The following is a 144179-nucleotide window of genomic DNA, read 5'->3' as shown; positions in this document are numbered from 1 at the left end:
ACTCTCTGTCTCACTGCCCTGCTCCACGCAGGAACAGACTCAGTTCCGGCGAACCGAATCCAGCCTCCAGTTATTCCCCGAACCCTAAGCTGAAGGTCTAACCAGGCCTCGGATTTGTACCTCTCCATTACCTGTCAAAATCTTCACCCACCAGAACTCCACTCCGTCCACACCTAATTCCTCCACCGCTTCTCTTTTTAAAACATCCCTTTTCGACTCCTAAACCCGGAACATGTTTCGCCATCTTGTTCCTCGTCCAATTTAAAATCCACACCTCTTCCCAATCCCATTCCACAGAATCATAGAATCCCTTATGGAGGAGAAGGAGGCCATTTGGCCCATTGGGTTTGCACCGTCCTGCTCTCCCCTCTCCTGACCGCCCTCTCCCCTTCCCTGCCACTCCCTCCGCTCCCCTCTATCCCCACCCTCGCCCCCACTCGAATCTACAATTGCCACACATTTGTTTATGCTAATTTGAAAAATCTACGTCACACTCATAGTCATAAAGTCATCGAGGTTTACAGCTTGGGAACAGGCTCTTCGCGCCAACTTGTCTATGCTGCCCAGTTTATACCACTCAACTCGTTCCAACTGCCCGCATTTGGCCCATATCCCTCTATACCCATCTTAACCATGTAGCACAGTGGGTTAGCACTGTTGATTCACAGCTCCAGGGTCCTGGGTTCGATTCCCGGCTCGGGTCACTGTCTGTGCGGAGTTTGCACATTCTCCTCGTGTCTGCGTGGGTTTCCTCCGGTTTCCTCCCACAGTCCAAAGATGTGTGGGTTAGGTTGATTGGCCGTGCTAAGAAATTGCCCCTTAGTGTCCAGGGATGCGTAGGTTCGAGGGATTAGTGGGTACAATGTCTGGGGTTAGGGCCTGGGTGGGACTGTGTTTGGTGCAGACTTGATGGCTGTACTGTATGGTTCTATGATCTAACAAACCAAATGGTTTTTAAAAGACAAGATTGTACCCACCTCTACGACTACCTGTCATTCTCGACCGCCCACTGTTTGACTCATAGAATCCCTACATTGCAGAAGGAGGCCAATGAGTCCATCAGGCCTGCACCAACCACAATAACCCCTGGGCCCCATTCCCCCAACCCCACATATTCACCCTGCTAATCTCCCTGACACTAAGGGACAATCTATCGTGGTGAATCCACCAAACCCACACATCTTGGGAAGAAACAGGAGCACCTGGAGGAAACCCATGCAGACACGAGGAGAATGTGCAGACTCCACACAGACAGAGAGAGACCTGAGGCCAAAATTGAGCTTGGGGCCCTGGCGCTGTGAGGCAGCAGTGCTAACCACCGTGCCACCCAAGAGCAATAAATATTTGACCATGAAATTATAGTTAAACCTTATCACCAGAAATATACCTAAATAAACCGTGACACGGAGGATTAGCCATTTGGCCCATCAGACTGATGCTGGCTCTTTGTAATCTCTTCCCGTATCTCCCTCTTTCTCATTTTATCTCATATTTGGTTTAAAAGTTGCAGTGATCTTTCCCTCGGCCTCTCGTTGAGCTTCACAGCACCCTCTGCGTTCAGAGATTTCTCCGAATTAAGCCCTCGTTCTCAGGGTGACAATTATAAAATTGATGACTCCTGTCAGCGATTCCCAGCCAGAGGAAATAATCTTCTCCCAGTCACTCGATCAAACCCTTCATAATTAAAGAGCAACTTCTCAATTCAATGCTCTCTGGGGCAGTGGAAATTTTCCCAGCGTTTTCCATCTCTCTCTCTCCTGCTTTCTCATCCGTGGGCTCATTCTCCACGTGTCTGCCTCTGCCAGAATCAAGTCGGGAAGGCCACGTGATCATCGCCACGGGGAGGGTTAGCGCAGCGGGGGGGGAACGGTTCCCCAATCCACCCGAGCCGGAGCAGGAATCGAACCCCCACTGCAGTCAGCGCCGATCTGATTGAGATCCAGCCAAATAACCAGCCATGCCCACCACTCACCCCAACACACGTGGCAATGTACACACATTTACACACGTGTCGTAGGCCTGGAACAGCGAATAGCGATGGTGGAGGCCGAATCTGCATTAGCTGGGCGAACGACCCTGGCACAGGGCAGCTTGTGGTCAATTCAGTCTTAGAACCAGAGAAAATTACAGCTCAGAAACAGACCCTTCTTGTCTGTTGCCCAACCATTATCTGCCTCGTCCCACTGACCCCGCACTTGGACCATATCCCTCCACACCCCTCTCATCCACGAACCCGTCCAAGTTTTACTTAAATGTTAAAAGTGACCCCCCCCCCGCTGCATTTACCACTTTATGGTCCAAATGGCCTCTTTCTGTATAGGATTGTGCTGGGATCTTGCCATGCCATACCTGTCTGTCCCACACCAGCTGACTGCTTCATAGAAATTAGAAGCAGGAGTGGGCCATTTGGCCCTTCGAGCCTGCCCCACCCTCATTTTGACCCGGATCGAATTCAATACCCTGATCCCACCGTCTCTCCCTTGTCCCCTTTAGCCTCACGAGTACCGATATCTAATTCATTCTTCAAAATTTTGGCCGTCAGATTTTTGAATGGACCTGCCTCGCGTTAAGGTGATCTTTCTCCACACCTGAGCTACGACTGTGACACTAAGGGGAGGTCTCATTGAGACGTATAAGATGATGAATGGGATGGATAGGATAGAGGTGGAGAGACTCTTCCCGCTCAGAAAGGACAGTAGGACTAGGGGGCACAGCCTCAAGATAAAGGGGGGGGCGGTTTAGAACGGAGTTGAGGAGGAACTTCTTCACTCAAAGGGTGGTGAATCTCTGGAATTCTCTGCCCGTTGAAGTGGTGGAGGCTGCCTCGCTAAATATTTTTAAGACGCGGGTTGATGGGTTTTTGATAAGAGAGGGGATTAAGGGTTATGGGGAGAGGGCGGGAAAGTGGAACTGAGACACGACAGATCAGCTATGATCTTATTGAATGGCGGGGCAGGCTCGAAGGGCTGGATGGCCTACTCCTGCTCCTATTTCTTATGTTCTATAATCGGGGGACTCGAAACGTCAGCTCTTTTCTCCCCCTGTACAGATGCTGCTGAGTTCTTCCAACATTTTCTCTCTAAATATGTGGGGATAGGGCCAGGCTCAGGTGCTCCGTCGGAGAGCGCCCCGATTGCATTGAAGATGTCCCACACCCGTTTAACAAAGCCCGGGGAAGTGGCCAGTTATTTAACCCTCCCTCACACACACCGAGAGGGTCCAGAATCGCTGCGGTGGTTTGCCACCTTTCTTCTGCAGGCTATTTTTGTTGTTTCCGCATTCACGTGCTAGCCCGCCTATTTAACGGTAAAGCACTCAAACGATAAGACGCAATCAGAAAGAGATAAGCGCCGGTGGATTTACAAAGCAATCCTGGGCTGCGTTACAAGAGCTGTAAACTGGCAGGAGTCATTTCCTTCGAGTGGCCATCACTGCCTCGCTCAATTTGGAGAGAAATGAGATTTCTGCAGCTCCCCACTTGTGGATCCCGCTCCCACTGATCCCGCTGCTTAGAGAGAGAATAGCAATGAAGGCTGAGCAGATTGAACGGAGGCCCAGCTCACATTCAGATGAGAGCTACATTAGCGAGGCTCCACTCAGAGGCACTCAAAGGATCATGTCCCCAGTTTATCGCAAGATGATTCTGGGTGAGCCCTCAGTCCAGCCAATTTGTATTTTTCCCATTATAGACCTGAGTTAAGTGCTGTGGAGTTGCTGGCTTTAATGTGCGCCTGCTGGATCTTATACTTGCCCCTAGGGTAAATTTCCCCTCACTATTATTTGATTTGATTTGATTTATTATTGCCAAATGTAGTGGCATACAGTGAAAACATTTCTGTTCCTTGCAAAGTATCCCATTTATTAATCTTTGGGGGTGACACGGTGGTTAGCACTGCTGCCTCGCAGCGCCAGGGACCCGGGTTCGATTCCAGCCTGCTGAGGTTTCCTGGCAATCCAGCAGCGCGCCCACTGTCCGCACCTTCTCCCCGTGTCTGCGTGGGTTTCTTCCAGGCGCTCCGGTTTCCTCCCGCGCTCCAAAGGTGTGTGCCTTAGGTTGATTGGTTACGCTAAATCGGTGCCAGGGGATTAGCAGGGTAAATGTGTGGGGTTATGGGGATAGGGTCTGGGTGGGATTGTGAGCGGTGCTGACTCGATGGGCCGAATGGCCTCCTCCTGCAATGTAGGGAGTCTATGATTCATACCGTTCATAGAGAAGGAAAGGAGAGGGTGCAGAACGCAGTGTTCCAGTCGTAGCTAGGGTGTAGAGAAAGATCAACTTAATGTGAGGTAGGTCCATTCAGAAGTCTGACAGCAGCAGGGAAGAAGCTGTTCTTGAGTCGGTTGGTACGTGACCTCAGACTTTTGTACCTTTATCCTATTATTCCTATAATAGAGTCACGTAGGACAAGGGGCCATGGACTTAAGGTGAGGGGGGACAGGTACAACACAGATATTAGAGGGAGGTTTTTCACACAGAGGGTAGTGGGGGTATGGAATGCTCTGCCAAGTAAGGTGGTGGAGGCAAACACACTGGAGTCCTGTAAGAGTAACTTAGACAGGCACATGACTGAGTTGGAGATGGGTGGATATAGGACAACCTTTAAATAAGGGTCATTAGCATTGGGGTGTCCCTAGAAATGTAAATGGGTATAGTATGATAATAATGTTTTTCTCCTTTCATTCACAGGTTTTAAGTCGGTCCACCTCGTGTCCAACGAGGGGCATACACGCGATGGGTCGTACTGGGGCTGCTCTTGGTTGTTCGAGATTGGCCTAGTGCTTCATGTTGTTAGTGTGTGCCTAAACTGGACCAGATACTGGGCAAGACGACAGCTCAGTGACTATCGCTGATCGCTGTGCAGACACATGGATTTGGGCCGATGTCTGTGGGAGTTTGCGCATTCTCCCCGTGCTTGCGTGGGTTTTCTCCGGGTGCTCCGGTTTCCGCCCACACCCCAAAGATGTGCTGTTAGGCTGATTGGCAGGAATAAATTGTCCCTAAATCAGTTTTCCCTCAATCTGGATGGCCATAAAACATTAGATAGGGGTCGTGGGTAGAGAGGTGGTGTTGAGATGACGGCGCGGGCTCGTTGGGCCGAAGGGCCTGTTTCCCGGGCTGATTTTGTTCTTTGTCCTTTGGTGGAAGAAGGTGGAAGAGAGATTGACTGGCGGTCTTTGATTGTGCTGGCTGCTTTTCCGAAACAGCGGAAGTGGAGACAGAGTCAATGGATGGGAGGTTGGTTTGTTTGAAGTCCAGGATTTTGTTCATGATCCCTTTGTCGTCTCTTGATGTTTTGGGCAAAGCAGGAGCCATCCCAAACTGCGATACCTCCGGAAAGATGTAAAGGTTGGTGAGAGTGGTAGCGGACTGCTGTATTTCCTCAGCCAGCTAGTTAAGAACATAAGAACGTAAGAAATAGGAGCAGGAGTAGGCCATCTAGCCCTTCGAGCCTGCCCCGCCATTCAATAAGGTCATGGTTGATCTGAAGTGGATCAGTTCCACTTTCCCGCTTTCTCCCCTTAATTCCCCTGTCTATCAGAAACCTATCGACCCGTGACTCAAATATATTTAGCGAGGCAGCCTCCACCACTTCAACGGGCAGAGAATTCCAGAGATTCACCACCCTTTGAGTGAAGAAGTTCCTCCTCAACTCCGATCTAAACTGTTCCCCCCTTTTCTTGAGGCTGTGTCCTCTAGTCCTGCTGTCCTTTCTGAGCGGGAAGAATCTCTCTACCTCTACCCTATCCATCCCCTTCATTATCTTATATGTCTCTATAAGATCCCCCCTCATCCTTCTAAACCCCAACGAGTACAGACCCAGTCTATTCAGTCTCTCTTCATAGTCCAGCCCCCTCATCTCCGGTATCAGCCTAGTGAACCTAGTTACTAGTTTCTTAGCTAACCTGCTAGTTATTAACTAATTAATATTTTCACCGACTGCCTGACCCCATACCTGCCTCCGCTGTTTCTCTCTGCTCTTTTTTCTGAGCTGTTTTGACCATCCCAATACTCTCCTGCTCCACTTCCCATCATTGTCTCTTCCTGAAACCTAAATGCCTCTGGCTGTATTTGAAATTGCACCCAGCACCATTTAAGCATGTTCGATTGACCCACACTCTCTCCCACTTCAACGTCACCACAACACTCTAATCCTTGTTAAAATCCTGCCACGCAACTGTACCGCTCGGTGGCACAGAGATTAGCACTGCTGCCCCACAGCGCCAGGAACCCTGATTCAATTCCAGCCCTGGGTCACTGTCTGTGTGGAGTCTGCACGTTCTCCCCGTGTCTGCATGGGTTTCCTCCAGGTGCTCCGGTTTCCTCCCACAGTCCAAAGATATGTGGATTGGCCCTGCTGAACGCATGGGGTTACAGGGATAGACACAGTGAGAAGTCCAAGCAATTTGGTCCAGTCCAATTTGGTTGGACTTTAACCTGGTGTTGTGAGACTTCTTACTGTGTTTACCCCAGTCCAACGCCGGCATCTCCGCATCAATAAATGTTGGACAGGCAGCGATGCCCGTGTCCCACAAACGGATAAAAATGAACTCAATTTCTGCTGATGTGATGGAAGATAAAGGCTGCTGGGATTTCGGCGGGCAGCTGTTTTGACCAGCATTGAATGAATGCAATGTTTATGCCACCTGCTCACGGGTAGAGTGACCCGTCTTGTGGTTTTACACTGCCAGGTCTCTGCCTGATACCCGCCTGCCACCAAACCCACCCTGGGCCAGCTGACAGAATCCCACCCAATATTCCTCATCCAATATGTGACCCATTCCTCTTTACAATCCTGTTCAAAACTTGCCAGAGCCAAATGCCCATAGTGGGCGGCATGGTGGTTAGCACTGCTGCCTCACAGCGCCAGGGACCTGGGTTCGATTCCTGGCTTGGGTCCGTGTGGAGTCTGCATGTTCTCCCCGTGTCTGCGTGGGTTTCCTCCAGGTGCTCCGGTTTCCCTCCATAGTCCAAAGATGCGCAGGTCAGGATGATTGGCCACGCTAAATTATCCCTGTGTCAGGGACATTAACAGAGTGAAATACGAGGGGTTATGGAAATAGGGCCTGGGTGGGATTGCAGTCAGTGCAGAATCGATGGGCTGAATGGTCTCTTTCTGCACTGTAGGGATTCTACAAAACCGATGCTTTCTTTTCACAGGATGTGGGCATCGCTATTTTGGGCCAGCATTTATTGCCCATCTCGACTTGCCCATGAGGAGGTGGTGGTGAACCACCTTCAAGTACCATGTGGTGTAGGTACACCCACAGCGCCGTTAGAGAGGGAATTCCAAGATATTAGCCCAACAACAGTGAAGGAGCAGTGATTATTTCCAAGTCAGGGTGGTGAGTGACATGGAGGGGAGCCTCCAGGTGCTGATGTTGCCAGGAATCTGCCCTTGTCCTTGTCCACGTGGTAGAGACCACGTGTCTGGAAGTTGCTGTTGAAGGAGCCTTGGTGAGTGGCTGCAGTGCATCTTGTTAATGTTACACACAGCCCGCCACTGAACGTCAGCGGGACATGGAGTGGATGTGGTGCCAATCAAGTGGGGCTGCTTTGTCCTGGATGGCGTTGAGATGAGATTCTTGAGTGTCGTTGGAGCTGCACCCATCCAGGCAAGTGGGGAGTGTCCCATCACACTCCTGACTTGTGCCTTGTAGATGGTGGACAGTCTTTGGGGAGTCAGGAGGCGAGGTACTCGCTGCACGATTCCTTGCTTTTGACCTGCTCTGGTAGCCAGAGTATGGCGAGTCCCGTCTCGTTTCGAGTCAATGGTGAGCTCCAGGGTGTTGACAGTTGGAGGGGGTTCAATGATGGTGATGTCATTGAATGTCAAGGGCAAATAGTTGGATTCTCTCTTGTTGGTGATGGTCATTGCCCTGGCACTTGTGCGGCACGAGTGTTATTGGCCACTTATCAGCCCAAGCCTGGCGATTGTACAGGTCCTGCTGCATTGAGATATGGGCAGCTTCAGTATCTGAGGAGTTGTGAATGTGCTGGACATTGTGCAATTATCGGTGAACATCCCCACTTAGAAAGAAGGTCATAGCAACCCTACGGTACAGAAGGAGGCCATTCAGCCCATCGAGTCTGCACTGACCACAATCCCACCCAACCCTCGCATCCCTACACATTTTACCACTAATCCCTCTAACCTACACATCTCAGAACATTAAGGGGCAATTTTAGCACGGCCAATCAAACTAACCCGCACATCTTTGGAGTGTGGGAGGAAACCGGAGCACCCGGAGGAAACCCACGCAGACACGGGGAGAATGTGCAAACTCCACACTTCTGACCTCATGGTGTAAAGAAGGTATTTGATGGGAGCAGCTGGAGATGGTTGGGCCGAGGGCACTGTCCTACGGAACTCCTGCTGTAATATTCCTTTGTGCCAACTGTGCCACCCAGGACATATTTTGCACTTTGCCAGGTAGATGCCAGTGTTGCGAGCTCAAGGGTTCTCCTGCTGAGGGCAGCATGTGGTTCACAGTGGTTAGCACTGCTGCCTCTCAGCGCCAGGAACCAGGGTTCAATTCTGGCCTCGGGTCACTGTCTGTGCGGGGTCTGCACGTTCTCCCCGTGTTTGCGTGGGTTACTTTGGTTTTCTCCTACAGTCCAGGTTAGGGTGCACTGGCCGTGCTAAATTCTCCCTCGGTGTACCCAAACATTCATCAGAGTGTGGCGACTAGGGGATTTTCACAGCAACTTCATTGCAGTGTTAATGTAAGCCTACTTTGTGATGCTACTAAATAAATAGAATAAATAAATAGATGCGGGATATTTAATTCTGCCTCGTGCATTAAAAGTCTCACCGCTGCGGTTGTGTTACGGTAATCACTGCATTTCTTTATTATGTATAAAAGTTCCATTCTGGTGCGAAGGCAGATGCATTTCCACACCAAGTTTGTACTGTACTGTACGCAACGCCATGTATTGAGAATATCTTAGCCAGCAAATCTCCTGCCTTGAGTCATGAACAAGCAAGCTGTTAGATCCATTTGATCAGCGAAACCCCCAGAACAGCCCCCCCGGGGTAAAGCCCAAGGTGAGGCTGTTGAGGGAGGCGCATTTTCCAGTTCACAGCAGTTGATCTATTGGCAGCTTTTCTTTCTTTTTTTAAAAAAACGACAGAGAATTTTACAAGCACAATCTCGTTACGGTATAACTATTGACGTTTACACAGACAGAATGGGGAAGGTTAAGTGGTTCGATCTGACAGGGGCTCCGTGCAGTCCTGTTCCTCGAGCCTGAAGCAGAGAGGACGCAGAACTGCTCTTCCTGCCCACGGCGAGACATTTTAATCATCACCTCCGCACAGAGCCAGCATAACCCGCTGGTAATCCCCTTTTGTGGCAGACTGGAAGACAACAAAAAGCACCGGTCAACGTACAGCTAATCAGCAAGCTCGCTGAGGTTAAGGCACGTACACACTTAAAAACGTAAAGCTGTGAATCAATCCGAAATAAAGAAATGGACAGGGTATCACAGTGGCACAGCGGTTAGCACTGCTGCTTCACAGCGCCAGGGACCCGGGTTCCTATCCCGGCTTGGAGTCTATGTGGAGTTTGCACATTCTCCCCGTGTCTGTGTGGGTTTCCTCCAGGTGCTCCGGTTTCCTCCCACACTCCAAAGATGTGCAGGTTAGATGCACTGGCCGTGTCAATTTGCTCCTTCGAGTCCCAAAATGTGTTAATGAAATGGCTTGGCCATGGTAAATGAATGGGGTTATGGGACATGGCAAGGGCTGGGTGGCATGGCAGTCGGCGCAGAGTCAGTGGGACAATTGGCTTCCTTCTGCACTGCCAGGTATGTACAAACAGCTTGGTGCGCAGGCACCACCAAATAGGCCAACACTCATACACGTACGCTACTTGGAACAAACACCAACTGGTATATGCGCCACCCAGCATATACACGGTCAGGTATGCACACTGTCCAGTACACACACTGCCCGGTATGGACACGTACACACACACACACACACACACACACCAAGAGTACCAAGGGTGTAATAAACTCCCCCAGTAATCTCTTTGAATACCTGTGGCAGCCTGTGTAGGCAGAGGCCACTCAGAGGAGTGGGCTGTTGGGTAAGGTGGCATTGGTGAGGCTGAATTTAGAGTATTGTGTACAGTTTTGGTCACCTAGTTACAGGGAGGATGTAAATAAGATTGAAAGAGTGCAGAGAAGGTTCACAAGGATGTTGCCAGGACTTGAGAAGCTGAGTTACAGAGAGAAATTGAATAGGTTAGGACTTTATTCCCTGGAGAATGAGGGGAGATTTGATAGAGGTGTATAAGGTGGGATGCGTATAGACAGAGTGAATGCAAGCAGGCTTTTTCCACTGAGGCTAGGGGAGAAAAAAACCAGAGGGCATGGATTAAGGGTGAAAGGAGAAAAGTTTAAAGGGAATATGTGGGGGGGATTCTTCACACAGAGAGTGGTGGGAGTGTGGGAATGAGCTGCCGGATAAGAAAAACTTTTAAGAAAAACTTGGACGGGTTCATGGATGAGAGGGGTGTGGAGGGATATAGTCCAAGTTGCAGGTCAGTGGGACTTGGCAAAAATGGTTCAGCACAGACAAGAAGGGCCAAAAGGCCTGTTTCTGAGCTGTACTTTTCTCTGGCTGTTCAGCCAGGGGCGGGGGTCGGGACGTGGTGAGCTCGGTGGTTCAGTCAGTGGGTTGACAGATGGCTCGATACTCACTGTGAGATACTGGTGCAGAGTCTGGCCAGTTTTCTTCTTGAACTCTTTCTTGATGAAGAGTAGGTCGATTTCAGAGCGTGACACCATGATCCGAGTTAACACGTCCCTCTTCACAGTGCTCTGCAGAAAATATCGCTCAGGTTAGCGTCTGCGGCCCTCCGAGCGGAACCTTTGTACAAAACTTTGCGCAAGTTGCAAGTGTTTACCTGGCATAACTTGTCAGCGAAGAACTCCGGTGTGTTCTGGATACATTGCACTGCAGGGAGAGAGAGAGAGAGAGAGAGGGACAGATATCGGAGCATTAACAGCTCAGCCTGATCCACATCATAGTCACAGGAATTAGTTACAGATCGAGATAAGTTTCCCAGGGGTGGCACGGCAGCACAGTGGGTTAGCACTGCTGCTTCACAGCTCCAGGGTCCTGGGTTCGATTCCCGGCTCGGGTCACTGTCTGTGCGGAGTTTGCACATTCTCCCCGTGTCTGCATGGGTTTCCTCCGGGTGCTCTGGTTTCCTCCCACAGTCCAAAGATGTGTGGGTTAGGTTGATTGGCCGTGCTAAGAAATTGCCCCTTAGTGTCCAGGGATGTGTAGGTTAGAGGGATTAGTGGGTATAATATGTAGGGATAAGGGGGTAGGGCCTGGGTGGGATGGTGTTCGGTGCAGACTCGATGGGCTGAAGGGCCTCTTTCTGCACTGTAGGGTTCTATGATCTATGAGAACCTATACAGAGAGGAACAGGAGGAGGGCATTCAGCTCCTCAAGCCTACTAGACAAGAACTGGAGGCAGCCCCTCCCTCTCCAGCCTGTTCCACAGGAACAGACCGTTACGCTGCCATGCAGCTATACCATGGCCAGTCTGAATTTAACGCCAGCCTATCGGCACTATCTAATTCTAGAATTGGGTGGTTGACATGTCCCACAGGGCAAGTCAGACATGCAGTAATACTGCTACCAAAGTCTTTCACCATTCTCCCCACCACTCTCACCCTGGTAACCGAAATATCATTACCATAAGCCTGGTTATCTGGTATACAAGTTAACAGGAGCAGCTAATAGAATAGGAGCGTACTGATCGGTTTCTGAGCCCTGTCTGGAGACTCAGAGTCATCGAGGTTTACAGCATGGAAACAGACCCTTCGGCCCAACTTGTCCATGTCCATGCTAGTCCCAATTGCCTGCGTTTGGCCCATATCCCCTCTATACCCATCTTACCCATGTAACTGTCCAAATGCTTTTTAAAAGACAAAATTGTACCCGCCTCTACTACTGCCTCTGGCAGCTTGTTCCAGACACTCACCACCCTCTGTATAAAATTTCTCCTCTGGACCCTTTTGCATCTCTCCCCTCTCACCTTAAACCTATGCCCTCTAGTTTTAGATTCCCCTACCTTTGGGAAAAGAGGTTGTCTATCTAGCTGATCTCATTATTTTATAGACCTCTATAAGCCTAAGTCTCCAATGCTCCAGCGAAAAATTCCCAGTCTATCCAGCCTCTCCTTATAATTCAGACCATCAAGTTCCAGTAGCATCCTAGTAAAGCTTTGCTGCATTGTTTCTAGTTCAATCATGCCCTTTCTGTAACAGGGTGACCAGAACTGTACTAAGAGACTGACAGGATAATGAAGGGGATGGATAGGGTAGAGGTAGAGAGATTCTTCCCGCTCAGAAAGGATAGCAGGACTAGAGGGCACAGCCTCAAGATAAGGGGGGGGGCAGTTTAGATCGGAGTTGAGGAGGAACTTCTTCACTCAAAGGGCGGTGAATCTCTGGAATTCTCTGCCCGTTGAAGTGGTGGAGGCTGCCTTGCTGAATATATTTAAGTCACGGGTAGATAGGTTTTTGATAGGCAAGGGGAATTAAGGGTTATGGGGAGAAAGCGGGAAAGTGGAACTGATCCACTTCAGAACAGCCATGATCTTATTGAATGGCGGGGCAGGCTCGAAGGGCTAGATGGCCGACTCCTGCTCCTATTTCTTATGTTCTTATGTAACTGTACGAACACACTCACACTGAGTGTGTGGTCCCAGCACTGAGAGGGTCATGACTGAGCTTTGACAAAGGGTCATTTGGACTCGAAACATCAGCTCTTTTCTCTCTTTACAGATGCTGCCAGACATGATGAGATTTTCCAGCATTTTCTCTTTTGGTTTCAGATTCCAGCAGCTTTGCTCTTATCCAGTGGTTAATCAGTGACCCTTTCCACCCTCTAAACCTGCCCTGGGCCCAGCACTGAAAGTGAACAGTGGGGGGAAAGAGAAAGACAACAGCAACTGGATAAAACGTTAAGTCGCACTTACCCAGGCTGACAAAAGTAGTTTTCAGATCACTCTTGACCTCTTTTTTAATGCTCTCAATCATGTCGTAGCTGCTGTAACACCGATACTTGGCAAACACTAAGCAGCAAAAGCAAATTCAAAGATTAAACTCATGCTAATGCACCATCACCGGAGAGATTTTTGCTAATTAATAAATTGCTTGTAAAAACTCACAATTGCTAGAAAATCTTAACCACTGAAATCTAATCATTTCTGGTGTTGGTTATACTGAGGAATGTGAACAGATTCAAATCAAATTTAGTACAGATTAGTTTAAATATTATTCATGTACTGTACATGTGTGCGTACACGCATGCTGGTTCACTATCCCTAGTGTGTGCATACAGACATCTGCTGGTGCACTCTCACTGTACCATGTGTGCATGTTGTTATGTTGTATGTCTGTGTGTGCGTGTTGTGTGCACGTGATGCTTCACTATCCAGGTGTCCTGTCTGTGTGTTTGCATGTGCAGCGTGTAAGGCTGTGAGTGCACATGTGTGGATCACTACTCCTGCACAGTGTGCAAACGCATGTGCAGTGTCCACATATGTATTCATGTGATTACTGTACTCACTGTGTGTGTATGGGAGGGCTGACTATTACTGTACTCAGTGTGTGTGTTGGTTCACTGTTACTGTACCCACTGTGTGTGTGTGTGTGTGTGTGTGCTCGTGTGTTGGTTCACTATTACTGGTGCGTGTGTGTGTGCGTGCGTGTTAGTTCACTATTACTGGTGTGTGTGTGTGTTAGTTCACTATTACTGGTGTGTGTGTGCGTGTTGGTTCACTATTACTGTACTCACTGTGCCTGTGTTCACTATTACTGTACTCTGAGTTCACTACTACTGTACTCTGTGTGTTGGTTCACTATTACTATATCCATTGTGTGTGTGTGTGTGTGTGTGTGGATTCACTGTTACTGTACTCACTGTGTGTGTTTTGGTTGGCTATTACTGTGCTCTGTATGTGTATGTGTTGTTCATTATTACTGAACTCACTGTGTGAGTGTCTGCAGGTTCATTATTACCGTTGTGTGTGTGTGTATGTGTGCAGCTTAATTATTACTGTACTCACTCTGTGTGTGTGTGTGTGTGTGTGTGTGTGTGTGTGTGCGCGCGCACACACGCGTTGGTTCACTATTACTGTTCTCACTATGAGTGTTTCTTTGCGGTCAAAGCTGTACTGTGTTGTTTTATTACCTCTCTGGAGGTGAGGAACGCTCCTCTTGGTCATTATGGCAATCCACTTTGGAACATCTGTTTTACTATTCTTCACCCCAGCATCGTACAGCTCCTGAGGAGGAACATTTTTGAGACGTGACCATTGACTTCCCTCAGGAGTTAATGCAGTCCGTTTATTCTCCCGAGCCCAGGACCAGGCTTTTACTCTGGAATTTTCACCTCGGTCTGTTCTGTCTCAGGCCTGAGCTCTGTCATTCCGTCCCCAGCTTGTAATTTAATCCCTCATCGGTCTGTCAATCTCGGCCTCTGCCCCGTACCCCTGTCCCCAGGCCTCCGCTCCGTACCCCTGCCCCCAGGCCTCCGCTCCGTACCCCTGTCCCCAGGCCTCCGCTCCGTACCCCTGTCCCCAGGCCTCCGCTCCGTACCCCTGCCCCCAGGCCTCCGCTCCGTACCCCTGCCCCCAGGCCTCCGCTCCGTACCCCTGCCCCCAGGCCTCCGCTCCGTACCCCTGTCCCCAGGCCTCCGCTCCGTACCCCTGCCCCCAGGCCTCCGCTCCGTACCCCTGTCCCCAGGCCTCTGCCCCGTACCCCTGCCCCCAGGCCTCCGCTCCGTACCCCTGCCCCCAGGCCTCCGCTCCGTACCCCTGTCCCCAGACCTCCGCTCCGTGCCCCTGCCCCCAGACCTCCGCTCCGTACCCCTGCCCCCAGGCCTCCGCTCCGTACCCCTGTCCCCAGACCTCCGCTCCGTACCCCTGCCCCCAGGCCTCCGCTCCGTACCCCTGTCCCCAGGCCTCTGCCCCGTACCCCTGCCCCCAGGCCTCCGCTCCGTACCCTGCCCCCAGGCCTCCGCTCCGTACCCCTGTCCCCAGGCCTCCGCTCCGTACCCCTGTCCCCAGACCTCCGCTCCGTACCCCTGTCCCCAGGCCTCCGCTCCGTACCCCTGTCCCCAGGCCTCCGCTCCGTACCCCTGTCCCCAGGCCTCCGCTCCGTACCCCTGCCCCCAGGCCTCCGCTCCGTACCCCTGCCCCCAGGCCTCCGCTCCGTACCCCTGCCCCCAGGCCTCCGCTCCGTACCCCTGCCCCCAGGCCTCCGCTCCGTACCCCTGCCCCCAGGCCTCCGCTCCGTACCCCTGCCCCCAGACCTCCGCTCCGTACCCCTGTCCCCAGACCTCCGCTCCGTACCCCTGCCCCCAGACCTCCGCTCCGTACCCCTGTCCCCAGGCCTCCGCTCCGTACCCCTGTCCCCAGACCTCCGCTCCGTACCCCTGCCCCCAGACCTCCGCTCCGTACCCCTGCCCCCAGACCTCCGCTCCGTACCCCTGCCCCCAGACCTCCGCTCCGTACCCCTGTCCCCAGGCCTCTGCATCAGCGGAGGTGAAACTATTGATTGTGTGAGAACCGTATTCTGAGCATAGCCACAGATAGTTCAAGACCCCCCATCACAACCCTAGCCCCCTGCAAAATGGGGGGGTTGGGGGATAGATCAATGGTGGTGCTCGTGTGGCAATAAGCCCCAGGGCTCGAAGTTACCCACACCCAGCCTGAACCTGGATCACATGCTGCCCCCCCATCCCATCCCATAGCGATGTCAGTGATTCTTTCATTGACTGGTCGAGTGAGTGGGAGACAGAGATTTATTTGACCGTGTGCTGCTGCGTAGGAACCTACCCGGGCGTCGGAATCAATCAGCTCGTGGTCAATCACATTGGAGGGTTCAGACCGATTTCCCTGTGCACAGAAAGATCACATGAAACGTCACTCACCACCACCATCAAACTCAAGATTCGTGTTGTAAAGGACACAAGATTGCAGAACTTGGACAAAACAGTGGCACAGTGGTTAGCACCGCTGCCTCACAGCGCCATGGACCTGGGTTCTATTCCCAGCCTTGGGTCACTGTCTGTGTGGAGTCTGCACATTCTCCCCATGTCTGCGTGGGTTTCCTCCGGGTGCTCCAGTTTCCTCCCACACTCCAAAAGATATGAGGGTTCGGTGCATTGGCCATGTTAAAATTGCCCCTTGGTGTCCCAGGACGCGTAGGTTAGAGGGATTAATGGGGTAAGTATGTGGGTTTATGGGGATAGGGCCAGGTGAGATTGTCAGTGCAGACTGGATGGGCCAAATGGCCTCCTTCTGCACTGGAGGGACTCTATGATTTCTTGCTATTTCTATTTGTTGTCCGTCGCTAATCGAACCCCTCGAGAAGGTGATGGCAAGCTGTCTTCCTGAGCCACTGGAGTCCGTGTGGCGTAGGTACACCCACAGTGCTGTTAGGGACGCAGTTCCAGGATTTTGACCCAGCGACAGCCAAGGAACGGCTGATATGTTTCCAAATCAGGGCGGCGTGTGGCTTGTCGGGCGTAATACTGAGCCCCCTTAAGGGGCGAGGTTTAGGAGGGTCATGTGACCAGTTCAGCCAATCGGGCGGAGGTGGTCAACTCCTGGCTCTGAGCACGGACTCCCCCAGGCAGTCTGGAGTTGGAGTATTCGAGATCATCTTTCTGATCTCGATAGGTATTCCAGTTTATAAATAATTCTTTCATGATTCCACTTTTTCCAAGATATTTCAGAGGGGAGTTTCCAGTGGTGGTGTTCCCAGGCCTTTGCTGTTCTTGTAGGGGTGGTGGGTTTGGGAGGTGCTGCCTAAGGAACTTTGGTGAGTTGCTGCAGTGCATCTTGTCGATGGTACACACGGCTGCTACTGTTCATTGGTGGTGGAGGGATTGAATGCTTGTGGAAGGGGTGCCAATTAAGCAGGGCTGCTCTGCCCTGGATGGTGTCAAGCTTCTTGCACCCACCCAGGCGAGCAGAGAGTATCCCACCACATTCCTGACTTGTGCCTTGTATTGTCGGAGACAGGTACTGGGGAGAGTTAGTCACTGCAGGATTCCCAGCCTCTGTCCTGCTCTGGTAACCGCAATATCCACATGACTGGGTCCAGTACGGTTTCTGATCAGTGGTAACCTCCAGGATGTTGATACTGGGGGGGGCTTCAGTGATGGCAATGCTATTGAAGGTCGAGGGGCACACCTGTCTCTTTGCCTGCCTCTAGGGGATTCAGGGAAATTCCCACAGAAACGGTGCCGGACCCAGGCTCAGCCATCCCGGCATTCCTCGTTGGAATGGCCAATCCGGAACGAGTGGAGCTAGAGACTGGGAGAAGCGAGCAACGAATGCAAGTCTTACATTTGAAAGGTCAATTGGGATATACCTCTGCTAAGGCAAGGAGAAGATCGCGGAATTTCTGAGATGTATCATCTTTGATGTCCTTAACCATGTCCTTCTTCTTGTAAACTGCAGAGAGGAGAATTTAACAGTCATTCAGCGAGCAAAAATGGGTCTCTTTCTGGTTGAGGGAATGTGATGAGTGGAGTGCCACAGAGATCAATGCTGGGGCCTCAACTTTTTACAATTTATATAGTGACTTGGATGACGGGGCTGGAGTTCAGGTGCACGGTTCTGTAAACGTGGAGTTACAGGTAGATATGGTAGTGAAGAAGACTTTTGGCATGCAAGCTTTCATTGAGTGTAGAAGTTGGGAAGTTATGTTGCCATTGTACAGGATGTTGGTGAGGCCGCACCTGGACTATTGTGTTCAGTTTTGGTCACCTTGCTTTAGGAAAGCTGTTACTAAACTGAAGAGTGCGTAGAAAAGATTTACAAGGATGTTGCCTGGATTCAAGGGTCTGAGTTATAGGGAGAGGTTGGACAGGCTCGGACCTTTTCTCTTTGGAGCGTAGGAGACTGAGGGATGACCTTATAGAGGTGTATAAGATCATGAGAGGCATGGATAGGGTGAATGCACTCTGTCTTTTTCCCAGGGTTGGGGGATCGGGAACTGGAGGGCAGAGGTTTAAGTTAAGGGGGGAAAGAATTAATGGGGATCTGAGGAGCAACTTTTTAAACTGAGGATGGTGCGTGGAAAGAGCTGCTGGAGGAAGTGGTTGAGGCAGGGACATTGAGAACATTTAAAAGGCATTTGGACAGATACATGGATCGGAAAGGTTTCGAGGGATATGGGCCAAATGCAGGCAAATGGGGTTCACATTTTGGACAGTATGGACCAGTCAGGGCCAAAGGGCCTGTCTCCGTGCTGTAGATTCAATGATTCTACGGTTGCTAAATTTGCTGATGGCACAATGATCGATAAGAATATAAATGGTGAAGAGGATGTAGGAGGCTACATCAACAGGTTAGGTGAGTGAGCAAATGGAGCGTAACGTGGGCAAGTCTCAAACTGTCATCTCAAGTGGCAAGGGGAGAGTGTGGGAGTAAGACGTTGAGATAGAAGATCGGCCATGATCATATTGAAAGGGCTGAATGGCCTCCTCCTGCTCCCACGGTTCTGTACCATCAGGAGGGGCTCGGTATGGGTGGGTGTTTAAACAGGATCTCTCCTCACTTACGCTCTCCATAAGCCGCTTTCATGTCCTGGATTTGCTTGTTTGTACGCGAGCACAGGATCTCAATCAGAGTGTCCTCGTTGGTACCCAGACCCTGTCAAAAAACAGATTTCAAAACCTCATTTCCCCCCCCATGCTAAATATTCAGGCAAGTTTAGCAGCACAGTTTACTGAGCAGAAACTGCAAACTGTTTTATGGCTCGCAACAGGAAGGGAACTGGGAGACGAAACCCTGGGATCTTCCTGTGCCGGGGAAGCCAGGGTCCCGGTTACACCTGCCCGCTAATGATTGCACCCCCCCCCCCCCGAATTTCGATCGCACCTCTCGCAGTCACAGCCAGCAGCCACCAGAGGGCACATTGAGCAACTCAGAGGGGTTCAGGCACCAACTCCCGGCACTCACCCACCCTCAGAGAGAAACAACAGAAAACAATGATCTGTAGCACACTGTCCCGCCCCGAGATTAGAGAAAGCTCTATCGCTGAGTCACGACAGTGCTCCTTTCACACAACCGGGCTGAACTTGTTGATCTAAGGCCTTAGAGCAAGATGCGGAGATGCCGGTGTTGGACTGGGGTAAACACAGGAAGAAGTCTGACAACACCAGGTTAAAGTCCAACAGGTTTATTCGATAGTAAACACCACAAGCTTTCGGAACGCTGTTCCTTGGTCAGGTGAGTGAAAGAACTTTCCACTCACCTGACGAAGGGGCAAAGCCCCGAAAGCTAGTGGTGTTTACTATCGAATAAACCGTGACCTGGTGTTGTGAGACTTCTTACTGTGTTTACCCCAGTCCAACGCCGGCATCTCCACATCATGCTCTAAGGCAGCCAGCAATGGACTAATGTGACGTGAACGAGTGTGTGAATGTGTGTATTGTGGTGCATTCCTGTTTCTAGTGTGTGTACACAAATGTGCGTGCACAAGCATGTGTATACGTGCGTGCGTGTGTGCGCACGTGCATGCATGTGTACATATGGGACACACGTGTGCACTGCCTGTGTGTGCACACTTGCATGTGTGCGTATTTATGCGTGTATGGACTAATTTTATAGACAGATATATATATGTGTGTGTGGGTGTGTGTGTGTGTGTGGGTGTGGGGAGACGATGGCCTCGTGGTATTGTTGCCAGACTATTAATCCACAAACTCAGCTCATGTTCTGGGGACCCGGGTTCGAATCCTGCCACAGCAGATAATGGAATTTGAATTCAATAAAAAAAAATCTGGAATTAACAATCTGCTGATGACCGTGAAACCATTGTCGATTGTCGGAAAAATCCATTTGGTTCACTCATGTCCTTTAGGGGAGGAAATCTGCCGTCCTCACCCGGTCTGGCCTACATGTGACTCCAGAGCCACAGCAATGTGGTTGACTCTGAATTACCCTGGGGCAGCTAGGGATGGGCAATAAATGCTGACCCAGCCAGCAATGCCCGTGATCCACGAATGAATAAAAAGAAGTGTGAGCATCTGTGTGAGAACGTGTGAGCACGAGAGGTAAGGGTATGAGAGTGCGAGCGTCTGGGAGCATTAGAGAGTGTGTGCATGAGAGTGAGAGAGTTTGTGCATGCTGCAACACCTGAGTGTGAATGTCCAACTCAGAGGGTCAATCTGTGAATGAGAGTGAGTGTGAGTATATGTGTGTAGAGTGAGTCTGTGTGAGATGGAGTGAGTGGGTAAGTGTTACTGTGTGTGTGAGCGTGAGCGTGGCAGTGTGAGCGTGAGCAAGATTGGCCTCAGTTTTGATTGTCTTGGTGCTTTCTCCAAGCTGTCAGTCACAGCACTCCATATCAGGGTAAGAGACTGTTGGAGGGTGGGTTTGGTGTGGAATGGTGGGAGGGAGGGGAAATGGGGGATGGAAGGAGAGTAGGGTCAGGAAGGGGGAGTGGAGTCAGATTGGGAGAGCGGGTGGGGGGACAGCAGGGTGGGAAGAGGTGAGAAGGAATTCTGGATTTGGAGCCTGACAGCAGATACACCTCACCTCGTGATTTCAATCCTCCACCATTATCCCATCTAATACCCTCCCCGCCTGCTTGTTGAACCCTCACCTTGACAGCTCCTTTGATTTCAGAAGCGTCGTACTTGGCTGGGGTCTTCATCAGTCCCAGGATGACAGACCTGAGAGGCTCCGAGAGGGCACGATGCAGGACCTCCTCCAGATTCTACAGATACAAAACGGTCAACAATCAACAAACGGTCAAACCCAGAGGAAACCCACGCAGGCACGGGGAGAACGTACAAACTCCACACAGACAGTGACCCAAGCTTGGAATCGACCCTGGGTCCCTGGCGCTGTGAAACAGCAGCGTCGCTAACCACTGTGAGTCGAAAGTTTAAGAGCAGAATTATTGTACAGAAGAAACGGTCCCAGAAATATTTCAAAAATTCAATAGTAATAAGGAATTTTTTTTTTTACATAAAATCAAATTACTGCGGATGCAGGAATGCGAAACCAAAAGAGAAAATGCTGGAAAATCTCAGCAGGTCTGGCAGCTTCTGTAAGGAGAGAAAAGAGCTGATGTTTCGCGTCCAGACAACCCTTTGTCAAAGCTAAACGGCAAGAGAAGCTAAATCCAGAGGGTAAGCTGTGACAGGTGAAGGTGTGATGTGGAGATGCCGGCGTTGGACTAGGGTGGGCACCGTAAGAATTCACACATCACCGGGTTAAAATTCCAACAGGTCTTTTTGGAATCACGAGCTTTCGGAGCACTGCTCCTTCATCGGGTGAGTGGGGTGATGGGTGGGGGAGGGGTAAAATTGAGAAGGGGGAAAAGGGGAGCAAAGGTAAGAAAAGGGGGATAAAATAGGGAGAAAGAGTGGGGGGGAGGAGAAGAAAAATAAAGAAAGACAATAAAGAAATGAAAGGTAGAGAACAGTAAAAAAATTAAAATAAAAACAAAGTTTCTCTGGCCATTCATACTTTCTATTCTCTCTCTGGGCTACCATTAGCAGCATTTCCCCTGGTTTCTGTGGCTCTGACTCATCTTTCATTCCCTCCCCCTGCAGTATAAATATCTCCCACTTTCTCTGCCTTTTAGCTTTGACAAAGGGTCACCTGGACTCGAAACGTCAGCTCTTTTCTCTCCTCACAGAGGCTGCCAGACCTGCTGAGATTTTCCAGCATTTTCTCTTTTGTTTTCAGGCATGTTTATATGTTAGAAATATATTTACGCAGTACGACAAATCCTGGTAAATCACCTCTGCGCCCTCACCACCCCCCTTAAGCCAACAGACAGTCACGTAGGAACCATGCAGAGGGTGTGTGACTTTGCAATACCCGTCCTCTTTGGTCCTGGTACGTTTACCCGCTGGAGCCTCTCTACTCCGATCAACAATAACCCACAGGCTACTGCTGAGGTTCACCCAGCTTTTGCTATTGCCCAGTGAGGAACCACCAAGGACCTCAATGGATTTGGCTGGGGTTTTGGTGTTATTCTCCAAGTTAACCCCCTCCCCTCACTCTCTGCCAGTCCCGTACTGTGGAAGGTAAAGGATTCTGATTGGTTCTGCACTTTAGTGACATTAACTCACTTGACATCAGCACACCAATATCGTGTTACGGTGACAATTTCATCTATTCACCTGAAATTAATTCAGATTAACCGTCTGCTTTTTGTGATGAGAAGAAATGGGATTTCTGGTTACTTCATGTTCATCCCTCTCCATTTCTTCCTCCTCCCCATTTCACCCTCCATCCCACCTGCCTTCCCCTCCATCCCTCATTTCTCCCTCTCTAACTTTCCAATCCCCATGCCTCCCGCTCCATCCCCCGCGCCCCCCTCCTCCTCCATTTCTCCTTCGCCATCCCCATGCCTTCCCCTCCCCTCCTATTCCTTTCTCTCCATGCCTCCCTCCTCTCCTGCACCAACCACAATTGCACCCAAGTCCTATCCCCATAACCCCATGCATTTACCCTAGCTAGCCCCCCTGACACGAAGGCACTGATGCTAAGAGGCAATTTACATGGCCAATCCACCTAACCTGCACGTCTTTGGACAATGGGAAGAAACTGGAGCACCGGGACGAAACCCACGCATACATGGGCAGAATGTACAACTCTACAGCGACAATGAGCCAAGTCGAGAATCGAACCCGGGTCTCCACTTCCTCCCCTCCTCTTCCCTCTCCCTACTTTCCCTCTGTTTCTACTTCCTGTTTTCCCCTAGGAAGAGACGGAGAGGGAGGCGCGGGGGACCGTGGAGAATGCCTCCCTCTCCATTCACCTCCTGTCTGATCTTTGACCTCACTACCTGACAACCCGCCTGAGTTGGCCAATCATGAGGATGTTTTAGATTCTGCGTGCCCACCTGATGGAATGTCTAATGTTCTGCTGGAAAAGGGGGGGACTCACCTTCTTCGTTTTCCTTTCGAAGACAAAAGCAATGTCTTGTCTTTGAGCGTTGCTGCGTTTTGTCAATATATCGATGATGGTGTGTTCATCGATGCCTAGAACAGAGACAGAACATTCCAGTCACTCCATCAGCACTTTGGCTAAACTCCACAGGACAGGGCTGAGGCCGTGACCTCAGGAGATTCCAATGCCTCTGAGAGCCAACGAGGTCCATGTGAAGTGTAGTCACGGTCGCAACGGAAGGCACAGCAAGATCCCACAAACCAGTAGCAGAACAATGAGAATATATTCTGGAAAATAGCAGACGCGACGCTGGAGCTTTTTCGTCTGCACTCATCAGGGCAGACACAAGAATACCAAATTTCAAAGTGAGCAAGCATGAGAAAAAAGGGTTTTGATTGGTCAGCAGAGCGGAAAGGGGTGGCATAGAGATTAGCACTGCTGCCTCTCAGTGTAAGGGACCCGGGTTCAATTCTGGCCTCGGGAGAGTGTTTGTGTGGAGTTTGCACATTCTCCCCATGCCTGCGTGGGTTTCCTCCGGGTGCTCCGGTTTCCTCCCACAGTCCAAAGATGTGTGGGTTAGGTTGATTGGCCGTGCTAAATTGCCCCTTAGTGTCAGAGGGCTTGGCAGGGTAAATATGTGGGGTTACGGGGATAGGGCCTGGGTGGGATTGCTGTTGGTGCAGGCTCGATGGGCCGAATGGCGTCCTTCTGCACTGTCGGGATTCTATGATTCGACAATCGGTTGTGGCCACGAGAATGTTCCAGTGACTAGAACGGTCATTACAAGGTCATGAAGACAGCTGACTAAAGTGAAGCGAGAGAAAGGGTCAAGGGATAGGCATAACATCAGAGAATGCAGGCAGAGGCCATCCAGCCCATCGAACCTGCACCGCCAACAATCCCACCCAGGCCCTGTCCTAATCCCGTAACCCCACGTATTCACCCTCCAAATCCCCCTGACACTCAGGGACAAATTAGCATGGCCAATCAACCTAACCCGCACATCTTTGGACTGTGGAAGGAAACTGGAGCACCTGGAGGAAACCCACGCAGACACGAGGAGAATGTGCAAACTCCACACAGACAGCGACCCAAGCCGGGAATCGAACCCAGGACCCTGGCGCTGTGGGACAGCAGTGTTAACCACTGCGCTACCATGCCGCAAATAACATCCCAAAAATACTTGTAAGTAAAGAAACGAAAGAAAGCGAGGAACTTAAAATAATTACAATCGACAGAGATACAGTCTTGAGAAAACTGCTGTAATTCCTCTATTCAAGAAAGGAGGGAGTTACAGGCCAGTTAGTCCAACATTTCCTCAATGAAAATGAAAGAATATATTGTTAAGCAGATTATAGCGGGGCATTTCGAAAATCTCAATCCGGCAGAGTCAACATGGTTTTGTGAAAGGAATTCATGAGGACTAAATTTATTAGAGTTCTTTGCAGTAGCAACATGTAACACAGGAGGAAACCTTCCAGATGTGTATACTGGAATTCCCACAGGGAGAGTGTACCGGGATTGCCAAAGGGAGTGTGCACTGGGATTGCCAAAGGGAGTGTGTACTGGGATTCCCAAAGGGAGTGTGTACTGGGATTCCCAAAGGGAGCGTGCGCTGGGATTCCCAAAGGGAGCGTGCGCTGGCATTCCCAAAGGGAGCGTGCGCTGGCATTCCCAAAGGGAGCGTGCGCTGGCATTCCCAAAGGGAGCGTGCGCTGGCATTCCCAAAGGGAGCGTGCGCTGGCATTCCCAAAGGGAGCGTGCGCTGGCATTCCCAAAGGGAGCGTGCGCTGGCATTCCCAAAGGGAGCGTGCGCTGGCATTCCCAAAGGGAGCGTGCACTGGGATTCCCAAAAGGAGCGTGCACTGGGATTCCCAAAAGGAGCGTGCACTGGGATTCCCAAAGGGAGCGTGCACTGGGATTCCCAAAGGGAGCGTGCACTGGGATTCCCAAAGGGAGCGTGCACTGGGATTCCCAAAGGGAGCGTGCACTGGGATTCCCAAAGGGAGCGTGCACTGGGATTCCCAAAGGGAGTGTGCACTGGGATTCCCAAAGGGAGCGTGCACTGAGATTTCCAAAGGGAGTGTGCACTGGGATTCCCAAAGGGAGCGTGCACTGGCATTCCCAAAGGGAGCGTGCACTGAGATTTCCAAAGGGAGTGTGCACTGGGATTCCCAAAGGGCAAATACACAAAAATGACAGATGAGGCCACAGTTCAGCATCTTATCAAAGAGGACACTTCTGATAGTGACTGGCATTCAGAGAATCACTACAGTGCAGAAGGAGACCATTGAGTCTGTCCCTGTCACAATCCCACTCAGGCCCTATTCCCATAACTCTCATTTATCCTGCCAATCCCCCTGACATTAGGGGCAATTTAAGCACGGCCAATCCACCTAACCCGCACGTCTTTCGGACTACGGGCTGAAACCGGAGCACCCGGAGGAAACCCACGCAGACACGGGGAGAATGTGCAAACTCCACACAGACAGTGACCCGAGCCGGGAATCAAACCCGGTTCCCTAGCGCTGTGGAGCAGCAGTGCTAACCACCGTGGAATCCCAACAGTGCAAAAGAGGCCATTCAGCCCTTGGAATCTGTACTGACCCAACCGTCTGACAGGGCAAATTCTGCAGTGTGAAGGAATTCAGTCAGAATTATACAAGCTAAAATAAATCAAGGAACAATTTTCCACCGGCACCGGCTCATTCTCAGAAATAGCCACAGAAGGGGGAGCTCACCGCGGGTTTCCAGTGCTTTCTGCAAGGCTGTTGCATCATCGTCCACAACAAAATCAGCAAAGGGTTTCACCGTGGCTCCATTCGAGAGCTAAAAGACAAGGACAAGAGTCAAACTCCTCCACTGCAACCCTGGGAATCCACTCATCCCAATCCGAGCATTTTCCCAGCTCATCCGGTCAGCAGGAATTTGCTTATCCCGATCCTGGGACTTCCCTCACTGCAATCCTGGGAGCTCCCCTCTTCCCAATCCTGGGTGCTCCCTCATGCCAAACACGGGAGCTCCCACATCCCAATCCTGGGAGTTCTCTTACGCCAATCCTGATATTTCTTCGATATTCCTGCAAATTGTATTTCTTACATGAATGGGATGGATAGGATAGAGGTGGAGAGACTCTTCCCGCTCAAAAAAGACAGTAGGACTAGGGGGCACAGCCTCAAGATAAAGGGGGGGGCGGTTTAGAACGGAGTTGAGGAGGAACTTCTTCACTCAAAGGGTGGTGAATCTCTGGAATTCTCTGCCCGTTGAAGTGGTGGAGGCTGCCTCGCTAAATATTTTTAAGAAGCAGGTTGATGGGTTTTTGATAAGAGAGGGGATTAAGGGTTATGGGGAGAGGGCGGGAATGTGGAACTGAGCCACGACAGATCAGCCATGATCTTATTGAATGGCGGGTCAGGCTCGAAGGGCTAGATGGCCTACTCCTGCTCCTATTTCTTATGTTCTTACATAACAAAGAAAGAACAAAGGAAATTACAGCTCAGGAACAGGCCCTTCGGCCCTCCAAACCTGCACCGACCATGCTGTCCGACTGAACTAAAACCCCCTACCCTTCCGGAGACCGTATCCCTCCATTCTCATCCTGTTCATGTATTTGTCCAGATGCCCCTTAAAACACACCACCATATCTGCTTCCACTACCCCAGCAACGAGTTCCAGGCACCCACCACCCCACTGTGTAAAAAAACTTGCCTCGTATATCTCCTTTAAACCTTGCCCCTCGCACACTTTAAACCTGTGTCCCTCATAATTGATTCTTCCACCAGATTATCCACTCCGTCCATGCCCCTCATAATCTTATAGACTTCTATCAGGTCGCCCCTCAATCTCTGTGTTCCAGTGAGAACAAACCAAGTTTTTCCAACCTCTCCCCATAGCTGATGTCCTCCATACCAGGCAACATCCTGGTAAATCTTTTCTGTACCCTCTCCAAAGTCTCCACATCCTTCTGGTAGTGTGGTGACCAGAGTTGAACACTATATTCCAAGTGTAGTCTAACTAAGGTTCTATAAAGCTGCAATATGATTTGCCGATTTTTAACCCCGGCTGATGAAGGCAAGCATGCCGTATGCCTTCTTGACTACCTTCTCCACCTGCGTTGCCACTTTGAGTGACCTGTGTACCTGTACACCCAGATCCCTCTGCCTATCAATAGTCCTAAGGGTTCTGTCTTTTATGTGTATTTCCTATCTGTATTAGACCTTCCAAAATGCATTACTTCACATTTGTCCGGATTAAACTCTAGCTCCATCTCTCCGCACAAGTCTCCAACTGATCTCTATCCTGCTGTATCCTCTGATGGTCCTCATCGCTATCCACAAACCCACCAACCTTTGTGTCGTCCGCAAACTTACTAATCAAACAATTACATTTTCCTCCAAATCATTTATATATATTACAAACAGCAAAGGTCTCAACTCTGATCCCTGAGGAACACCACTCGTCACAGCCCTCCATTGAGAAATGTACTCTTCTGCTACCCTCTGTCTTCTTTGACTGAGCCAGTTTTGTATCCACCTTACCAGCTCACCTCTGATCCCATGCAACTTCACCTTCTGCACCAGTCTGCCATGAGGGACCTTGTCAAAGGCCTTACTGAAGTCCATGTAGACAACATCCACTGCCCTACCCTCATCAATCATCTTCATCACTTCATCGAAAAACCCAGTCAATTTAATGAGGCACGACCTCCCCTTCACGAAACCATGTTGCCTCTCGCTAATATGTCCACTTATTTCCAAGTGGGAGTAAATCCTGTCTCGAAAAATCCTCTCCAATAATTTCCCTACCACTGATGTAAGGCTCACCGGCCTGTAAGTACCTGGAGTATTCTTAAACAAAGGAACAACATTGGCTATTCTCTAATCCGCTGTAGTGGAGATGCCGGTGTTGGACTGGGGTAAGCACAGTAAGAAGTTTCACAACACCAGGACTTTAACCTGGTGTTGTGAGACTTCTTACTGTGTTTACCCTGTTCCAATGCCAGCATCTCCACATCATGGATACCATCGACACTGCAAACTGCCGGCTCCAAGTGGAGAGGGTCTCCAAGAAGATTGCTCATATTGACTGGACTTTAACCTGGTGTTGTGAGACTTCTTACTGTATCTTCCCTATAGCCAGTGAGGATACAAAGATTTCTGTCAAAGCCCCAGCAATTTCCTCCCTTGCCTCTCTCAGTATTCTGGGGTATATCCCATCAGGTCCTGGGGATTTGTCTACCTTAATAGCTCTCAAGAACCCCAATATCTCCTGCTTTTTGATCTCAACTTGACTCAAACTATCTACACACCCTTTCCCAGACTCATCATCCATCAAGTCCTTCTCTTTGGTGAATACTGACGCAAAGTACTCATTTAATACTTCTGGCTCCAGGCATAGCTTCCCTCCCCTGTCCTTGAGTGGGCCAACCCCCTGCCTGGCTCCCCTCTTGCTCTTTATATATGTATAAAAAGCCTTGGGATTTTCCTTAATCCTGCTGGCCAATAACTTTTCGTGACCCCTTTTAGCCCTCCTTACTCCTTGCTTAAGTTTCTTTCTACTTTCCCTGTATTCCACACTTGCTTTGTGTGTTCCCAGCCTCCTACCCTTGACAAATGCTTCCTTTCTCTCGCTGACTAGGCTCACGATATCTCTCGTTACCCAAGGTTCCCAAAACTCGCTGTAATTATCCTTTAACTTTACAGGAATGTGCCGGTCCTGAATCCCTATCAACTTACACTTGAAAGCCTCCCACATGCCAGATGCTGATCTACCCTCAAAAATCTGCCCCCAATCTACATTCTTCAGTTCCTGCCTAACATTGCTGTAATTAGCCTTCCTCCAATTTAACGCCCTAACTTGATCCTTTCCAATCCCACCCTGTCCCCAATCCCAAGTTTTCCAGCAGCTTTTATTGATTGTGTTCTGAATAAGCTGCCAACTCACCAGGAATTCATTGAATCATAGAATCCCTGCAGTGCAGAAGGAGGCCATTCGGTCCATCCAGCCTGCACTGACAACAATCCCACCCGGACCCGATCCCCATACATTTGTATATTCAAACACCAGAGGTATTTAAATGAGTATTTTGCATCAGTATTCACCAAAGAGAAGGCTCAATGGGCCAATCCCCTTGACACTAAGGGGCAATTTTAGCACGGCCAATCCACCTAACCCGCATATCTTTCCGACTGTGGGAGGAAACCGGAGCACCCGGAGGGAACCCACGCAGGCACGGGGAGAAGGTGCTGACTCCACACAAGACAGTGACCCGATTCCGGAATCGAACCCAGATGCCTGGCGCTGTGAGGCGGCAGTGCTAACCACGGCGCCACCCTACTGCCTACCTGGACTTTGGAAAATAGAGAAGAACCGGATGTAGCCCCAAGAACGCTCCGAATCATGAGCCATTCTCTCCGACCGGAATCCCTGTTTTATTCTAAGTGGAAAAACTCAAGTTCCTTTCTGTCCAAACGCCAAAACTAATAAAAGGAAAGGGTTTGTCGTTGGAAACAAAGACTGACAGGGACGTCGGAATGTGTGTGCGGGCTTGGCCAAGAGCTTTGCCTCCCACTCCCAGTGTCTGGGCGATAGAACAGCCTGCTGCTGAAAAATAATTCCGCAAACATCAGGGGAGAGGAAACTGGAGTAGCAATCCTGAGCTCAACATTCCTGAGCCTCGGCAGGTTGGGAATAGGCAGGCAGCATTTGGAATTGCAATGTTTTAAAGTTTACTTATTAGTGTCACAAGTAGGCTTACATTAACGCTGCAATGAAGTTTACTGTGAAAATCCCCTCGTCGCCACACTCCGGTACCTGTTCGGGTACACGGAGGGAGAATTTAGCACGGCCAATGCACCCTAACCAGCACGTTTTTTTGGACCACAGGAGGAAACTGGGGAAATCCATGCAGACACGGGGAGAACTTCCAGAGTCCGCACAGACCCCAAACCGGGAATCGAACCTGGGTCTCTGGCGCTGTGAGGCAGCAGTGCTAAGCACTGTGCCGTTCCATTGTAAGCTGCCTCATCACCTCGGTAATTCCAAAATCCACACTCGGCCAAAGTCAATGACACAATGGCACCTGGCTTTGGCACAAGCCTGGTGAGAGAGACTTGGTAAGAAGTCACACAATATCCGGTTGAAATCCAACAAGTTTATTTGATAGTAAACCCACGTCACTGGGTTTACTGTCAAATAAACCTGTTGGACTCTAACCCAAGACTTCTTTGTGTTTACCCCAGTCTAACGCCGGCATCTCCACATCGAGAGAGACTTGGGCCAGGGTCCTACCACCGGTGGGTATCGTTCAAGCGAGGTGGGATGCCCATGCAGGAACATCCCACCTTTGATGCGCATTAGGCAGACGGGTAGCAAAGTTTTGGATGACAGAGTCAGGGGGCTGGACAGAAGTGCGCTGGACTAATTGAGCCAGAGCCAACAACGGCACGGGAATGAGGGGTTTAGCTGAAGGTGGGCTGAGGGGGGTCGGTGGAGTTGGGCGCCATCATGGAGGCGGAGATAGGCGGTCTCAGTGAGAGCACGGTTATGAGTTTTGAATGTCGCAGGGTGGTCATTAAAGACTTTGAGGTCAGGAAGAGCTGTTCGGACTCAGGCAGAGGTTAAGGAGACATGTGGGAGCTGCGAGCTGGTAGCTAGGGTTTGTGAAGGGGGCTGAACACAGTGGTTTCAGTCCCCTCGGTATTTAACTGGAGGAGATCTGTACCCATCCCGTACTGTCTGCCCAACAGCAATTGAACAGTGTGCAGACACTGGGGGTATCAGGAGGGTGGCAGCGACACAGAACCGGCTGGACGTGACGCAGAACCGGCTGGACGTGTGAAAACGAACACTGAGTGGCAGCGTGGGAAATAGCAAGGGGACCAAGGATGGATCAACCATCCGTGGGGAGTACCAGAGGTGGGAGCAGGAAGAGAAGATGTTGCTGAGGATTCTCCAGCTCTGATCAGATTATTAAGATTGAAACCAGGGGAGTACTGTCCCGCCCAGCTGGACGGCAGCTTTGGGGGAGGATGAGGTGGTCACTGTGTCAGAGGCGGCAGACAGCTCAAGGAGGATAAAGATGGAAAGTTTTACCCTGTTGCAGTCTCACAGGGTACCACTCGCGACTTTGGCAAGAGCTGTGGCAGGGATGGGAATTTGGAGTGACGCGAACAAGAATTTGTGAGATGGTCCATGTTAAAGCATGGAAAGGGAGGCCGGAGAATGCGGGGGAGTCAAAGGGACCCAGGGTTGGGTTATGAAGGGAAGGGTGATGGTTCTTTCAATTAGTGTCATAGAGGTCGGGATTCTCCCAAACAAATTCTCAGTGTTGAATTCATGTAAAAGCTGGAGTAAATCCCATTGGTCTGAATCCCACATCCAAAACCCCAACCCACATCCCAAAGCCGCACCCAAATCCCATAGTCCCAACCGCACCCCATAGTCCCAACCGCACCCCATAGTCCCAACCGCACCCCATAGTCCCACAACTCATAGCCCCACCCACAACCCCACCCACATCCTATAGCCCCACCCACATCCTATAGCCCCACCCCCAACCCCATCCACATTCCAAAACCCTTCCACAGCTCCACCCTCAAACCAAGCATCCACCCCCTCCTACCCCCCCGCCCTCTTCCCTTGCCAGTCCCACTCAGACAGTCTGAGGTTAGATTGACGCACTCACCTCATCACCGCCCAGGGATACTTGGGACAAAATGTTGTGAATTTCAGCCATCTCGTTTTACAGCACGAACTAGGACAGAGAAAAGAATCAAAGATCGGTGACTGTGCAATAACCCCAGTGTCCCCACAATAAAGGGGGTTGAACAGTGATCGCACCTCAGTCAGTGTTAATGAATCCCTCTCCTTTCCCAGTGTTGTGGGCTGGATAAAGCGAGAGAGAGAGAAAATCTTAGAGCCCCTACAGTGCAGAAGGAGGCCATTCGGCCCATTGAGTTTATGTTAACAACAATCCCACCAGACCCTATCCCCATAACCCCACGTATTTACCCTGCTAAACCCCTGACAATATGGGGTAATTTCGCATGGCCAATCCACCTAACCCGCACATCGTTGTGTGAGAGAGAGAGAGAGGATACTTCCAAACTCCAAACCTGGGCAGTACGGTGGCACAGTGGTTAGCGCTACCAATATCTACCAGGGTCCCCGGCTCGGGTCACAGTCTGTGTGTTCTCCCCGTGTCTGTGTGGGTTTCCTCCGCGTGCTCCGGTTTCCCCTCTCAGTCCAAAGATGTGTAAGGTTAGGTTGATTGGCCGTGCTAAGAAATTGCCCCTAAGTTCGGGTGGATCGGCGGGGTAAATATGTGAGGTTATGGGGATAGGGTGGGATTGTAGTCAGTGCAGGCTCGATGGGCCGAATGGCCTCCTTCCATACTGGAGGGATTCTGTGAGCTGTGTCTCCATCTGGAGAGAGTGACTCAGACTTGCAGGCAGGGTGAGCTGTGGAGCTCTTGACCACTGATCAATGTACAGTAGGCGATCCAATTAAATTGCAGAACAAACTCTGGGTGTGTCTCGGACAACTGCTCAAGCAACGGTGTTGAAAGACCTCTTCGGTTTTTGAGAATCGGCGGATCAAATAAAATCCTCTCTTAGTTGGAAGTCACCACCAGTGACTCAAACTACTTGGAAGTCTGATAGTGGTGTGTGGACAAGGTGAGGGAGAGATTAAAACTTGCACAGGCCCAAGTGTTCAGCAAACACTCCCTATTACACAGACAGAATGGAATGTCTCTGTGGGTTCAACTTCTCTAAAACCATAGCAACTGAAAATTTCAACTGCTGCTGGCACAGACTGCTGGCAAAACTCTCAGACCTCAGAATGCGAAGCAAGTCGCAGGCAGCTGGACGACCACAACTGCCTGAGAGTCAATAGTAATCCTCCCTTCTCAAATCAAACCCAATCAATTGTCGCAACGGTATATAATCTCAGTTCAGGAAGGCGTCGAAAGAATGGACAAACGGACTGGGGAACGGGACACTTCCAATGGGAAATTGGGAACAGGTGATAATGTAATATCCTGCGCTGCAAATTCACTGGGATGGGTGGGGCCTTTGTACAAAAAGCAAGGGGAAGATGCCTTTCCCTCGCAGCAATCTCATTCATACTTCCCATTCTCTCCCACTTGCCGCAGCCCTTTCTGACAGCGCCTCAGTGTCAAACTTTCACCCGTCCGTAACTGGTTCTCATTTCAAAAAGACAAATACTTCACTGCTTACGCACAGCAGGGCCACTGGCAGCCAAAGCAGCAATACTGACAAGTCAACGTTCTCCTTTCAGTGGATATTTGTCGAGCACAAACCAATCCCAGCCCAAAGTTGAGACATTTTGAAATAGAATCATAGAGGTTTACAGCATGGAAACAGGCCCTTTGGCCCAACTTGTTCATCCTTTTTTTTTAAGATCACTCAGCTAGTCCCAGTTGCCCACATTTGGCCCAAATCCCTCGATACCCATGTAACCGTCTAAATGCTTTTCAAAAGATAAAGTTGTACCCGCCTCTACTACTACCTCTGGCAACTCGTTCCAGACACTCACCACCCTCTGAGTGAAAAAATTGCCCCTCTGGACCCTTTTGTATCTCTCCCCTCTCACCTTAAACCTATGCCCTCTAGATTTAGACTCTCCTGCCTTTGGGAAAAGATGTTGACTGTCTAGCTGATCTATGCCCCTCATTGTTTTATAGACTTCTACAAGATCACCCCTCGGCTTCTTATGCTCCAGGGAAAAAAGTCTCAGTCTATCCAGCCACTCCTTATAACTCAAACCAGCAAGTCCCATGCTAGTATATCTTTTCTGCACTCTTTCTAGTTTAATGGTAATGATGGAGGAGGTGGGAGAGCTGGGCAAATGGGAGGAGATTGCTTCTAGCGATGCCATCCAGAACAAGGTTGCACAGAGGGACAAGATTACACGGAAGAGATTTAGAATGGGGAGCAAGTACTGGGGACAGGAGACAGAGGGTGGTGCTGTCACTGTTGGACCTGGCGATTGAAGCCAACACCAAGCTGACTATTGAAACGAAGGAAAGGGCAATGAAGAACGATTTGTATCTAATATAGTGACCAACATGCACTACAGATAGGAACAAGAAGAGTAAAACACTTAACACCAAGAGGACAGACTCTACCACCCCAGGATTTCGCTACTGTGAAGGCGGAAGGGGGGAATCTTGAAAACTAACCCAGTCAAGCCCTAATTCTCAGAAGTCTAGGCACAGTCAACCCCTCTCTCCTCAACAGCAGTTCAGCACAGCCTAGGAGACAGTGGGGCGGTCAATATTAAGAGAGGCGGTAGTATTGACTCGTGATCCAGGGTTATGCAGTGGGGACCCGAGCACAAATCCCACCACGGCAGACGGTTAACTTTTCGCTGCTCTTGGGCAATTAGGGATGGGCAATAAATGCTGGCCAGCCAGCGACGCCCACCTCCCACGAATGAATTAAAAAAGACACGGGATCCGTAAAATGCCCAAAGGATTGAGAATTGACGAGGGAAATCAAGGCGGGAGATCAATAAGGGACAAAGCAGAGAGGGCTGGAAAATCTCAGCAAGTCTGACAGCATCTGCGGAGAGAGAATAGAGCCAACCTTTCGAGTCTGGATGAGTCTGGAGTAATTTGCTTGAATGAATGAGGGAAATTTACGAGGGGAATTGACGATGAGGATTGGCGAGGGCAATCGAGAGGGGAAGCTGGTGAGGGGAATCGACTCGGTGTGTTTTCGAGTCTATGCTAAACTTCGCTTGCCCGCAGTAGGAGGCTGAGGTGGGGGAGGGAGGGTGGGATGTTGGCAATCGCTGGTAGATGAGACTCGTTCTCCAACATGTTTGCACCTCCGTCCCGTTAGAAACTGCCAAGATGGGAATGGCAGTGACTGGCATTTCCTGTCTTCTGGAGAGGGGAAGTAATCAGTTGCTTCAAAGTGGAGAATATTAGTCATTGATAAACCTGCTTCCCCTTCATCTACCTATCCAATTAGATTATTGGGTTTCGTTCCTAACCTAAATCCAAAACCAACTCGCCAGTTACTCTGTCCATTCCCCACCCACCCATCCACACCCCGCCCTCCGTCATGCATTACTCAGCTTCCATAGTTCTAAAACTTTTCTGAATTTTGTACTGAGCCCTTTCAGTTCATCCAAACCTCTCCAAGCCAAACTCTGTATTGCAACAAATCCTATTCAGAAGTCACCTCCGGTCGCCCGACTCACAATCGCTTCTGATCCCCTCCCGCCAAGACCTCACGTTAAACCTCTCACCCTTGCCAGCAACCTCGCTAACCTCCCTACAAGCTGACAGGGTAAAACCGTTTCCCCTTGGCAGAGAAGTGTAGAACCAGTTGAAGTAGAACCATCGAACCAAACCTAAGTGGCAGTAAGTGTAGGGGGGATAGGAGGAAGAACCTTTTTACGTAGAGGGTGGAGAGTTTGGAATTCACTGCCTGAGTTGGTGGCGGAGGCAGAAACTCTTTTAAAAACTACCTGGATCTGCACCTTAGGTGCTGTAAACTACGGGCCGGGTGCAGGAAGGTGGGATCAGAAAGGGCACCTCGCTTGGACTGGCATGGGCCGAATGGCAGTGCTGTAACTTTTCCATGGTTCTCAATCACCCCACCCTGGATCCCTGACTCCTCAGGCTTCTCTGTCTTGGTTAAACTATCTGAAAAATGCTTCAGGGTATTATCTTACACTGTCATACTTGGACTGCTGGAAGACAAAGAATAAAGTTTTCTGAGTATACAGCTGCAATGGAAGATGTGTTAACAGCTCACCAAATATTTCCAATCCATCTCTGTCCCTGACACCAACTGAGAAGGTTAAAAAAAACAGCTGGCAATAATCAGTCACACACAGTTCCTTACTCAAGACAAGAAAAGTTTGATTCAGGGGGCTCTGGAGAAACCTTAATACAAAACTTTTGATAGCTCACTGTAGTTTATAATGTTATTAACCACGGGCACCACTCCAGAGCCTGATCTCGAGGGTGCGGCATTCGCTACGTTACTCACATATTTTAATCAAATATTTTGCAATCACAAACCTGAGTCAGTTACTTTTGAGAAAGTTTCCTTCTCCCACAGCAAAAGCAAGTTAAAAGTTTTGAGACCATTGCAGACTCTGACAAATCAGCGGGACAACTAAATAAGTGCCTGCTTGCTTAATTCACTGTGGTCAGCCTAGGGTGCTACAGTAACGGGGGTTAGTATCGCAGACTTACCTGTCTTCTCAGCCAGGGACCTGAACAGGGACTGAACTCACTGCAGCTTCAGGGTGTGGTTTTTAAATACCAGCTGACTGTGTGGCCACATCAACACCGAGTGTTTCCCCACCCCTCGGCAAGCCCAGCCTTATCCACATAGCACCAAATCTGAGCATTTCCTATTGAAACAGTGATTTATTACAAGAACCCAGCCCGAACCAGCACAATCAGCCAGCAAATGCCACCTTAAGTGTCCCCAAAAGAGAGGCACGACTTTGTTACTATGGATTCGAAGGCTGGCGTTTATGAACCCTTTTTTGATTTTGAATCAAGTGATGATTCCCAATCCCCTGCATTTTTAACATCTGCTGCTGGTTTCCCCACTGTTTCAAATCTTAGACATTTTCTACCAGGACAAAGTAAAAGTAAAGTTTTTAAAAAAGTTTATTTGTTAGTCACAAGTAGGCTTACATTAACACTGCAATGAAGTTACTATGAAAATCCCCTAGTCGCCACATTCCGGTGCACTGAGGGAGAATTTAGAATCATACAGTCCCCACAGTACAGAAAGACGCCATTCGGCCCATCGAATCTGCATCCATCACAATCGCATCCAGGCCCTACCCTGCTATCCCTACATATTCACCCACTAATCCCACATCTCAGGACACTAAGGGCAATTTTAGCATGGCCAGTCAACCTAACCTGGACATTTTTGGACCGTGGGTCGAAACCAGAGCACCCGGAGGAAACCCACGCAGACACGAGGAGAATGTACAAACTCCGCACAGACAGTGACCCGAGCCGGGAATCGAACCCAGGCCCCTGGAGCTGTGAAGCAGCAGTGCTAACCCACTGTGCCACCGTGCCACCCAAAATTTAACACGACTAATGTACCTAACCAGCATATCTTTCAGATTTTTTGAACAGGGCTACTCCAAGTGTTCCCCGCTCTCCACAGCCCTCTGAAAACCACAAATATTGCTCACTGCTGTGACTTGGGACAGAGGAGGTGACGGAGTTCTCGTTAGCCTCCACTTACTGCAGTTCAGGGTGCAAACTGCACTCGATCCCATCTCCAAATCTGAACAGTGACTGGGGGTGGCGGGGGGAGACACTGCCAGTGACTGGGGGTGGGGCGGGGGGGAGACACTGCCAGTGACTGGGGGTGGAGGGGAGACACTGCCAGTGACTGGGGGAGGAGGGGAGACACTGCCAGTGACTGGGGGAGGAGGGGAGACACTGCCAGTGACTGGGGGAGGGGGGGAGACACTACCAGTGACTGGGGGTGGGGGGAGAGGCACTGCCAGTGACTGGGCGGGGAGACACTGCCAGTGATAGCAGGAGGCAGGATTTGGGTGGGGTGGACAGGAGAGGGAGAGGATGTTTGAAGTTTATTTATTATTGTCACAAGTAGTTTACATTAACACTGCAGTGAAGTTACTCTGAAAATCCTTAGTCGTCACACTTTGGCGCCTGTTTGGGAACACTGAGGGTGAATTTAGCACGGCCAATGCACCGAGCCAGCGTGTCTTTCGCACTGTGGGACGAAACCGGAGCACCCGGAGGAAACCCATGCAGACACGGGGAGAATGCGCAAACTCCACACAGACAGTGACCCAAGCCGGCAATTGAACCCAGGTCCCTGGCGCTGTGAGGCAGCAGTGCCAAGTACTGTGTCACCGCGCCACCCCAATATTGGGGCTAATTTTAATATTTTTCAAAGCTGTAAATTACAGTCCACGCCCATGTGAATCTCACACTATCCATTCATTCCAGTAATGTCGCTGTCCAATCAATGCTGACTGTGCTATTGGCTGACTGGGAGCAGTCAATACGGTCAGCTGGTGTGCACCTCTGAAAGGGGAGTTGTACTTTTGTTTAATCAGACCACATTGAAGATAACCTCCATGGTGGTCTCCTAAATGGGATAGACTTTGATCAGATCCAGCAACTCACACTGGGCATCTATGAGGCGCTGTGGGCCACCAGCAGCAGCGGAATTGTACCCCAGCATGATCTGTAACTTCACGGGCCGGCATATCCTCCACTCTACCAGGGTCAACGCTCGTTCAATGGAGAGTGCAGGAGGGCATGCTAGGAGCAGCGCCGGGCACACTGAAACATGTGGCGTCAGCCTGGTGAAACAGAACCACCTGCATGCCTAACAATATAAGCAACAAGTGATAGACAGAGCTAAGTGATCCCACGACCAACAGACCTGACCTAAGCCCTGCAATCTTGCCACATCCAGCCGGGAATGGTTGTGGACAATTAACTCGCTGGAGGAGGAAGCTCCACAAACATCCCCATCCTCAATGATGGAGGAGCCCGGCACATCAGTACAAAAGATAAGGCAGATGCATTCACAACAATCTTCAGCCAGAAGTGCCAAGTAGATGATCCATCTTGGGTTCTACTGGTTGGACTGAAACCTGAGACAGAGGGAGGTGGTTGGAGATGAATCGTCTCAGTCCAAGGTATCCCTTGCAGGCGTTCCTCAGGGTAATGTCCTAGACTCAGCCATCTTCAGGGTTAGCAGTGTGTACCATCTACAAGATGCACTGCAACAACTCACCGAGGCAGCACCTTCCAAACCCACAAACACCATCATCTAGAAGGACAAGGGCAGCAGATACATAAGAATACCACCACCTGGAGGTTCCTCTCCAAGTCACTCACCATCCTGTTATAATTCAGGTCAGAAACTCCAATGTGTTTTATGAAGTCCATCTGGATCCTAAGTTTCGTCTCTTGAATTTGGCTAGGATAAGCACGATAGATTTCACATTAGGTATGATTCAACTGACCCACGAAGGAGCTTTCACCAAACAAAGTTTATTTAAGAATACAGTTAACATGTATAGAAAGAAAATTAGCAATAACCGTTACCAATTATAAACCAACTATTTATAGGCAGCACAGTGGCACAGAGGTTAGCGTTACTGCCTCACAGCGCCAGGGACCTTGGTTCGATTCCCAGCTTGGGTCACTGTCTGTGTGGAGTCCTGCACATTCTCCCCGTGTCTGCGTGGGTTTCCTCCGGATGCACCAGTTTTCTTCCACATTCTGAAAGACGTGCTGGTTAGGTGCATTGACCCGGGCTGGCGCCGACTAAGTGTGGCAACTAGGGGATTTTCACAGTAACTTCACTGCAGTGTTAATGTAAGCCGATGTGTAACTAATAAATAAAATTCACTTCAACTTTACTTGAAACAAGAATAAACACAATCATGATATTGTATAAACTTTTAACAGCTAAACCCCATACCAACCAAACAAATCCTATAAACAAAAGCCTTGTCATGGGTTTAGCACAGAAAATACAAATACACACATTTTGCTGCACTTCTCTTGATGCTTACACAGACAAGCTTGGAGCAGCTTCCCAAAACATCAGGGAAAACTCTCGGCAAGCCAACCTCGAACAGCAGATTTTCTACTACAGGAAGACCAGAAGATCATCTTCCAGCTAACAGCAGAATCTATAATACCAGGGAGAGAGAGAGAGAGAGAGAGAGAGAGAGAAACTGCCTGCCACTTGACACCAGGGTAGCTTCTGACTCTAAAACCAAAACTGAAAGTGAGTCCTTGGATCCATTTGGGGAGGAACCACCTGATTTTGACTTGTCAATCAATCTTCGCCTCAGAATGAAGAATCATAAAAAAGATCTTGACAATATCTGAGAACCCGAATAAAAATTAACAAATCCCCATTTAAGCCATTGAAACAGCAATAGAAGGAATTCTAGCAGACAGCAAAACAACAATGAAACCAAAAGGCCTGCTCACAACGACAGAGAATATGATTAAGAAAAACACATTTTTTAAAGGTACACTTGTATCACAACCCTGACAGATCTCCCCTCATTCTATTGAATTCCAATGAGTATAGCCCCAGTCTATTCAGTCTGTCTTCATAAGCCATTCCTCTCAACTCTGGAATCAACCCAGTGAATCTCCTCTGCATCCCCTCCAGTGCCAGTATATCCTTTCTCAAGTAAGGAGACCAAAACTGTACACAGTACTCCAGGTGTGGCCTCACCAGCACTGTATACAGCAACATAATCTCACTGTTTTTCCAACCCTCTAGCAACGAAGGGCAAAATTCCATTTGCCTTCTTAATTACTCGCTGCACCTGCAAACCAACTCCTCGAGATTCCTGCACATTGTACAGGAGTCCACACAGACAGTGACCCATTCTCCCCCTGTCTGTATCTTCAGAGTTTGCCTTCCTTTTTTCCTGATTTTTATATAGTTGGGACATTCTCCCCACATTTTGTCCTTGCTCTTTCCTTCTTGGACTCCTTACATAGGTGTCCATCCGCTGGCATGTTAACATAAGAACATAAGAAATAGGAGCAGGAGTAGGCCATCTAGCCCTTCGAGCCTGCCCCGCCATTCAATAAGATCATGGCTGATCTGAAGTGGATCAGTTCCACTTTCCCACTTTCTCCCCATAACCCTTAATTCCCTCGTCTATCAAAAACCTATCTACCCGTGACTTAAATATATTTAGCGAGGCAGCCTCCACCACTTCAACGGGCAGAGAATTCCAGAGATTCACCACCCTTTGAGTGAAGAAGTTCCTCCTCAACTCCGATCTAAACTGTCCCCCCCCGGCCCCCTCCCCTTACCTTGAGGCTGTGCCCTCTAGTCCTGCTGTCCTTTCTAAGCAGGAAGAATCTCTCTACCTCTACCCGATCTAGCCCCTTCATTATCTTGTAAGTCTCTATAAGATTAATTTAAATATTAGTTTAAATCCTCCCCAATCGTTTGAGGGAACACTCCCCCTAGGACATCAGTCCCAGTCCTGCCCCAGTGTAACCCATCCAATCTGTACAGGTCCCACCTCCCTCAGAACCACTCTCAATGCCCCAGGAATCTGAAACCCTCCCCCTGACACCATCTCTTCAGCCACATATTTATACGATATATCCTCTCATTTCTACTCTGACTAGCACGTGACACTGGTAATAATCCTGAGATCATTACCTTTGAGGTCCGATTTCTTAACTTTCTTCCTAGCTCTCTGTATTCTGCTTTTAGGACCTTATCCTTTTATTTACCTATGTGGCTTGTACCAACGTGTACTACGACCACTGGCTGTTCGCCCTCCTCCTTCAGAATGCCCTGCAGCCGCTTCCAGACATTCTTGACCCTCACACCAGAGAGGCAACAGAACATCATGGAGTCTCGTCTGCAGCCACAGAGACACCAGTCTGTTCCCCTTACAATTGAATCCCCTATAACTATTGCACTGGCACACTCTTTACCCGTCCCCTCTGCAGCAGAACCAATCATGGAGCAACAAATTTGGCTGCTGCTGCTTTCCCCAAAGAGGTCATTCCCCTCAACAGTATCCAAAGCAGTATACCTGTTTTGCAGGGGGTTGGTCACAGGAGATTCCTGCACGACCTGCCTATCTCTCTTGCTCTGTCTGGTGGTCACCCATTCTCTTCCTGCCTGCGGAATCTGAGTTTGCGGTGTGACCACCTCTCTACACGTGCTATCCACGATACTCTCCGCCTCGCAGATGTTCCACAGTGTCTCCAGCCGCCGCTCCAGCTCTGAAACTCGAGCTTCCAGGAGACACTTCCCGCACACATGCTGACCCAGGGGGCTGGAGCTGTCCCCAGCCTCCCACGCGGAGCAAGAGGAGCAAACCACAGCTTGGAGCTCTCCTGTCATGTCTCAGCCCTTCAAATTAAACTTTAGGAAGATGTTTTGTTTCAGATGGATACAATTTTCTAGGACCCCTCTTTCCTGCTCCTTGTTACTACTGAGTATAATCTTTTCAAACTATAAACCATCTACAATGCCAAGAGCAAAAAGAAATAAAAACACTTACCAATTAGCACTCTCGCTTGTAGCCTCTGCTGCCTGTTTTACTAACTCCCTGTGTTCATCCAATTCCAAAAGCACTCCTCTCAGTCAGGCAGCACTCACTGTGCAGGCAGAGCAGCACTCTGAGGCCTCTGTTTTTAAAGGCACAACTTACCCTAGAACTGGTTTTAACTCGTTGTACAAACAACCAGCCAAGCTCAGTTGAGCGCTGACTCAGCTAATTCCTATTGCAAGGATGCACTAAAGTGCAGCTTTTAACTTTCTGAAATAAGAACTAATTAAGCTCACCCTGAAAGCAAGTTTAATGACTCCTTACCTCCATATAACTCCGTGTTCATTAAACTCCAAGAGCACTGCTCTCAGTCAGGCAGCACCCCCACACTCCAAAGATGTGCAGGTTGGGCTGATTGGCCTTGCTCCATTGCCCCTGAGTGTCAGGGAGATTTGCAGGGTAAATATGTGTGGTGACAGGGATAAGGCCTAGGTGGGATTGTGGTTAGTACAGACTTGATGGGTTGAATGGTCTCCTTCTGCACTGTAGGGTTCAATGATTCTATCTAGGTTAACATATCACCATGAACTAGTGTAGTAACCTTTCATGTGGCACCTTATTAAATGAATCATACAATCATACAGTGCAGGAGAGACTCTTTGGCCCATTGAGTCTGCACCAACACACGAGAAACACCTGACCTGACCTCCCACCTAATGCCATTTACCAGCACTTGCTCCATAGCCCTGAATGTGCCAAGCGCTCATCCAGATACTTTTTAAAGGATGCAAGGCATCCCACCTCTACCACCCTCCCAGGCAGCACGTTCCAGACCGTCATCACCCTCTGGGCAAAAAGGTTTTTCCTCACATCACCCCTAAACGTCCTGTCCCTCAGTTTGAACCTAGGTGGCACGGTAGCACAGTGGTTAGCACTGCTGCCTTATAATACCAGGGACTTGGGTTTGAATCCTGGCTTGGGTCACTGTCTCTGCACATTCTCCCCACATCTGCGTGGGTTTCCTCCTGCAGTCCGAAAGACATGCTGGTTCGGTGCGTTGGCCGTGCTAAATTCTCCCTCAGTGTACCAGAACAGGCACTGGAGTGTGACGACTGGGAGATTTTCACCATTGCAGTGTTAATGTAAACCTACTTGTGATAAAATATATAAATAATAAACAGTGTACCCTCGTGATTGGCCCTTCAATCTAGAGGAACAGCTGCTCTTTATCCATTCTGTCCATGCTCCTCATAATCTTGTACACCTCGATCAGGTCAGCCCTCAGTCTTCTCCGCTTTAATAAAATGCGGGTTGGAAATCTAAATACATCACATCTACTGGTTTCCCTTTATCCACCCTGCTTTTTAGCATCTTTAAAGAACTCTAATAAATTTGTCAGAGAGGGTTTCCCTTTCACAGGGCGATGTTGGCTCTGCCTGATCGTATTATGATTTTCTAATTGACCTGCTGTTCCTTCCTTTTCCCAATGCCAGATGTTCGACTAGCTGGTCTACAGATTCCTCCTTTTTATCTCCCTCCCGCCTTGCGCAGAGGAAGTTTGCAGTTTTCCAATCCACTGGGACCTTCCAGAATTTCGGGAATTTTGGAAGGTTCCACCTAATGCATCCACTACCCCCATTGCCACTTCTTTTAAAACCCAAGGGTGAAATCCATCAGGTCCAAAGGACTTCTCATCTTTCAGTCCCATTAGTTCTTTTAGTAATTTTTCTCTCGTGATTGTGATTGTCTTCAGTTCTTTCCTCACTTTTGACCCTTAGTTTTTCACTGTTCTTGAGATGAGTTTGTTTTTCACCCGAGAGACACAGTGTTTGTACATTTTATCTGCCAATTCCGTTGTTAGCGCGAGGGAGGGGGGTGGGTTAGTGCGAGGGGGGGGGGGGGGGGTGCGGGTTAGCGCGAGGGGGGGGGTGCGGGTTAGCGCGAGGGAGGGGGGGCGGGTTAGCGCGAGGGGGGGGGCGGGTTAGCACGAGGGAGGGGGGGCGGGTTAGCACGAGGGAGGGGGGGCGGGTTAGCACGAGGGAGGGGGGGCGGGGGGGTTAGAGGTTGGATTACAGTGAGGAGAATGGGGACAGGAGCGAGGCGGGGGTCTAGGTTAGCATGAAGGGATGGGTGAGGTGAGGGGCTGGGTTACAGTGAGGGGGTGGATAGTGGTGATGGGTTGGGGGTTGGGTTAGAGCGAGGGGGTGGGGACAGGATTAGAATGAGGGGAGTGGGTGGTGGTGAGGGGTTGGGGGCTGGGTTTGAGCGAGGGAGTGGGGGCGAGGGTTAGGTTAGGGCGGGGGATTGGGCTGAGTTATTGATGGGTCAGCGACTGGGCAGTCTCAGGTGACGGAACAAATGCAGCATTTAAAGCCCAGGTCAGTAAAACCTTCACTTGGCGAATAACGGAGAACCACACTAGGGGCAGCACGGTGGCACAGTGGGTTAGCACTGCTGCCTCACAGCACCAAGGACCCGCGTTCGATTCCTGGCTTGGGTCACTGTCTGTGTGGAGTCTGCACATACACCCCGTGTCTGCATGGGTTTACACCATGTCAGAGAGTTGGTGCAGACTTGATGGGCTGAATGGCCTGCACAGCAGGGATTCTGTCAGCCCTGATCACCCCCTCATTTTAACTGAAATCTTCTTTTGCTGAAGCTACTGACACTGTCCCATCAAAAGCAATATTCCACATTCCTGCAATCAGTCCATTGCAATGAAATGAAGGCTGGGAGTTCAGCCCCTGGAACGCAGCGAGGACTGGGAGTCCAGTTGCTGTGACGAGCCTGATAAAGGAATGTGTTACTCAGGCCGACCATGATGTGTGTTTGTTGGAAGTTTCCAGTCTGCTGGGCGTCGGATTCAACAAGCGCAGGACGAACACGGGGTGAGGAGGGAGAGAAAAACACAAAATACCTTTTCTCGAATCGATGGCTTTTATTAAAAGCAAATTAACAGAAACGTTTTAAACAGGAGCGGACCGGCGTCTGCTTTGCAATGTTGATGTGAGACGTCTGTCGGGTTGCACAGCAACTTGAATGCGGCCTTTTGTTGCTGAACTGATCCAGAAGCTGCACCCTTAATGACCAGAAAATGAGTCATCCTCCAAACTCCTGCTGGTTTTAACCACACAGAGAGACACTCCCGGCTGGATGGCATTTTGGGGGAGCAATTTCTATCCATTCTCACTCAGGAAAAAATGTCAAAGTGATGAGATCTGACCATGTGTTTTGACCATGAAATAAAACAGCAACAATCCTCCCCCAGACACGTGACCATTCTGGCCAGGGGGGGTGCGCGCCAACCTCTCCCCCCCCACTACAATCAGCCACCGAGGTTGTACTCAGTGTTTGGTAAGGGAATTCTGGTGCTAAGGTCTGTGTTAGCAACTGCTCGAAGGCAGCCCCTCAGGTCATCGACTGCTCTGAGCTGACCAGCCTTTAGACAGGGGAAGGGGCGTGGGGGGGGCTGCCTTTCCCTGGCTGCGAGTGGAGTGTGATTCACAGACAGCCCCTCACATCCCAGCCTCACTGGCCTCCGCGCGTTGTGCCGCCTTCAGCTTCTTCTTGGCCTCCCACCGCTTTCTCCGGTTTGCTCTCTTCCCTTTATTTTTCTTTTTCTTCGGCGGCCCCCCTTCATTTCCACTGGGCTGGGCGGGCGGGGGATTTGTCTTGGTTTCCAGAGTAACCGCCTTGCTTTGAGCAGGAACCCTTCTGTTTGCTTTGGCCACACCTCTCTGGAAACATACAACCAGACGGGTTCTGATGTGACTCATAATCACAAACGACGTTCTAGCAGATGATTACATTGTTTTAAACAATTGTCGGCAGGACTTTCTCTCCCCTGCCAGTCTAACACAGAGCTGTCGACATTTATTCCAGGCTATGTTTAACTACTTCAGATTCACAGAGATCAAAAAAAAACCCTTCACACATGAAAGTTCCCATACAGTGCAACTGGAAGGCCCTATGGTGCAGTGTGGGTGTGGGCCTGTCATGTTAGGGCAGGATGGATGGTTGGGGCACAGCAGGGGAATCAATGACAGAGTTGCTGGAAGACAAGGGTTGAAGAGGGTGGGGCAAAGCACAGTCACACACAACTCACTATTTCATTCTGCTCTTCCAACACAGAGAGACAGTGGAGCTTCAGACCTCATTACTCCCATCAACAGGACTCATAACACAGCATAACATTTCCAACTTGTGATGGGTCAACTAACACAAAACCACACGGCGCAGCAGATCCAAAGCTCAGTCAAAAACACCCCAGTGAAGAGGGTGGAAAGGCTTAGGGAGGGAATTCTCCAGCCAAGGCAGCAGGAATGTGCACAAGATCACTGTGAAGTTTATTTATCAGTGTCACGAGTAGGCTAACACTGCAATGAAGTTACTGGGGAAATCCCCTAGTCGCCACACTCCGGCGCCTGTTTGGGAATATTGAGGGAGAATTTAGCACGCCCAATGCATCTCACCAGCGTGTCTTTCGGACTGTGGAAGGAAATCATAGCACCCGGAGGAAACCCATGCAGACACAGGAAAAACGTGCAAACCCCACACAGACTGTTATCCAAGTGGGGATTCAGACTTGGGTCCTTGGCGCTGTGAGGCAGCACTTCGGTGACTCTTTGCGTGGGGTTTGCACATTCTCCTCGTGTCTCCATGGGTTTCCTCCGGGTGCTCTGGTTTCCTCCCACAGTCCAAAGATGTGCAGGTTAGGTGGACTGGCCTTGCTAAATTGATCCTTAGTGTCATGGGGACTAGCCAGGGTAAGTGCATGGGATTGCGGGTTTAGGGCCTGGGTGGGATTGGAGTCGGTGCAGGCTCGATGGGCCAAACGGTCTCCTTCTGCACTGCAGGGATTCTATGATTTTTATGACTAGAATTCTGTGCCACTGTACCACCCAACTTGGAGGCACACGCAGATCCTGGAGGGCTGTGGGTCTGGAGGTGGTTTCGGAAATAGGGGAGGGGGCCAGGCCATGGAAGGATTTGAGTATGAGAGACGAGAATTTAAAAATCTTGGGTTTTCTTAGGTGGCCGAAACTCCCCGTGGGAAATTCCTGCATCATCGGGACAGATCCAATGTATACTGGCTTCGAATGCACAACCCTCAGTCAGAGCTGAAACAAAGTCCGTGCAATCTCTGAAAAGGAGATTAATGAGTATCTTGAAGCAGGAATATTAAAAGGGTGCGGGGCAGGCAATTTAGAATGATCAATGTTAACACAGAGCTTGCCCAGAAATGGTGCTGCAAAGAAACGCAAAGCCTGTCCACAGCTGCACCGCTTCCAGTTATTAATGGGGTTCAGCGACTGTAAAATCTACAGAGTTTTAAATGCACTTTAGATAATTAGAAAATCTGCTTCAGTGGATTTCTATCTTCGAATCCGTGGGATTATAACAGGATGGTAATCTGCAGGAGTCAAAACGGGTGGAAGTGACTGGGAGATGGGAATGCGGAGTTGGCTGGATGGGTTGAGTTAACCATTTAAGTGCTAGACAAGGCCACGATTCAATGCATATTGAACAAGGATTAAGCATGACTCCAGTCCATTAATAGTACCGGGCTCCCACTGCCACAGAGATTGATTAGGCAGTTTGCACACTCCAGAGCAACAAAGGAATTAATTAATCCCCAAAGCTTTAAAAGTAATGAGAAGTGAAGTCAACTAGTTAGAGTTAAAATTATTTTGGCTCTCTTCCTGATTTCCACTCTGACTCATAAAACCAGTACATTGTGATTTCCAGCGCCACTCTCAACACTGCAGAATCACAGCCTCAACTGAAGCAAGTAAACTTTCAGAGATACAGTCAGGGCTCGGGCCTGGTGGACTGCTCCACAGACTGTTATACAGTCATACAGCACAGAAAAAAGTCTGCAGAGAGATGCAGATTGTTAAAAGAGTTTGCAGAAGTTTGGCAGATGGAGTACAATGTGGGAAAATATGAACGTGTCCAGTTTGGTAGGAAGAAATAGAACGTAGAACACTACAGCACAAACAGGCCCACAAGTTGCACTGATCTTATCCATACCTACCAGGCCATAGAACTACCTGTAACTCCCAATCCCATTAAATTCCATGTACTCACCCAGAAGTCTTTCAAAAGACCCCAGCGAGTTTGGTCGGAAGAAATAGAAAAAAGCAGGATATTATTTAAATGGAGAGAGATTACAGAACTGTTGAGATGCAGAGGGATCTGGGCATGCGGATACAGCAAGTGAGTAGGGAGGAAAATGGAACGCTGATGTTTATTGCAAAGAGAACTGGAATATAAAAATGGGGAAGTTTGTTGCACCTGTACACAGTGTTGGTGAGATCGCATCTGGAGTACCGCGTACAGTTTTGGTCTCCGTACATAAGAATAGAACTGCATCGGAAGCAGTTCTCTCAACTGATCCCTGGGGTGAAGGTGAGATCTCCTGAGGAAAGGCTGAGCAGTTTGACCTCTGGGGGTTCAGAAGAACAAGAGGTGATGTTATAGAAACATAAGGAGGTTCTGAGGAGACTTAATGAATGCTGAAAGGGTGCTTTCCCTCGTGGGGGAGTCCAGAATGAAGGGACGCACTTACAAAATTAGGATTCTCCCATTTAAGAACAAGGAAAAATTATTTTCCCTTCGAGGGAATTCTACGCAATTCCCTCCCCCCAGGCCAGTGAAGGCCAGGTCAGGTCACTGAATATATTCAAGGCGCAGATGGATTTTTGGTCATTGAACCAAAAGTACGATTCCGGTCCTTGCCTTCAGGACTCTCCATGACCTCCCAGTGCCATTATGGGCCCGGCAACGTTCAACTAACTCAGTCCCAGTCAGTAAGCATCCTGTGATGAGAGGTGATCAGGTTCGGGTAGGGAGGAAGGAATGTGCAGTACCAAACCCAGGCTCAGTAACTGTCAGGGCTGGCTCCTTGGACAATACCCTGATCCACTGCTTACCTGGGCTGAGTGGGACTTGATGGTTTGAGTTATAAGGAAAGGCTGGATGGCCTGGGACTTTTTCCTCTGGAGAGTAGGAGGCTTAGGGGTGATCTTATAGAGGTCTATAAAATAACGAGGGGCATAGATCAGCTAGGTGGCCAACATATTTTTCCAAAGGCATAAGTTGAAGGTGAGTGAGATACAAAAGAATCCAGAGGGCCAATTTTTTCACATACAGGGTGGAGAGTGCCTGGAACAAGCTGCCAGAGGTAGTAGTAAAGGCGGTTACAATTTTATCTTTTAAAAAGTGTTTTGACAGTTACATGGGTAAGATGGGTATAGAGGGATACGGGCCAAACGCGGGCAATTGGGACTAGCTTTGTGGTTAAAGGAAAAGGCACGGACAAGTTGGGCAGATGATGAAGGAACAGCCAGTTCTAAAAGCTAGTGGCGTTTACTACAAATAAACCTATTGGGACTTTAACCTGGTGTTGTGAGACTTCTTACTGTGTTTACCCCAGTCCAACGCCGGCATCTCCACATTATGCCTTCCAAACTAACCAGCGTTCAGCATTCCCCATCTCAGAACAGGGGTAAATCTCAGCATTGTGTTAGCATGGTGGAGGGGAGGGGGGGGTGTGGAGTTGGGGAGGGGAGGAGGGTATCTCAGCCACCCTTTCCAATCGTGCTGGGGGGGGCGTTATTTCAGAACGTGACACATGAGGTGTGTTTCAATTCGAGGTGTACGGTGAGGGAGGCGTTTGAGTGTGGGGGTGTTTCAGTGGAAGATGTACGGTGAGGGGGCAGGTATTTCAGTGTGAGTAGACGTGAGAGAGAGTGGGGAGGTAGAGAACGGGCGGGTGGTGAGGGAAGTGAGTGCAGGCCAGGGATCCCACGGGCGAGAGCATGTGATTTCCACGTCCAGCAAGCTCCACAATGTGAATATGTTACATTTCATTTTATAAAAACCTGGCAGAGGCTTGAACTGAGCTTCAGTTCCCTCTCCACTGACTGTGTTCTTTGGCACAGAAATGGGTTCCCACTGGACATACCAGAGTTAACATATTAAAATGAATTTTCCTCAATATTTCACGCTGAATTTTGTTTCTGGATCAGAGTGACTGCAGATGGATGGGATTGAGTGCGTTTTGGGTCCTGCACCTGTGGTGGGGGGGTGAAACATTCGATCAAGGGCCAAGAGGGAGGGAGTATGAGAGGGTGCGCCAGTCATGGAAGATAATGGAGACTTCAAGCCAATGAGAAGGGAAGATGGAGAGGGTTGGGGAGTGGGCGGCTGACCCATTATTGGCAGCTCTCCCACCTCAGCAAGATTGGTATTTCTCCACTTGGTGTTTGAGAGAGCTCGGGGTGGCACCTATCCTCTCAGGCAGACGCGAGCGAAACAAGTTTGTTCAAACACACTGGAACTGCAGCTGGGTAAAATGCGTACATCAGCATTCCGGGCACCAGGAGGCTCAGGTCATGAAAACTTACTTGGCACCATTTCAACCAGATGTGAGGCTTTGGGGCTGGAGGGAGAGCTGTAACTGTCTGCATTCGGCATCATTAATGGAAAGAATTACGGAAAAAGGCCAATCGGGTAAATAATTTCAGAGAAATTCCTTTAGAGTTGTGAGAACGTGGAACTCTCTGCCACTTGGACCGGTTAAAGCACTGATGTACGTACTTGATACATATGAGGGAGAATAAATGAGAGGCTGGATGAAGATGGAATTCAAGTGGTTTGAGATTTGAGTGCAACTTAAAACAGTTTGTGTGGAGTCGACTTGCTAAGCTGCTTTTTAATGTATTTACTGGTGACATAAGTAGGCTGACATTAACATTGCAACGACGTTACTGTGAAAATCCTCCAGTCGCCACACTCCGGTACCTGTTTGGGTACACTAAGGGAGAACTTTTAGCATGGCCCAATGCACCTAACTGCAGGGTGTGGGGGGGGAACAGGAGTACCCGGAGGAAACCCACGCAGACACGGGGAGAACATGCAGACTCCACACAGTGACCCAAGCTGGGAATCGAATCCGGGTCCCTGGTGCCGTGAGGCAGCAGTGCTAACGCTGTGCCATTGTGCCACCCCTATCTGAGAGTAAAGAATAAACTGCCCACACTGGACACAGAGACTTCGAAAAAATGACAGACTTTTGTTTTGAAAACTCTCAGCTTAAAAGTAACGAGAATGTTGCTCAGAAGCATCAGTGCTTGAAAACATCTGTGAAACTTTATATTGAAGGTATGCAGGTGGTCTTCTTACTCGGTAATCTTCAACTCTTCTTCCCAGTTCGAGGCAAGTCCTGCCATTTTTGGGCAGCACTGTGGTTAGCACTGCTGCCTCACAGCGCCAGAGACCTGAGTTCAGTTCCAGCCTCGGGTCACTGTTCGTGTGGAGTTTGTACTTTTTTCCCATGTCTGCATGGATTTCCTCCAGGTGTTCTGGTTTCTTCCCACAGTCCAAAGACATGCAGGCGAGGTTGATTGACCATGGCAAATTAACCTTAGCGTCAGGGAGATTAGAAGAGTAAATATGAGGGGTTACGGGAATGGGACCTGGGTGGGATTGATTGATTCAGGTTTGATGGGCTGAATGGCCTCCTTCTGCATTTTAGAAGTTTTATGATAACTGACAACAGAGAGAGAGACAGAGAGGCAGAGAGAGAGAGAGAGAGAGACAGAGAGGCAGAGAGAGAGAGAGACAGAGAGGCACAGAGAGAGAGAGAGACAGAGAGGCAGAGAGAGAGAGAGAGACAGAGAGGCAGAGAGAGAGAGAGAGACAGAGAGGCAGAGAGAGAGAGAGAGAGACAGAGAGGCAGAGAGAGAGAGGCAGAGAGAGAGAGAGAGAGACAGAGAGGCAGAGAGAGAGAGAGACCGAGAGGCAGAGAGAGAGAGAGAGAGACAGAGAGGCAGAGAGAGAGAGAGAGAGACAGAGAGGCAGAGAGACAGAGAGAGACAGAGAGAGAGAGAGAGACAGAGAGGCAGAGAGAGAGAGGCAGAGAGAGAGAGAGAGAGACAGAGAGGCAGAGAGAGAGAGAGACCGAGAGGCAGAGAGAGAGAGAGAGAGACAGAGAGGCAGAGAGAGAGAGAGAGAGGCAGAGAGACAGAGAGAGACAGAGAGAGAGAGAGAGACAAAGAGGCAGAGAGAGTGAGAGACAGAGAGGCAGAGAGAGTGAGAGACAGAGAGGCAGAGAGAGAGAGACAGAGAGGGACAGAGAGGCAGAGAGACAGAGAGGGACAGAGAGGCAGAGAGAGAGAGAGGCAGAGAGAGAGAGAGACAGAGAGAGACAGAGAGGCAGAGAGAGTGAGAGACAGAGAGGCTTAGAGAGAGAGAGAGAGAAACAGAGAGGCAGAGAGAGACAGAGAGGCAGACAGAGAGAGACAGAGAGGCAGAGAGAGAGAGAGAGACAGAGGCAGAGAGACAGAGAGAGACAGAGAGGCAGAGAGAGAGAGAGAGACAGAGAGGCAGAGAGAGAGAGAGAGACAGAGAGGCAGAGAGAGAGAGAGACAGAGAGGCAGAGAGAGAGAGAGAGAGAGGCAGAGAGAGAGACAGAGAGAATTAGGTTTTACTGAGGATCAAAAGCCCAAGGACAGGGAACATTGCAAAGTTGTTCCGCACCTCATTCACAACTTGTGTTCAATCCTTGCTTAGCCTGGTATTGCCCCACCTGCAGTTAACTATCACAAGATATAAGCCACACTGGCTACAAAGCTCCAAACTGCTGCATCGATGATTCTGATAACACTGACACTCAGGAATGCTACGTCCATCTGAGAAAAAAAAGAACGCTGCCTTTCCCAGATTTGCAAGCTGCAAAGACTGGAATCCAGCCAACCGGACGCGAAGCTGACAGGCGCACATACCTTTTGGTTTTGAAGATCGTCCGAGGACCTGGGAGGAAAGGTACAGGGGGGTCTGCCATTGTGGATGTGGCAGGGTAGCAAGATGTTGGGGTCCAGAGGTACCCAGGGCACCGAGAGGGTCTGTGGGGCTGGAGGCAGCGTGCTGTGCGCGGTGTGGAGGTTGTAGGCTGCCCGGGTGAACTTTCCACCTTGTGAGTTGCGGTAGATGGTCATGGATGAGTCTCCTGCAGCATGACTCAACAGGTAACTGCCCTCCGATAAACTAGGGTTTAGAGAAAGAAAGAATCAGTATCAATAATAAAAATCCTTTGTAGGAAACACTAATGAGTTTAAATTAATTCAATGATTAATCATCAAGGCCCAAATATCTTTCATGTTCGTCATGGGTGTGTTTATACTGAAAAGCCATGTGCAAAAAGCACAATCTTTTCCTTTCTGCTCCAGTAACAGTGCCAACATTGTGCGCTGGTGGTTCAGCGGTAGAATTCTCATCTGCCACGCGGGAGGCCTGGGTTCGATTACCCATCCAATGCAAAGCCCCTCCTTTTAAGGGGGGTACGGTGGCACAGTGGTTAGCATTGCTGCCTCACAGCACCAGGGATCCGGGTTTTAAGTCACAGCTTGGGAGTTTGCACGTTCTCCTTGTGTCGGCGTGGACACCCTCCGAGTGCTCCGGGTTCCTCCCACAGTCCAAAGACAAGCTAGTTAGATGCCCTGGCCAGGCTAAATTCTCCCTCAGTGTACCCGAACAGGCACCAGAGTGTGGCGACTAGGGGATTTTCACTGCAGCTTCATTGCAGTGTTAATACAAAGCTACTTGTGACACAAATAGATGAACTTTAAAACTTTAACTATTGTATCAGTTCCCAATTTAGTAAGACAGTTAAACATATCTGCGTGCCCAGTATTACTGCTGACTGTCAGCATGGTGCCTCCTGACCTGTAGCCTAAATGATACGATGTTTAAACAGTAAACTATTCATAGATCTACTAGGGTTTAAACCACAGAGACCACACTTTCAGGGTACTGGCTTCCACAAAATGACAGACACCAAGGTTAAAAAGTTGTAAAGTAAAAAAAATTGTAAAGTTTGTAAAGTTTATTTATTAGTCACAAGTAAGGGCTTACGTTAACACTGCAATGAAGTTACTGTGAAATTCCCCTAGTCGTCACAGTCCGGCACCTGCTCAGGTCAATGCACCCAACTAGCACATCTTTCAGACTGTGGGAGGAAACCGGAGCACCCGGAGGAAACCCACACAGACACGGGGAGAACATGCATAAGAACATAAGAAATAGGAGCAGGAGTCGGCCATCTAGCCCTTCGAGCCTGCCCAGCCATTCAGTAAGATCACGGCTGATCTGAAGTGGATCAGTTCCACTTTCCCGCTTTCTCCCCATAACCCTTGATTCCCCTGTCGATCAGAAACCTATCTACCCGTGACTTAAATATATTCAGCGAGGTAGCCTCCACCACTTCAACGGGCAGAGAATTCCAGAGATTCACCACCCTTTGAGTGAAGAAGTTCCTCCTCAACTTCGATCTAAACTGTCCCCCACCCCCCTGCCTTATCTTGAGGCTGTGCCCTCTAGTTCCGCTATCCTTTCTAAGCGGGAAGAATCTCTCTACCTCTACCCTATCTAGCCCCTTCAGACTCCACACAGACACTGACCAAAGCTGGGAATTAAACCCAGGTCCCTGGTGCTGTGAAACAGCAGTGCTAACCACTGTGCCACCTTGCCATCTGACTGTAAATCACAGACTATTCAATTGTTTGCTTAAAATCATAAACCCAGCAACCATTCAGCAACGAATGAGCAAGATGTCACATGAGGAACATGTGACAAATCACAAGCCACCATTGCGCGGGGAAAAGTTGGATAATGTCAGAACATCCCTGCACTCTCCCCGTGAACCAAACTCAATATCAAAGGATCCTGCAGTGCAGAAGGAGGCCATTCAGCCCATTGTGTCTGCATCGACCACAATCTCACCCAAGCCCTATCCCCATAACCCCATGCATTTACCCTAGCGAGCCCCCCCTGACGCTAAGGGGCAATATAGCATGGCCAATCCATCTAATCTGTATACCTTTGGACTGTGGGAGGAAACCCATGCAGACACGGGGAGAACGTGCAAACTTTACACAGACAGTGACCCAAGCCGGGAATTGAACCCAGGTCCCTGGCGTTGTGAGACAGCAGCACTAACTATTGTGCCATCGTGCCACCCATAATACCCAAGAAAAGGTGAGTTCCTATGCTCACTTGACCTCCCTGCGCTATCTCAGCCCAAAAACATAGAAATCTTATATGGAAGAATGCCATTAACATACTTAACTGTTAACCACACATTAAATATTTAAACACACTAGTATGCAATCAGTGTTTAACTACGATTATTTTTCAAAATAAATATTTCACACTATAAAAAAACACTGCAAGTTTGGAATGTGGATCAACGAACAGATTAATTCTTTTGAAAAAGGCAACAGCAATGAAGAAGTCAAAACCTGGAAATGGTTTTTGAGAAAAATAACACCGTTTATTGGATTTGAAAATGAATTATACTACGGAATGCAGTTCACTGTGTGCAGTAATGGGAAAGCAGCACTAATTATATCAAGCTCGCAGACTAACAGCGCAATAATTCAAGCATGAATTTTTATCTCCAGGGGTGGGAGAAATGCTGCAGTTGTATAAAGCTCAGGAAGGAACTGCATTCAGTCCGGGAATTGCACCTCAGGGAAAGTATCGCAGTCTTGGAGGGAGTGCAGTATGGGAGTGGGGTGGCAGGGTGAGAGTGTATCGGTGCGGCCGCAGGACGCTCGACCGAGATCGAGTGGAGTGAGAGCGACGGCGAGAATGAGCCCAAGCAAGGGAGCGAGCGGGAAGGGAGGGCACGAGACATCGCGACTGAGAGGCCATTGGGGGTAGAGATCATGAGAGAGCGAGTGAGAGCGAGCACGATTCCACTGAAAAGTTGCTGAAACTTGTGTTAGGTGAGGGTGTTAATGGATACAGAGCCAAGGCAGATCAAATGCAGTTATATTACGCTGTCAGTGTGGAGTGGTAGAACAGGTTTAAGAGTTGAATGGCCTCAACGCTTGCTTGGAAAAAGACTCACAGCATGTGAACATTGGGATCAGAAGCTGGGGTTGGCCAATTGGCACTTTGCATGAAATTGCAGCGCTGGCTCAGTCATACCTCACAACTCCACATTCCTGCACAATCCCCAAATAATTCTCCCAACATTCAAAAATCAATCTTTGCCTCAAATATACTCAATGATGGAGCACCCATGGCCCTTTGGAATCAAAATATTCCCAACCCTTTCAGTGAAGAAGTTCCTTCTCCTCTCCATTCTGAATGAAGGTGGCTCGGTGGCACAGCGGCTGGCGCTGCTGTTTCACAGCGCCAGCGATCCAGGTTCAATTCCGGCAAAAGTGACTGTGCGGATTCACTCTCCTGTGTCTGCGTGGGCTGCCTCTGGGTGCTCCGGATTCCTCCCACAGTCCAGGGACATGCAGGTTAGGTGCATTGGTCATGCTAATTGCTCGTTAGTGTCCCGAGATGCGTAGGTTTGGGAGATTAGCCATGGTAAAGTATGTGGAGTTACAGGAATAGGGCCTGGCTAAGATGCTGTGTCGGACACTCAGTCCAGACTCGATGGGCTGAATGACCTCATTCTACACTGTAGTGAATCCATAATTCTATTCTAAATTGACTCATTATGCTGAGATTGCAACCTAGTATTCTAGATTCTCCACGCTGGGGAAATTGTTGAGCGGCTTCAGAGTTTAATGTGCTTTATCAAAATCACTTCTCGTTCTTCTAAATTCTGGGAAGTTTGGCCAAGCCTAGCCAACTTCTCCTCAAAAGACAATCACCTGGATCCAGAAATCGATTCTGTGCACCCTCTCAGACAGAGGGAGGCAATAGCCTCGTGGTATTATCGCTAAACTAATAATCCAGAAACTCAACTCATGTTCTGGGGACTCGGGTACAAATCCCACTACGGGATAAAAAATATCTGGAATTAAGGATTTTCTGATGACCATAAAACATCGAACATCGAACACTACAGCACAAACAGGCCCTTCGGCCCACAAGTTGTGCCGATCATATCCCTCTCTACTAGGCCTATCTATAACCCTCAATCCCATTAAATCCCATATACTCATCCAGAAGTCTCTTAAAAGACCCCCAGCGAGTTCGCCTCCACCACCACCGACGGCAGCCGATTCCACTCACTCACCACCCTCTGAGTGAAAAACTTACCCCTGACATCTCCTCTGTACCTACTCCCCAGCACCTTCTCGTAGCAGCCATTTCAGCCCTGGGAAATAGCCTCCGAGAATCCACCCTATCTATACCTCTCAACATCTTATAAACCTCTGTCAGGTCGCCTCTCAACCTTCGTCTCTCCAAGGAGAAAAGACCCAGCTCCCTCAACCTATACTCATAAGGCATGCCTCCCAATCCAGGCAACATCCTTGTAAATCTCCTCTGCACCCTCTCAATAGCTTCCACATCCTTGTAGTGTGGTGACCAGAACTGCGCACACTATTTCAAGTAAAACCATTGCCCGTTGTGGGAAAAACCCATCCGGCTGACTAATTAGGGAAGGAAATCTGCCATCCTCACCCTGGTCTGGCCTACATGTGACTCCAGAGCCACAACAATGTGGGCGACTCTCAACTGTCCTGGGGCAACTAGGGATGGGCAATAAATGCTGGCCAGCCAGCGACACACATTCCCACAAATGAATAAAAACAAAATCCTTCTTTAGCTAAGGGGGTCAAAACTGTACACGGTGCACCACAGTGTGGGCTCACCGAGGCTGCGTAAAACTACACTGTCACTGGACATTTCCAAACCCGTCGCCTCTCCCTTCGCACTCCTATCTTTCAGAATATGCAAAGAGGATAAGAATCTGGGCCAATGAGGCAAAATATTCCATGAACTTTCTCTCTGGTCACCTCCCATTCTGACGCTCCTACTGATTGGTCAGCAGTAGATGAATGAAGTAATCAGGCCTGAGGCTGGACATGCGCATAATGAATCTGGTGGACTAAAGGCAAATTTGCGAATATTGGGTCAGTTTCCATCTTCAGAAATAGGAGTTTTGCTGTGATCACCCCAAAGTTTCCCCAAACAAACTGCTTACTGCTTGCACCTAGCACTGACACTCACATGGGGTGTTGTTCAGCGAGTCGCAGGATACGCAGTTTTAGCACAATGGTGCATCATAGCAGTGACACACAACATGTGATGACCGCCACTGACTCACAGCAACTTTCCAAAGTGTATTTTTATTGCACTAGATTCTACAGTCAGCCCCAGAGTTTAAGGTACACTATTTCACAAGCCTGTGGTCAGTTATTTGATTGCTTCAGCTTTTTTTCTTAATGGTAATTTGTCATCACCGCTCAACTCTGATTCATTTGTATCTGAATGCAATTAATAACTTCCCATTGCCAACGCATCTCCCTGCTTTCCTCTTGTTAGCTCTGCACAAAGTGGGTAGTTTAATCATCATTGCGACATGTTACCATAACAATTGGCATAACATAGGAAAACAACTTTTAAAAAGTGAACTAGCAGAAAATGCGCAATAGCATGACTTCAGGGTAACAGCTCAGTTGATGTATACATACTTCCTATTTTCATGGTATTCCTGTCTCTGCTTCAACAAACTTACTCGAGTTTTATGATGAGTAACAGAGGTTGTTATAGACTCAAAGTCAGAGGTTTACGGCATGGAAACAGGTCCTTAAGGCCAACTTGTCCATGCCTCCCAGTTTTTAATCACTAAGCTAGTCGCTATTGCCCGCGTTTGGCCCATATCCCTCTATACCTATCTTACCCATGTAACTGTCTAAATGCTTTTTAAAAGACAAAATTGACCAATCAGTAGTAATGTCAGAATGGACGGCACGATGGCACAGTGGGTTAGCACTGCTGCCTCACAGCTCCAGGGACCCGGGTTCGTTTCCTGGCTTAGTTCACGGTCTGTGTGGAGTTTGCATATTCTCCTCGTGTCTGCATGGGTTTCCTTCGGGTGCTCCGGTTTCGTCCCACAGTCCAAAGATGTGTGGGTTAGGTCTATTGGCCATACTAAATTGCCCCTTAGCGTCCCGAGATGTGTAGGTTAGAGGGATTAGCAGAATAAATATGTGGGATTATGGGGATAGGGCCTAGGTTCAATTGTTATCAGCACAGACTTGATAGGCCAAATGCCCTCCTTCTGCACTGTAGGGATTCTATAACTCTACCTGCCTCTACTGCTACCTCTGGCAGCTCGTTCCAGACGCTCACCACCCTGTGTGTGAAAAAATTGCCTCTCTGTACTCTGAATCTCTCCTCTCTCACCTTAAACCTATGCCCTCTAGTTTTTGGGTCCCCTACCTTTGGGAAAAGATACTGACTATCTCACTGATCTATGCCCTTATTATTTTACAGACCTCTATAAGATCACCCCTCAGCCTCCTACGCTCCAGGGAAAAAATTCCCAGTCTATCCAGCCTCTCCTTATAACTCAAACCATCAAGCCCTGGTACCATCCTAGTAAATCTTTTCTGCACTTTTTCTCGTTTAATAATATCCTTTCTATAATAGGGTGACCAGAACTGTATACAGTATTCCAAGTGTGGCCTTACCAATGTCTTGTACAACTCAATGTCCCAACTCCTGTATTCAATGTTACTGAGATTATTAGAACATAGAACAGTGCAGCACACGAACAGGCCCTTTGGCGCACCGAAAATGATGCCAAATTAAACTATTCTCTTCTGCCTGACCAAGTCACACATTAACCCTTCAAACTCCAGAGACGACAACTGTATTTTGTGTCATTTTTCCTCTGAATTTAACGCTTCAAGTAGGGTTCAAGGCTAATATATCCTCTCGAAGGTGTGGGCCCAGAACTACACTCTATTCTGCAACTGTGCAGCCTAATACGAGATCTGTATAACTCAGAGATTCTACCTGTTATATTTTCGACCTCCAGTTAAAAAAAAAGTCCATGAACTTTTGATTATTCTCTGTCGCTGTGCGGCTTATCCAGACACTTCGGACCCACTGTTTTTAATTCAATTTAGATAATAAAATCCCCAATTCGGTGCAGAAAGGACATTTACCACAACTTTTCCCACTCCTTTTGTGGTTAACGGATTAATTTTGTGTGTGTTAATTTCGAGATTTCATACAGGCTTTGACAACAAAGTTAAAGCTCATGGAATAAAAGAGACATTAACAGCAACATGGATGTGACAGGGGACAGAGAATAATGGTGAATGAAATCATTCCGAGTGGAAGAAGATGCAGAGTAGGACATAAATATAATTAACATTGGGGTGCTTTTTGTTCTCAATGACCTAGGCTCAGATGGACAAGATAGAAACTCAAAAAATCTGTGGATGATAGAAAACTTGAAAGGATTGGAAACTTTTACAACACGGGCGGCACAGTCACATGGTGGGTTAGCACTGGAGCCTCACAGCGCCAGGGACTGGGTTCAATTCCGGACTTGGGTCACTCTCTGTGTGGAGTTTGCACGTGCTCCCCATGTCCGCGTGGGTTTCCTTCGGGTGCTCTGGTTTCCTTCCACAGTCCAAAGATGTGCAGGTGAGGTGGACTGGCCAAGCTAAATCACCCTTAATGACAGGGAGACTAGCAGAGTAAATATACTGAGTTACAGGGATTGCTGTAGGTACATACTCGATGGGCCGAATGGTCTCCTTCTATGGTAGGGATTCTATGAAACTGAAAAGAGCACAGATTCGTGGAATGGACAGACAGGCGGCAGAAAAATGTAAAGTGATTTATTTTGGTAAAATTCAAAGTTTATTCATTACAGTCACAAGTAGACTTACATTAACACTGCAGTGTTACTGTGAAAATCCCCTGTCGCCACACTCCGGAGCCAGTTCAGGTACACTGAGGGAGAATTTAACGTGGCTAATGCACCTAACCAGCACGTCTTTCGGATTGTGGAAGGAAACTGGAGCACCCAAAGAAAACCCACGCAGACATGGGGAGAGCGTGCAGACTCCACGCAGAGAGTGACGGAAGCTGGGAATCGAACCCAGGCCCCTGGAGCTGAGAGGCAGCAGTGCTAACCACTGTGCCATCGTATGAAGAGTGAGTACAAAATAAAGAGTATGATTCTAAAGGGGGTGCAGGAGCAGAGGAATCTGAGGATTGTGAAATACACGCACAAATCATAGAAGGTGGAAAGACAGGTTGAGAGAGTAATCAGTAAAACATTCAGGATTCTAAACTTTATAAATAGGCACGAAATGTACAAAACCCAAGGAAATTATGTTAAGCTTGTATAAAATATTGATTCTTCAACTGGAGTACTGGGTCCATCTGCGCACAACACTTTAAGCCTCACGGCGCCAGGGACCCGGGTTCGATTCCCGGCTTGGATCACTGTCTGTGTGGAGTCTGCACATTCTCCCGTGTCTGCGTGGGTTTCCTCCGGGTGCTCCGGTTTCCTCCCACTGTCCAATGATGTGCAGGTTAGCTTGATTGGCCGTGCTAAATTGACCCTAGTGTCGGGGGACTAGCTCGGGTAAATATGTGGGTTTGTGAGAATAGGGCCTGGGTGGGATTGTTGTTGGTGCAGACTCGATGGGCCGAATGGCCTTCTTCTGCACTGTCGGGATACTATTCTAAAGATTATAGATCGTGCGCAAAAGATTCGTGAGAATGGTTTCAAGGATGGCGAGCTTCCTTGGTAAGTAGATCGGAGAAGCTGGGGCTGTTCTCCTCGGGCAAGAGAAGATTAAGAAGAGATTTTATAGAGATAATCAAAATCATGGGGAATCTGAGCAAAATGGGTAGTGAGAAACCATCCCCCTGGCAAAAGGATCCAGAACCAGAGGGCACAGATTTAAGCTGATTGACAAAGGAAATACACATAGAAACACACGTAGAAGCTGGGAGCAGGAGTAGGTGAATCAGCCTTTCGAGTCTGTTCCGCCATTCATTATCACGTCTGATTATCTTATTCAATAATGTAGCCCAGTCCATCACGCAAACCAGCCTCCCATCCACTGACTCTGTCTACACTTCCCGCTGCCTCGGCAAAGCAGCCAGCATAATTAAGGACCCCACGCACCCCGGACGTTCTCTCTTCCACCTTTTGCCATTGAGAAAAAGATACAAAAGTCTGAGGTCACGTACCATGTGCTTCTTCCCTGTTGCCATCAGACTTCTGAATGGACTTACTGTGCATTAAGTTGATCTTTCTCTACATCCTACTGTAACACTATATCCTGCACGCTCTCATTTCCTTCTCAATGAACGGTATGCTTTGTCTGCATCACGCGCAATAAACAATACTTTTTACTGTATGTTGATGCATGTGACAAGAATAAATCACATCAAATCTTTTCACCCCATGTCCCTGGATCCCTTTAGCCCCAAGAGCGATTTCTAATTCCTTCTTGAAATCACAAATTATTTTGGCCTCAACATAAGAAATAGGAGCAGGAGTAGGCCACTAGCCCTTCGAGCCTGCCCCGCCATTCAATAAGATCACGGCTGATCTGTCGTGTCTCAGTTCCACCTTCCTGCCCACTCCCCATAACCCTTAATCCCCTTGCCTATCAAAAACCTATCAACCCACGTCTTAAATATATTCAGCGAGGCAGCCTCCACCACTTCAACGGGCAGAGAATTCCAGAGATTCACCACCCTTTGAGTGAAGAAGTTCCTCCTCAACTCTGTTCTAAACTGCCCCCCCTTTATCTTGAGGCTGTGCCCTCTAGTCCTACTGTCCTTTCTGAGCAGGAAGAGCCTCTCCACCACTATCCTATCCATCCCATTCATCATCTTATACGTCTCAATGAGATCTCCCCTCATTCTTCTAAACTCTAACGAGTACAAGCCTAGTTTATTCAGCCTCTCCTCATAGTTCAACACCCTCAACTCCGGTATCAGCCTAGTAAACCTCCTCTGCACTCCCTCCAAGGCCAAAATATCAACTACTTGCTCTGGGTGTGAATTCCACACATTCATCACTCTCTGGGTGAAGAAATTTCTCTTCACTTCAGTTCTCAAACTATGACCCCACCCCCCCCCTTAGTTCTGGACTCCCCCATCATCGGGGACATTCTTTCTGAATCCACCCTGTCTATGCTAACATAGTGACATTTTTCTTTTAGTACGAGTGGTTAGTATCTGGAATGCACTGCCTAAGATGCACTGGAGGCAGTTTCAATTGTGGTTTTCAAAAGGAATTCGATAATAAGCTGAAGAGAAAAATGTTCAGGATTGCAGGGGGAAGGCAGGGAAGCGGGATTATGTGTGTTGATCTCACAGAGAGTCGACATGTACACAGTGGATCAAATAACTGGAACCATTCTATGATTCTATTCAGGATAGATGCAGGAAGGACGTTCCCGATGGTGGGGGAGTCCAGAACCAGTCTGAGGATTCAGGGTAGACCATTTAGGACGGAGGTGAGGAGACATTTCTTCACCCAAAGACTGGTGAGCCTGTAGAATTCATTACCACAGGAAGTAGTTGATGCCAAAACATTGAACATATTCAAGAGGCAGCTGGATATAGCACTTGGGGCGAACGGGATCAAAAGGTTATGGGGAGAAAGCAGGACTAGGCTATTGAGTTGGACGATCAGCCATGATCGTGATGAATGGTGGAGCAGGCTCGAAGGGCCAAATGGCCTCCTCCTGCTCCTATCTTCTATGATCACTTTCATAAGCTGTAAATTCAAAGTTTGAATTAAGCATTCCTCAATATAAATGGAACAAAACACTGCCAAGTGCGTCTCAGTCTGTAGACATCTGGTCACTCTTAAGGAACGATTTCTCAGAATTCTCAGTGTAGAGAAAAAATAAATTGTTTTTGTTGATGCTCTGTGCAAATATCCTCGGCCTCAAAAGCCTCCCCGTAACAAACCACAGGAAAAAAGGGCAATTAGAACGACAAACGCTGACCTTGCCAGCGACGATCATGTCCCTCTGAAAGAATAAAAAGATCACTTACCTTGAAACCTTTTTCAGGATATGGTGCAAGATATTCAATGAGTTTAAAGGGCTGTGAATAAAAGGAGAATAAAGACAATGAAAATCACAAGTCGAACGGAGATGGGAAATTTGTCAAGTCAGTAATACCATTCAGTCAGAACAACACAAAGCACAGGAGAGCTCTGTGTCAACAGAGAGCTGTGTGTGCAAGGACAGTTCACATTCCAGAGGCAACACTACCAGCTGGATAGAGTTGGAACATCAGGGCAGTATACAGCTGACAATAAGGACGAACGCCTCACATCATCAGGGACCTGAGTTCAATTCCAGCCTCGGGTGACTGTGTGTAGAGTTTACGCGTTCTCTCTGTGCCAGTGTGGGCTTCCTCCGTGTGTTCCAGTTTCCTCCCACGCTCCCACAGGTTAGGTTGACTGGCCACGCTAAAACTAAACAGATCCTTATTGTCAGGGGGGTAAGGAGGAGGGAAGCAGGCTAAATACGTGGGGTTACACATAGGGCTGGTTGGGATTGTCGTCAGTGCAGGTTCGATGGGCCAAATGGCCTCCTTTGGTGCTCGAGGGATGTTACAAGGCATGGAGTCTCACCAAATTGTGAAAATACATTTACACAAATGGTAGCAGCTGCAGAGCAGGAAAGGGGGAATAATTGTGAGCACGTGCACATGAAGGTGCAAATGCTTGTGCACAATCAAGTGTGGCTGCAAATATTCACGAGTGTTTGCACATGGCAGTGCTGTGCATGCCCTTCTCCCAGAGGGTCAGGACCATGTTCCTACATTACGCGTGTCACAGAGTACATCTGAGCAGCAGTTAAAAGATTTATTCCTTATTTCATCCTGTACGTTTCTAAACCGTGAATGCTGTTAACACCAAGGAGGAAGCAGCAACTTTGCTTCTGGAAGTGTTACGAGCACTCACTCTTACTGTCAGTAGAGTGTCTGTCACAACCCCAGGATTAATCCAAGGTCATTTTTAACATGAGGGAGCAGCAGCTTTTACTATTTACAAGATGCACCGCGGCACGGTAACACAGTGGGTTAGCACTGTTGTTTCACAGCTCCAGGGACCTGGGTTCAATTCCCGGCTCAGGTCACCGCCTGTGTGGAGTTTGCACATTCTCCTCGTGTCTGCGTGGGTTTCCTCCGGGTGCTCCGGTTTCCTCCCACAGTCCAAAGATGTGCGGGTTAGGTTGATTGGCCGTGCTAAAATTGCCCCTTAGTGTACTAGGATGTTTAGGTTAGAGGGATTAGTGGGTAAAATATGTAGGGATATGGAGGTGGGGCCTGGGTGGGATTGTAGTCGGTGCAGACTTGATGGGCCAAAGGGCCTCTTTCTGCACTGTAAGGTTCGATGAACTCACCAAAGATCCTTTGGCAGCACCTTCCAAACCCACAACCACTTCTACCTAGAAGGACAAGGGTAGCAGATACATGGGGACCTGCAAGTTCCCCTCAAAGCCACTGACCATCCTGACTTGGGGGAGGCGATGGCCTTGCGGTATTATCGCTAGATTATCAATCCAGAAACTCAGCAAATGTTCTGGGGACCCAAGTTCGAATCCCACCACGGCAGATGTTGGAATTTGAATTCAACAGAAAAAATCTGGAATTAAGAATCTACTGATAACCACGAGACGATTGTCAGGAAAAACCCATCTGGTTCATTAATGTCCTTAAGGGAAGGAAATCTGCCGTCCCTATCCTCCTCTGGAGTCAGAACAATGTGGTTGACTCTCAACCGCTCTCTGAAGTGGCCTAGCAAAGCGCACCATACAAGGGCAACTAGGGATAGGCAACAAATGTTGGCCAGCCAGCGATACCCACATCCCACGAATAGAACAAAGTAAAGCAAGTACATCAAGATTTTTTGCGATCTGGTTAGGGATACGCAACATGGCTTTGTTAGGGGGAGGTCTTGCCTTACGAATCTGGTAGAATTCTTTGAGGAGGTGACAAAAACGGTTGACGATGGGCGAGCCGTTGATGTCATCTACATGGATTTCAGTAAGGCGTTTGACAAAGTCCCTCATGGTAGGCTGGTAGAAAAGGTTAAGGCACATGGGATACAAGGACAGGTAGCGAGGTGGATTGAAAACTGGCTGGGCAATAGGAGTCATGATGTGGGTATGCCGGCGTTGGACTGGTGTAAACACAGTAAAAAGTCTGACAACACCAGGTTTTAGTCCAACCTATTTATTTGATAATATATAATTTGATATATAATATTATCAAATAAATAGGTTGGACTAAAACCTGGTGTTGTCAGACTTTTTACTGGGCAATAGGAGACAGAGAGTAGTTGTCGAGGGGACCTTTACGGGCTGGAGGCCAGTCACCAGTGGTGTGCCGCAGGGCTCAGTACTGGGGCCTCTCCTCTTTGTAGTATATATAAACGACTTGGAAGACAGCGTGCGTGGTGTGATCAGCAAGTTTGCGGATGACACCAAGATGGCGGGATTGGCGGCTACCGAGGAGGAATGTCAGGTGACACAGCAGGATATAGATAGGTTGGTATATTGGGCAGATAGATGGCAGATGGAATTTAATCCTGACAAATGCGAGGTGATGCATTTTGGAAGGAATAATGCAGAGAGGAGCTACGTGATAAAAGGTAGACCGATTAGGAGTATAGAAATACAGAGGGACCTGGGAGTGCAGGTTCACAAGTCTCTGAAGGTGGCGACACAAGTAGAGAAAGTTGTGAGGAAATTATGGAATTATGGAATGCTCGCCTTTATAGGAAGGGGTATAGAGTATAGGAGCTGCTGTCTAACGCTTCAGTTGTACAGAACGTTGGTTAGACCGCATTTGGAGTACTGCGTCCAGTTCTGGTCACTCTGGAGAGTCTGGAGAGAGTGCAGAGGAGGTTTACCAGGATGTTGCCTGGCATGGAAGGACTGAGTTATGAGGAAAGGTTGGAGAAACTGGGACTCTTCTCCTTGGAAAGACGGAGATTAAGGGGGGACATGATAGAGGTATATAAAATACTGAAGGGGATAGAGTCAATAGTGGTAGGCTGTTCCCTGGATTGGGGACAATTACGAGAGGTCACGATCTCAGGGTGAGGGGGGAGAAGTATAATTTGGATATGAGAGGAAGGTTCTTCACGCAGAGGGTCGTGGGGGTATGGAACGCGCTACCGAGTAGGGTGGTGGAGGCAGGTACGTTGGACTTGTTTAAGGTTTACTTAGATAGACACATGAGCGAAACAAGGATGGAGGGTTATAGTAGAGGGTATTAAATAGGGTCAGAGCCTCAGGATGACACCGGAAATGTAGAATTACATGTTAACGTTTTTGTCTTTTTATACCGCAGGTGTCAGTCCACCTTGTTGTCAAACGAGGGGCATGCACACGGTGGGTCGTGCGTGGGCTGCTCTTGGAGGTTCCGGGAGTGGCCTAGTACTTCGTGTCGGTGTGTGTGCTTGATCCTGGACCAGTAGACGGGCGCCGCAACAGCTCAGGGACTATCACCGCTAGCTGTGCAGATACATGGATTTGGGCCAGTGTCTGTGGGAGTTTGCGCATTCTCCCTGTGGTTGCGTGGGTTTCCTCCGGGCGCTCCGGTTTCCTCCCACACCCCAAAGATGTGCTCTTAGGCTGATTGGTGTACCAAATTGACACTATTCTCCCCTGAATCTGGCTAAATTAGGGGTTCCACTCACATACACACAGGGTGGGGTAGGTGTAGGAGGATGCGGCGGCGCGGGCTCTTTGGGCCGAAGGGCCTGTTTCCCGTGCTGGGTTGTTCTCTGTTCTTTGGAAATATATCGCCCTTCCTTCAACGGTCGCTGGGTCAAAATCCTGGCATTCACTCCCTAATGGCATTGTGGGTCAACCCACCGCACACGGACTGCAGTGATTCAAGGAGGCAGCTCACCACCACCTTCTCAAGGGCAACAAGGGATGGGTAATAAATACTGGCCAGCCAGCGATGCCCCGAATGAAAAAACACTAAGGCAGCACTGACCCTTCCAGCAGCAGTCTCGAGATACAAATGCAGACCAAGGCCATCCATCCAGAGAAGGTGCAGTTCCTCACTGCCAATTATAAAATGACCGGGGGGGATGGGGACGGGAGGTTCTCCACTAATCAAACTTCGCAGGCTCTGGACTTCAAAGAGATCATTGTGAAATTTGCCTTTCACTTGCCTGACCCAACCCAAACAAGTTCTCCATTCCACAGACACAGTTTGACCTGAAGCAGTGCTCCATGTTTACCTTTTTCTATTCTATTTATGAGCTTGTACAACTTTAAAAGGCATTGTGATGCTGTTTGTGTGCCTTTTGCAGGGTACTTAGGCTCGGGGCAGGTTGATGAAAATTCCACACGGATTCTGCAACCGGACTCTGGGTGTAAGCCAGAGAGGCAACAGGAGAACTTTAACAAACCTGCAGACTCGTATTCAATAAATTACCGTCCTCGCAAAGACTCTTAAACATGGGCACTGTGCAACCATCAGGGAAAATGTCAGCTGCATCGATACAATCACTTACAAACATCCGTCTCCCAGCACACCGCGTGTTACAAATAACGGAAGATATTCTTTGCGACAGTCTGATTGAATCAAGTGGCTTGCTAGGCCATTTCAGAGTCCATGCTTCAAGACTACTAGTGCAGAGACAGTCACTACACTACTGTGTAGGATAGTAACTGTGCCTGGACTAGTAATCTTGAGGCACAGACTGTGAAGTGACCGAGCAAGCCACACTATTGTGTAGTGGGAGGTGGTGACGGCCGAGTGGTATTATCTCTCGACAATGAATCCAGAAACTCAGCTAGTGTTCTGGGGATCCGGGTTTGAATCCCACCACGGCAGATGGTGGAATTTGAATTCAATAAAAAAAAATCTGGAATTAAGAATCTACTGATGACCATGAAACCATTTCCATTGTGGGAAAAAACCCATCTGGTTCACTAATATCCTTTAGGGAAGGAAATCTGCTGCCCTTACCTGGTCTGGCCTACATGTGACTCCAGAGCCACAGCAATGTGGTTGACTCTCAACTGCCCTCTGAACAAGGGCAATTAGGGATGGGCAATAAATGCTTCCCAGCCAGTGACACCCATGCCCCACAAACAAATAAAAGAATATTGTACCCGATACCTTGGATGATGGGTTAACAAACACCTTCGAGTCTTCCAGATTCCTGCACTCCTGTTGCCATTTTACTTTCCAAAAGCAAAATTTACATTTCTCCACCCAGAATGCAAATTTGTTAATGATCATCGACACCTTCTTTTGCGCCCAGGGTCGTTCTCCCACCACGGGGGTACATACCATTCCAAAAACTTCATGGCCACTGATTTTCATGGGTGTCTTTTTCCAATTTTTTGAATGAGGTTTGAGATCCTGAGAGTTGAGAGAGGATTTTCCAGAGCAGAAGGCCATGCTGGCTGGAGGAAATGCCACCAAAAGTGAGGTGAAGGGATGAGAAAATTAAAAATCTTAGCCTCCTACTCAAATTCCAGTATACTTTCACCCCTTCCTTCCTCTGAGACCACCTCCAGCCCCTAAGCCCCTCCCTATCTCTGTAACCTCCTCCAACCCCTATACCCCTCTCTATCTGTGGAACCTCCTCCAGCCCCGAGTCCTCCCTAATTGTTTAAGCTCCTCCAGCTCATACAACCCTATCTCTGTAACCTCCTCCAGTCCCCTACAATCTGCCCTATTTCTGTAACCTCCTCCAGCCCCATGTCTCTCCCTATCTCTGTAACCTCCTCCAACCCCTACACTCCTCTCTCTGTAACCTCCTCCAACCCCTACACTCCTCTCTCTGTAACCTCCTCCAACCCCTACACTCCTCTCTCTGTAACCTCCTCCAGCTCCCACATCTCTCTCTATCTCTGTAACCTCCTCCAACCTGAGGGAGTTAGACTATGAAGAGAGACTAAATAGACTGGGTCTCTGCTCATTGGAGTTTAGAAGGATGAGGGGGAATCTTATAGAGACATATAAGATAGTGAAGGGGATGGATAGGGCAGAGGTAGAGAGATTCTCCCTGCTTAGAAAGGATAGCAGGACAAGAGGGCACAGCCTCAAAATAAGGGGGGGCAGTTTAGATTGGAGTTGAGGAGGAACTTCTTCACTCAAAGGGTGGTGAATCTCTGGAATTCTCTACCCGTTGAAGTGGTGGAGGCTACCTCGCTAAATATATTTAAGTCACGGGTAGATAGGTGTTTGATAGTCAAGGGAATTAAGGGTTATGGGGAGAAAGCGGGAAAGTGGAACTGATCCACTTCAGACCAGCCATGATCTTATTGAATGGCGGGGCAGGCTCAAAGGGCTAGATGGCCTACTCCTGCTCCTATTTCTTATGTTATGTTCTTATGTAACCTCTACAATCTTCAATCACTGCAACCTCCTCCACCTCCTACCCCTATTTGTTTAAGCTCCTCCAGCTCCCACAACCCTCCCTATCTCTGTAACCTCCTCCAGTTCCATACAATCCACCCTATCTCTGTCACATCCTCCAGTCCTACAAGTCTGAGATGAGAGGCAATTACAAAAATAAGGGGAGGTGTGACCAGAGAGGGAGTTAAACACGGACGAGAATTTTAAATTTGAGTCATTAGAAGTTCAGGTTCCAAAGTAGGTCAACAGCCACATGGGACATTCCGTGGATACAGGCAACATCATTTCCTATGGATGAAAGATGAGATACCGGCCGGGATCACACAGGAAAAATCCAAGGTGAAGATGACAAAAGCATAAACTGGGGATTTGGCTACAGATGGGCCAAAGGCTGGGGTGAAGACATGCTATTTCAGAGGTAGTAGGCAGCCTACTCCAGGGAGAAGATGGAGCTGACTGTGCTGGTCAGCAGAGATACAGAGGTTGAAGAATTCTGATTTAGCCTGAGACAGTGGCCAGGCCAGGAGATGCAGCTGACCGCATGAGTGGCAGCGACACGGGAGCTATGATAGGTTTATTCTTTTTCCAAGGTTTGGCTGGAGGTTGTATCAGCATATCCAAGACTTGGATTCTGATAGCATAGAGGCAGTGGTGGATCGGGGGGCATGTACAAGACTGGATAAGCGAGCATGCAGAAGCGGTGTCTCTGAAAACGGGGAACATGAATGAGGAAGAGTGAGGACTATGATAGATCACTGGGTGAGTGAGAAGGTACTGGTACAGAGGTCGTTAACAGGAGTTCTGGCTACAGTGTTCTGGCTCCATATTCGCCATAATGACAACAGGGGTTAAATTAAGAAGCATGCTTGAATTAATTTAACTTGCATTCCCTTGAGTTCGTAAGATTATGGAGTCATCGGGACAAGGTAAAGGACTCTATCAGCACAGCAAGAGACCCTTCGGCCCATCATGTCTGCACCTGTTAAAATGTTCCATGGATTGGTTAGGGTTAATACAGAAAGGCCATTTCTTTTGAGGTGGGGAATCGAAAATGAGGGAATATCATTTTAACATTTGAGCATGGCCATTCAAGAGTGAAATCGGAAAGCACTTTCGACACAAAGAGGAGCAGGAATTGGGAAGTTTTTGGGATAATAGAAACATACAAGATAGGAGGAGAAGGAGGCCATTCGGCCCTTCGAGCCTGCTCTGCCATTCATTACGATCATGGCTGATTGTCCAACTCAATAGCCTAATCCTGCTTTCTCTCCATAACCTTTGGTCCCATTCGCCCCAAATGCTATATCCAGCTGCCCTCTGAATACATTCAATGTTTTGGCATCAACTACTTCTTGTGGTAATGAATTCCACAGGCTCACCGCTCTTTGGCTGAAGGAATGTCTCTGTCCTAAATAGTCTGCCCTGCATCCTCAGACTGTGATCCCTGGTTCTGGACTCTCCCCACCATCGGGAACATCCTCCCTGCATCTACCCTGTCTAGGCTTGTTAGAATTTTATAAGCCTCTATGAGATTCCCCACCTCATTCGTCTGAACTCCAGTGAAAACAATCCTAACCTAGTCAATCTCTCCTCATACATCAGTCCCACCATCCCCAGAATCAGCCTGGTAAACCTTTGCTGCACTCCCTTGAGAACAAGGACATCCTTCCTCAGAAAAGGATACTGAAGATTTAAATTCAGAGATCAATAGTTTTTTTAGTTGGGTAAGATGATGAAAGGATATGGTGCAAGGTGGTCAAATGGAACTGAACGCATACCTACCACAATCTCATTGAATGTGGGGGCAGGCTTAAGGAGCAGAATGGCCTCACCATGTTCCTAACTGGATGGTGTAAAAATAGAAAGAAGAATTATTCTGGACTCCGCAATGTAGGAGGCACACTGATGCAGAACACTTTATTCAACGTTTTAGAAAAGAAACCCAAGAACAACAACATAAACTTGCATCTATGTAGTCCACGATGAAAAGCATCCTACACCATAGGGCACCGGTCACAGGGAATATCACACCGCTTCGAGTAAGGCTGTTTTGGTGCACTGTGAGGGGCTGAAACCTAACTTCAAATGAAATAAGGAGCCAGTAGGGGAGACAGGGTAGATTTGGGAAGCAACAATTAAATACCTGAAACAGCTGGAATACTTACTTGAAAGATCCAAATTTTTCTGCGATTGACAACGCTGGAAACTGGTCAATCAAAACCAGCTTTGATGTGAAGACATCAATGTGAACTGTCAATTTAAAAAAGGATGGTCAAACATCAGAACACACACAACTATAACACAATATCAAACATCAGAACACACACAACTATAACACAATATCAAACATCAGAACACACACAACTATAACACAATATCAAACATCAGAACACACACAACTATAACACAATATCAAACATCAGAACACACACAGCTATAACACAATATCAAACATCAGAACACACACACAACTAGAACACAATATCAAACATCAGAACACACACAGCTATAACACAATATCAAACATCAGAACACACACAGCTATAACACAATATCAAACATCAGAACACACACACAACTAGAACACAATATCAAACATCAGAACACACACAGCTATAACACAATATCAAACATCAGAACACACACAGCTATAACACAATATCAAACATCAGAACACACACAGCTATAACACAATATCAAACATCAGAACACACACAGCTATAACACAATATCAAACATCAGAACACACACAGCTATAACACAATATCAAACATCAGAACACACACTAAAACACATCAAACATCAGAACACACACAACTAGAACACAATATCAAACATCAGAACACACACAACTAGAACACAATATCAAACATCAGAACACACACAGCTATAACACAATATCAAACATCAGAACACACACAGCTATAACACAATATCAAACATCAGAACACACAGCTATAACACAATATCAAACATCAGAACACACACAGCTATAACACAATATCAAACATCAGAACACACACAGCTATAACACAATATCAAACATCAGAACACACACAGCTATAACACAATATCAAACATCAGAACACACACAGCTATAACACAATATCAAACATCAGAACACACACAACTATAACACAATATCAAACATCAGAACACACACTAAAACACATCAAACATCAGAACACACACAACTAGAACACAATATCAAACATCAGAACACACACATCTATAACACAATATCAAATATCCGAACACACACACAACTATAATACAATATCAAACATCAGAACACACACAGCTATAACACAATATCAAATATCCGAACACACACACATCTATAACACAATATCAAACATCAGAACACATGCATCTATAACACAATATCAAACATCAGAACACACACAACTGTAACACAATATCAAACATCAGAACACACACAGCTATAACACAATATTAAATGTCAGCTTTAGGTTTTCTAGAAGTGACTCTTTCTGTTTGAAGTTATTAAGCCAAATTTGGATCAACATATTGTCCAGGAAGTGAGGGAAAAGTAGTCTCAGGGTGTTCTAAATTTAGAACATAGATAAACTACAGCACAAACAGGCCCTTCGGCTCAAGTTGCGCCGAACACGTCCCTACCTACTAGGCTTACCTATAACCCTCTATCTTACTAAGTCCCATGTGCTTATCCAAAAGTCTCTTAAAGAGCCCTATCGAATCCGCCTCCACCACCACCGATGGCAGCCGATTCCACGCACCCAGCACCCTCCCAGTGTAAAACTTACCCCTGACATCTCCTCTGTACCTACTCCCCAGCACCTTAAACCTGTGTCCTCTTGTGGCAGCCACTTCAGCCCTGGGAAAAAGCCTCTGAGAATCCACTCGATCAATACCTCTCAACATCTTATACACCTCTATCAGGTCACCTCTCATCCTTCGTCTCTCTCAGGAGAAAGGACCGAGCTCTCTCAACCTTATCCTCATAAGGTATGCCACCCAATCCAGACAACATCCTTGTAAATCTCCTCTGCACCCTTTCAATGGTTTCCACATCCTTCCCGTAATGAGGCAACCAGAACTGAGCACAGTACTCCAAGTGGGGTCTGACCAGGGTCTTATACAGCTGCAGCATTAAGTTGAAGTTTATTTATTGGTGTCACAAGTAAGGCTTATATTAACACTGCAATGAAATTACTGTGAAAACCCCATAGTCACCACGCCTGTTTGGGTTCACTGAGGGAGAATTTAACATGGAGTTTGCATGTTCTCCCCGTGTCTGTGTGCGTTTCCTCCAGGTGCTCGGTTTCCTCCCTCAGTCTGAAAGACGTGCCAGCTGGGTGCATTGACCTGAACAGGCGCCAGAGTGTGGCGGCTGGGGGAATTTCACAGTAACGTCATCGCAGTGCCTTACTTGTGACTAATAAGTGACAAATAAACCCAACCTGCACGTCTTTCGGACTGTGGGAGGAAACCCACGCAGACATAGGGGAACGTGCAGACTCTGCACTGACAGCGACCCAAGCCGGGAATCGAACCTGGATCTCTGGTTGTGTGAGGCAGCAGTGCCAACCACTGTGCCACTGCAGAGCAGAGTTGCCGTAATGGTCGACCATCGAAACCTTCTTGGACACAGCAAGGGCCCATAAAGAGCAAACAAAGGAATGGGCAGGAAATCTGTTTATTGATGAAGCCTGCTGAAAGAGGGAGGAGGGTGGAGGGTTGGTTGGGGATGACGGGTGGTGGGTGGCGGTGGGGGGGGAAACGACGGTTAGACAGGTGGTGATGGTTTTTGGTAAAGAGACGGGACAATCCGAAGTCTTTCCTCATGTAGTGCCATGAGATCTGCTATATCCAGCATACTGGGCAAGTTGGTGTTTGGTTTAACATTGTAACTGAAGAGCAGTCACATAGTTCTACACTCCATCGCCTCTAGGTTACGGGTTTTTCCGCTTTTGTTGCCATCGGGCAAAAATTGACTCCACTTTGCGCTGTATCATTTCCCTCGATTTTCCGCTCAAATTAATTTAATAGAACGTAGAACACTACAGCACAAACAGGCCCTTTGGCCCACAAGTTGCACCGATCATATCCCTACCTACCAGGCCGATCTATAACTCCCAATCCCATATACTCATCCAGAAGTCTTTTAAAAGACCCCAGCGAGTTCGCCTCCACCACCACCGACAGCAGCCGATTCCACTCACTCACCACCCTCTGAGTGAAAAACTTACCCCTGACATCTTCTCTGTACCTGCTCCCCAGCACCTTAAACCTGTGTCCTCTCGTACCAACCATTTCAGTCCTGGGAAATAGCCTCCGAGAATCCACCCTATTTATACCTCTCAACATCTTATAAACCTCTATTAGGTCGCCTCTCAACCTTCGTCTCTCCAGGGAGAAGAGAACTAGCTCCCTCAACCTAAGGCATGCCTCCCAATCCAGGCAACATCCTTGTAAATCTCCTCTGCACCCTCTCAATAGCTTCCACATCCTTCTTGTGGTGAGGCGACCAGAACTGAGAGTTTAATTTTTCTCACACAAAACCAGAACCTGCCACAAACCTAAGCAACTCAGCGTTTTAAAAATAAATGAAAATATTTTAAAGTTGTTCGATATATTTAATAGTGGACACGATCCTGTTCAATTAATAAAACTGAAAATGGGTTTATTGTGAAAGTACGCATTTTACTCAGAGCCAAGTTTGTGAGTAACCTGATTTAAAATAATTGAAAATGACAAATAGAATCATTAGTGAAACATCTACAGAAACAATGGTGGAGAGAAGTTATCTTTGGAAATTTAAAAAAAAATGCTCAAAAACTTTCAATGTACCTCTTGGTGTCCTTGCCCTCATAAGTTGGAATGTAATTTTTGGAATGTTCTCAAAAGCCCACAAATAAGAGCGATGATCCAAAACTCCCAATGATTAACTTATCCTGGGGAGGGTAACATTGTGTTTCTGGGGGTGGCGGAGAACCTTCTTATAGTGTACTGTTTTTAACTAGCAAAACACATCACGGAAACACAATCTGCGTTTAAAATTCCGTAATTGTTCGTGCAATTTTGAGCAAAATAGATTGAGCAAATGATTGCGGTACAGGAGGTGGCCACTGGACCCATCGTTTACATGCCAGCTCACTGCAAGAGCAATTGCGCTCGTTCCACTCCCCTGCCTATCTGTTGCAGCCTGCAACTTTAACCCCTTCAGATCTTTATCCACCTTCCTTTTTGGAAGTCACAATTAAATCTGTCTCCACCACACACATTACATTCCAACTCTTGATGGCAAGAACACCAAGAGGTGTATTCAAAGTTTTTGAGCATTTTTTTTAAATTTCCTAAGATAACTTCTCGACACCATTGTTTCTGTATATGTTTAGCTAATGATTCTATTTGTCATTTTCGATTATTTTAAATCAGGTTACTCACAAACTCTTAAGCAAGTGCTTTCCGGATCTGAACTGTTCATTTCTCCTCATGCTGCTTTTATTTCTTTTTCCATCACCATCTGTGCCCTCTGGTTCGCAACCCAACGGGAACAGCTTCTCCATCCCCATTGTTGAGATCCTTCACCACGTGTTTCCTTTGTTTAAGGAGGGTAACAAGAATAATCCAGGTAATTACAGGCCAGTCAGCCTTACGTCAGTGGTAGGGAAATTATTGGAGAGGATCCTTCGAGACAGGATTTACTCCCACTTGGAAATAAGTGGACATATTATCGAGGGGCAACATGGTTTTGTGAAGGGGAGGTTGTGCCTCATTAAGTTGATCGAGGAAGTGACGAAGATGATTCATGAGGGAGGGCAGTGGATGTTGTCTACATGGACTTCAGTAAGGCCTTTGACAAGATCTTTCATGGCAGACTGGTGCAGAAGGTGAATTCAGATGGGATCAGAGGTGAACTGGCAAGGTGGATACAAAACTGGCTTCGTCTTAGAAGACAGAAGGTAGCGGTGGAAGGGTACATTTCTGAATGGAGAGCTGTGACAAGTGGCATTCCTCAGGGATCAGTGCTGGGACCTTTGCTGTTTGTAATTTATATAAATTATTTGAAGGAAAATGTAACTGGTTTGATTAGTAAGTTTGTGGACGACACAAAGGTTGCTAGATTTGCAGAAGCGATGAGGACCATCGGGGATACAGCAGGATATAGATCGGTTGGAGACTTGGGCAAAGAGATGGCAGATGGAGTTTCATCTGGACAAATGTGAGGTAATGCATTTTGGAAGGTCGAACACAGATGGGAAATATACAGTAAATGGCAGAATCCTTAAGAGTGTTGATAGGCAGAGGGATCTGGGTGTACAGGTACACAGGTCACTGAAAGTAGCAATGCAGGTGGAGAAGGTAGTCAAGAAGGCATACGGCGCACTTGCCTTCATCGGCCGGACATTGCGTTTAAAAATTGGCAAGTCACGTTGACGCTTTATAGAACCTTAGTCAGGCCACACTTGGAATATAGTGTTCAATTCTGGTCGCCAACTATCAGAAGGATGTAGAGGCTTTGGAGAGAGTACAGAAAAGATTTACCAGGATGTTGCCTGGCATGGAGGGCATTAGCTATGAGAAGAGGTTGGAGAAACTTGGTTTGTTCTCACTGTAACGACCGAAATTGAGGGGAGGCCTGACAGAAGTCTGCAAAATTATGAGCGGCATGGACAGAGTGGATAATCAAAAGCTTTTTCCCAGGGTGGAAGAATCAATTACTAAGGGGCATAAGTTGAAGGTACAAGGGGCAAGGCTTAAAGGAGATGGACGAGGCAAGTTTTTTTTTAAACAGAGGGTGGTGGGTGCCTGGATCTCGCTGCCATGGGAGGTCGTAGAAGGAGGTACGATAGTGACTTTTAAGAAATGTCTTGACAAATACATGAATAGGATGGGAAGAGAGGGTCCCCGGAAGGGGAGGGGTCTTTAGTTCAGTTGGTCAGCATGGACTGTGCAGGCCTGGAGGGCCAAAGGATTATTCCTGTGCTGTAATTTTCTTTGTTCTCCGTATATCGAATCTAACAATCTAAAGTAGATCTGAATTGGAAGTGGGCTAACTTCAATGGGACTTAGCCAGGTCAAAATGGAGCAAAAGGCTGACAAGAGTAACTACAATGAATAATGGATGTTCTGTGGGGAAGAGGTGCTTCAGGTACAGGTCAGGTACGTTCCAACAAAGACAAAAGCTGAGGCACGGGGAGGGGTCCAGGACAGGTTATTGGTGATCAACTCAGAAACTCGACCATTTCTACTTTGTCCCCATTGATGTAGACAGGGGCATGTTCTCCACTGTCCGTTGACTATCTCCTTCGTTTTATTGATTTTGAGAGAGAGAGATTATTGTCGCCGCACCAGTTCACCAAGTTCTGCTAGCAGAGGTGACTGGTGGTGACATAACCTGGGGATCACCATACCTCCAGTGAGGGGCAAGGTTGAGTAGGCAGGGTTTTCATGAATAATCTCAGCTGGTACTGGAATTGAACCCACGCTGTTGGTGTCGCTCTGCATCACTAACCAGAGTTAAACCGACTCAAGTTAGCTTTCACAGAGACACAATGTGATTTTCATGCATCAGAAAAAGCAAACGATGATCTGATCTCGCAGTTGTAGCAGCTCAGTCACACCCTGGTGAAGTAACTCACTGGCAGAATGCCAAGAGCTAAGTTAAGAACAATCTAAAAACTCTTGTTACAAATGCTGAACTTGCAAAAGACAGCACAGTTTGAATTTTAGGGACTTGCTTTAATTATTCTGGTCGCTACAGCAGTCACTCCAATCAGGTCAATCTGAACTGATTTATGCACACAGGACTCATAGAATTCCAACAGTGCAGAAGGAGGCCATTCGGCCCATCGATTCTGCATCGAACACAATCTCACCCTGGGCTGCTCACCTCATTCACCTTACCATTCGCTCAGTCATCCACCCTCCCACACGCGAATATTGGCACTTACGCTTACCTTACGGTAACTAGTTCCGTAGAAAGGGCTCCTCTCCCCCCCACGAGACGCTAAGCACTATCGGGGCACTGAGAGGTTCAAGAGGAGCTACAATCAGATGATGCTGGCTCTACGGGGAAGTTTAAGGCCAATATATTTTGTGTCTTGCCTTGTACAATAGCAAGGAGGGTGAAAGCAAGCCACACACAGGTATGCTGCGTGTTATAACTGGTGCTAACAGTCTCCATGTGGTTCACACTGAGTGTTTTATTTAAATGTATAGACAACTTCACTCATGCACAAGAATGCCCAGGTATAATTTCCATTGCCCAGGCACGAGTCTTCACCAGTCCTCTTTGGCACTAAGGGCCATTGGGAAAACCTGACAGGGAATCACAAGTGAATATTTTCCCCTTCCAATGATACACACACGCAGTTCCTACAGAGTCTTCAGGCACTAACTAGGAGCAGGAACTCTGGTTAGTTTTGCCAGCTATCGCCTGGCTAGTCCACCTCCTGTTCCCTCAATCCTATCCTCAGTAAACTGCCGACCACCGATTTTCTCTTCCTTGCACATCCCCCACTTGCTAACTGATAAGGCAAATGATTAACACTCCACTTCTTTCGCAAAACAGTTACACTCAAAGATTGCATCTTGTTCTCTCTCTCTCTCCACTCCAATACCTCTCCTCCATTGGTTCCATCCTTACGTATCTGATCCTAGCTAAGCGAGCTCCAGTAATGGCTTCTATCACCACACCATTAACTCTGGTGATCCTCAGCTGTCTTCTTTTCCTAATCCACATGCTGCTCCTAACAGTGTGTGCGGTGTCCACTCCCATCCCTGTTCCAGGGCTCTGTCCATAATTCCCATCCCAGTCCACTGCTATTCCTGCCCCTGACCTTGGCTTGCCCCAGGGCTGGTGTCTATTCTTGTCCCATCCAATATTACTGCTGTGATCACGTCACAGAATCCCGTTAGTGCAGAAGAGACCACTCGGCCTCTGACAGAGAATCTCGGTAAGACAGCAGGCCTATCTTACACAGGCCCTCACTCCACCCTATCCTTGTAATCCCACGTATCAACCACGTCATATCGCTCTAACCTGCACATCTTTGGACTGTGGGAGGAAACCGGAGCACCCGGAGGAAACCCACGCAGACACGGGGAGAACACGCAGACTGTCACTGAAGGCCAGAATCGAAACTGGATCCCTGGCGCTGTGAGGCAGCAGTGCTAACCACTGTGCCATCCATAGCATCCTGACAGCAAGTGAAATTAAACATGGTCCTGGAGAGCCACAATCAGCTGACTGTCCATGTTGTGGGTGCCATGGAAATACAAACTGGAGTGTGGTTTAAATTCACAAGTACTACGGACAAAGATTAAAGTCCTTTCCTATTTGAATAAAGTAATTATTCCTTACTAATTCTTGTTAAGCAGTTGCTATGTAAATATTTGCCATCTATTCAAAGGCTGATTCACTTGCCAAAGGCACTCCCACAGAGTTGAAAGTGCTTAATTTGAAACTCAGAAGTTCTGAGAGGACAGAAAGGAGTCAGTGTTAGATGAATGACCCTGGGCACTGTTCCACACACTGCCTCAATCTCCCTTTAGATTGTACACCAAACTGGAATAAACAGCAATGCGCAAACAGCAACAATCTAGTGAGCGGAGACGGCTTTCTGAAATGTGTTTCAAACAAAAAGAACCAGACAAAGATTAATAAGCCACTGCAACTGGCTGCACATTGCTGCAATCTGTTAGAGGCCAGATTGGTTTTCTCTTCATAATCACTGATCTATCCGAGCAGACACTATTTTATTTTCTCTCTCTCTCTCCCCCCCCCCCCCACCCTGGGTTTCAGCCACACAATCAACCTCCAGATGTCACCACTCTTGCCTGTTACGTGCCTCACTATAGCACTGGAAGGGTAGCCCAACTGGAATACTTGGACAGTGATTCAGGGCTGAGGCGGCTGTCCCTGTTCTCCAGCCTCCTGCTCCCAGTTGACACCAGTTGTTGGCATCTATCTACCAATCCCAGCCTTCAACATAGGCAACTGTGAAGCAGCCACAAAGTTCTGAGGTAGAGAATTCCAAAGATTCACAACCTTCTTAACTAAAGAAATTTATCCTCACCTCAGTCCTAAATAGTTGAAGCCATATCCTGAGACAGAACCCCCTTGTTCTGGATTTCTTGGTCAGGCACAACAACCGCAACCACTTCAGCTTGAATACTTCAGCGAGATCACCTCTCATTCTTCTAAACTCCAGAGAACATAGCTCCAATTTACTCAGCCTTTCATCACAGGACAATCCAGTCTTCAGGGACAAATCTAGTGAACTCGTCACTATACTCTGCTTCTAACCCCGTGCTGTACCTGTCCTGGGTGTGTTTGATGGGGGGACAGTGTAGAGGGAGATTTACTCTGTATCTAACCCCGTGCTGTACCTGTCCTGGGAGTGTTTGATGGGGGGACAGTGTAGAGGGAGCTTTACCCTGTATCAAATCCCGCGCTGTACCTGTCCTGGGAGTGTTTAATGGGGGACAGTGTAGAGGGAGATTTACTCTGTATCTAACCCCATTATGTACCTGCCCTGGGAGTGTTTGATGGGGACAGTGTAGAGGGAGATTTACTCTGTATCTAACCCCGTGCTGTACCTGTCCTGGGAGTGTTTAATGGGGGGGACGGTGTAGAAGGAGCTTTACTCTGTAACTGACCCTGCACTATTCCTGTCCTGGGAGTGTTTGATGGGGGACAGTGGAGAGGGAGATTTACTCTGTACCTAACCCCATTATGTACCTGTCCTGGGACTGTTTGATGGGGACAGTGTAGAGGGAGCTTTACTCTGTACCAAACCCAGCACTGTACCTGTTCTGGGAGCATTTCACAGGACAGAATGAAGAGAGCTTTAAATAATTCTGAGAGTTGGTCATTCTGCCCTTTCTGGAAGTCTTGGTCTTAACGAACAAGAAAATGGTAACGAAAACTGATAAACTTTTCTGAAAGGATTGAATTTCACCAAATAGTGTGTGAAGAGAAAGGATCGATCTAGTAGGTAGATAGAAAATAAAGCCATTTGGTCCCTCAAGCCTGCTCCGCCATATAACTAGGTCTTGGCTGGTCATAGAATCCCTACAGTGCAGTTGGCCATTTGGCCCATCGAGTCTGCACCAACTCTCCAACTGAGCATCCCACCCTATCCCCAAAATCCCATTTGCCAGGGCCCTGTATTTGCCGCGTTAATCCTCCTAACCCACACTGAGAGACGAAGGGACAATTTAACGTTGCCAACCCACCTAACTTTTGGACAGTGGGATGAAACAGAAGCATACGGAGGAAACTCAGGTAGACAGAGGGAGAACAGTGACCCTAGCAGGGAATTGAACCCAGGGCCCTGGCACTGTGAGGCAGCGGTGCTAACCACTGTGCCACCGTGCTGATCTTTCACCTCAAAGCTCTTTCCCTCGCACTATCCCAATGTCCTTTGATATCTTTAATATCTAGAAAGATATCGATCTCAGTGTTGAACATACTCAATGACTGAAACCTCCACGTGGGTTGACAATTCTCATGACAAGACTCATGAACCTCAAGAAATTCCTCTTTAGCTCCTTCTTCAATGACCTGTCCCTGATTTTCGACTGTGCTCCCAGATTCCAGACCCCCCAACAAGAAGAAACCATCCTGCTTGCATCATCTCTATCGTTTCTGTTGTTTCAATGAAATCACCTCTCATCCTTCTAAACACAATAGGCCCAGAATGCTCAATTTCTTCTCAGACAACAATCCTATGTCCCGGGAATCAGTCTGGTGAACTTCTGTTGCATTCCCTCTGGGACAAGTATATCCTTCCTTAGGTAAGGAGACCAAAGCACAGTACTCTGGTCTTATAAAGTCTCTATACAAAACATCAAGACTTTTTTTTTATTCCTATACTCAGCTTATCTTGCTATGAAGGCCAATACCATTTGCCTACTGTGAAATACAAGTCAAGTAGGATTTTGACTGTATATTCAGATAGCACATACTGTAGATAATTTGCCGCGTAAATCTTGCACTGCAATGACACTGTGGGAGCAATCACAACAGTTTGCCATGTCAGTCAATCAGCGTAGCAAGGCTGTAAGATTGGGCTCGCCTCCTGCGATGTTACTGGCCCCATTCGGCTGGCGAAATCATCCTTGCACCCAGGAAGGGCACAAGGCTGACTTAAGTAAGTTAAATGTTATCAGTGAGTCCCGGACACAAGCATCCGGGCTCACTTGCCCTTACCTGCTCGTCAATAGCGATCCTCGCCGATGAGGATCAGCTTTGGTCTCCGTCAACTGGGACTGACATGATGGCCTCATGGGTGGGACTGGAGGCCATCCGGCAGATGGTCAGCAGTGGGGGGGGAGTGAGTGAGTGAGTGAGAGAGAGAGAGAGAATCATAGAAGCTCTGCAGAGCAGGAGGAGGCCATTTGGCCCATCAAGCCTGCACCAACAACAATCTCACCCAGTCCCTGTCCCCACATTTACCATGCAAATCCCCCAAGGGGCAATTTAGCATGGCTAATCAACTTAATTTACATATCTTTGGAGCGTGGGAGGAAACCAGAGCATCTGGAGCATCTCCCAAGCAGACACGGGGAGAACGTGCAGACTCTGCGCAGACAGTGACCCAAGGGCGGAATGGAACCCAGTTCCCTGGCGCTGTGAAGCAGCAGTGCTACGCACTGTGCCATGCTGCCCCTTGGCATTTGGGTGATGCTGGCATTTATTTCCCATCCTAGTTCTCCTGATGTTGGTCTGATACAACTGAGAAACTCGTTAGGTTTAACGGTCAACCCCATTGCAGTGGGACTGCAGTCACGTCAAGTAACATCTGCAGATTGTCTTCCCCGAAAAACATTAGTGAACTGGGATGTTTTCTTACAATAACTTCAAATTTCATGGTCACCTTTACTGATCTCAGGGGTCAGTATCACTGATCCCCCATGATCGTCCACTAGTTACTGCTTTCCAACCCAAAACTGACCCATTTATCCCAATTCTGGAGAATAACAGGAGACAATCCTCCATCCATGTTAATATATCACCCTCAACAACAGCAGCTCTTATCTTCTGCACTGACCTTTCATGTGGCACCTTATCAAATGATATGCAGCTCTGGAATTCCACGCTTAAAATTCTCCAAAGAACAAAGAAAAGTACAGCACAGGGACAGGCCCTACGACCCTCCTAGCCTATGTCGATCATGGTGTCCTAACTAAACTTAAGAAGAAACCTTCTGCCCTTACTCGGTCGGTATCCCTCTATTCCTTCCCTATCCATGTACCAATCCAGATGCCTCTAAAATGTTGCTAATATGCCTGCTTCCACCATTTCCTCTGGCACCACATCCAAGGCACCCACCATTCCCTGTGTGAAAAACTTTCCCCTCACATCTCCCTTAAACTTTCCCCCACTCACCTTGAACCTGTGCCCCCTTGTAATTGACACTTCTACCCTGGGAAAGAGCCGCTGACAATCCACCCTGTCTATGCCTCTCATAATTTTGTAGACCTCTATCTAAAATCCACTCAGCCTCTGTCTTTCCAGCGAAAACAATCCTTGTTTATTCGACCTCTCCCCACAACCAACACCCTCAAAACCAGGCAACATCCTGGTGAACCTTCTTGGCACTCTCTCAAAAGCTTCCACATCCTTCTGGTAGTGCGCTGATGAGAACTGCACGCATTAATCCAAATGCAGCCTAGTAAGGTTTCATATAGCTGCAATATGATTTCCCAACCGTCATACTCAATGCCCCGGCTGATGAAGGCAAGCATGCCGTATGCTTTCCACCTGTGTTGCCACTTTTAGGGAACTGTGGACCTGCACATCCAGATCCTTCTGCATCCCTCCACTTCACTACCTTCCTTTAAAACCTCTCTGTAGCTTCTTCAACCATCCATTTGACCTTCCGCCCTAACATGGCCTTATGCGGCTTGATATCACTGTTGCTTTAGAACACTCCTGTGGAGTACCCAAGAATGCTTCGTTATGTTAAAGATATGGAGAGATCGATCAACTATTATTGCTGATAGTTTTTGACGATCCCCCCCCACCTCGAGTGACATGGGAGCACAGTGGTTAGCACTGCTGCTTCACAGCTTCAGGGACATGGATTCAACTCCCGGCTTGGGTCACTGTCTGTGTGGAGTTTGCACATTCTCCTTGTGTCTGCGTGGGTTTCCTCCGGGTGCTCTGATTTCCTCCCACAGCCCAAAAATGTGCGGGTTAGGTTGATTGATCGTGTTATAAAAATTGCCCCTTCGTGTCCTGAGATGCGTAGGGTGGAAGGTTTAGCAGGTAAATGCGTCGGGATATGGGGGTAGGGCCTGGGTGGGATTGTGGTCGGTGCAGACTCGATGGTCCGAACAGCCTTTTTCTGCACTGTAGGGATTCTATGATTCTATGGGTGGAAACATTTTTATTCAATCAAGCCTTCTCATAACTTCAAAGATCTTTCAGCCTTCAGAGAAATTAAACTCAATCAATTCAGCCCTCACAGCGCCAGGGATCTGAATTTAATTCCAGCCTCGGGTCACTGTCTGTGTGGAGTTTGCACGTTCTCTCCGTGTCTGCGTGGGTTTCCTCCCACAGTCCAAAGATGTGCAGTGTAGGTTGATTGGCCATGCTGAATTGCTCCTTAGTGTCCCATGATGTGTCGATTAGGGGGATTAGTGGGATAAATATGTGGGGTTACGGAGATGGGTGGGATGCCCTGTCAGTGAGTTAGCGCAGACTCGATGGGCTGAATGGCCTCCTTCTGCAGTGTAGGGATTCCACGATTGTTATAGCTTTTCTGTTTCTGCATCATTTTTCTAAGACATTTTTGGCACTTCACCCAGTACTTGTACAATTTTTTCCATAATGTGGATTATCCGCACTGCTCCCAGAGTAAAAGCATTGAGTCCAGCCGCTGAGTCATAAAGATAATTGACATCTGGGAAGCAGAGCAGATTATGTTCAAAGTTCACTCCTCTTCCACAGACAGGGCCCCGTTTATTCCAATGTCATTCAGCGGGTTGGGATTTCCCCGCTTTTACACGCCCCAGCTCACGGTTTTCTGCCCGCATTCTTGAAGGGGTTGAAAATAACTGGCCCACAGATGGAGCAGAAGAAAACACTCAGCAACACTGACCTCACTTTTTAACTCTCCGCACAATGAAATTATATTGTTAAGGCACACAGATAACTCTGTACTCATAAAGAGGTAGTCACAATGTAGAGATGTCGGCGTTGGACTGGGGTAAACACAGTAAGAAGAATGTAAGAAATAGGGGCAGGATCGGATTCTTCAGCAATCAGTAAAGGTGTAACAAATAAGAACATAAGAAATAGGGGCAGGAGTAGGCCATCTAGCCCTTCGAGCCTGTCCCGCCATTCAATAAGATCATGGCTGATCTGAAGTGGATCAGTTCCACTTTCCCGCTTTCTCCCCATAACCCTTAATTCCCCTGTCTATCAGAAACCTATCTACCCGTGACTTAAACATATTCAACGAGGTAGCCTCCACCATTTCAACAGGCAGAGAATTCCAGAGATTCACCACCCTTTGAGTGAAGAAGTTACTCCTCAACTCCGATCTAAACTGCCCCCTCCCCGCCTTATCTTGAGGCTGTGCCCTCTAGTTCTGGTTTCCTTTCTAAGCGGAAAGAATCTCTCTACCTCTACCCTATCCAGCCCCTTCATTATCTTATAAGTCTCTATAAGATCCTCCCTCAGCCTTCTAAAGTCCGATGAGCACAGGCCCAAAAGTCTCACAACACCTTGCTTGTGGGAATGCTACCAAATAAACTGGTTGGACTTTAACCTGGCATTGTGAGACTTCTTACTTATAAAGAGGGGCAGGAGCTGGAGTACTTGCTCAGCCCCCATTTTGTTTCCAGTTTCCTTCAAGTCCTTCATACAGCTTCTTCCCTGCTGCCATCAGACTTTTGAATGGACTTACCATATATTAAGCTGATCTTTCTCTACACCCTAGCTATGACTGCAACACTACATTCTGCATTGTCTCCTTTCCTTCTCCCTAATTACGCTACAAATGATCTGCTTTGTCTGCATAGCACAAAAGAAACAATACTTTTCACTGTATCCCAACACACGTGACAATAATAAATCAAATCTTCTTCACAGTGCCTCTCAGCCTTTCAATCTAGTTTTTTTTTAAGTTAATTTGATTAATTGTTCTTGGTTCATAAAACTATAACGAGGGACTGCATCCCACCCACCATTCCCCCACCCCCTGCACCTATAATGATACCTTGATTTAATCCGGAAAGTATATTTTAATTTTTTCCTTAAGGAGCTGTCAACTTGTTTAAATTGGTTAATTTGTTAATCTGCTCATTTGTTTAATTGATTACTCAAACAAGGATAAAAGTGAACACACTGGGACTCAGCATTGGCAACCCATATGTGATGCTGCGTTCTGTGCATTGGTCTATTATTAAGAAGTATTAGCGTCCAGTTTAACACTTTGCCAATGGGTTCAGGGTGGAGATAACAACGAGGACACGAGGCCAATCATCATCACCTCTTCCTGAAGAAAACCTTTCAGAAATGAGAGATGTCGAGCAAATGATGACACTGAGATCACCCTCGGAACTGAAACTGTATCAGAATGTCTGGGTTCCAAGAGCTAAACTGAACGGAAGGCTAAAAACAAGAGATGGAACAGCATCCTCTGCTGACAAGCAGAGTCTTTACAGGCATTTTCATACGGGTGCCTTCCCTGTCTTGAGGCAAACTACCTGGGGCTTTATAATTGGGCGTTTCAGTGGAGCTGTGTTTGAACTTTGCCCCTCTCCGAGATTGAAGCGGTCTCAACAAGTCGAGCAGGAATTTTGTCTCCCTCTGCTACGGCTGGGAATGTTCGCTGAAAAGGTATATCCCAAAATCAAGTGGATGCCAATTTATGCTCCTTATAAAAATGTGTATAATTATTTGAAACAAAACTAGGCAGGAGCTATTTGAACTCTTGTTGCTCCCCAGTCTGGGAGGTTTACATAAACCCTAGCTCCTGCCTTAGGGAGAGACCACTGGGGAATCCAGCAGAGTTTGGCTGCTTGTTTTTCCCCTCTCTTTTTCATCAGTTTATTTGCAATGATTTCTGAAAGTTTTGCCCTCCTGTCAAATAGAACAGAATCACAGGCTGGAGGAAAAGGACTCAAAGGTCACTCAAATTTATGTGCAATAAAGAACAAACTGTTACACTGCTCTTTCCCCAGATCTTCAACACAACATTTAGAGTGACACTCAAGTTTGTTTATTAGTTTAGAAGTCTGTTTATTAATGTCACAAGTAGGCTGACATTAACACTGCAATTAAGTCACTGAAAATCCCCGAGACGCCACACTCTGGCGCCTGTTCGGTGACACTGAGGGAGAACTTAGCACCTAACCCGGGAGTCTTTCGGACTGTGGGAGGAAACCGGAGATAGGGGAGTCTAAAACTAGAGGGCACAGGTTGAAGGTGAGAGGGGAGAGATACAAAAGAGTCCAGAGGGGCAATATTTTCAGAGGGTGATGAGCGTCTGGAACAAGCTGTCAGAGGTAGTAGCAGAGATGGGTACAATTTTGTCTTTTAAAAAGCATTTAGATAGTTACATGGGTACGATGAGTAGAGAGGGATACGGGCTAAATGCGGGAAATTGGGATTAAACATAGGGGTTTAAAAAAAAAGCACAGCATGGACAAGTTGGGTCAAAGGGCCTGTTTCCATGCTGTCAACCTGTATGACTCTGTACACCCAAGGCAGGGCAAGGAATTACAAAACTAAATTAAAGACATGATTCATATTCTCTCACACAGCATGAATTAAATCCGCCTTTCCATTAGATTTGTTTTTAGATTCTTTTTCTCAAGACGACACGAGAGTGAGGCGACTCCTTGCAAGCTGTGCCCAGGATCCCTTCTAATTCTATCTTTTACTCTCGTTCTATGCTTCTAAAATTTCATTCTCACTCTTTTAAACTCTCTAACAATCTACGATCGTAACACCACATTCTGCACTCTCTCCTTCCCTTCTCTGTGAACGGTATGTTTTGTCTCTGCAGTGTGCAAGAAGCAATGCTTTTCACTGGATAAAAGCAAATTATTGCAGATGTTGGAATCTGAAACCAGAAGAGAAAATGCAGGGAAGTCTCAGCTGGTCTGGCAGCATCTGTAAGGAGAGAAAAGAGCCGATGCTTCGAGTCCAGGTGATCACTTGACAAGGGATCTTCTGGACTCGTGACAACAGTTCTTTTCTCCCCTTCACAGATGCTGCCAAACCTGCTGGGACAATAATTTTCACTGTATTCCAACACGTGACAATAATAAATCAAACCAAATCGAGTCTGAGTTAGATTTCCACAACGTGTCGTGAGCACAATGAGGATTCCCTCACTCGAGTAAATCTACAAACTGACCGGCTGTTCCGACGGGTCACAAACACCGGGAAACAAGTGCATCCTTACCGGGACAACGCAAGTATAACTCACCAGTATAAAACCAGGCGTTTGAATTGAGGAGGCTTTCAGTCCACAGCCGACAGATTTCACTTTCACTCAGGGCTTCGATTCCATACGATAACTGATACTCCAGCTTGGGGAACACGTAGATAGGGACGTGCTGTTGAGAGACAGAAACAGAGGTCACAAGTCAGGCGATGGTCTAAATGCCACTTCTGGTGATTACTTTCTCTTAAGTATTAAATTCTTCATGTTGAATGCAGAAACCAAACTCACAAAAGCATCAGCACGTGAACGGGAATGTTCTCACATCCTTGCTTGCTTACGGTGTGCGAACCCATGTTACATCAGCTAATGTCTGCCCAGGATTTCCTCCGAAAGTTCAACAGTCTGTCAGGTAACCTCCCCACCAGGGTGGCACGATGGTTAGCGATATTGCTTCACAGCGCCAGGGGCCTGCCTTGGGTGACTGTGCGGAGTTTGCGCATTCTCCCCAGAGGTTTCCTCTGGCTGCTCCGGTTTCCTCCCACAGCTCAAAGATGTGCTGGTTAGGTGGATTGGCCATGCTAAATTGCCCCTTAGTGACAGGGTACATATGGGGATAGGGCCTGGGTGGGATTCTATGATACTAGAGACCCACGGCAATGCTCTGGGGGACCCAGCTTCGAAACTCACCATAACAGATGACGAATCTGAATAAAAATCTGGAAGTAAAAGTCTACTGATGACCACAAAACCATTGTCAAATTTGGAAAAACGCGTCTGGTTCACTAATGCCCTTTAGGGAAGGAAATCTGCCGTCCTTACCCGGTCTGGCAATTCGGGATGGGTAATACATGCTGGCCTGGCCAGCAACACCCACACCTCATGAAAATTCCAGGTTTATTTTAGAAAATGGTCTTTTTTTTTAGACTAACTTCTGGTCCATGAGGCCAGCTTCTTTTTTCAAAATACGGTGCAGACTCCAGGCTGAATGGCCTCCTTCTGTATTGTCGGGATTTTATGAGTCAAACCCCCTTGTCCGCACAGTGGAATCACGTGCATCGGTTCCCTTCCCAGGGGAATCAACATCCCTCCTCAGTCCCCTTCCTGGGAGTAATCATCCCACCTCCCCCGCAGACCCCTGCCAAAGGGTAATCACTGCCCCACCAGGATCAACTAACAGCCCTACCCCCACAAACCAAGGGAAATTATAGACCCCCCAGCCCCTCCCCTGGGTGGAATCACTGGGTGCCACTTCTCTTTAACCTAGTCTCCTCTCTCCCTGAGCTTTTAAACCCTACTTCATGATTACTTAACAGCTGTGTCCTACACGACCATGTTTATATATTATCCCCTTAGTGTCTTATTTCTTTATTCTTTTCGTAGGATGAGGGTGTTGCTGCAGGACACCATTTGTGGCCCATCTCTAATTGAACTGAGTGACCTGCTAGGCCATTTCAGAGGGTTAAGAGTCAACCACATTGCTGTGCAGCAAGGAGTCATACGTAGACCAGACCAGGTAAGGATGGTGGATTTCCTTCCCTAAGGGACATGAGGGAACCAAATGGGTTTTTACAGTAATCAATGATAATTTCATGGTCACCATTACTGAGACTAGTTTAAATTGGGGCAGCACGGTGGTTAGCACTGCTGCCAGGGACACTGGTTGAATTCTGGTCTTGGGTCACTGTCTACATGGAGTCTGCACGTTCTCCCCACGTCTGTGTGGAGAAGCAGCCGGCATAATCAAGGACCTCACGCAGCCCGGAAATACTCTCTTCCGCCTTCTTCCTTTGGGAAAAAGGCAGAAGAGTCTGATAACACGTACCAACCGACTCAAGAACAGCTTCTTCCCTGCGGCCATCAGATTTCTGAATGGTCCTAACGTATCATAGAATCCCTACAGTGCAGAAGGAGGCCATTTGGCCCATCGAGTCTGCACCGATACAATCCCACCCAGGCCCTATCCCCTTAACCCCATGTATTTGCCCTGCTCGTACCCCTAACACTAAGGGACAATTTAGCATGGCCAACCTCACCTGCACATCTTTGGGCTGTGGGAGATAACAAGAGCACCAGGAGGAAACCCACGCTGTTTAGCTGATCTTTCTCTACATCCTATCGGTAACTGTAACACTACATTCTGCAACCTCTCCTTTCCTTCTCCCCAATGTACTCTAAGAATGGTATGCTTTGGCTGTATAGTGCACAAGATGGCACAGTGGTTGGCACTGCTGTCTCACAGCATCAGGGTCCCAGGTTCAATTCAGGCCTTGGGTCACTGTGTGGAGTTTGCATGTTCTCCCCGTGTCTGCGTGGGTTTCCTCCGGGTGCTCCGGTTTCCTCCCACAGTCCAGAGATAGAACATAGAACATAGAACACTACAGCACAAACAGGCCCTTCGGCCCACGAGTTGCGCTGATCACATCAACGCCTATCTATAACCCCCAATCCCATAAAACCCCATATACTCATCCAGAAGTCTTTTAAAAGACCCCAGCGAGTTCGCCTCCACCACCACTGATGGCAGCCGATTCCACTCACTCACCACCCTCTGAGTGAAAAACTTACCCCTAACATCACTTCTGTACTTTCCTCCCCGCACCTTAAATCTGTGTCCTCTCGTAGCGACCATTTCAACCCGGGGAAATAGCCTCTGAGAATCCACCCTATCTATTCCTCTCAACATTTTATAAACCTCTATCAGGTCGCCTCTCAACCTTCGTCTCTCCAGGGAAAAGAGACCCAGCTCCCTCAACCTAACTTCATAAGGCATGCCTCCCAGTCCAGGCAACATCCTTGTAAATCTCCTCTGTACCCTTTCAATAGTTTCTACGTCTTTCCTATAGTGAGGCGACCAGAACTGCGCACAGTACTCCAAATGAGGCCTGACAAGGGTCTTATAAAGTTGCAGCATTACCTCCCGACTCCTAAACTCAATCCCTCGATTAATGAAGGCCAGTACACCATACGCCTTCTTGACCACCTCTTCCACCTGCGAGGCCGATTTAAGAGTCCTGTGGACCCGGACCCCAAGATCCTTCTGCTCTTCAACACTACTAAGACTCCTGCCCTTGATAGTGTACTCGTTCATCCCGTTGGTTCTGCCAAAATGGACGACTACGCATTTATCCGCGTTGAAGTCCATCTGCCACTTCTCCGCCCAGTCCTGCATCCTATTTATGTCCTGCTGCAACTTTTGACATCCTTCCAGACCATCCACAACACCACCGACCTTCGTGTCATCAGCGAACTTACTTACCCATCCCTCCACTTCCTCATCCAGGTCATTTATGAAAATGACAAACAGCAAGGGTCCTAGAACAGATCCCTGGGGCACTCCACTGGTGACTGACCTCCATTCAGAAAAAGACCCATCCACAACCACTCTCTGCCTTCTGCAGGCAAGCCAGTTCTGGATCCACAAGGCCAAAGGCCCTTGGATCCCATGCCCTCTCACCTTCTCAAGAAGTCTTGCATGGGGGACCTTATCAAACGCCTTGCTGAAGTCCATGTACACCACGTCCACGGCACTTCCTTCGTCAATGTGTTCAGTCACATTATCGAAGAATTCAACTAGGCTTGTAAGGCACGACCTGCCCTTGACAAATCCATGCTGACTATTCCTGATCATGTCAAACCTCTCCAAATGCTCGTAGATCTTGTCCCTCAGAAGCCTCTCCATCAGCTTACCAACCACTGAGGTCAGACTCACCGGTCGGTAATTTCCCGGGCTATCTCTGTTCCCTTTCTTGAAAATAGGGACTACATCCGCAATCCTCCAATCTTCCGGAACCTCTCCCGTCTCCGTTGACGACGCAAAGATCATCGCCAGGGGCTCTGCAATCACTTCCCTCGCCTCCCACAGTATTCTGGGGTATATCCCATCTGGTCCCGGCAACTTATCTATCTTGATAGAATTCAAAAGTTCTAACACATCCTCCACCTTAATATCCACAAACTCAATCTTTTCCATCTGCTGCAAATCCGTAGCAAAATCTCCCAGATCAGCTTCCACCGTGAATACTGAGGCAAAGTACTCATTGAGCACCTCTGCCATTTCTTCTGGTTCCACACAGACCTTTCCCCCTTCACCTTTTATAGGTCCTATCCCTTCTCTTCTCATCCTTTTACCTTTCACATATTTATAGAAGGCCTTGGGATTCTCCTTAATCTTACCCGCCAAGGTCTTCTCATGACCCCTTCTGGCTCTCCTAATTTCCCTTTTAAGCTCCTTTCTACAGTCCTTATACTCCTCAAGATCCTTAACCTCTCCTAGTTCCCTGAACCTTTTGTACACCTTCCCTTTCCTCCTGACTAGGTTCAACACAGCCTTCGTGCACCACGGTTCCCGCGACCTACCAAAACCCCCTTGTCTCATCGGAACGTTGTCATGCATAGCTCCAGACAAACATTCCTTGAATATCCGCCACCTTCCTTGTGCAGGTTAGGTTGACTGGCCATGGTAAATTTACCCGAGTGTCAGAATTAGCAGGGTAAATATGTGGGGTTATGGGAATAAGGCCTGGGTGAGATTGTGGTTGGTGCAAACTTGATGGGACGCATGGCTTCCTTCTGCACTGTAGGGATTCTATGAAACAATACAGTTCACTGTATCCCATTATGTGTGACAATAATAAATCAAAACAAGTGAATTTGACAGTAACTTCCAAAAGGAAAAGGTAAATATTTTAAAAGGAGAAATCTTCAATGCCACAGGGAAAAGGGCAGGAGGAGGTGGAATGAATTGAAGGATGCAGAATGAATCGAATGGCTTTTTCAGAGCTGGAACAGGCCTGATGGGCTGAATGGCCTCATTCTGTAGGTTTATTGTTTGCGCATGAATATGTGAAAGTGGAAACCTGTTTTTTGCTTTCCCTTTGCTTGCACTTTCAAGATGTAAGTTTTGAAAGTCAGAATAAGCCCCACACACTACAGGCTGGGATTGATTTATTTTCTGTTATCGCCCCTCTTGGATAAATTAGAGCAGCACAGAACTCTGCGAAACTGCTAAAAATATTCCAGGGAACTGATTTATAGCTTCCTCCCTCCCGAACGGATTCTCCGTCTCTACAAACAGGAAACAGAAAGCCTGTGGAGACAATGCCACCGACAGATAAACGACCACACCAAAAACAGACAAAGGGCTGTTATAATGGGTAACGTGTGATTTTTTTTACAGCGATCGTCGCAAATGATTTCTCGAAGCTTTCACGGAGGCTGACTGCCGCAAACTGCTGCCAGTAACCCCGGCAGTTCAGCCTGAATGGTGGCCTGGGTACCACGAAGAGGTCACGTTGGTTGAAATCATTAACAGTTTACAGATTAATCGATGTGACAGAATGAGAGGAATCCCCAAGATCCTTGGGGTGGGGAGGCTGACTGTACTAATCTAACAATTATTCCTATTGCTGTATAATTATTGCCGCTAGATTTTAATTACCACAGCTGTACTGAACAGACAAGTAACCGGCAATCCTTGTGGAATTAAATTAATGCATTAGCGTTCAAATTTGACTGAAATCTTGGAATATTAGAATATTGAAAGCGTTCTATTCAAATATTTATTCCCAAACCGAATTTGAGGCTGGGTGCCATAAAACTATACATTTTTTAAGCCTGATGGGCGAAAAGACTGACTATAAGAGAGTGGGCACACACAAGATCTCTCTCGCCCGCGTGCACGCTCCTGCACGTGGGGGGGCGGGGGGGAGAAACCAGCTGAAGGCGCAGATGCCAATGATGGAGCGATTAAAATCAGGATTGCTTGAACGACACGAGTGCTGATGTCGTAGAGGCTGGAGGAGACGGGGGAGGCAAGAGGTCACGGGGGGGATTTGAAAACAAGGATGAGGGTTTTAAAACTGAGGCGGTGTTTAACTGGCAAGTCGGGTGGGGGGGGGAGCGAGCGAGCGCACAGGCAACGGACTTTCGATCTGAGTTAGGACACAGGTAGCAGAGTTTTGGAAGACACCAGGTTTCTGGGGTGTATGCAGGACTAGGGCACGGGGCTGGCCCAGGTGGGAGACTATTCTGTACAAATTAACCCTGACAATGCTGGGACGATGGGAGAAGCACTCACCTTCCTTGCTACCGCCCGGTTTAGGCGTGGTCTTATCTGTGTTTTCTGAATATTGCCACGTACGAGTAAGAGGAGGTCAGAAAGGCTGAAGAGTTTATAAGTGGCATTGCCGGTTGCAGGCGCGGTGTAATCAGACGGATCTTCAGTGCAATTCAGCAGCTCCTCGGAGAGGAGATCTAAACAGGGAACAACGCACAGTACTCATCAGTTTGCTTTGTCTAAGTGGGGAGACTAGGCAATGTTTGATGCTCCCCATTGATTTTTCTGATATAATTAAACAGAATACAAAGGTTTAAGAAGCACTCCAGTTTCCTGATAATTTCAGGACTAGTGAACATAGAACATAGAACACGACAGCACAAACAGGCCCTTACGCTGATCATATCCCTACCTACCAGGCCTATCTATAACCCTCAATCCCATTAAATCCCATGTACTCATCCAGAAGTCTCTTAAAAGACCCCAACGAGTTCACCTCCACCACCACCGACAGCAGCCGATTCCACTCACCCACCACCCTCTGAGTGAAAGTTACAAGAATATTCAAAAGGCAATTCACAAATAGGCTTGATCATAGAATCCCTACAGTGCAGGAGGAGGCCATTCAGCCCATCGAGTCTGCACCGACAACAATCCCACGTAGGCCCTTTCCCCATAACCCCACATATTTACCCTGCTAGTTCCCCTTACACTCAGGTAAATCAACCTAATCTGCACATCTTTGGAATATGGGAGGAGAGCCATGCAGACACGGGGAGAAGGTGCAAACTCCATGCAGTCAGTGACCCGAGGCCGGAATTGAGCCCGAGTCCCTGGTGCTGTAGTACTAACCATCGTGCCACCGTTAGAAACCTTCGCTCAAAACAAATGGACGTAGTGCCTTTTCCATGCTGCCCTTCACACTGAGTTTGAGCACATGGAACGTGACTATGTCAGCAGGCAATGGTTTTTATCAATCCACTGGCAACACTGCTTCAAACTGGCGAGCTGCAGGGACAGGGAAGTGACGCAATCCCTCCTCACCTTCCTTCTGCTTGGTACCAGCACCTCCCCCTAAACTGTAGTGTAAGCTGACCTCATGTAGCACAGATTGGAAATCGATAAAAATAACAGCATGAGTTGCACAAACATTTGGACAGAATAATTCAGCACCTACGATGATCTTATCCGCTAATCCCACTCTACGTCCAGTCTCTGGACTCCTCATGTACAACGCAAGATATCGATAGCGTTTCAACAAGTTACCTTTCATCACTAGCAACTGATATTAGTCAGATAGTATTAATGTCATGAGATTCCTGCTCAGTGCTACATTGCAGCGGCAGAGCGGTTAGCATTGCTGCCTCACAGTGCCAGGGACCCGGATGACTGTCTGTGTGGAGTTTGCACATTCTCCCCGTGTCTGCGTGGGTTTCCTCCGGGTGCTCTGGTTTCCTCCCACAATCCAGACGTGCGGGTTAGGTGGATTGGCCGTGCTAAATTGTCCCTTAGTGTCCAAAGATGTGAAAGTTAGTGGGATTAGCTTGGTAAATAAATGCAGGGGGCTGAAGGGGACCGGGTTGTGAGGGAAGGCCTGGGTGGGATTCTCTTTCATGGAATCCCTACAGCGCAGAGGAGGCCACACAGCCCATCGAATCTGCACCGACCACAATCTCACTTTCGGAGAGTCGGTCGGTGTGAACGCGAATGGTTAGGTGGATTGGCCGTGCTAAATTGCCCCTTCGTGTCGAGGGGGACTAGCTACAGTAAACGCATGAGGTTATTGGGATGGGGCCTGGGTGGGATTGTGGTCGGTGCAGACTCGATGGGCTGAATGGCCTCCAACTCCACTGTAGGATTCTATGGCTGAATACCATCTTCCTGCACTGTGGATATTATTCATAAGGCTTTAAGATAAACCTCCATTAACGTGAAGGGCTCCGTTGTTCTTACATGGTGTGTTCTTGATTGGTGTGTACCAACAGCCGGGTACATTCCAGAATGAAGAGGACCCCAGCTTGGGGGGAGGATTACAATCAGGTGGTAACTGCCCCTCAGTTGGGTTAACGGGCGGCGAGGTTTGTTCCTGGGCGACCGGGAGCTGGTCGACCGGACGTTTACGGTGCGGCTTCAACAGTTCACACTGCATCTTCATAATCTCCCCAACCGGGTCAAACTCTTTCGAGAGGGGTTTCGTGGGTTTTCTTTTCCGCCTCGGGCCAGCGGGCTTCTGCATTTGGCTGCCGGGCGCGTCTGGCTCGGGAGACGGCGATCGAGGGGTATCTGGAATATCATCCTTGGGATCGCGCTCAGCGAGCCGCTCAGGGGCAGGCCCCGAATCGCCCTGAGCCGTTCTTGCGTTGCTCTCCCCGTAACTTGTGTCAATGACCAGTCGCTCACCGTCAGAGTCACTGTCAGCAGAGCTACCGGCCCCTTCTGAAACCGACGCCTTAGCAAAGGCCATTTTGTCTGAATCCGCAGCCGGCAGCGTGTCCTTCCCTCCTTCACCGCTTCCTTTTATCTTGGGATCAGTCCTCTGTTGATCTGATTTGCCCCCTCCCTCACAATCAGTCGTCTCCTCTGTGTTCGATTCGCTGTCCAGGTCGTGTCTGAAGCTCCGCCGTTTCTGCTGCGTTATTTTTTGGGCGACGTCCAGGGGCTTCGATTTCCCCTCAGTAACCTCCTTCTTCCTGCTGTCCGCGTTGCCGGACTTTAGGGGTGTGCTGGTCAGCGAGGTACACTTACGAGCACCTGCACCTTTCGGCTTCTCCGAACCGGAGGCACCTGATCCAAACGTCTCCAGTTCACTGAAGTCAGCCGCAAGATCAAAGTCTTGGCTTTCATGCGCGCTGAGACTTCTCTGGTGCTTACAGGAATGGAAGTCCTACATTTAACAGGAAGAAAACAGGCAGGTGTTACAAAGCACAGTTTATACAACTAGAAGATACAGTGGCTTCATCGAAAAAGGGGTTCAGACAACCATTTTATTTGTGGGCAAACACTTCAATCCCATGGGAATATGTCACTGTGCCACACTGAATATCTCGTCCAATATTTAATCCCTTCTCAACTGGATGAGTACATGGGATTTAATAGGATTGAGGGTAATAATTAGGCCTGGTAGGTGGGGATATGATCAGCGCAACTTGTGGGCTGGAGGGCCTGTTTGTGCAGTACTTTTCTATGTTCTATAAAGGCCAAAGAGCACAGCTCCAAACTGCCAGAAAGACCACCTGCCAGTGACTGCCACAGTTCACAGCAGCTAGAGAAAGGCACACAGACAGACAGGAACTGTTCTGCCAGTGTAACAGCCACATTTATGTCTTAAAAAAGGCTTCATTTCAATCATAAAGGTACCAATGGAACACAGAAGTCAGCAAAGACGAAAGAACATTGAGGACGATGACAAACCTGGCTACATTTTGAGCACGGCTAAGAAATTCTATTATGTATTTTAAATGGGAACTGGATTTATTTAGACAGCATTTTGTTAGAAATGTGCTTCATTTAGCTTGTTAATAGTTTAGTTAACTTGTTCACTGTTAGTTAGAAGAATAATGTGTGATTTGTTGATTTTTTTTCAGAGTCTCAGGTAGTTATTTTGACTCGATCACTAAAAGCTGAAGTGCAGATAATGCCCCTTATCACACAGACTTTAACATATTACGAAGGGATGTACTTCTCTTTGAATGTCAGCTCTCGGAGAGGAGATTAACTTCCCCTTTGCAACATAACAAAAACAGATAATGCTGAAAAATCTCAGCAGGTTTGACAGAACCTGGGGAGACAGAATACAGCCAGCATTTTGAGTCTGGAGACACTTCGTCAGAGGGCGAAGTTGACTCCATTCTTTCTCCGCAGATGCTGTCAGACCCGCTGAGATTTTCCAGCATCCACAATACTTCGCTTTTGTCAGGGAAGGATTTCCTTTCCGAAAGGACGTGAGTGAACCGGATGAATTTACTTTATAACAATCCAATATTTTAATGGTCACCATTACTGAGATTAGTTTTGCAGTGGAGATTTATTTAGAAATCATAGAAACCCTACAGTGCAGAAAGAAGCCATTCAGCCCATCGAGTCTGCACTGACGACAATCCCATCCAGACCCTCCATATTTTACCCGCTAATCCCTCTAACTGACACATCCCAGGACACTAAGGGGCAATTTTAGTACATCTTTTTACCTCGGGAGGAAACCGGAGCACCCGGAGGAAACCCACGCACACACAAGGAGAATGTACAAACTCCACACAGACAGTGACCTGAGCCAGGAATCGAACCCGGGTCCCTGGAGTTGTGAAACAGCAGTGCTAACCACTGTGCCACCGTACTGCTGATTGGCTGAATTTAAATCCCCTCAGCTGCTGTGGTAGGATTTGAACTCCTGGCTCTGATTTGTTCAAGTTTCGGTTTACCAGCCCAGCAACATAACCACTATAGCATGGACTCTCCAAATATAGTGCTATTAATAACAACAAATTAATAATTCCCATGAGAAATTCAGGGGAAACATCTTTACCCAGAAAGGGGCGAGAGGTGAAACTTGTTTCCACAAGTTGAGTTTAATAACTAATACATTTAAGAGGAAGCTAGATTTTTTCTTTATTCATTTATAGGATGTGTGTGTCGTAAGTTAAGCCAGCAATTATTGCCAAATAGATTTTTAAAATGAGATATAGATCAGACACCTGTACCACACAGGTAGCATGGTGGCACAGTGCTTAGCACTGCTGCCTCACAGCACCAAGGACTCGGAGTCAATTCCGACCTTGGGTGTTTGTGTCTGTGCAGTTTGCACGTTCTCTCCATGTCTGTGTGGGTTTCCTCTCTCAGTCCAAAGCTGTGCAAGTTAGGTGGATTGGCCATGCTAAATTGCCCCTTAGTGTCCAAAGATGTGTAGGTTAGAGGGATTAGCAGGGTAAGTATGTGGGGTTGCGGGCCTGGGTGGCACGATACTGCCTGATTAGGATGCTCTGTCGGTCAGACTGGATGGGTCAAAAGGCCTCCTTCTGCACCGGAGAGATTCTATTCTAAATTAACCGAATAGCAGAACAGACTCGAGGAGCAGAATGGCTTACTCACAGACCTACGCTGACTGCAAAAGCATGAGCCGCGGAAGGACTGTGGGTGGAAATGACTCAGATTTGGGCAAGTTGTGTTTAGCTAACTTGTTGGAGTATTTTGAAGAGATAACAGAAAGGGCCAATGAGGGTAATGCTGTTGACGTGGTGTACATGGACTGTTAGAAGGCATTCAGTAAAGTGCCACACAACAGACTTGTGAGAAAAGTTATAGCCCATGGAATAAGAGGGACAGATAGCAACGTGGATACACAATTAGATGAATAATAGGAAACAGGTATGGGTATTCTTTGGGCTGGAGGAATGTTTGCAGTTATGTTCGCCAGGGGTTGCTTCTGGGACCCTTGTTTTTCCTGCTATATATTGCATCATACCATATATATAATTGGTGGGAAGAACATGGACACTTAACATAAAAGGGTAAAAGGGAGCAGAGGGACTCGGGTGCGTAAGTGCATAGGTCACTGAAGGTGGTAGGACAGGTTTTATTCTGAGCTTTATTCATAGGGGCATAGAGTACAACAGCAAGGAGGTCTCAGCTGGAATATTGTGCAGAGTTCTAGGTGCCACACCATCGGAAGAATGTAACCGCTCTGGAGAGAGCGCAGAAGAGGATTACAAGAATGGTTCCGGGGATGAGAAACTTGAGTTTTGTGGTTGGGACTGTTTTCCTTAGAGCAAGGCGATTAGAAGATTTGAGAGAGATAATGTTGCCGCTCAATAAAGGATCAAGGATGAGAGGGCACAAGTTTAAAGTCATTGGCAAAAGAAGCAAATATGCTAAGAAGAAAGCTTTTTCGCCCAGTGACTGGTTGGGGTCTGCAATTGTGGTGGAGGTTAAATCAAGGGCAGCACATTGGTTAGCACTACTGCCTCTCAGCGCTCGGGACCTGGGTCCAATTCCCCACTTGGGTCACCATCTGTGTGCAGTCTGCACGTTCTCCCCATGTCTGCCTGGATTTCCTCCAGGTGCTCTGGTTTCTTCCCATAGTTCAAAGATGCACGGGATAGGTGGATTGGTCATGCTAAATTATCCTGTAGTGTCCCAAGATACGCAGATTAGATGGATTCGCCATGGTAAATGTATGGGATTAAAGGGATAGGGTGGGGTAGGGGACCTGGACAAGATACTCTTGTCACAGAGAGATGGTGCAAACTCAATGGGCCAAATGGTCTCTTCTATAGGGATATTATATACAAGGCATTCGAGAAGGCATCGGATGAGATACAATGTGCAGGGCTACAGGGAAAAGGCAGGCGAATGAAACAAAGTCATAGCATTCATTTGGATAGCTGGTGCAAAAGCAGTGGGTCAAATGGCCTCGTTCTGAGCTTTCACAGAATCCCTACAGTGCAGAAAGAGGCCATTTGGCTCATCGAGTCTGCACTGACCACAATCCCACCCAGGCCCTACCCCTATATCCCTATATATTTTACTCGCTAATCCCTCTAATCTACGCATCTCAGGGCACTAAGGGGCAATTTGCCCTGGCCAATCAACCCAACCCGCACATCTTTGGACTGTGGGAGGAAACTGGAGGAAACCCACGCAGACACAGGGAGAACGTGCAAACTCCACACAGACAGTGACCCAAGCCGGGAATCGAACACAGGTCCCTGGAGCTGTGAAGGAGCAGTGCTGACCACTGTGCTACCGTGCTGCCTGAGGAATGAATTCAAGTTTTTCTATCTGCCAAGGTGGAATGTGAACCTGCATCCCCTAGGTCGCAGGATTGTTAGGCTAGTGAAAGTAACACTGTGACACCACTGTCCCCATGGTTTTAATACTGCAACAGTTTAATGATTCCTTCCCTAAGGCCAGCAGTAACCAGCGAGTTCTGATGAGGGTCAATTAGATACGAAACGTTGCCTCCATCCTCACTCTACAGACACAGTCAGACCTGCTGAGGTTTTCCATCATCTTCTGTTTTTGTTTCCATCAGTGACCCTGCTGGGGTTTTACAGCCTGGAGTTCCATGGTCACCATCTCTGCTGCCAGTTCTTTTCTCCCCAGATTTTTACTTAATTCATTAAAACTAAACTCCCAGGTAATGGAATTCGAACTTGAGCGAATAGGTGACTACACCCCTTAATTGTCTGCTTGCTCTGACCCCTGATGGGAAATTCTTCAAATACGAAACAATAAGGGTGGCACAGTAGTTAGCACTGCTGCCTCACAGCACCAGGGACCCGGGTTCAATTCCGGCCTCACGTCACTGTCTGTGTGGAGTTTGCATACTCTTTCCGTGTGTTCCCTCTGGGTGCTCCGGTTTAGAATCCCGACATTGCAGAAGGAGACCATTCAGCCCATCGAGTCTGCACCAACCACAATCCCACCAGGTCCTATCCCCGTAACCCCACATATTTACCTTACCCTAGCTAGTCCCCCTGACACGAAGGGGCAATTTAGCACGGCCAATCCACCTAACCTTGCACATCTTTGGACTGTGGGAGGAAATAAATCGATAATATCAGCAAACAGCTTCACAAAATTATGACGCAAGGTTTGCAAGTATTACTGTCCAGGATACTTTGTCCTAAGGAGATGGAGGATGCAGGCTGAGTAGTAAGTTTCAAAAGGAACGGATAAATAGCTAAAGGGCAGAAAACGGATGGGGCAAACAAACAGGGGTTTGGGTGACAGGGTCGGTTCTGGTACCATAGGTCTCGGAGCAGAAGTAGGCCATTCAGCCCATCGGATCTGCTCCGCCATTCAATCATGGCTGAAATGATTCTCATTGCCGTTCTCCTGCCTTCTCCCAGCAACCCCTGTTCCCCTGATTGATCAAGAACCTATCTATCTCTGTCTTAAAGACACTCAATGACCCGACCTCCACAGCCCTCTGTGGCAATGAATTCCACGGATTCACCACCCTCTGGCTGAAGAAATTCCTCCTCATCTCAGTTTCAAAGGAGCGTCCCTTCACTCTGAGGCTGTGCCCTCGGGTTCCAGTCTCTCCCACTGGTGGAAACATCCTCTCTACGTCCACTCTACCCAGGCCTCTCAGTGTTCTGTAAATTTCAATGAGATCCTCCCTCATCCTTCTAAATCACATTGAGCGGAGACCCAGAGTCCTCAACCGCTCCTCAGATAACAAACCCATGGGCTGAACAGTCTCCTGCGAGACTAATTTTATTGATTTTCTTGTAATTTGCAGATCTGAATCATAAGAATCCCTGCAGTGCCCAAGGAGGCCATTCAACCCAACAAGTCTGCACTGACAACAACCCCAACTATTCACTCTGCTAACTCCCCTGACAATAAGGAGCAATTTAGCATGGCCAGCCCACCTAATCCACACATCTTTTGGAGTGGGAGGAAAGCGGAGGAAACCCATGCAGACACGGGGAAAATGTGCAAACTCCACACAGTCACCCGAGGCTGGACTCAAACCTGGCGCTGTGAGACAGCAGTGTCAATAACCACTGTGCCACCAATGCTGCCCACAGGAATAGGGTGGCACAGTGATCAGCACTGCCGCCCAACAGTGCCAGGGACCCGGATTCAATTCCGGCCTCAGGTCACTGTCTGTGTGGAGTTTGCACATTCTCCCCGTGTCTGCATGGGCTTCCTCCCACAGTCAAAAGATGTGCGGGTTACGTGGATTGGCCATGCTAAATAGCTACCTCGTTGAATACGTTTCAGTCGCGGGTAGCTAGATTTCTGATTGATAAGGGGGTTATGGGGAGCAGGCGGGTAAGTGGAGCTGATCCACTTCAGATCAGCCATGATCTTATTGAATGGTGGGGCAGGCTCGAAGGGCTCGATGACCTACTCCTGCTCCTATTTCTTATGTTCTTAAATTGCCCCTTAGTGTCAGGGGGATGATGTAGGGTAAATGTATGGGGATAGGGCCTGGCTGGGATTGTGGTCGGTGCAGGCTCGATGGGCCGAATGGCCTCCTTCTGCACTGTACGATTTTACGACTCTATGACGTCAGAATCCGTGCACTGCCTAAAGGCAGAGCTACTGCAATCTGGACAGAACCACGTATAAATGTCGAGACAACGGCCAAATTTCAAACAGAAGGCTTGATTACAAAATCTTACTTTCTCTGCGAACACGTCACATCTTTCAGATTTGTCCAGCGTCATGCTAGACACTGCAACGTAGTACTTTTTCGTCATCAACAGATCTAGAGGAACTTCATAGAAGAGTCGGTTCTTCTCTCTCACAGTCACATGTTTCTTTGGCAGGGGCGAGTCAATGAAGACAACTTTCACCGTCTTATCTCCTTCCAAAACAAAAGCAGCACAATATTTCAACCAGGAGGCTAATGTTGGTAACCTGTGGACATTGCAGAGTGTGTGTGTGTGTGTGTGTGTGTGTATAGACACCAAACAAACAATATATATTTTTCCAAGCACACCACGGGCAAGATCAGGTCAGAAAAAACACAATGAGAAGTTCATTCGCCCAAAAACTAATGATGAACAGCAGAAAAAAAACACAAAATGATGAAGCAGAGTCAGTAGAACTAACTTCTCGAAGGTGGCAAAAAAAAGTGACACACTCAGAATTTTGAAAACATGCATTTCTGATGAAATTTCTTATGATGAGGAAAGCTGGATTTCACTAACAGGACTGTCCAACGTAACCGTTCAAACACAAGACCGCAACCATCTCGAAGGACAAGGGCAGCAGATACATGGGAACACCACCACCAGGAGGTTCCCCTCCAAGTCACTCACCATTCCTGACTTGGAAACACATCACTGTTCCCTCACTGGCACTGGGTCAAAATCCTGAAACTCCCTCCCTAACAGTACTGTTAGGTACTGTAGGGGTACCCACACTGCAGGGGCTGCAATGGCTCAAAGAGGCAGCTCACCCCCGTCGTCTTCGCAAGAGTGACTCGGGATGAGCAATAAATGCTGGACTCGCCAGTGACGCCCATATTGTAGAATCATGGAATCCCACAACGCAGAAGGAGCCATTCAGCCCATTGAGATAGTATATGTGTGTGTGCGCACGCACGTGTGTACGCATGCGTGTACTGTGAAGCATGAAAGAGGCTGTGAATACCCTTCTCCTGATTCTTTGTGTGTGAATAAACTAACCTCTTGCGTTAATCATGACATGAATTTGCTGTGAGTCACTTAAAATTAGACTATATGAAATGAGGGTTTGGGAAACATGCCTACTTTAAAAATAACTCCAATACACCACCGCTTATGGACAGATGGGGAGAGGATAGTGAAGTTTAGTTTCTCTCTCTCCTGTCCATAACAACTCTTCGAATGGAACATCCCTGATTTTAATCACTCTCCTACTGTTGGCATCCCTTCATTGCCTAAAATCCAAGATCTGGAATTCTCCCCTCTACACCTCTCCCTGCAGCTTAAAAAACTCTCTATTTGGCCCATCTTGCAGTCGTCTGAGCTAAAACCTCTCTATATTACTTGGTGTCATGAGATGTTTTACAATGCTGTCATAAAAGTGCCATGGGGCATTATTTTGTTAAGGACTTCATGTAACTACTTGTTGTTGGTACATCCTAAAATAGGGCACATTGGAACAGAAAAGTTTTGTTCTGCAAGAGTAAGAAATATGCACAGAGATCTGAAAAGGGGGAAGATTAACACAGGCAGCATTATACACTAAAGGCTTATCAGGAATTCTCACACAATTACTGGTGCGCTTTGCTCACCAGGTTTCGCTTCCTTGTGATCGAATGCTTAATAGTCAGTGCATGGTTACAAAACCCAGGCAACAAGCTTACAGCACCAGTACCGACACAGTGGTTAACACTGCTGCCTCACAGCGCCAGGGAACTGGGTTCGATTCCCAGCTTGGGTCATTATCTGTGCAGAGTTCGCACGTTCTCCCACTGCCTACATGGGTTTCCTCCCACAGTCCGAAAGACACGCTGGTTAGGGTGCACTGGCCGTGCTAAATTCTCCCTCAGTGTACCCGAAGAGGTGTGTGGGGACTAGGGAATTTTCACAGTAACTTCATTGCAGTGTTAATGTAAGCCTACTTGTGACACTAATAAATGAAATTAAAACTTAAAACATGAACGTTATGCAATCTGATCTGTTAAAAATAAACTCAAAAGAATGAATAAAGCAGCACATAACCAAAGCCGATAAGAAAATATTAGAAAAGTATACCTTCGCCACAGATGGTTTTCACATTTACAGGAATCTCCCATTGTTCTGGATAGTTTGGCCCAGAATTATTCAACAGAGTAAACAATGCCTGGCTGGTCAGAGACACCTGCGCTCCATACTTCACGCTCAATTTCTCTGCATTTGCATCGTTGCTAATGTCCTGGAAACCACCATCCGAAAAAAAAACACATCACACACTGGAATAACAACTTGCATTTATATAGCACCTTTTCCACAGTGAAACATCCCACAGCAGTTCACAGGAGTGATCTCAAACAGATACTGACCCAACGTAAAGATTCAATAGGGCAATAATCAAACACTTGGTCAAAGAGAGATAGGTTTTAAGCAGCATCTTAAAAGGATAGGAGAGATAGGGAGACAGTGCGGGAGGGAAATCCCGAGCTCACAACCTGCGGTAGCTTGAAGGCTTGACCATTAACAGAAGGCGATGGAAATATGAGGCTCAAAAGAGGCCAGAAACGGAGAGGACGGGGATCCTGGAGGAACAGGAACAATGATTTATGAGTTTTAACCATCAACTCTACTAAGGGCGGCATAGTGGTTGGCACTGCTGCCGCACAGCGCCGGGTTCGATTCCTGCCTTGGGTGACTGTCTGTGCGGAGTCTGCATGTTCTCCTCGTGGGTTTCCTCCGGGTGGTCCAGTTTCCTCCCACAGTCCAACGACGTGCGGGTTAGATTGATTGGCCATGAGCAACGGGGACGTTGCCTGGGTGGGACTGGTGGCAGTGCAGACTCAAAGGGCCAAATGGCCTCCTTCTACACTGCAGGGATTCTATAATCCTCTACAACAGAGACAAACTTCAAACAAGTTAAATCTTCACATAAGGTGAACAAGGAGATTTGAGTTATATTTCAGGTAATAATTGGTCAAAGAACTACAACAGGGAGCAGTGTGATTCTCCACACAATCAAAGGGTTTGGCGGGAAGGTGGAACCAGACTGAGTTGGATGAACAGCTTTGATCATAAATGAATGGCAGAGCAGTCTCTAAGGGCTCGACTTTCCTGCTCGAACCTCCCCACGCAAAATCAGGAAAGACCATCAACTATCTAAATGACATTTAAAAATCTTAGCCAGCTCTGGATTTTTTTTTTCCTCCAGCTGCACAAACATTGAAAGCGAAGAGCACTTACGGAATGGAAAGCAGCTGCCTTCTCCGCGGGTGGAGTAAAGGCAGCAAGGGTTTTGTAATCCGTCGTCAGCTGGTGCCAGGAAGCCTGATTCGGTACCCGCAGAAATAACGCGTTGCCCTGGTGGGGAAGGGGGAGGGAGAAACAGAAGCAAAAAGCTGACTCAAAAAGCACTTCTCACCAATACATTGGAATGTCAACAGAAAGATTTACCCTTTGTATAAATTGTATTTGGGAAATTTCCACTATATAAAAAGATGCTGTCTGAAACTACGTCGGAGCCAAGTTTTCATTCGTGGGCATCAATAAGTTAGAACATAGAAAAACTACAACACAAACAGGCCCTTCGGCCCACAAGTTGCGCCAATCATATCAGCAACATGACAGCGAGTCACACGCAGAAATCCAGTAAGAGGTCCTGAGCGGCACGGTAGCACAGTGGGTTAGCACTGCTGCTTCACAGCTCCAGGGTCCTGGGTTCGATTCCCAGCTCGGGTCACTATCTGTGTGGAGTTTGCACATTCTCCTCTTGTCTGCATGGGTTTCCTCCGGGTGCTCCGGTTTCCTCCCACAGTCCAAAGATGTGCGGGTTAGGTTGATTGGCCGTGCTAAGAAATTGCCCCTTAGTGTCCAGGGATGAGTAGGTTAGGGGGATTAGTGGGTATCATGTGTAGGGATATGGAGATAGGGCCTGGGTGGGATTGTGTTCGGTGCAGACTCGATGGGCCGAAGGGCCTCTTTCTGCACTGTAGGGTTCTATGATCTGTAAGCCACATCACTCCATTGTGAATCATCTTTGCTCAATATTCTATCTAAAGAATAATACAGCAAGGGAGGCCATTCAGACCATCATATCTGGACTGGCTCTTGGATAGAGCAATCCAAGGTTCCCCTTGCCCTATTCTTTCCCCACAGCCCTCTCCAATACAGAGTAGTAAGGGCGTGGAATGCCCTGTCTGTAACAGTAGTGGACTCGTCAACATTAAGGGCATTTAAATGGTCATTGGCTAAACATATGGATGATATTGGAATAGCGTAGGTTAGATGGGCTTTGGATTGGTTTCACAGGTCGGCGCAACATCGAGGGCCGAAGGGCCTGTACTGCACTATGATGTTCTATATGTTTTCCTTTTGCGTATTTATCCAAAACTCTTTTGGACGGCACAATGGTTAGCATTGCTTTCTCACAGCGCCAGGGACACGGGTTGGGTCATTGCGTTGAATTTGCACGTCCTCCCAGTGACCGCGTGGGTTTCCGCCAGGTGCTCTGGTTTCCTCCACAGTGTGAAAGTCGTGCTGGTTAGGGACCACTGGCCGTGCTAAATTCTCCCTCCGTGTACCCGAACAGGTGTCAGAGTGTGGCGAATCGGGGATTTTCACAGCAACTTCACTGCAGTGTGAACGTAAGCCTCCTTGTGACTAATAAATTAACTTTACTGAAAAACTTTACATCTCCTCTTAGCTTACCATCAGCCATTTGCATTCCAGCTGCCACTGCTCACTACAATGAACCTCCGAATCCCGCCAGCTAACATAAAAAACTGCTCAGTCACCTGCGCAAAGTATCTAGCAACCTGCTGCCAGCAAAGTGAAAACTGGACAGGAGGGTTTCCCAGCACAATTTTGGAATCCACGTGAACAGACAAACAAGATACAATTCAATAGCTGGTCTTCTGGGGGTATGTGAAATTTATGGGGTTGATGGTAATCCTATTTAAAACAAAGACTTAACTCTTAATGGACACAGATAAGGTGAACAGCCAAGGTCTTTTCAAGGTTATGGGGAGCAGGCAGGTAAATGGAACTGAACCACTATCAGATCAGCCATTATCTTATTCAGTGGCGGGGCAGGCTCGAGAGGCTGGATTGTCTATTCCTGCTCCTATTTCTTATGTTGGAGAGCCCAAAACTGGAGGTCATGGGTTTAAGGTGAGAGGGGGAAGGTTTAAAAGGGGCCTGAGAGGCAACTTCTCACACAGAGGATGGTGCACATATGGCACAAGCTGGCACATATGGTGGCAGGGGCGGATACAATTACAGCATTGAAAAGACATTTCGACGGATACATGGATGGGAAAGGTTTAGAGGGATATGGGCCAAACACAGGTAAGTGGGACTAGTTCAATTTAGGAAAACTGGTCTGCACGGATGAGTTGGGCCAAAGGGCCTGTTTCCGTGCTGTCTACTTCTATGAATCTGTGAGACACTGAAATGGGCAGCACGGTAGCACAGTGGGTCAGCACTGCTGCTTCACAGCTCCAGGAACCTGGGTTCGATTCCTGGCTCGGGTCACTGCCTGTGTGGAGTTTTGCACTCGCGTCTGCATGCGTTTCCTCTGGGTACTCCAGTTTCCTCCCACAGTCCAAAGATGTGCGGGTCAGGTTGATTGGCCGTGCTAAAATTGCCCCTTTGTGTCCTGAGATGCGTAGGTTAGAGGGATTAGTGGGTAAATGTGTAGGGATATGGGGCCAGGGCCTGGGTGGGAATGTGGTCAGTGCAGACTCGATGGGCCAAATGACCTCTTCCTGCACTGCAGGGTTTCTGAGATTTTCTGTGACTCACAATCCATGACAAGGACCCAACCTCCAGCTGCTCTGGTCAAGCCGAGATAGATCATAAACACAGCCTTTCAATCCCCAGCACATGTCAAAGCAGAGCTCAGCACATTGGCACTCAGGTCGTGAGGGTGGAGGAGGCCCGGGGGGGGAGTGCAGGATAACTGTGCAGAGGAGAGGTTTCATGATAGAATGGAATCAGATTAGCCCAGATTCAGCTGGCAGGAACGCAGAGGGCTGATTGCCACCTTCTGTCCTGTTCTTTCCAAGGAAGAACTTTAATGAGAAATGTGTTTTGCACCCTCCACTGAGCCCCCAGCGCTGGGGCTGATGAGCGACGCAGAGCATTAATCAGAAGCAGACGCTCAGTCTGTCCATTACCAGACACAGGAGTTTCTTTTCCAACTGGAGGTTGAGATCTGGGATGAATTTCCCTCCCATGATGCTTATTATTTCACTGATGCTGTAACGTTCTGGATAGCTCTTCACATTTTCATTCCTTGCCATTAAAAACTCCTGGAAAGAAAGCGCAAGAATAAATAGCAGCTACACGGTTTACAAAAACGAGCACAGTTCTTGTGATAGACGCACGCACGCGCATCTCCAACTTTACCACATTGGAAGCACACTCCAGTGAAAACTCCCCCTAACCTCTGATTTTAAGGTGATCATGTATACTCGCAATGCCAGTAGATGGCCCTGTGATTCAATGTTAAAGGTGCCACTGCTTTTCCTGTCACATAGAACCAGAGAAAATTACAGCTCAGAAACAGGCCTTTTGGCCCTTCTTGTCTGTGCCAAACCATTTTCTGCCTAGTCCCACTGACCTGCACTTGGACCATATCCCTCACACCCCTCTCATCCATGTACCCGTCCAAGTTTTTCTTAAAAGTGACCCCGCATTTACCACTTTGTCCGGCAGCTCATTCCACACTCCCACCACTCTCTGCGTGAAGAAGCCCCCCCCACCCAATATTCCCTTTAAACTTTTCCTCTTTCACCCTTAATCCATGCCCTCTGTTTTTTTGCCTCCCCTAGCCTCAGTGGAAAAAGCCTGCTTGCGTTCACTCTGTCTATACCCCTCATAATTTTATACACCTCTATCAAATCTCCCCTTGTTCTTCTACACTCCAGGGAACAAAGTCCTAATCTATTCAATCTCTCTCTGTAACTGTGGGGGATACTAGGCTTTGCAAGTCAGGTCATTCAATACAAAGACAAGTATTCTGAACTTTTATAATCACTAATTAGGCCCCAGTAACTACAAGAGCAGGTCAGAGGCTGGGAATACTGCAGCGAGTAACTCACCCCCTGACTCCCCAAAGCCTGTCCACCATCTACAAGGCGCAAGTCAGGAGTGTGATGGAATACTCCCCACTTGCCTGGATGGGTGCAGCTCCAACAACACTCAAGGAGCTCGACACCATCCAGGGCAAAGCAGCCCCGCTCAATTGGCACCACGTCCACAAACATCCAGTACTTCCACCACCAACACTCAGCTGCACTGCAGCAATTCACCAAAGATCCTTAGACAACACTTTCCAAACCCATGACCACTTCCATTTTGGAGGACATGGGCAGCAGATAAATGGGAAGACCAAGTTCCCCTCCAAGGCACTCACTTTCCTAACTTGGAAATATATCGCCATTCCTTCGCAGTCGCTGGGTCAAAATCCTGGAATTCCCTCCCCCACAGCACATGGACTGCAGCGATTTCAGAAGGCAGCTCACTACCGCCTTCTCAAGGGCAACGAGGGACGGGCAATCAATACTGGCTTAGTCAGTGACACCCACGTCCCATGAATGAATAAAAAAAGTTGATGAACTGTATCCATTTCTGGGCACCACATGTTCAAAAAACATCGCCACCCAGCAACTCGAAACATTTCCAGAGCAACTTATAAACCCTCGCTATTCTGGATCAGCAACCAGAGGGCAGGTGGACCCCAGCTGGACAGCGGAGAGGGTAACGTCAGCAGCTAGAGAGCAGGTGGACCCCCAGATGGACAGCCAGAGAGTGGGACCAGCAGCCAGAGGGCAGGCGGACTCCCAGATGGACAGCTGGAGACTGGGACCAGCAGCCAGAGGGCAGGCGGACTCCCAGATGGACAGCCAGAGGCTGGGGTCAGCAGCCAGAGATCTAGCCACACCTGTGACCCTAAGCAATCTTTGTCTCAATGGTTTAACCCCTCCTCATCGTCCCAGTCCGTCCTTTCCATACAGTCCAACACAAATATCAGGAGTAGCATCTCACCCTTCAACTAAGGACCCTGCCGCCCTCTGGTCTGAACACCCCATCGGAATCACATCTGGAGTGTAGTCATCACTGTTATGTGGGAAAATACTGCAGCTAACGTGCACAGCAAGATCCCACAAACAGGAAACGAATGAAGTATTAATATGCTGCTGCTAAACGCAGAAACCATGACCAGGAGCACTTCCAGCTCCCCAGATTAATGCCAGGAGATTTTTCACATGCTAAGTAGATGTTAGTTTAATAGCACATCTGAAGGACAGCATTGCAATGTCAATCTTGACGTTTATGCTGCTGTCCTGGACTGGGTCTTGAACCCACAATCTTGAATAAGAAGTCTCATAACACCAGGTTAAAGTCCAACATGTTTATTTGGAAGCACTGTCGGAGCACTGTTCCTTCATTAGGTGAGTGGGTCCACCTGATGAAGGAGCAGCACTCTGAAAGCTCGTGATTCCAAAGAAATCTGTTGGAACATTAAGTTGTGAGACTTTTTACTGTGCCCTACCCCCAGTCCAACGCCAGCATTCCCACATCATGGCCACGCACTCTGGACTGAGAGGTTAGAGCACCATCAACTGAAAACCTTTAACTACTGGGACAATGTACTAACCAAAGTCATTATGGCCAAGCTTAAATCACAGGAGGAGAGAGAAGGCCAGGGATGAAGGGACGGTGACAACAATCCGCACTTGGAGGATCATCAAAAGGAACAAAATAGACCGAAAAACTCCTGAGGCAAACAGGGAACACAAAAATCTCAACTGCCACCAATAAGCATAGTGCAAGTTAGAGAAAAGGGTGAATTTTAACAGATCACGGCATTACAACTCTTGCAGGCAAAAAGCATGACAGAATTACTGAATGAAAAATTCGCTTCTGTTTTCAGTAGAAGCAAAGAGCAGAATACCACAGACAGCTTACAGGTTAATGAAGCACGGATTATCGTGATGACAAATCATTGTAGGACTGTTTTTACACGGGACCCTTTACAGCCACTCCACGGATCGAAATTGGCTAGCTGTAAGAACAGTAAGAAGCCTCACAACACCGGGCTTAAGTCCAACCAATTTATTTGATAGTAATCCCACAAGCTTTCGGAAACCGTGTTCCTTCGTCAGGTGTGTGGAAGGTTCCGATCAGAGAAGGGCGTATAAAGACACACACAGTTTACAGAATACTGATTAGAATGCAAGTCTTTCCAGCTAACCTGCTATTCAAGTCTTAAAGATGCAGGCAATGTGAGTGGAGATAGCATTAGCATCAGCATCAGCATCGGTATGCTATAGGTATATGTCAGAACCATAGAAAATTACAGCTCAGAAACAGGCCTTTTGGCCCTTCTTGTCTGTGCCAAACCATTTTTTGCCTAGCCCCACTGACCTGCACTTGGACCACATCCCTCCACACCCCTCTCATCCATGAAACCATCCAAGTTTTTCTTAATAGAAGGTTCTAATGCTCTATGCTCTACGGAGGGATTAAATCCATCATTGAATTCAAACACACACTCCAGTCCAGGCTCACGACTCCAGTGCTCACAATTATGGAGTAGGGGAAAAAAAAGCAAATATTGGATATTTCCATGCACAAGCACGTCAGTAATTCCTGGACTGTTAACCCAGAGGTATTACCTCAGTGTAGCTGGCAGCATCAGGACTAATGACGTTGTAATCCTCTGCACATATTCTTGCCACATTCTGCAAGTATTTCATGAAGTCCTGCGTTTCTTTCCAGACAGCATACTTCAGCTCCTGGAACAGATCACCACACAAGTTCAACTTCAAATAGACAGACTTAGTAAATTAAGTGAAGTAACGTGAATGGTGGTACAGTTATTAACACTGCAGCCTCACAGCGCCAGGGACCCGGGTTCAATTCCAGCCTCGGGTCACTGTCTGTGCAGACTCTGCATGTTCTCCCCACGTCTGCGGGGGTTTCCTCCAGCTGCTCCGGTTTCCTCCCACATTCCAATAATGTGCAAGTTAGGTGGATTGGCTGTGCTGAATTGTAACCCCCCCCCCCGCCCCCCCAATCCCCCAGCTCCAGTGTCAGGGGGATTAGCAGGGTAAATATGTGGGGTTACGGGGATAGGGCCTGGGTGCAATTGTTATCGCTGCAGCCTCGATGGGCCAAATGGCCTCTTAGCATTCTGTCGGGGATTCTGTGTTTCTACGATTTACTGACAACCCAAAGTGACTGGAAGAATGGAGAGGGCTAAAATTATCACAGAATCCCCACAGTGCAGAAGGAGGCGGTTCAGCCTATCGTGTCTGCACTGACCACAAACCCACCCAGGCCCTATCCCTGTAACCCCACGCATTTACCCTAGCAAGTCCTCCTGACACTCGGAGGCAATTTAGCACGGCCAATGCACCTAACCCGCACATCTTTCAGGCTGTGGGAGGAAACGGAGGAAACCCACGCAGACATGAGGAGAATATGCAGACTCCGCACAGACAGTGACCCAAGCCGGGAATCGAACCCAGGTCCCTGGTGCTGTGAGGCAGCAGTGCTAACCCACTGTGCCGCCTCATATGATAAAGTGAGTTGACGAGCACATCGAAACTGAAATATAAAGTTGGAAAATGTGACATCATCTAATTTCGAAGGAAAAATGTAAAAACGCAATTTTTTTTAAATAATGAGAAAGCGGGTAACATTGGGAGTCGGAAGCACTGAGGTGTCACGTACGAGTCAAAGTTCACATGAAGGTACAGCAAGCACTTCGGAAATCAAATGGTATTATGCCTCTCCTGCAATGAGACTGGAGTGCAGAGTGGGAAAGTCTTTCTGCAATTATACACAACCTTAGAGAAGCACGGGGTACAGTATCATCCCCTCATCTAAGCGCGCATAAACCTCGAAGGGAGTGCAATGAAAGGTCACACGATCGATTCCTGGGATGAGGGGATTGTCCTACGAGGAGAGATTGGGCTCGGTCTCTTCGAAGAATGCAAGGTCACCTCACTGAAATATTTAAAGTTATTAAAGGTCCGACAGGGTTAACATATAAACATAAGAAACAGGAGTGGAACAGGCCATTCAACCCCTCGAACCTGCTCTGCCATTACGATCGTGGTTGATCTCTGCTTCAAATTCCACATTCCCGTTTATTCCCGATTTCCTCTGATTCCCGTGGCTAACAAGAATTTATCTCTGCCTTAAAAATATTCAGTGACCCTGGCTCCACTGATGCAGGGAGCTCCAAAGTCGCACAACCCTCGGAGAGAAACTTTCTGCTCATCTCTGTCCTAAACGGGCTAACCTTAATTTTAAAACAGGGGTTCCCGAGTTCTGGAATTGCCCACAAGAGGAAACATCCTTTCCACGTCCACCTTGTAAAGACCATCAAGGATCTTATAGGCTTCGATTGGGGCAGCATGGTGGCACAGTGGTTAGCACTGCTCTCTCACAGCGCCAGGGACCCGGGTTCGATTCCAGCCTTGGGTTGCCATCTGTGTGGAGTTTGCACATTCTCCCGGTGTCTGCATGGGTTTCTTCCGGTTTCTTCCCACAGTCCAAAGATGTGCAAGTTAGGTTGACTGGCCATGCTAAATTGCCCCTTAGTGTCAGGTGGATTAGTGGGGTAAATAAATGGGGTTACAGGGAAAAGGCCTGGATGGGATTATTGTCAGTGCAGGCTCAATGGGCCGAATGGCCTTCTTCTGCACTGTAGGGATTTTATGATTCTAACTGAGTCACCCCTCACTTTTCTAAATTCCAGTAGAAACAAGCTCACTCTGCCTAACCCTTTCTCAAGGGGCAACCTATCTATTCCAGGTATCAATCTAGTAAACCTCCTCTGAATTGTTTCCAACAAATTTATATCCATCCTTAAACTGGAAGGTCAAAACGGCCTTGAACAGTATTCAAGATGTGTCTCACTAATGTCCTGTATAACATCCTTGCTGTTATGTTCCATTTCTCTCACAGTAAGGGACAGCACACCTAGCCTTCTTATCTACTTGCTGTACCTGCAATCCAACCTTTGACTCATGCACGAGAACACCTAGATCCCTCTGCACCTCAGAATTCTGCACAGTTCTCTACATAAATAATACTCTGCTTTTTTATTCTTCCAATCAAAGTGAATAATTTCTTTTTCCCACATTATACTCCATCTGCTAAATTTTTACCCACTCGCTCAACTTCTGCATATCCACCTGCACTCTCCATATGTCCGCTTCACAATATACCTTCCTACAGATCTTTGTTTCATCTGCAACTTTAGCTACCGTATCTGCACTGCCCTCATCCAAGCTATTGATGTAAATTGCAGAAGGAGGATCTATAGCTTGGCTGGAGAGTCCAGAACAGGGGGCCTCAGTGTCAGAATAAAGACTTGCCCACTTTGGGCTGAGATGAGAAGGGATTTCTTCACTCAGAGGGTCATGAATCTTTGGAATGTTCCACCCCCAGAGAGCTGAGGGTGCTCAGTTGTTGAGAAACTTCACAACAAAGACGAGTAGATGTTTGCGTATCAAGAGAAACAGCAAGAAGGTGGAACTGAGGTAGCCCTTCTGGTGAGCAATGTTCATACGGCTGAGTAGATTTGATGGGCTGAATGGCCTACTCCTAAAGTAAAAGTGTATTTCTTAGTGTCACAAGTAGACTTACATTAACACTGCAATTAAGTTATTGTGAAAATCCCCTAGTCCCCACACTCCAGTGCCTACTCGGGAATACTGGGGGGAGAATTTAGCATGGCCAATGCACCGAACCAGCATGTCTTTGGACTGTGGGAGGGAACCGGAGCACACGGAGGAAACCCACGCAGACACGGGGAGAACGTGCAGACTCCACACAAACCCACCCAGGAATCGAACCGGGGTCGCTGGTGCTGTGAATCGGCAGTGTTAATCACTGTGCCACCCCCACTCTGTGCTGCTTCTATTTATTTTTGTATTGATCGTCATTTTAAGAGGAAGCTCATGAGTGGGCAAAGAGAAGGATATGCTGTAGGGCAAAAGGGGGAAAGCTTATGAAATATTAACAGCTACAACGCAGCTTGATTATTTTATGGAGGAAATGAATGCCCCCGAAAGTGAATGGGATGGAGTCCCTGACGTTTGTACTGTGGATAAACCCATAACTCTCAATTCTGATGGCATTCAAAAATCAATGCTTTAAAGTTCAAAAGTGTGTTCCAAATGTTGCTGAGTTTACTCACAGAATACTGTGCTAGATATTCTGCCATTCTTGCCGATATGTGTCCGGACCTGTGGAAGTTCCTGAACTTTTCCATGAACTGCACATAGTTCCTTTGGTCCCGCTCGGTGAGCGAGGAGAAATGGGGATAAGGCACTCTGGGTTCAGGGAGCGGAAACAAAACGGCCCCACTTTTGGTGGTCTGGTCGCCTGGAGTGCACGGTTCAGGTTTGTCGCTTGGCTCAGGAGTCTGCTGTGTTTCAGGCGGGGTCGGAGACGTCTCGATGTTTTCCGTCGTTTGTCTGGCAGGAAAACAAAACGGGTGCTCGTTCTCACGCGGCTCACAATTTGAAATCAGCCAACAGTACAACACGGCAATTCGAGGCAGCACAATGACAGAACCACTCACTTCACCGCCACTAATTTTACTAAAGTGTATCAAAGTAACAGGCCATTCAGTCCAACTGCTCCATGCTGGGTTGATGCAAGAGCCTCCTCACCCTCTACTTAGTGTAACTCTTCAGTCAAACACTTTGTTCGTTTTAGCTCTCTCTTGATTTAGCATCTCACTGAAAGATCAGCCCTTGTGGGTTACATTCTGCCACAAAGATAGTTTCCATGTTAAATTGGCTTGGTTTTCCATTGGTGTTGGGTTCGCAGTAAGGCCAGAGACAGAGTCTGCAGGCAGAGATGCACTCTGCTTTATGCTACAGTCAAACTGAAAACAAGCTCCAATTTTACAAGGCATTAGCCAAAACCATTTGACAAACGCACTCCAGCCATTCCGGCTTTTTTAAAATTAATTCGTGCGATGTGGGCATCGCTGTCTGGGCCAATATTTACTGCCCATCCCGAACTGCTCTTAAATTGAGTGGGCCACTTCAGAGGGCAGTTAAGATTCACCCACACTGCTGTGTAGCTAGCACTCACCTGTAGGCTAGACCAGGTAAGGCGAGCAGAAGGGGCGGCATGGTAGCACAGTGGGTTAGCACTGCTGCTTCACAGCTCTAGGGTCCTGGGTTCGATTCCCGGCTCGGGTCACTGTCTGTGTGGAGTTTGCACATTCTCCTCGTGTCTGTGTGGGTTTCCTCCGGGTACTCCGGTTTCCTCCCACAGTCCAAAGATGTGCGGGTTAGGTTGATTGGCCATGCTAAGAAATTGCCCCTTAGTGTCCAGGGATGCGTAGGTTAGAGGGATTAGTGGGTGTAATATGTGGGGATATGGGGGTAGGGCCTGGGTGGGATTGTGTTCGGTGTAGACTCGATGGGCCGAAGGGCCTCTTTCTGCACTGTAGGGTTCTATGATTCTCTGCCCAAAGATGTGTGGGTTAGCTAATTGGTCATATTAATAGATCTGTGTCAGGGGGTTAGTAGGGTAAATATGGGGGATTAGTTGGGTAAATACGTGGGTTTACAGGAATAGGGCCTGGGTGGGATTGTGGTGCAGATGGGCCAAATGGCCTCCTTTTGCACTGTAGTGATTCTATGATTCTATTCTATGATTTCTTCCTCTAAAGGATGTTTGCGAACCAGGTGGGGTTTTTTTTTAAAACAACAATTGACAATGGTTTCATGGTCGTCATTAGACTGTTAATCACAGATTTTTGTTGAATGCAACCCTGGTGAGGTCCAAACTGAGGTTGCCAAAGCATTATCGTGCGTCTCTGGGTTACTGCCTCCCCGGCTGAACCGGGGGATCATGAGGCAAACTCTGCCACCAGGCAATGCAAAGCTGAAGTCAATATGCTGGGAATTGGGAAGTTGACTCCAATTTGACAAATTGCTGTCACGATCAGATGGATATTCCTCAGAAAAGCAAAACTGCAGTGCTGATCGCCTCTGGCCTACACATGACTCCAGCCCCACACTGGGGTCAACTTTGCACCATTTACTACTCCAGGGTAATTATGGGTGGGTAACATATCCTTTGTTCCTTGAGCGCTGCAGCGCAGTGTCATCCCCAGGCAGGGTGCTATGTGGAGCACCCAGAAACCTCTGATGCAAAGATGAGAGTGCTGTCAACTGAGACAAGCTGACGATTCAGTAAGCTAAAGGACTTAAGTAGCACCTTTCACAACTTCACGAACATCCCAAAGTGCTTGACAGAATGAAGTGTTTTTGAAATGTGGTAAAACAAAACGCAGCGGCCTGAAGGTGCACAGCAAGCTCCCACAGACACCAGCGAGGTGGTCACTAGATAAGCTGCTTTAGTGATGTTGGGGGGATATCGATCAGGACCTCAGAGAGAACTCTTCTCAAATGCCACATGAAAGCAATGCCAGCGGGTTTCAGAAGTAAATCAGGACCTCTGTTTAGCAGCCTCTCTCTCATATTCTAAAATCTATTCGCAAACTTTTCACGGGTAATTTAAGTAATTCTAAACTCTAAAGCACTAGAGGTTTGCAACCGTCTGCCACGTTAGCCTAGAACTCTTGCTGGATTGAAGCTCAAATCCACAATGGACTTGGAGATGAGAGTGCTCACACTGAGTGCTGGCTGACACCTTTCCATCCAATAACGGTACTTTCCCTCAGTAGTTAAACATAGAGCAGTTGAACAAGATAACGACAGTCGAGTGAACATAGCGACCAATGTCCACACCTCCTCTGCCAACAGAGTGCGGGCAGGACAAGTCCAGAAAACCTTTAAACTGCCAGAAGCAGTGAAGCAAACCCGGCAGAGTTTCTTAATATAAAGAGGAGAAGTTGTGTTTTTAAACAACTGGCAGGAAGTTATCTTCCATACAGGCAACCTGACTGGTGATTAAAAAGACACGTCAACTGCTGCTCTCTGCTCGATAGCGTCCAAACAGGGATTAAGAAGAGGAACACAGTCTGTCCCATCATTCAACAAGATCATGGCTAATCTACAATCCATATACTCACCTATGGCCCACATTCCTCAAGTTAACAAAAATCTATCTCAAATTTAAAATGAACAACTGCTCCAGCATCAAATGTGAAGTGCAAAAGACAGTTGCAAACCTCGAGTACTTTAGAGTTTAGAATTACTTAAATTACTCATGAAAAGTTTTCTAATAGATTTTAGAATATGAGAGAGAAGCTGTTGATATCACCTCGAAATAAAACATAAAACAGTACTGCACAGGAACTGTTCCCTTCTGCCTGACCAAATCACGTGATAACCTTTCAAACTCCAGGGATTGCAACTGTACTTTGTGTAATCTTTCCTCCTAATTTAACCCATCAAGTCCACATACTGTTCTAGTAAAGTAACACCAACCGTCTTCCAAGACAAATAAATCATCCCCAAGGTGAGTGCCCAGACATGCTCACTATTCTGCATTCGTGTCGTCTCATATGAAATTTGTGTAACTCAGAAATTCTACCTGTTGTATTTTCGTCCTGCAGTTATGAAGTCCACAGACCTTTGATTATTCTCTGTAGCTGCTCAGCTTACCCAGACACTTTGGGCCCACTGTTTTTAATTACGTTTAGATGACAAAATCCCCGATTTGTCACAGAAAGTATCTTGCAGAGGAATCATCACTGGGGAAGAGAGAACATAGAATATTCCAGTACCTACTGACTAGGGCCCACAGTTCGGAGAAGGTGGGAGCCATGGAGTAGTGAGCGTACATCTGATGGGAGAAGAACTCGTGAATCCCATTCCTGGGCTCAGCATTCCTGGGGAAGGAGAGGAAGAGGTACAGTTGGTGAGTGCTGTGTTCATAGATCACCGTCCAATCCACACTCAGTCAGTGAGTTACGGTTGAAACTGAGACACCCAAAAGAACAAAGAACAAAATCAGCCCGGGAAACAGGCCCTTTGGCCCAACGAGCCCACGCCGTCATCTCAACACCACCAGTCCCCCTACTCCACCCACGACCCCTGTCTAATGTTTTATGGCCATCCAGATTGAGGGAAACTGATTTAGGGACAATTTATTCCTGCCAGCCAGCCTAAGGGCACATCTTTGGGGTGTGGGAGGAAACCGGAGCACCCGGAGAAAACCCACGCAAGCACGGGGAGAATGCACAAACTACCCACAGACACCGGCCCAAATCCATGTGTCTGCACATCAATCAGCGACAGTCACTGAGCTGTCGTCTTGCCCAGTATCTGGTCCAGTTTAGGCACCCTGTCCCCCCCCTCACCCACTTCCGCCCCTACAGACACCTCCCTCACTGACTGCTCCCTGGGGTGGCACAGTGGGTTAGCACGGCGACCCGGGTTCGATTCCCGGCTCGGGTCACCGCCTGTGCGGAGTCTGCATGTTCTCCCCGTGTCTGCGTGGGTTTCCTCCCACAGTCCAAAGACCCGCTGGTGAGGACCGACCCAAACAGGCACCAGTGTGGCGACGACTGGGGGACTTTCACAGTAACTTCATTGCAGTGTTAATGTCAGCCTTACTTGTGACACTAATCAATAAACTATAAACCCCCCCCACCCCCCCCCAGCAGTGTGCACAGGAAGATCCCAGGGGAACAATAACAATGCTGGGACTCGCAGCTCCTCGAACTCAGAAACTTCTCCAGGATCTCCGGCCCGCAAACCCGTGCCCCCGGCTCCCTGCCCCCGACTCCCCGGGCCCCCCCATGTCCCGGTCTCCTCCCCAAAGCCCCCCCGCCCGGTCCCCGATCCCCGATCCGCCTCACCAGCTCAGCGCCATCTTGCCGTCCGCACTCGATCCCCTTCCGGTCGGAATCCCGGAGCCGCGGAGAAAGGTTCCGCCCTGAGACCCCCACCCAGAGAGAGAATAAAACCCAGAGAGAATAAAACCCAGAGAATAAAACCCAGAGAGAATAAAACCCAGAGAATAAAACACAGAGAGAATAAAACCCAGAGAATAAAACCCAGAGAGAATAAAACCCAGAGAATAAAACCCAGAGAGAATAAAACACAGAGAATAAAACCCAGAGAGAATAAAACACAGAGAGAATAAAACCCAGAGAATAAAACCCAGAGAGAATAAAACCCAGAGAATAAAACACAGAGAGAATAAAACCCAGAGAATAAAACACAGAGAGAATAAAACCCAGAGAATAAAACCCAGAGAGAATAAAACCCAGAGAATAAAACACAGAGAGAATAAAACCCAGAGAATAAAACCCAGAGAGAATAAAACCCAGAGAATAAAACACAGAGAGAATAAAACCCAGAGAATAAAACCCAGAGAGAATAAAACCCAGAGAATAAAACCCAGAGAGAATAAAACCCAGAGAATAAAACACAGAGAGAATAAAACCCAGAGAATAAAACACAGAGAGAATAAAACCCAGAGAGAATAAAACACAGAGAATAAAACCCAGAGAGAATAAAACACAGAGAGAATAAAACACAGAGAGAATAAAACCCAGAGAGAATAAAACCCAGAGAATAAAACACAGAGAGAATAAAACCCAGAGAGAATAAAACCCAGAGAATAAAACCCAGAGAGAATAAAACCCAGAGAATAAAACACAGAGAGAATAAAACCCAGAGAGAATAAAACCCAGAGAATAAAACACAGAGAGAATAAAACCCAGAGAGAGAATAAAACCCAGAGAATAAAACCCAGAGAATAAAACCCAGAGAGAATAAAACCCAGAGAATAAAACCCAGAGAGAATAAAACCCAGAGAATAAAACCCAGAGAATAAAACCCAGAGAGAATAAAACCCAGAGAATAAAACACAGAGAGAATAAAACCCAGAGAACAAAACCCAGAGAATAAAACACAGAGAGAATAAAACACAGAGAATAAAACCCAGAGAGAATAAAACCCAGAGAGAATAAAACACAGAGAATAAAACCCAGAGAATAAAACCCAGAGAGAACAAAACACAGAGAATAAAACACAGAGAGAATAAAACCCAGAGAGAATAAAACACAGACAGAATAAAACCCAGAGAGAATAAAACCCAGACAGAATAAAACCCAGAGAGAATAAAACACAGACAGAATAAAACCCAGAGAGAATAAAACCCAGACAGAATAAAACCCAGAGAGAATAAAACCCAGAGAGAATAAAACCCAGACAGAATAAAACCCAGACAGAATAAAACACAGAGAATAAAACCCAGAGAGAATAAAACCCAGAGAATAAAACACAGAGAATAAAACACAGAGAGAATAAAACCCAGAGAGAATAAAACACAGAGAGAATAAAACACAGAGAATAAAACCCAGAGAGAATAAAACCCAGAGAGAGAAAAACCCAGAGAGAGAAAAACCCAGAGAATAAAACCCAGAGAGAGAATAAAACCCAGAGAGAATAAAACCCAGAGAATAAAACCGAGAGAGAATAAAACACAGAGAATAAAACCCAGAGAGAGCAAAACCCAGAGAATAAAACCCAGAGAGAGAATAAAACCCAGAGAGAATAAAACCCAGAGAATAAAACACAGAGAATAAAACCCAGAGAATAAAACACAGAGAATAAAACACAGAGAGAATAAAACCCAGAGAGAATAAAACCCAGAGAATAAAACACAGAGAGAATAAAACACAGAGAGAATAAAACCCAGAGAATAAAACACAGAGAGAATAAAACCCAGAGAGAATAAAACACAGAGAATAAAACACAGAGAGAATAAAACCCAGAGAGAATAAAACACAGAGAATAAAACACAGAGAGAATAAAACCCAGAGAGAATAAAACCCAGAGAATAAAACACAGAGAGAATAAAACCCAGAGAGAATAAAACACAGAGAATAAAACACAGAGAGAATAAAACACAGAGAATAAAACACAGAGAGAATAAAACCCAGAGAATAAAACCCAGAGAATAAAACACAGAGAGAATAAAACACAGAGAATAAAACACAGAGAGAATAAAACCCAGAGAATAAAACCCAGAGAGAATAAAACCCAGAGAATAAAACACAGAGAGAATAAAACCCAGAGAGAATAAAACACAGAGAGAATAAAACACAGAGAGAATAAAACACAGAGAGAATAAAACCCAGAGAATAAAACCCAGAGAATAAAACACAGAGAATAAAACCCAGAGAGAATAAAACCCAGAGAGAATAAAACACAGAGAGAATAAGACCCAGAGAGAATAAAACCCAGAGAATAAAACACAGAGAATAAAACACAGAGAGAATAAAACCCAGAGAATAAAACCCAGAGAGAATAAAACCCAGAGAGAATAAAACACAGAGAGAATAAAACCCAGAGAGAATAAAACCCAGAGAATAAAACACAGAGAGAATAAAACCCAGAGAGAATAAAACCCAGAGAGAATAAAACACAGAGAGAATAAAACCCAGAGAGAATAAAACCCAGAGAATAAAACACAGAGAGAATAAAACCCAGAGAATAAAACCCAGAGAATAAAACCCAGAGAGAATAAAACACAGAGAGAATAAAACCCAGAGAATAAAACCCAGAGAATAAAACACAGAGAGAATAAAACCCAGAGAGAATAAAACCCAGAGAATAAAACACAGAGAATAAAACACAGAGAGAATAAAACCCAGAGAATAAAACCCAGAGAATAAAACACAGAGAGAATAAAACCCAGAGAGAATAAAACCCAGAGAATAAAACACAGAGAGAATAAAACCCAGAGAGAATAAAACCCAGAGAATAAAACACAGAGAATAAAACACAGAGAGAATAAAACCCAGAGAGAATAAAACCCAGAGAATAAAACACAGAGAGAATAAAACCCAGAGAGAATAAAACCCAGAGAATAAAACACAGAGAGAATAAAACACAGAGAGAATAAAACCCAGAGAATAAAACACAGAGAGAATAAAACCCAGAGAGAATAAAACACAGGGAATAAAACACAGAGAGAATAAAACCCAGAGAGAATAAAACCCAGAGAATAAAACACAGTGAGAATAAAACACAGAGAGAATAAAACCCAGAGAATAAAACACAGAGAGAATAAAACACAGAGAGAATAAAACCCAGAGAATAAAACACAGAGAGAATAAAACACAGAGAGAATAAAACCCAGAGAATAAAACACAGAGAGAATAAAACCCAGAGAGAATAAAACACAGAGAATAAAACACAGAGAGAATAAAACCCAGAGAATAAAACACAGAGAATAAAACACAGAGAGAATAAAACACAGAGAGAATAAAACCCAGAGAATAAAACACAGAGAGAATAAAACCCAGAGAGAATAAAACACAGAGAATAAAACACAGAGAGAATAAAACCCAGAGAATAAAACACAGAGAATAAAACCCAGAGAGAATAAAACACAGAGAATAAAACACAGAGAGAATAAAACCCAGAGAGAATAAAACCCAGAGAATAAAACACAGAGAGAATAAAACCCAGAGTGAATAAAACACAGAGAATAAAACCCAGAGAGAATAAAACCCAGAGAATAAAACACAGAGAGAATAAAACACAGAGAATAAAACCCAGAGAATAAAACACAGAGAGAATAAAACACAGAGAATAAAACACAGAGAGAATAAAACCCAGAGAATAAAACACAGAGAGAATAAAACAGAGAGAATAAAACACAGAGAATAAAACACAGAGAGAATAAAACCCAGAGAGAATAAAACCCAGAGAATAAAACACAGAGAGAATAAAACCCAGAGAGAATAAAACCCAGAGAATAAAACACAGAGAGAATAAAACAGAGAGAGAATAAAACCCAGAGAATAAAACACAGAGAGAATAAAACCCAGAGAGAATAAAACACAGAGAATAAAACACAGAGAGAATAAAACCCAGAGAGAATAAAACACAGAGAATAAAACACAGAGAGAATAAAACCCAGAGAGAATAAAACCCAGAGAATAAAACCCAGAGAGAATAAAACACAGAGAATAAAACACAGAGAGAATAAAACACAGAGAATAAAACACAGAGAGAATAAAACCCAGAGAATAAAACCCAGAGAATAAAACACAGAGAGAATAAAACACAGAGAATAAAACACAGAGAGAATAAAACCCAGAGAATAAAACCCAGAGAGAATAAAACCCAGAGAATAAAACACAGAGAGAATAAAACCCAGAGAGAATAAAACCCAGAGAATAAAACACAGAGAGAATAAAACCCAGAGAGAATAAAACACAGAGAATAAAACACAGAGAGAATAAAACCCAGAGAGAATAAAACCCAGAGAATAAAACCCAGAGAGAATAAAACCCAGAGAGAATAAAACACAGACAGAATAAAACCCAGAGAGAATAAAACCCAGACAGAATAAAACCCAGAGAGAATAAAACCCAGAGAATAAAACCCAGAGAGAATAAAACCCAGACAGAATAAAACCCAGAGAGAATAAAACACAGAGAATAAAACCCAGAGAATAAAACCCAGAGAGAATAAAACCCAGAGAGAATAAAACACAGACAGAATAAAACCCAGAGAGAATAAAACACAGACAGAATAAAACCCAGAGAGAATAAAACCCAGACAGAATAAAACCCAGAGAGAATAAAACACAGACAGAATAAAACCCAGAGAGAATAAAACCCAGACAGAATAAAACCCAGAGAGAATAAAACACAGACAGAATAAAACCCAGAGAGAATAAAACCCAGAGAGAATAAAACCCAGACAGAATAAAACCCAGAGAGAATAAAACACAGAGAATAAAACCCAGAGAGAATAAAACCCAGAGAATAAAACACAGAGAATAAAACACAGAGAATAAAACCCAGAGAATAAAACCCAGAGAGAATAAAACACAGAGAATAAAACACAGAGAGAATAAAACCCAGAGAATAAAACCCAGAGAGAATAAAACACAGAGAATAAAACCCAGAGAGAATAAAACACAGAGAATAAAACACAGAGAGAATAAAACCCAGAGAATAAAACCCAGAGAGAATAAAACCCAGAGAATAAAACCCAGAGAGAATAAAACCCAGAGAGAATAAAACACAGAGAGAATAAAACCCAGAGAATAAAACCCAGAGAGAATAAAACCCAGAGAGAATAAAACACAGAGAATAAAACCCAGAGAAAATAAAACACAGAGAATAAAACACAGAGAGAATAAAACACAGAGAGAATAAAACCCAGAGAATAAAACACAGAGAGAATAAAACCCAGAGAGAATAAAACACAGAGAGAATAAAACCCAGAGAATAAAACACAGAGAATAAAACCCAGAGAGAATAAAACACAGAGAGAATAAAACCCAGAGAATAAAACACAGAGAGAATAAAACCCAGAGAATAAAACACAGAGAGAATAAAACCCAGAGAATAAAACACAGAGAGAATAAAACCCAGAGAGAATAAAACACAGAGAGAATAAAACCCAGAGAATAAAACACAGAGAATAAAACCCAGAGAGAATAAAACACAGAGAATAAAACACAGAGAGAATAAAACCCAGAGAATAAAACACAGAGAGAATAAAACACAGAGAATAAAACACAGAGAGAATAAAACACAGAGAGAATAAAACACAGAGAATAAAACACAGAGAGAATAAAACACAGAGAGAGCAAAACCCAGAGAATAAAACACAGAGAGAATAAAACCCAGAGAGAGCAAAACACTAAAAATAAAACACAGAGAATAAAACACAGAGAGAATAAAACCCAGAGAATAAAACACAGAGAGGATAAAACACAGAGAATAAAACACAGAGAGAGCAAAACACTAAAAATAAAACCCAGAGAATAAAACACAGAGAGGATAAAACACAGACAATAAAACACAGAGAGAGCAAAACACTAAAAATAAAACACAGAGAATAAAACACAGAGAATAAAACACAGAGAGGATAAAACACAGAGAATAAAACACAGAGAGAATAAAACACAGAGAATAAAACACAGAGAGGATAAACCACAGAGAATAAAACACAGAGAGAGCAAAACACTGAAAATAAAACAGAGAGAGGAAAACCCAGAGAGAATAAAACAGAGAGAGAGCAACACACTAAAAATAAAATACACAGAGAGCAAAACCCAGAGTGAGCAAAACACTGAAAATAAAACCCAGAGAGAGGAAAACCCAGAGAGAATAAGACACAGAGAGAGCAAAAGACAGAGAATAAAACACAGAGAGACAGATCTTGAACTCCAATAAATTTCAGACAGTTATATTCATATTTTGTGTAAGTTTGCTTTCTATTGGCAATTCTTGTTCACAGTTCCTTGATTTAAAATTGCCTCTGCAGCTTTTGATGAAAAGTATACCATGTCAACTGCCTAATCCTGTGTTTCATGTTCTCCAGTCCAGTATGTTGTCCATGGTCTCTAACCCATAAGCTTCTATTTTTTGCAATAATCATTGATGTGGGAGCGAATCAAATGTCTTCTAGAAATCTCAGTGCAGTACATCCATAAGTTCCCCTTCATTCACAGCACGTCTTCTTCGAAGGGCTCCAGAAAGTTGGTTAAACATGACTTTTCTCTTTTGAAACCATGTTGATTCTGCCTTGATTGCCTTGTTTTTTTCCAAGTCTCCTGCTGCAACATCATTTTAAGAAGACTGAGAATCATAGAATCTCTAAAGTGCAGAGAGAGGCCATTCGGCCCATCAAGACTACACCAACACCAATCCCACCCAGGTCTTATCCCTGTAGCCCCACTGATTTACCCTGTAAGTCCCACTGACGCTAGGGTGAATTTATCATGGCCAATCAACCTAACACACACAACTTGGGGCAACACAACGTTTAGCACTGCTGCCTCACAGCACCAGGGACCTGGGTTCAATTCCAGCCTCAAGTCACTGTCTGTGTGGAGTTTGCACGTTCTCCCTGTGTCGGCGTGGGTTTCCTCGGGGTGCTCCGGTTTCCTCCCACAGTAAAAAGATGCATACAAAGACAAGTTTCCACATTGCTGGAGAGATGGCGATGTTGTAGCAGTACTGGAACAACTTTGCGAGTGCACAGTAAGTTCCGGAGCGCAAGTCTATTGCTAGAATATTGTCAGGACCCATTGCCTTTGCAGTATCCAGTGTCTGAAGGCATTTCTTGATATCACGTGGAGTACATAAGAACATAAGAAATAGGAGCAGGAGTAGGCCATCTAGCCCTTCGAGCCTGCCCCGCCATTCAATAAGATCATGGCTGATCTGAAGTGGATCAGTTCCACTTTCCTGATCCCTCCCCATAACCCTTAATTCCCTTATCTATCAGAAACCTATCTACCCGTGACTTAAATATATTTAGCGAGGCAGCCTCCACCACTTCAACGGGCAGAGAATTCCAGAGATTCGCCACCCTTTGAGTGAAGAAGTTCCTCCTCAACTCTGTTCTAAATTGACTCCCCCTTATTTTGAGGCTGTGCCTCTAGTTCTGGTTTCCTTTCTAAGTGGAAAGAATCTCTCTACCTCTACCCTATCTAGCCCCTTCATTATCTTATATGTCTCTATAAGATCCCCCCTCAGCCTTCTAAACTCCAACGAGTACAGACCCAGTCTATTCAATCTCTCCTCATAAGCTAACTCCCTCATCTCCGGTATCAACCTGGTGAACCTTCTCTGCACTCCCTCCAAGGCTAATACATCCTTTCGCAAATAAGGGGACCAAAACTGCACACAGTACTCCAGCTGCGGCCTCACCAGTGCCCTGTACAGTTGCAGCAAGACCTCCCTGCTTTTATATTCTATCCCCCTCGCTATAAAGGCCAGCATCCCATTCGCCTTCTTGATCACCTGCTGCACCTGCGGAGTGGGTTTTTGCGATTCATGGAGTTGGTTGGAGAAGCTGAGATGCTGGCGACCTCTGGGGCGGCCAACATTAATCATCCGCTTGGCAATTCTGGCTGAAGACTGTTGCGAATGCTTCAGTAGCTTTTGCACTGATGACCTGGGCTCCTCCATCATTGAGGTTGGGGATATTGAAGAGATAGAGCCTCCTCCTCCAGTGAGTTGTTAAGTTGTTCACCACCATTCGTGACTGGATGTGGCAGAGCTTAGATGTAATCCATTGATTACGGGATCGCTTAGCTCCGTGTATTATTTGCTGTTTATACTGTTTGGCAACATCCTGTGATGTTACTTCACCAAGTTGACACCTCATTTTCAGGTCTGCCTGGAACTGCTCCTGACACACAGCTCATTAAAACAAAGTAGATTCCCTATCTTTATGGGAATGGTAGAGTGTGGGATATACCAGGCCATGGATCGTAGAGTCATCAAATGCAGAAAAGGCCCTCTGGCTTGTCAGGTCTGCACCAACAATATCTACCACTAAAAGCACACTAATCCCATTTTCCTGTGTTTGTCCCATATCATTGAACGTTAAGATATTTCAAGTGATCATCCAAATATTTTTTAAAGGTTAGAGAGATTCCAGCCTCCACGACCTTCCCAGACAACACATTCCAGATTCCCACCATCCTCTGGGGACTTTATCTCAAATCCCCTCTGAATCTCCTGCACCTCACCCTAAAACTATATCCCCCTGTTATTAACCCCTCAATCAAGGGGAACTGTTACTCGTCCTGTCCAAACCCCTCATAATCTGATACACCTCAGTCATGTCCCTCTTCAGCCTTCTATGTTCGAGAGAAAGCAATGCAACCCAATCCAGCCTCTCCTTATATCTCAAATGTTCCACCCCAGGCAATATTCTAGTGAACCCCCTGTACCCCCTCACGAGAGACGGGTTGAATCAAATAGTTGGACTGAGTGTCGACTGACGTTGTGTGGGTTAGAATCATAGAATCCGCCAGTGCAGAAATAGGCCCTTTGGCCCATCGAGTCTGCATTGACCACAATCCCACCCAGGCCCTACCCCCATATCCCTACATATTATACCCACTAATCCCTCTAACCTACGCATCTCAGGACACTAAGGGCCAATTTTTTAGGGTGGCCAACCAACCTAACCTGCACATCTTTGGACTCGCCCTTTTGTGTCTGTGACACTTGCAGGCTGACCTCCTGTTCTTGAAAATCCATGTACTCCGTCTTGGTTGCATTTGTCATTTGCTCTGCAGCATATCATACCATATCTACAGCGCAGTAGGAGGCCACTCATCGAGCCGGCATTGACAACAATCCCACCCAGGCCTCACCACCCCCCCAACCTACGTATTTACCCTCCTAATTCCCCAGACACTCAGGGACAATTTTAGCATGACCAATCAACCTAACCTGCACATCTTTGGACTGTGGGAGGAAACCAGAGCACCCGGAGGAAACCCACGCAGACACGGGGAGAATGTGCACACTCCACACAGACAGTGACCCGAGTTCACAATTGAACCCGGGTCATAGAAATCATCATAGAAATCCTACAGTACAGAACGAGGCTATTCGGCCCATCGAGTCTGCACCGATCACAATCCCACCCAGGCCCTACCCCCACATCCCTCCATATTTATCAACAAATCCCTCTAACTTACGCATCTCAGGATACTAAGAGCAATTTCTTAGCATGGCCAATCAACCTAACCCGCACATCTTTGGACTGTGGGAGGAAACTAGAGCGCCCGGAGGAAACCCACGCGGACACGAGGAGAATGTGCAAACTCCACACAGACAGTGACCCGAGCTGGGAATCGAACCCAGGACCCTGGAGCTGTGAAGCAGTAGTGCTAACCCACTGTGCTACCATGCCACCCACATCGGCCATGATTGAAGAGCAGAGCATACTCAATGGGCCAAGTGGCCTAATTTTGCTTCTATATCTTATGGTTGATGGTCAAGTGGAGGATGTCGGGAGATTTTTATTCCCTTGGAGAGTTATCGAGATCTGGTTTGATTTGAGTTATTATTGTCACATGTATCGGTTTACAGTGAAAAGTATTGTTTCTCACGAGCTATACAGACAAGGCATACCGTTCATAGAGAAGTGAAGGAGCGAGTGCAGAACGTACTGTTGCAGTCATAGCTAGGGTGTAGAGAAACTTAGTGCAAGGTAGGTCCATTCAAAAGTCTGATGGCAGCAGGGAAGAAGCTGTTCTTGAGTCGGTTAGTACATACTCTCAGGCTTTTACTGATGGAAGAAGGTGGAAGAGAGAATATCTGGGATGTGTGGAATCCTTGATTATGCCGGCTGCTTTGCCAAGGCAGCAGGAAGTGTAGACAGAGTCAATGGATGGGAGGCTGGTTTGTGTGATGGTCTGATCTGGAACACTCAACCTGAAGTAGTGTTAATTTCGTAGGTAGGCTTACATTAATACCGCAAAGATGTTACTGTGAAAACCCCCTAGTCACCACACTCCGATGCCTGTCTGGGTGCACTGAGAGAGAATTTAGTATGGCCAATGAGCCTAACCAGCATGTCTTTCAGAAAAATAATTATAAAAAGGAATTTAACTTGAAATTCCTGGATTACGGAACAAATTACGAGGTGTAATTAACCTTCCAAAGAGCCAGCACAGACATGACAATCTCCTGAGAACTTTCAATGATTTGTGAATGTACTATGCCTTGAAGAGATGTATTTAAATCATGTTTCTCTACGGGATGTTTTGTTGGCACCATGTTGTCTGTAGCCGGTGCCCTTTATTTAGAGCAGTGTTCTTCCGTCTCTGGAAGTCACCAGACATTAAGATTATCTCTCTGTAGTTTGGCTACTTTGAGGGAATGTCCTTCTCTGCAAGCAGCTGGCTTGGATTTCTGTCCAAGGGTGTTACAAAGCTAAAATTCCAACATCACATGAGCATACTTGCTTTTTGTGCTAAGTCTGAAAAATGACGTATGTCTGTGGGATGGTATTTAACTTGGAACAACAGAGATAGCTAGCAGTTAGGAGTTATATTGTATCATATTTAAGTCTTGTAATAGGTAAAAATTATGCTAATTCTTTTTGTTATATTCTAACTGTGTTCTTAAATAAACATTGTTTGATAAAAGTTTCCTAGTTGGTTGAGTGAAATACATTGTGCCCACCCAAATGCCAAAATCAAACGTAAAACTTAGGGTTCAGGCTAACTTTACAAAACACCTTGGAGTTTCTGGCCTGGGTCTTAACAAATATATCAACTCACCATTTGGTCTTTTAGACAAGCAAGACTTCAGCGGCTGGGGATGCAGGTGGGGCAGGGAAGATGAACAGGGGCATCTTCTAGCTGCGCACAAGACACCAAATGAAAAGAAGGCAAATTCTACACTCTTATTTCCATCGTGGCAGGGTGCAGAGACTGGTCAAACCCAAGAATTAGCATAATTTTTACCTATTACAAGACTTAAACATGATACAACATAACCCCTAACTGCTAGCTATCTCTGTTGTTCTGAGTCAAATACCATGGCACAGACAACAGAGAGTGAGCAGGAGACTGCAAATTCAGACATGACATTGAGTGAAAGACCAGAAGCGAAGTAAAGCGAGTGGAAAGGCAAGTTAAAAGAAAAAGACAACAGGCAGAGCCCATTATAAGCAATAATTTTATTATAGGGATAACCGCACATAAAACACATCTAAAATTGATGTGTTGCCTGCAGTTCCAATAAAGGTAATATTAAAGATAACCGTTCTAAGTACAATATAACAACATTCATATTAGAATGAAAATCTGAGTATTTAAAAGACAACATTAAATCTCTCATTTTTTTTTACAGATTTATTTACAAAACAAATCAAAATACTTTTTTTTAGGAATCCATGAAGGAGCAAGACTATTTAGGATAGGCAGACTGTAGTCAGAGAGAGTCTGGAAAGTTACAATTAAATAAAATTAACACTGTCCTTGGCAGAGAAGGGTGGCTTCCACAGTCCTTGGACTTATCCCGAGTCTCGTCCTCTCACACACATTATCTGTCGCTGATCCTACTCAGTGAAAGTAAAGTAACCGAAGGGTGGCATTGGTTAGGAATTAAGATATTCATTCACAAAGCAACTTGCCTAGCACCACACAGCTGAAAAACACAAAGTAGCACACCCTAGTCTGTAACTATATGGTTAAGATAGCATATACTGAAAGAGATATTATACAGTTATAATAAATGCAGTATTTAATTAACAGGTAAATATTTGCACTGAGCAGTTTGGTAATACTGTTTCCTCTCTTACCTATACAGAAACAAACAGAGAACTTTGAAAAGATATACAGGGTGACGGAACCTTAAATATTGCGAGGGAAAAGCATGAGAGACTCCGAGTGGGCCATTGCAAATTCTTAATTCGAACCAAAAGAGTCATTTATAATGAGGAAAGTGATAAATAGCAAGGTTGCATTTACACGCTTAAGTCTAAGTCTTACTATGCACATAAAGTGATTATTTTTATATTTTATTGCTCAACATGGTGTTATGGCTAGAGTTTTATCTATTATTATTATTATTATTAATATTGGTACTTTGGAGACAAGAAAATTGCTAAAGTTTCCATAAAAATGGATTAAATCCCATTTGGAAGTTCCCCACCTGACACTAACAGTAAAAGCCTTGTCTGGGCTTCCCCAATTAATGCGTTTCTTTAGACTGGGAAAATATATATATAATACAGCTGAAAAAGATCCACACTGGCCCAAACCCACGACACAAAACAGCTCCCTCATGAGAAGGAGTAACACACACAAGGACACAGAGAGAGAAGCAGTCTGCTAAGGTCTGACAAAGTACCAGTCCATTGCTTGGGTGAGTTGAAAATACACAGCAACTCAAACAAATACCCCCCTCCCCGGTTAAAAATATTCTTTTAAAAATGCTTTTTCTTCAATTTCCCCCCCCCCCCAATATAAAATATTTATCTTATTGCTTCTGATTGAAACATTGTTAAAAACTGCTCTGAAATGTTCTAAAATTCTAACTCTGATGGGGCCCACATCGGAGGAGATCTCTACGGATACCACGGGCCAAGGTTTCCCATCCCGCCCGCCACAGTGGGTGGGACAGGAAATTTTGGCGGATCGGGAGCCAGCGCGGCTGGGAAAATACGGGCCCCTGCACGCAAGGCCGCTGCCTCCAGCCAGAGGGGCCGGGCCTCCTCCCTCCGTCGCAGTGGGCTCGGAGAATCCCCCCCCAGCCACAGGCGGAGAGAAGGATGGAGAATTCCGGCCCAGAGTCGGATGGCGCTGTGATGTCAAGGTCATCCGTTAGGTTAGAGATGGGGGGGGAGGGTGTGGATCGGGGAGATGGCGCTGATGAGAGGGGGAAAAGTTGAGGTGAGCATTTGACCTGCGGTGTATCCAGGCACAAGAGCTTGAGAAATATAATGTAAGAATCATATAATCACTGCAGTGCAGAAGGAGGCCATTTGGCCCATTAAGCCTACACCAATCCCATCCAGGCCCTATCCTTGAAACCCTACATACATACCTTGCTAATCCCCCGCTAACACTAAGGGACTATTTAGCCATCCACCGAACCCACACGTCTTTGGACTGTGGGAGGAAACCCACACAGACACGGGGAGAACATGCAGACTCTACACAGGCAGTGACCCAAGGCCGGAATCGAACCCCGATTCCCTGGCGCTGTGAGGCAGCAGCGCGAACCCCTGTACCACCCCCGTGTCGATCGATCGATGTAAATCGATAGCGGTTCACGATCGAGCAGTTTTAAAGAGGAAAAAAGCATTGGAACTATGTTGCAAATCACATCCTTTGACTGTCGGGGATTGAGGGCAGGCAGTAGTTGCGATGGTGTTGTGGTGGTCTAACCGGATAGTGAATGTGGACTGATTTATTTGCGGAAGGGTATATTGGCCTTGGAGGGAGTGCAGAGAAGGTTCACCAGGCTGATACCGGAGATGAGGGGGTTGGACTATGAGGAGAGATTGAATAGACTGGGTCTGTACTCATTGGAGTTTAGAAGGATGAGGGGGGATCTTATAGAGACGTATAAGATAATGAAGGGGATGGATAGGGTCGAGGTAGAGAGGTTCTTCCCGCTTAGAAAGGATAGCAGGACTAGAGGGCATAGCCTCAAGATAAGGAGGGGGCAGTTTAGAACGGAGTTGGGGAGGAACTTCTTCACTCAAAGGGTGGTGAATCTCTGGAATTCTCTGCCCGTTGAAGTGGTGGAGGCTGCCTCGCTGAATATATTTAAGTCACGGGTAGATAGGTTTCTGATAGACAAGGGAATTAAGGGGAGAAAGCGGGAAAGTGGAACTGATCCATTTCAGATCAGCCATGATCTTATTGAATGGCGGGGCAGGCTCGAAGGGCTAGATGGCCAACTCCTGCTCCTATTTCTTATGAAGTTTCTAATCTATGGGTGAATCCTCACTGGCAGCGTGTGCCACATCAGGTAGCAGTGTTGCTCAAACAGCTTTGTCCTTCATGTTTCAGCAACACATTTTTAAGACAGTTAACAGCTTAACATTAATCCTCTCACTGGCACCCAGCCTCTCTTCACTAGGCCCCACTCGCAGTGTGGGCAGGATAAACCCTGCTCCTGACTGGGCAGTCTCTGAACGTCATCATGTGGAGATGCCGGCATTGGACTGGGGTGGCGTTTGCTACCAAATAAACCTGTTGGACTTTAACCTGGTGTTGTGAGACTTCTTACAGCCTCTGAACCCCAGGCTCTGGGGTCCAGTTGGTGACTTGTTGCGCTATTGCAAAGCCCAAGAGGATTTTGGGAAGCTCTGTTTCGGAAAGCGAGGGACCCCACGGTTCATCAACTCAGAAACGAGGGACGCGAACGAAACAAAACGCTCGGAAATTCTCAGCAGGTCTGGGAGGATCTGTCGAACAGAGGAGCAGATTTAGAGGGTGGACTTTCTTATCCTTGAGGCGATTAGATGGAGTCGGGGAAATTTGGTCCCAGGAAAAGTGAGGGTGAGGTTTTCATTGTGGGGGTGCGGAGTGGGGAGAAGGGGCAGACGGCTATGGACTGCAGTTAGCACAGTAAACCAGGGAACAGGTCTAGAGACAGCCAGTGGCTGGTATATGCGGAGGCAGGCTGTTTAGAAGACCGGCCTTGGTTCTGAGAGGCTTTCATAGAATCCTTACACTGTATAAGGAAGCCATTCGGCCCATCAAATCTGCACCGACACTCTGAAAGACTACCCCCTAGGCCCTCTTGTCCACCTTCACCCCCATAAGCCCACACGTTAAACATGGCCAATCCATCTGGCCAACAGATCTTTGAACACTAAGGGGCAATTTGCCATGGCCAATCCACCTAACCTGCACATCTTTGGAGTGTGGGAGGAAACAGGAGCAGAAACCCAGGGAGAGTCCACGTAGTGACCCAAGGATGGAATTGAACGCGAGTCCCTGACCGCTGTGAGGCAAAGTGAGTGTGTCACTCTGTTCCAGTTAAAATAACAGAAAGGTCCTCATCCCTCACAACCTCAACCCTTTCTCCGCATTCGAGTTGGGGAAGGGAGGGGCATCCCTTGGCATGGGTGGCAAGGAGGGGCAATGGAAGTTGTTTGGATGAGGAGGCATAGAGATCAATTGTGACGGGCGCGTGGGGAGGAAACTTGGCATAAATTTGAGGAGGAGTTCTACAAATGGTAATGGGTTGACAGGGAGAAGACAGGAACATGTGGACGACGAGCCTATCAGCCTTGATCGAATGGCAGAGCAGACTCGATGGGCCGAATGGCCTAATTCCGCTCCGATATCTTACAAACTCATGAGGAGGACTTTTTGAAATAGCTTTCAAATCACCCCCCCACCCCGTGTGAACTATTGTTCAAACACCTCCGAGGGAACCATGACTACCCCATGATGGAGACAGCCAGCTCGAGAGCGCAGGGTGCGTCCTCGCCACCTGTCACCTAAAGCACGGGAAATTGTCCAGAAAATAATTCCGTAATTGAGGATAACGAATGGAAGGGTTGGCTTTTACACTTCCCCGTGAGTGCGGGGTTACCAATCTTCCAGATTGCTTTCGAGTTTGCAGGAGTTGAATTCTTGGGAATCTCTGCAGGAAGCCCGGAGTAAAGTCATTGTCGGAAGCGGGATGGTCTCTGGATTGATCCTGGAGTGTTTCCGAGTGACAGAGGTGTGGTCAGAAACGCCAACCGTCACAAACCATCCAACTGGCCAACGGAAAGCCTTCCAATGAGCGTCAGGGCAGCGGTCAGGTGATCAACGATGGGAGGCGGGACTCTGTCGGGGATGGACATTTTGGTCAACCAATGCAGGGATGGGGAATGGCAACATGGATAGGTTTGGAGAGCGATGGTGAGGTTGGGTGGTTGATTCCGCCCAATTGCGCTTGTTGAATGATGCCGTGACCACGTGTATATTCCTGAGGAGTTGCGTCCCGGTTAACCCCTGGCATCCCTGACGGAGAGCCGTGCTTTGACGCGCCCAGACCCGGGATTGGAGCAACAGCTCAGGATGTCGTTTGGGCCTACTTGTCAACCCATTGTGTTTCTCTTGGGGAAGTCTTCAATTCCTGCAAACTGGAAAGCTATCTGGTAACCCTGCACTCACGGGGAAGTGTGACAGGCGGTGAGGACGCACCCTGCACTCTCAGGCCAGTTGTCTTCACTATGGAGTTGGGTCAGCTTCTCAAAAGAGTCCCTCGGAGGTGTTTGAACAAGAGTCCACACGGGGTGGGGCGTGATTTGAAAGCTGTTTCGCAAAGTCCTTCTCACGAGTTCATAAGAGATAGGAGCAGAATTAGGCCATTCGGCCCATCGAGTCTTCTGCCATTCGATCGAGGCTGATAGGCTCCTCAAGAAACCTGCCCCGGGAATGGGAATCAGAGGCCGGAATTCTCCGGCCGTTCACGGCGGCTGGATTCTCCAGCCCTACCGGAGGCCCACCCCCACCCACGGCTTTCCCAGCAGTGTGGGTGGGGGGGGGGGGGGGGGGCGGGGGGACATCAATGGGAATTCCCATTGAGAGTTGGTGGGACCAGAGAATCCTGCCGCTAGCAAACAATGTGCCGCCTACCTCTCCCCCCCCAACCACCTTACTGCCCGTCCCCCACCCCCCCTCCCCCCACCCTCCTCCATCCTCTGGCAGGAAACGCATAGCTGGGAGTCTGGAGAATCTAGGCCCCCAGATAGTCCAGGATACAAGTGGTTCCTTCCTGATGGGTAGTGGACTGAGGGACCCGTTTCCACCCCCCCCACCCCCCATCTCAACTTAGAGATGTCCCCGTTCAACATTTCCTGGGTGCGGGTAGGCAGAAGTGTTTGCGTGCGCATTGTGCTGTTAAACCTAAGGAAGGGAGTGCTTTGCTTTGAGGTTATTTCCACTTAGAAAGGAAACCAGAACGAGAGGGCACAGCCTCAAAATAAGGGGGAGTCGATTTAGATCAGAGTTGAGGAGGAACTTCTTCTCCCAAAGGGTAGTGAATCTCTGGAATTCTCTGCCCGTTGAAACAGTGGAGGCTCCCTCGCTAAATGTGTTTAAGTCACAGATAGATAGACTTTTTTGACCAATAAGGGGATTAAGGGTTATGGGGAGAAAGCGGGAATGTGGAACTGATCCACTTCAGATCAGCCATGATCTTATTGAATGGCGGGGCAGGCTCGAGGGGCTAGATGGCCGACTCCTGCTCCTATTTCTTATGTTCTTACATGCCACAAGTTAGGACATCGGTGGAAATGATGAGAAGAAGGGATATGCTGGGTGAATGGGCCAGGAACTGGCAAATGGAATTCAATGTTGGCAAGTGCGAGGTGGTCCACTTTGGTAGGAAGAATGGTAGGAAGGACTATTACTTACAGGGCGAAAAACTGCAGCAGGCGACGGTGCAGAGGGACCTCGGGGTCCTTGTGCATGAGTCGCAAAAACCCAGCCTGCAGGTGCAGCAGGTGGTCAGGAAGGCGAATGGGATGCTGGCCTTCATAGCGAGGGGGATTGAATATAAAAGTAGGGAGGTCTTGCTGTAGCTGTATAGGGCATTGGTGAGGCCGCAGCTGGAGTACTGTGTGCAGTTTTGGTCGCCGTACTTACGCAAGGATATTTTGGCCTTGGAGGGAGTGCAGAGGAGGTTTACCAGGCTGATACTGGAGTTGAGGGGGTTGAGCTATGAGGAGAGGCTGAATAAACTAGGCTTGTACTCGTTAGAGTTTAGAAGAATGAGGGGAGATCTCATTGAGACGTATAAGATGATGAAAGGGATGGATAGGATAGAGGTGGAGAGACTCTTCCCACTCAAAAAAGACAGTAGGACTAGGGGGCACAGCCTCAAGATAAAGGGGGGGGCGGTTTAGAACGGAGTTGAGGAGGAACTTCTTCACTCAAAGGGTGGTGAATCTCTGGAATTCTCTGCCCGTTGAAGTGGTGGAGGCTGCCTCGCTAAATATTTTTAAGACGCGGGTTGATGGGTTTTTGATAGGAGAGGGGATTAAGGGTTATGGGGAGAGGGCGGGAATGTGGAACTGAGCCACGACAGATCAGCCATGATCTTATTGAATGGCGGGGCAGGCTCGAAGGGCTAGATGGCCTACTCCTGCTCCTATTTCTTATGTTCCTATGAATGCTGTGTGCTACTAAACCCACTGGGTTGGCCAGTATTCCATAGAAGTCTCCTCCATCAGATCGCCCTCTCTAAAAAACAAAATCGCCACCGCTGTATATAACTCTAGCCGTTTCCAAACGCCATCAAATAAATCACCTTAAACTGTAAATATAGACAATATTGAAAATCAGTTTGCAACACCTTAGGGCCTGGATATCATTTCTGGGTTTACTGTTACAAGAAATACTGACTCGTTCCACGCCTTCCTCCTAATCTAAATTATCCCTGAGCTAAAAATTTCATACCCTCCATCTGTCTGACCGCCAGGATTCTCCTCGGAGGATTCTTCCCGCTTAAATCAGCACTCTGGATTGTCTTTCACAGTAACTGCAATCTTCAGGTGCCCTTCAGTCAGCTGCTGGTCCCACAGGCAAAGCTAGCAGCCCGTCTGCGCGATCCAGACTGACTCCAGGATCAGGATCAGAGTGACTACAGGACCAGGATTAATTCAGGATCCAGGCTGACTCCAAAATCAGAGCTCGACTGACTGCCTCACACACAAAACGTACAAATGATCTAGTCAACAACCCTTAGCAGAATAAGAGACTGTACAAACACGTTTTTCTGTTTTTTTTTAACTTCCCTGAGGGGTTAAATGTACGCCAGCGAGTGGCCTTTGTACATATTGCACTACCAAGGAATGAATTATATGTGCAAAAAGCAACAGTGACGGACTTACTATTCACGCACACACACACACACACACACACACGAAAGGTCAAGTCGCTTCCCCTACCCCCCCTGCTTTGAGGGCAGGAGCTGGCTTGGCGGCGATTTAACCTGAGGGTCGCCACTCTGCAGGCGAGGCCGAGAAGGCGGGGCCCTCGCGATAACCTCGGCCGGCACGGGAACCGAGAGCCCGGGCTGTCGGCGCCGCCTCCGGGTCACCCACCAGCCCAGCTGAGCGAAACCGACGGGCCGAGACGCGCACGGACGGACACACGCATGAAACAGGCGCACGCACGTAAAACCGACACGCAGATGCACGCGCGCAGACACACACAAACATTTACTTTAGACACTTCTACGTTTTTGCGTGTTTTTTGTTTTGGAATGTTGTTCCACAAGGAAACCTCCATTTCAAGGTTATAAAGAATCGTTTGACTTGCCAGCAGAGACACACTTACACCGTGGCACATTAATTGAAAAGATTCCACTAGACTGGATCAGACATCGTCTCGCAAGAAAATAATACCAAGAAAATAACACTTCTTTCTATCATTGACACGCCTTACAAAAAAACATTTGTCATACACAAATCACATCTCATTTATTGCAGGAATATTTTAAGTGCTTCCTAATATTCATACCTGGGTTATAAAAATAGAACTCTCTCTCTCTCTAAAGTGGTCCAGACAAGGCTTCATTTTTTTTTTAAATCATTTGATTCCATTACCTTTAACTGTTCTTCATCTGAATCAATGACACATTAGCCAGCCGCACAGACTATGGAAATTGGAGTGAGTTTGTAAATCAAACTAAGTATGTGGGCATTCCTACTATACACAAACATTAATCTAGACAGCAGCATCTAAAACTCCGAACCGCCCCACCAGATACTCAATCGTTAAACTTGGATTTCTTGTGCACATCCTATTAACGGAACTAATAAATACAATATATCATGTACAAATTGGAAAAAAAGTGCTTAAATTGCAGATTCATATATTGTCTCACAGCACATCAAGTTTAAAATGATATACTGCTAATAATAGTTATATTCACTGTATTTACTCTAGATACCCTGTAAAAGATTTCCTCTAAGTTAGCTTCTCAGCATTGTAATGTCACCGCACACTGTGCTCTACACAAACTAAATGCATGAGAAAAACAAGTTCAACTTTCACTAAGAAACTAATATTTATCTGCCCCCTGTCCTTTAAACTCCCCACCCAGAAAAAAACACGTGGCCTCTCTCTGGCTGCGCACGGCAACTGAAAAGCGTGAAAGTATCTTCAGTAACTTGGTGCAGGTACTTCCAGGGTCTGGTCTTCTCAGGTGACAGTGTCTAAGCATCCGTTGGCAACATTTGCTCAAACTCGGAGCTGAACAGCTCCTTGTACAAGGGGGGGAAGTGGACCCGCACAATGTCCGGGTGTATTGCTTTGAATGCAGACAGCTTCTCAATGTGCCGATTACACAGCGTTCGTAACGTGGACACTTTTGATAAGAGCTGGAAAAGGCAAGGTCAACACAGTTAGCAAAACATCGGCAAAACAGAACGTCCTCAGAAATGATTAGGCTATTGCCTGGGGTGGATGGAGCTGTGACGAGGGGGGGCGAAACTGTAAGGATCATAGTGGGAGATATAGGAGGGATGTCCGAGGGAGATTCTTCACTCAGAGAGTGGTTGGGGTGTGGAATAGACTGCCTGCCGTGATAGTGGAGTCGGACACTTTAGGAACTTTCAAACGGTTATTGGATAGGCACATCAGAATGATAGGGAGTGGGATAGAGTGATCTTGGGTTCGGACATAGCTGGGCACAACATCGAGGGAGATAGATAGAGAGGACGTTCAGAGACTATTTCCTCGGGTGGATGTAGCTGTTACTAGGGGGCATAACTATAAGGTTGATGGTGGGAGATATAGGAGGGATGTCTGAGATAGACTCTTTAAAAAGTCTGACAACACCAGGTTTTAGTCCAACCTATTTATTTATGTAGACTCTTTACTCAGAGAGTGGTTGGGGTGTGGAATGCACTGCCTGCTGAGAGTCGGACACTTTAGGAACTTTCAAGCAGTTATTGGATAGGCACACGGAGCACACCAGAATGATAGGGAGTGGGATAGCTTGATCTTGGGTTCGGACAGAGCTTGGCACAACATCGAGGGCCGAAGGGCCTGTACTGTTCTATGTTCTAATGATCAGAATTGGACCTCGCTACACAACAGGGCGGCACGGTGGCACAGTGGTTAGCACTGCTGCCTCACAGTGCTAAGGATCCAAGTTCAACTCCAGCCTTGTGTTACTGTCTGCGTGGA

The 144179-nt window shown here is 47.3% G+C and overlaps 3 protein-coding genes across 5 annotated transcripts in view; all 3 read right to left on the bottom strand.

The window, feature by feature from the left end:
- Positions 1 to 8822: 8822 nt before the first annotated feature.
- LOC145360620 (annexin A2-like) lies at positions 8823 to 42110 on the bottom strand. Of its 2 annotated transcripts, none has more exons than XM_080215961.1 (13): positions 42037 to 42110; positions 31649 to 31717; positions 25704 to 25791; positions 22960 to 23054; positions 20657 to 20770; positions 18609 to 18699; positions 17414 to 17496; positions 15871 to 15930; positions 14223 to 14316; positions 13006 to 13101; positions 10915 to 10964; positions 10709 to 10828; positions 8823 to 9359 (listed from the first exon to the last, which is right to left on the bottom strand). In XM_080215961.1, the coding sequence occupies exons 2-13, from the start codon at positions 31697 to 31699 to the stop codon at positions 9300 to 9302; spliced, it is 1002 nt and encodes a 333-aa protein (XP_080072087.1). In that variant the 5' UTR covers positions 31700 to 31717; positions 42037 to 42110; the 3' UTR covers positions 8823 to 9299. The 2 variants fall into 2 exon arrangements, with proteins under 2 accessions (XP_080072087.1, XP_080072086.1); XM_080215960.1 differs by lacking the exon at positions 42037 to 42110 and adding an exon at positions 36203 to 36292.
- A 2849-nt stretch (positions 42111 to 44959) lies between these two features.
- Positions 44960 to 122612, bottom strand: ice2 (interactor of little elongator complex ELL subunit 2). Of its 2 annotated transcripts, XM_080216204.1 has the most exons (15): positions 122581 to 122612; positions 121504 to 121608; positions 117985 to 118264; positions 114446 to 114565; positions 110939 to 111073; positions 108006 to 108122; positions 106848 to 107007; positions 104784 to 104968; positions 97603 to 98533; positions 95671 to 95846; positions 89637 to 89766; positions 72357 to 72441; positions 63838 to 63888; positions 52815 to 53076; positions 44960 to 45761 (listed from the first exon to the last, which is right to left on the bottom strand). In XM_080216204.1, the coding sequence occupies exons 1-15, from the start codon at positions 122592 to 122594 to the stop codon at positions 45540 to 45542; spliced, it is 2973 nt and encodes a 990-aa protein (XP_080072330.1). In that variant the 5' UTR covers positions 122595 to 122612; the 3' UTR covers positions 44960 to 45539. The 2 variants fall into 2 exon arrangements, with proteins under 2 accessions (XP_080072330.1, XP_080072332.1); XM_080216206.1 differs by lacking the exons at positions 117985 to 118264; positions 122581 to 122612 and having other exon boundaries at positions 121504 to 121584.
- An 18496-nt stretch (positions 122613 to 141108) lies between these two features.
- LOC145360646 (nuclear receptor ROR-alpha A) overlaps positions 141109 to 144179 on the bottom strand; it is a 159178-nt gene continuing 156107 nt past the window's right edge. The window contains exon 10 of the mRNA XM_080215994.1: positions 141109 to 143368. Within this exon, the coding sequence (XP_080072120.1) occupies positions 143204 to 143368 (165 nt within the window). The 3' untranslated portion in view covers positions 141109 to 143203. The remainder of the gene's footprint in view (positions 143369 to 144179) is intronic.

The sequence above is a fragment of the Carcharhinus amblyrhynchos genome, chromosome 32 (assembly GCF_965287045.1).
Source record: "Carcharhinus amblyrhynchos chromosome 32, sCarAmb.v2.hapA, whole genome shotgun sequence".
NCBI lineage: Eukaryota > Metazoa > Chordata > Chondrichthyes > Carcharhiniformes > Carcharhinidae > Carcharhinus > Carcharhinus amblyrhynchos.
Note: the sequence above shows the minus strand (reverse complement) of the source record. Positions and strands in the feature narration are given on the sequence as shown.

Coding starts and splice junctions, on each gene's coding strand:
- ice2 (XM_080216204.1), bottom strand. Junction 118,265..121,503: donor CTGTGGGCCCTAGTCAGTAG/GTACTGGAATAT, acceptor TTTTCCTGCCAG/ACAAACGACGGAAAACATCG. Junction 98,534..104,783: donor GTGACGTGTTCGCAGAGAAA/GTAAGATTTTGT, acceptor TGTTAAATGTAG/GACTTCCATTCCTGTAAGCA.
- LOC145360620 (XM_080215961.1), bottom strand. CDS start 31,699: ATGGCTGAAATTCACAACATTTTGTCCCAAGTATCCCTGGGCGGTGAT. Junction 23,055..25,703: donor GAAAGCACTGGAAACCCGCG/GTGAGCTCCCCC, acceptor TCTCTGTTCTAG/GCATCGATGAACACACCATC. Junction 10,829..10,914: donor TCGCTGACAAGTTATGCCAG/GTAAACACTTGC, acceptor TATTTTCTGCAG/AGCACTGTGAAGAGGGACGT.